Source organism: Zea mays, chromosome 6 (assembly GCF_902167145.1).
Source record: "Zea mays cultivar B73 chromosome 6, Zm-B73-REFERENCE-NAM-5.0, whole genome shotgun sequence".
NCBI lineage: Eukaryota > Viridiplantae > Streptophyta > Magnoliopsida > Poales > Poaceae > Zea > Zea mays.
Genome location: NC_050101.1, coordinates 174,132,888 through 174,274,346, shown reverse-complemented (window position 1 = coordinate 174,274,346; position 141,459 = coordinate 174,132,888). Strand labels below are relative to the sequence as shown.

Here is a 141,459-nt window from a genome sequence, read left to right as displayed (position 1 = left end):
CATTACTACCTTTTAATTATTTTTCTATGGTTTTATCAAGTTTCTAGCCAAATGGGTGCTTTCTACTACCACTATATTTGAAAAATATCAAACAACAGAGTTCTTATTTTTCATAGATAGTATTTTGTGCAAGAGTAATCATTCTGAAGTTTGGCTTCTTTTTGCTTAAGGGATGGGGTGGTTTGCATTATTTGAATTAAGTGGCCTTCCTCCTAAATCATTTGTAATAGGTATGGGTTTGCTTCTTTTTCATGGGTTTGCATTTTTCTCTGGTAGTTTATCTCATCATGGACTTAGCTAATTTTTGGTTGCCCATTATCACATTAATAGGGGTTGTTCATGATTTATTTGGAAAATGCCTTATTATCACTTTGTATTTATTTTCCTTACTTAACAAGTTGGGCTGAGGTGCTCTGTATTTTTGTAGTGGGGCTTTGGTGGTTATAAGTCCACTATATTTTTATTAATCATTTTGGTTATAGTTTTGTAACTCTAATAATTGATTTTCAGTCCATATAAGGCTAAACAAATCATTTTAATTTAAAACTGGTCCAAATTAATAGTCTCTGTATTTTTCCTAGGTTCTCTGTTACATAAGTAAACTAGGAAAAATAATCTTAATCACTGTCCAATAATTTCTAATGCCTTTCTGATTTTCTCTAAGTTTTGGGTAAAATAGCTTTAAATGAAAAACTACACCATATTTTCCAATGTTGGGGTTCCTACTATTTTTAAACAGTGTCTAAATGAAGTTTAAACATCTACAAATTTTTTTAAGCTCAGCACAAAAGAAAAACTAATTTTCCTTAATTAAATAAGGTTTAGTGGGTTTCTGTTTTTAATTTTAAACTTTAAAATTTAGAACAGAAAGCATAGGGTTTACTATTTTTAAATGATAGATCATAAAATCCAGGAGCTAGCAAAATTGGTTTGACAACTTTTTATTAAGATTTCATCAAGTTATGGATTTTCTAAGTTATCTGGTCATTTTAAAAAGAATAACAGAATTGATTAAATGGAAATCCACTTTGCACTGGGGTCCCTGGCGGTTTTCTAAGTTTTCTTCGCGAATCAGTCCTTAGGTTACTATTCACATGAGTCACTGACATTACAGAAAACCCCTCGGGTTCTACAAATCCTAACCCGAGGTCCTTCTTCTACCTTAAACAGTAGCCGCGCCGGAGAAAAGGGCGGAGGGGCTTACCGGCGGCGAGATTGCTCCGGTGAAGTGGTCGAGGACGAAGGGGAGGTCTCGGGGATCACAACGGTGTGCGGAACGCCGTCGGAGATGGCCGGAGTCGGTCGGTCCACGCGCGCAGGCGGGGATGCTCGTCGGCGGCGAGGAGACCGGCCTGGTCACGGCGAGATAGTTCAATCAAATGGGTCAGGGAGATCCACGGGATGCCAGAGAAGCTATGAGCGCAAGGAATTGGTCGGAGACTCACTGGATAGCTCGGTCCACGCGCGGCGGCGGAAGACCGAAGTCCGGTGAGGTCGATCTCGGGCCTCCGGTGAAGTCCGGCCGGGTCCGAGGGCTTGGCAAGCTTCACGGGCTACTGGCGGAGCTAGCCGAAGCACTGGCTTGCCCAGAGGATGGCTGGAATGGGCTGGCCACGGTGGCCGAAGCTCTGGCGGCAATGGCGGGCGGAATTGAGCTCGCCGGAGCTAAGGGAAAGTGGTTGGCCGGTGAGGGTGAGTGTGGGGCGAAGTGGGGCGCGCCTGGGAAGGCTTTATAGGCACGGCGCGGTGCACGGGCGGTCGTGGACCGGCGAGTGTGCGCGGGCGTGCACTGGGAGGCGCGGTGCGCGAACGGGCGTGAACCAGGGGTGTCAGCCACGGTCGAACACGTGTTCCCGTTGCCTCTGCCCCTGTTCAAGCGCCGATTGGGAGCAAATCTTCGCGAATTTGGGCAAGATCGCTGCAAGGGATTTGTTCACCAGACCAAGCTTTGTCTTTTGTGTATGGACGACGTGCGGTTTTAGGCTAGGGACAGGGAGTTGTAACGTCACCAAGGTGCCAGTGTCAGAATGCCTGGTCCCGAGGTTAAGCTGCGCCAAAACCGTGCCAAACGAATTTGGTTTGAGTTCAAACTTTCCCAGAATGTGTTCAAAGGAATTTGGCACAACTTTGATATTTGGATCTCCTGGCTTTGAGTTTCGAAAAGCAGAGAACGCAGATGATCTTTGAGAAGAGGTCTGAAATTCAGAAATTCAGAAATCTGAATTTCTCCAAGGGTTCATAGATCAAGGGCTGATTTGGGGATTTAGTTTAGTTATTTTGGCTAAGCCTTCTCAATCTTTCTTGTTGCTCAATAAATATACTTTAACTTATATAATTGGCTCAAGTCATAATTTTAAACTTTTCATTCCCTTTTTCTTATTTTCTTGAATTTTGTTCATGGGGCTTACTTAGGGTTTTTAATTAGGGTTGCACATTCTACCCTTTTCAAGGACTCAATTGTTTTGATCATGACACTTTTAAGTATATACTTGGTGACTTCTTTATTACTTAAGTTATTTTGATGCTCATGCCTACTTTGGTTCACATAAAATAATGGTTTCTTGGTTTGGCATTTGAGAGAAACCCTAGGTGACACTGGGGTGTCACACAAAGCTCCGTCCACTCCAGGGGCACGATCTCGCCTCGCCCGAGCCTAGCCTCGGACAGGAACAGTAGACCCAGGTGGATTCACGCCTCGCCCGAGGGCCTCCTCAAGCAACGGGCGCACCTTCGACTCGCCCAAGGTCCAGCTCGGGCAGACTTCGCGGAGAAGCAACCTTGGCCAGATCGCCTCGCCAACCGACCGTATCGCAGGAGCATTCCATGCAAGGATCGCCTGACACCTTATCCTGATGCGCGTTCCTCAGTCGACAGGGTCGAAGTGACCGCAGTCACTTCACCCCTCCACTGACTGACCTGACAGGAAAACAGCGTCGTCTGCCCTGCTCCGACTGTTGTGCCACCCGACAGGGTGAGGCTGACAACAGCCGAGTCCAGCCTCAGGCGCCATAGGAAGCTCCGCCTCGCCCGACCCCAGGGCTCGGCCCCCGCCTCAACCTCGGAAGACGGTCTCCGCCTCGCCCGACCCCAGGGCTCGGACTCAGCCTCGACCTCGGAAGACGGTCTCCGCCTCGCCCGACCCCAGGGCTCGGACTCAACCTCGACCTCGGAACACGGTCTCCGCCTCGCCCGACCCCAGGGCTCGGACTCAGCCTCGACCTCGGAAAACGGTCTCCGCCTCGCCCGACCCCAGGGCTCGGACTCAGCCTCGACCTCGGAAAACGGTCTCCGCCTCGCCCGGCCTTGGGCTCGGACCGACCACGCAACAGGGGGTACATCATTACCCTACCCCTAGCTAGCTCAGGATACGGGGAACAAGACCGACGTCTCATCTAGCTCGCCCCGGTAAACATGTAATGATGGCACCTCGCGTGCTCCATGACGACGGCGGTTCTCAGCCCCCTACGGAAGCAAGGAGACGTCAGCAAGGACCCGACAGCCCCGACAGTTGTGCTTCTACAGGGCTCGAGCGCTCCTCCGACGGCCACGACATCACATGAACAGGGCACCAACACCTCTCCGACAGCCACGTCGGCATGTACATAGGGCTCTAGCTCCTCTCTGCTAGACACGTTAGCATATTGCTACATCCCCCATTGTACACCTGGGCCTTCTCCTTACATCTATAAAAGGAAGGTCCAGGGCCCTCGTACGGGAAGGTGGCCGCGCGGGAGGGCGGGCTGACGGACAGTCTCTCTCTCTCTCCCTCGCGAACGCTTGTAACCCCCTACTGCAAGCGCATCCGTCCTGGGCGCAGGACAACACGAGCCACGATTCCCTTTTTTTTGTTCCCCCTTGTGTTCCGTCTCGCGCCGACCCATCTGGGCTGGGACACGCAGCGACAATTTACTCGTCGGTCCAGTGACTCCCCGGAGTCAAAACGCCGACAGTACTTAATGAAAACCCTAAATGTTCTCTCTACGTCTTTATGTGCGCCTTTTTGACGTGCATCCAACGTCCGCTACTTTGAAGTGTGTAGGAGGGAAATTGTCTTCACAAACACCAGTCACCGAGGGTAGGTGTCATCGATGAGGTAGTACCCTTAGTCGTATTTGTGACCATTCACCATAAAGTTTACATTTGCTGCTTCTCCCTTGAGTACGTTAGGGAGCGACGTCGATTGGATAATCACATGTTCGTCGTTTTTCGACTTCACTGTCCCAAAAATTCATGCCGAATTCACAAGTCACATCGGACAACCGCGTGAAGCATGATAGTAGAGGTTCTATTATCCCTCCTTATAGGTTGTTCTCTCCATTCAATGGAACAATTCCTCCATTTCTAGTGCATGGAATCTAATTCCTATCATACGAGAAATTCCCTCTTCCCCTCCCTTAGCTAACACTCACCTAAGATCGCCAATAGTCGAATGACGACTGTACTTTTTGTCGAAACATGAAAATAGAGTCAACAATGCTAGTGTAGCCGAACATGCGTATGGCAACTATGCCTTTTTGGCGGGCAAAAAAAAATGTTGTGTCTTAGTGCATCGATTCTAAGAGTGAAGCAGGTAGAATACTCACCTATTCTCTGTAAGATATATGAGTGAGTTTAAATACCTCTCTACAGACCAAATTCTAGAGTTTTTTTTTTCCAAACCGATACTGATCGGTCTCCAGTGGTTGGATAAATACCGACCTTATTATTCGGTCAGCAGGCGAAGCGACCGCAGTGTTAGCGATCGACGATAAAACCATGGTGGTCAGCACTGATCGCAGGCGAGGCCACGTCGTCGTTCCGTAACGCTCGTGCTGAAACCAGCCCGAGTAAACTGTGAGCCGCTTCTTTTTCGAGTACGATCCGGGACCAGACGTTACAGAAAAAAAAAAGGATGAGCATGAAGCTGCTGCCGAGGCTGAGCATCAAGGCTGCCTTTCCGTTCATTGGCTGGGTGCGGTTATGGGTGCAGTACTGCAGTGCTGCGCAGTCGAGTCGTGCTCGTCTCCATCCTACTCACCATGTGCAGCCGACTTTCATATAGAACCGGAGGCTGACAGACAGACAGACAGACAGAGCCGCTACGCTACTGGATCACCGCCGGCCAGGGGAACGAGAGGCATGGCCGCATCATCACCAGCCATGGGTTAGTAGTCACCCAAATTCTTCCTCGCATCGCACGCGCCGCGCGGTCAAGCCACGACACGAGACGGAGGATTACGAAAAGGAACGGAACGGAACCGCCCGTCGCGTCGCACGCCGGGACCGGGATGGGCGCGGACGCGAGCCCGGAGGCAGGCCGAAAGGTCGCCGGCCGGCTGGCCGGACGGACGGAAGGGGAGGCGGGGAGAAACGAAGCCTGTCGTGTCGTGTCGTGTCGTGCGAGGCAGCCAGCGCCGCAGGTCGCAGTCTCTGGAGTCTGGACCCGGCCGAAAAGGCGTGCCGGGACCAGGACCAGAACCCGGACCCGGATCCAACAGAAGATGTACTATTGGCAGGAGCAGTCGGAAGCGGACGCGCGCGCACCCGACACGATGGGGGCGCCAGTGCCACCAACTCAGCAGCCAGTGGCCGGCCGGGCCCAAAGCGGCTGGAGCTTGCCGTGCCGGCTGCCTGCCGAATCCAAGCGAAGCGCACCGGCGCGGCTACCCGCACCCGCTCGCGGCTGCCCTGCCCTCCCACTAGTCCCGGCTCTGCTGCTCGCCTCGGAATGTTCTCGCCGCCTGCGGGGACGACACGCGACGCTTATTATAACCACGCCTCTGTCCGGCGGTCGCCCTGCCACCGCCCGGCACCCGGCACCCGCCACCTGGTTTTGTTGGCGTCCCTCGCGCTGCCACTGCGAGCTGGGTGGGGATCGGGGCCCCGGTCCATCCGGACAGGAAGCCCCGCATGGCCGCGACCGCCATCATGGGCCGACGTACAGCGTCCGCTTTTGTTTAAGGTCCCCCGCGCATCGCATCGATCGTGTCGTGTCGTGGCAATTGCTTTCGGAGTGTCGAGCGCCACTCCTGCAAAGCCTGTGCTGTGCTGCTGCCTTGTATTGTATATATACACACGCACACACAACGAGTCGAGCCGAGCAATACTGGCACGGCGCGTTGCCCCCTGCCAGACAGCACGGCCAACGCCACCCCACCAGTCCAACAGCAGGCGGTGGCCGAGGAGGAGGGAATAGCCGAATAGGGATTTTTGAGGTTTTCGGCGGCAGAAATACGAGCGAAAACTCAAAACAGGCGCGCGACTGAAGAGAGAGCGCTAGCTGGAAGAGACGGGCGAGCCGATCTGGCGTGGCAGCCGTTCCCTGCCCCGTCCCCGCATAAATCCCAACAAGGACGCTGGCGCTGCGTGTATCTCCCTCGCAAGAGACAAAAAAAAATATCACACACACGGCGCGGCGGTCATAGTGCGGCTGATTCGGATCGGGCACTAGCTACATGACCACCCTCCTCGCCAATAGGATCACTACGCTCGTGCGCGCCCCTCCTCCTCCCATGGCCGCCGCCGCCGTCGCGGGAGCGCGGAGGCCATTGCACCGGACCTTGGCGCACCCGCCACCGCCCGAGGAGGACGAGCATCAGCAGCAGCGCGCGTGCCGCAGCAGGGGATCCTCGTCCTCCTGCTCGGCTTCCTCGTCATCGACGCCCGCCCGGCCCCGGGGCACGGGGATGGTGGTGATCGTCGGCGCCACGGGCACCGGGAAGACCAAGCTGTCCATCGACGCCGCGGAGGCGGTCGGCGGGGAGGTGGTGAACGCGGATAAGATCCAGCTCTACGCCGGGCTGGACGTGACCACGAACAAGGTGGCCCCCGCGGACCGCCGCGGCGTGCCGCACCACCTCCTCGGCGCCATCCGCCCCGAGGCCGGCGAGCTCCCGCCCTCCACGTTCCGCTCCCTCGCCGCCGCCACGGCCGCCTCGATCGCCGCGCGCGGCCGCCTGCCGGTCGTCGCGGGCGGCTCCAACTCCCTCATCCACGCGCTCCTCGCCGACCGCCTCGACGCCGGCGCCGCCGACCCCTTCTCCGCTCCACCGCAGCCGGCGCCGCCGCGGTGGGGCCGCCGGCCCGCGCTCCGATCCCCGTGCTGTCTCCTCTGGGTCCACGTCGACGCCGCGCTCCTCGCGGAGTACCTGGACCGGCGCGTGGACGACATGGTGCGCGGCGGCATGGTGGAGGAGCTGCGGGAGTACTTCGCCGCGACCACCGCCGCCGAGCGCGCCGCGCACGCCGCGGGGCTGGGCAGGGCCATCGGCGTGCCCGAGCTGGGCGCCTGCTTCGCGGGGCGCGCCAGCTTCCGCGCCGCGATCGACGACATCAAGGCCAACACGCGGGACCTGGCGGCCGCGCAGGTGCGCAAGATCCGACGCATGGCCGATGCCTGGGGCTGGCCCATCCAGCGGCTCGACGCGTCGGCCACAGTCCGCGCGCGCCTCCGCGGCGCGGGGCCCGACGCGGAGTCGGCGTGCTGGGAGCGCGACGTGCGCGCGCCCGGGCTCGCCGCCATCCGGAGCTTCCTTCTAGAGCTGGACGGCGGCAGCGTCGTCGACGGCGCTGTGGTGGAGGAGGTGGAGCCGCGGGTGCGATGCTGCGACGTGGTGGGGTGAGCGAGCTCGGTCCTCAGCTGCTGTCACTTTCCGGGCGGAGTTATTCGCGATATACGCCGCGAAAAGGCTGCGGGGGGCTTTTGGACTCGAGGGTTTAGGCCGCCGATTTTGCAGGGTCCCGGCGGCCGCTGACCGGTGGGGTCCGGCGAAGGGCACAGCGAGTGAGTGAGTGACACAGGGACATGAGAATGAGAGAAGGAGACAGAGGGAGAAAAGAAAATGCTTCATGTTTAGTGTTTACTACAAATCATTACTATTAGTTACCATTAGTGTAGGCAGAGATAAGCATTGATGAAGGGAGAGGGAGGAGACTGTGAATTCGAGGGGTATCTTTTCTTCTTTTTGCTTTTGGTTCGTCCGTTCCCTAACTGCACCACTGTATGTACGTACTACTAATCCACCACTACTAGACAGTTCAAATTTTGAAATACACTTATGCAGTACAGCTGAGCCTGCTTCCATTTGATCTTTTCGCCACCGTTTGTCCTGTTCCCAGAGCGCACTCTGCATTTCCGTTTCTCGCCTCGAAGCAGCAAGGGGTTCGCGTCGGCGGCTCACCTGCTCCATCTCCTGGTACCACTGTGTGCTGCTGGCTTCTCCAGTTTATTTTTTTTTTAAAAAAAAACGGAGGGTGGGGGATGGTTTGGCAGGGCCTCCCTGCAGGAGGGTTTAGGAAGAAAAAAAGTAATCGCTGGAGCCACGGCACGGAGGGATGATTGGGATGGTAATCCCGGCATGCTTACTGTGTGATCAGGGGGGGAGTTGGGCGCGTGAGTTGGTGCCTGGTGTTCTTGCTGTTGCCAGCTAGGAAAACAGAGGGCAGTTCGGCTCCAGTTTCCTTGCTTCCTACTGCCGCTTCTTTTTCTTTTCTTTTTCAGTTCTCTCGGTGTCTCTGCGCGTGCCTGGCTCGCTGGCTGGGATTCAAACAAAACAAAAGTGCAGTGAGCCGACGTTCTCTTATTATTATTAATAATAATGATTTCTCGAACGAAAAACATAATCCAGTTAAGGGCTTGTTCGGTTATTCCCAATACACATGGATTGGATGAGATTGGAAAAAATTGAGAAGGAGTTTAACTTGTTTGGGATTCAAACTCATCCAATCCCACTCAATCCACATGGATTGAGTGCTAACCGGACAAGCCCTAAAATGTTGAATTTAGAGGCAAGCTGGGTTTTTTGCGATCCCCGCTCGTGGTTTGCCTGCCACCGTCCAGTCCATTCGGCAGCTGCAGTTTTTTAAACAGTGCTGTCATTCACTGTGGGAGAAGAACGTCGTAGGATAAATGTCGAATCTCATCATGCTGTCATTCGAGCAGCTCTCCAACCAGCAGTCGAACTCGTGTCCCCCGCTTGCCACTCTCATGCTGCTTCGTCACGTGCCTTTTGAATTCTTCATCGAAGAATCTCATCATGCTGCTGCCCCACAGCAATCTGCACTATTCCAAGTTTTGTTTTCCAGTTTTTTGCAAAGCACTAGCAGTCCGACACTGGACAGTACTCATAGTAATGTTGGACCCGTGACTTTTTTTTTTGAAAAAAATCCATTTACTATCTCTCTTTATATATATGCGTGTGTGAAACTCATGAGTTCTGCAATGATTGTATATTGACCACGTAATAATCAGTTTGAGTTCATAATAAACCCATAGAATAGAAAAGGCTCTCTCATTTCAAATATGGTCTAACAAAATTGTACGTATGGAAGAAGAAAATGTGAGCTATGAAAAATTGTATGAATTGTTTGCTAGGAAAGAGCCGTTGTGTTTTGTCTGCCCGTAAAAAATTCAAAAGTCGTTTGGTTTAAAATGGTGCGAGTTCTTTCATATGGACCGATTGCATACTGTTTATATACACTTTGTTCAATTATATCTTTTAAGCAGTGTATATAGAATAAAATTTGGTATCACATTTGTGTTCCTCGTATTTTTACGGATAAAACTAGAGTCCACTTGGTGTATGATTTCTATTTAAATTTGTTTATTTTATTTTAATTAATCCACCCAATAATTATTTTAATTATATCTCGCTGTTTATTTGCCGTATATCTTCATAAATATATTGAATTAATAAATCAATCTTACAACTATGTATTAATATCCTTTTATTAAAGATACTTTTATTTTATTTGTTATAACACTTTATTTGTTATAACATTTAATTAAATATACTTTTATTTTTATTTGTTAAAACACATAATTATTTTTAGTCTTCTTCTAATTTTATATTTGTCGTGGCTCTTTATTAATATATCGAACTTGTATAGACACCAAAATAGGATCTAATTGCTTTTCAAATTCGTACTTAAAAAATCTATTTTCCAAAGTAGTAGAAGATAAACTAAACCTCTTTATTCAGCTCCTGCCTTTTTAAAGCAGAAATAAATTGAAAAGGCTAAACTAAACGTACCTTAAGGCCCTGTTTGGGAACAAAGTTTTTGAAAACCACAGTTTTTGAAATCCTATACTATACTTTAGTTATGACAATACCGTAGTTTATAATACCGCAGTTTTGAAAACTGAGGTCCAGAGCTAAGTTTAGAATGCCTTAAAACAACTATAGTATTTGCAATACTTCAGTTTTGAAAACAGAGATTTTACCCAGCTTGCCAAACACCATTATGTATATAATACTGCAGTATTTGAGAATACTGCAGTATTCTTCCAAAACTGCAGAAAAACTTTGTTCCCAAACACCCCCTAAGTCTTTTTAAAGTAGTAGAAGACTGTTCCCGTGGGTGCGCGTACCACTACCGTCGCACAGTTCACGCGCGGGCATTGGCACCGGCATGCATATACAAAGAAAGACGTAGCACGCCCCGATTCGAAAGACATGGACCTGTTCTTACTAGCAAAATATACATACTGGAGCATTAATTATAACGGGGTGTACGGTTCATCATTTCATCGTGCGCTGTCCGTGCTAATCATAAGAACGGGATGGATTTGGACGCTGAGACATGTTAGAATCGGGATGGGAAGCAGGAAGTATTTTATCAAATGTTTCACTAAGGAACAGTTACGGATTTAAAAAAAGAGAAGTTGCTCCTCCACCAGGTATACCCGAGAACGAGATCGGAAGCCTGACACGACACGACACGACCCCTGTTTTTTGTGCAACCCTGCGCTGCGGAGGGGGGCTCTGTTCCGTGGCTGGCTTTTTAGACGACCGTCGGCGCAAAACCGTGATAATTGTGTACCCTAAACCAGGCAGCACTAATGTACATATTCATCGAGTCATCTAGTAGAGTATAGTGAGTATACTATACACTGGAGCACTGCCAGTGCCAGAGTAGCAGTGCCAAGTGCACGAGCATTCCGGCACCGGCTGCGCTTGCAGCCACCCCAGCTCCCCTATATTTCAGCAACGGAATAGTCACACTACTACAGTAGGCATGGTCGTAGCCGTAGGACGTACTCCTGTCCTGCTGTACTGTAGACCAGCTCAACCTAGGGCGGCCAGGCCCAGTGGGCGGCGCACGCAGCTTTGACTGACTGACGGGGAGCAGAGCAGGGAAGCTGCTGGAGCAAGGACGCACGCGTGGAGTGGAGGAGAAGCCTAGCCATTTGAAATACAGTTACTTCCATGTCGTGCTGCAGCTTCAGAGCTGGTGCTCATATATGCGGCCATCATCATCAGCTCACCGTTTCTTGGACCACATCTTGCAAAATGCAAGGGCTCAGGACTGATCTATCTACACGTCCGTCGTTAGCAAGTGGAAGTGCTGCTGGCGGACTTGATGGGAGTACCGTGACGGATGAAGGCTATAACTCTTCTATCCAGAGTTACACGCCTCTTTTCTTCCATCTCATATATCCTAGTGATGTCTCTTTAACCAATCTGCGAACGTGTTCCTGACTAGGTGGCGACACAACACAAGCAGCAGCCGATCGCCGACGTCTCACCCCTCGCGCGCGCTCACGGGAAAAGCCGAGCGCAGGCGAAGTCGTGCCAAAAGGAAAAGAAGAAAAAAAATAAGACGACGCCAAACAGAGGGTCGACGGAGTTGTTTTTGGGCCGAGGCCCAGGTAATGAAGGGAGATGTTTTTGGGCCGAGGCCCAGATAATGGACGAGAGATAGCCAGTGCGCGGAGGCGTCCGATCATGCTCCGTCGTGATGAAGGTGAGAGGGGCTTCGTTCTTCGACAAAAAAGAACAAGAAGGAGGTGATCCTGAGCTTCAGAGAAGGGTTTCGGGGTCAAAGGGTGAGGGAGCGGTCGCCGGATATATAAGCCGTTTGGTTTAAGAAATGATCCAGTCCATCATCTTCTCACTTCTCACTTTTTTGTTTGGTTTGTGAAATGGATTGAGCTGATTCATCATCACCTCATTCCTTATAATTATTTAGTTAGTACTAATATGAGGAATGAGGTCATCCCACCAAATTTGAGGAATGGACCCATGATTTATCACTACATTTTGGATAAAATGATTCCTCAAACCAAACACCCTCATAGTTTATAAGCCGGACTGGAATTGGAGTTTAGGGTTTGGAGAAAAAGTGGGAGGTGTGGATGGTGAATACTGAACCTTCTGTGATCTGTATGCTGATGGCGTAGTTGACTTACCCGTGTTTAGTTTCTACAGACTAATTTTTAGTCACTTCAATTTATTTAATTTTAGTCTCCTAAATTGTTAAATACCAAGACTGAAAATAATTTAGATACTACTTCCGTTTACAAATATATGACATCGCTTAATTTCTTTGAAAATTTTGATCACTTGTTTTATTCAAAATATTTATTCAACAATGTAAAATTTTAAGTCAATCACATGCTACCTTAAGTGATAAAACAAATCACAAAAAATTAAATTATATCTCTTTTTTTAAATAAGACGTGTGGTCAAAGTTTTTTTTTAAAAAATCAACGATGTTATATATTTATATTTATGAACGGGGCCTCAATCGATATGTATTGATGTGGATTAAGGTCTAAATTAGTTCAAATTACACTCTATTCCACGTCAATCCACATGGATTGAGAATACACATAAATTGAGATGAATATCAAATAATGACTTAATAATGTGGACATGTGTTTTAGTGACTTGGGCAAATCCACATCCACCCTAATTTGCTCGCTCATTGAGAGCTGCCAAATAATCTATAGGCAACGGAGGCGTCGCATTCCCACGTCACCATCAGTAACAAGACATTCGCTAGCTAGCTAGCTAGCTCTACCTGCAACTACTGAAAATCCAATGCAGTGACTTCAACTGTACAACGTTGTCTACCATCGACAGTACTAGGGTACGAACGAACCACTCCTTTGCAGCTTGCAACTGCGACACCCGCGCCCAGCCCCGTTCTTCTAGCTGACGACAAGAGGACCAAAAGCTCCTTCGTTTTTTTTTTGAAGGATCAGGAGGGGGGGAACCCCTACTGCGCATTTTATTAGAAAGCGAAAAGTAAAGATTAGAACCTGGTACTTTTACAATCAATAAAAAGAAGAGAAAGAGGAAAAGAAAGAACTAATCCTATGCTTGCCACAAACCTAGCCAATTCGGGATTGAGGTGTCAAATTCCCCCCGTGCTCTGTGAATGATCAGTCGCAATTCTCTACTAAATTCCTGAGTACAGCGGAGCACCGAGGGATCTTTGTTTGAAAACAGCCATTCGTTTCGACTTTTCCAGATGCTCCAAGTCATGAGGATAATGATCTCCATGGAGAAGGGAACGTTGAGCTGATGCTTGAGGTTCACTGATGCCTCTTCAGGATTAGAAATTCTGGGCGGGGTAATGCCAATTGAGTTCCAGCAGGCTTTCGCGAAGTTGCATCTGAGGAAAAGATGGTAAAGGGTCTCCTCTCTTTGCCAGAGGCAGTTTTCGCAGGAATAGGAATCTAGCTCCATGTTTCTCCTTCTCAACATATTTCTGGTGTTTAGCCTGTTTTTGAGCCACAGCCAGTAGAAGACTCTGTGCTTAGGCTGACATTTACTTTTCCAGACTAGTCTGTAGATAGGATGAATCTGCATCTGGCCCATGGAAGATCTGTAAGCTTTTTGGGACGAGAATTTGTCCGACCCCCAAATGTACTTCCATCGGTCGTGAGCATCATTAAGAACGATTTGCTCCCAGGACCCCTTGAGCACCAGAAATTGATCAAACGCTTGATCAGAGACAGGTAAATGAAAAAGACCATGAAACTGCTCATGATCCTTGGCCTCTTTGATAGTCATTTTTGAGTTTTTGGCAAAGGAAAAAAGCTCTGGAAAAATATGCCTCGGGATGCCCTGACTCCACTGATCATCCCAGAACGAAATTGATCTGCCATTGCCAATAACTGGGGTAGCCATTCCTTTGAAGTTTGGCAGGAGCTTTACAATGCTCTTCCACCAGAAAGATCCAACACTTCTGTTGCCGGGAAGACCTCGAGAAAGATAGTAATTGTTCCAGATCAGATGCACCCAAGGTAAGTCGCTGTGGTTGAAAAATTTATGCAAGAATTTAATTAGAAGAGCCTCATTCAGTGATTCTAAGCGAAGGACTCCCAGCCCACCATTTACTTTCCTCTGAGTGACCGAATTCCAAGCAATCAAAGGTGGCTTCTTGGAGTTGATGTCATTTCCTCTCCACAGACAGTGCTTTCTGAAAATATCAATTTCCTTAATGATGGTTTTAGGAATCTTGAGCGTGCACATGAAGAACATTGGTAGGGCCGACGACGTCACTTTCCCGGACTCGAAGAACCTATGGATGAAGCAGCAGAGTGCACAGATATACTTTAAACATTTCGAGCAGATGTGCATGCGGATTAGTTTACCAGTTGCAGTGAGTCAGAGAACAGAGTCTGGACAGAGTCGGGATTTATAAACAAAACACTGTCAATATGCAAGGTCCACTGAAATGACAGTAACTTGTAGTACCTGAAGATAGTTTCTAAGCCCAACCAGGCACTTTCTGAACATTTCGCAGATGCGCAGTGGATGGACGGCTCGAACCTGAAATGTGCAAAAGGTCCCTCCCCGGCCCGCTGTTCAGGGTGGAATTCTCAAAGAACACAGAAATACAGATTTGCTTTTTGAAGGATCAGGAGGGGGTAACCCCTACTGCGCATTTTATTAGGAAGCGAAAAGTAAAGGTTAGGCCCTGATCCTTTTACAATCAATAAAAAGAAGAGAAAAAGAAAAGAAAGAAAAAGGAAGAGCTATTTCTATGTTTGCCACAAATTTAGCCAATTCGGGATTGAGGTGTCGAATTCTCCCCGTGCTCTGAGAATGATTAGTCGCAATTCTCTACTAAATTCCTGAGTACAGCGGAGCACGGAGGGATCTCTGTTTGAAAACAGTCACTCGTTTCGGCTTTTCCAGATGCTCCAAGTCATAAGAATAATGATCTCCATAGAGAAGGGAACGTTGAGCTGGTGTTTGAGGTTCACTGATGCTTCTTCAGGGTTGGAAATTCTGGGCGGGGTAATGCCAATTGAGTTCCAGCAGGCTTTCGCAAAGTTGCATCTGAGGAAAAGATGATAAAGGGTCTCCTCTCTTTGCCAAAGGCAGTTTTCGCAAGAATAGGAATCTAGCTCCATGTTTCTCCTTCTCAACATATTTCTGGTGTTTAGCCTGTTCTTAAGCCACAGCCAATAGAAGACTCTATGCTTAGGCTGACATTTACTTTTCCAAACTAGTTTGTAGATATGATGAGTCTGCATCTGGCCCCTGAAAGATCTGTAAGCTTTTTGGGACGAGAATTTGTCCGATCCCCAAATGTACTTCCAGCGGTCGTGAACATCATTAAGAACAATTTGCTCCCAAGACCCCTTGAGCACCAGAAATTGATCAAACGCTTGATCAGAGACAGGTAAATGAAAAAGACCATGAAACTGCTCTTGATCCTTGACCTCTTTGATAGTCATTTTTGAGTTCTTGGCAAAGGAGAAGAGCTCTGGAAAAATATGCCTCGGGATGCCCTGACTCCACTGATCATCCCAGAATGAAATTGAGCTGCCATTGCCAATGACGGGGATAGCCAGTCCTTTGAAGTTTGGCAGAAGCTTTACAATGCTCTTCCACCAGAAAGATCCAACGCTTCTATTGCCAGGGAGACCTCGAGTAAGATAGTAGTTGTTCCAGATCAGATGTACCCAAGGTAAGTCGCTGTGGTTGAAAAATTTATGCAAAAATTTAATTAGAAGAGCCTCGTTCTGCGTTTCTAAGCGAAGAACTCCCAGGCCACCATTCACTTTCCTCTGAGTGACCGAATTCCAAGCAATCAAAGGTGGCCTCTTGGAGTTGATGTCATTTCCTCTCCACAGACAGTGCTTTCTGAAAATATCAATTTTCTTAATGATGGTTTTAGGAATCTTGAGCGTGCACATGAAGAACATTGGTAAGGCTGAGAAGACAGAATTTACCAATTCCAGGCGCCCAGCCTGGGACAAAAAATTTGAAGAGCAAGACAGCCTCCTCTGAATCCTTTGAATAAGAGGTAAGTAGTGTTCCTTTCTAGGTCTCACCAGGCCCAAAGGCAAGCCAAGATAGGTGAATGGCATCTCGCCAATCTGACAATTGAAGGTTCGGGATAAGATCACCATTTTATCCGGAGACACGTTAATAGGGAACATATTTGACTTGTTGTAGTTAACCTTCAGGCCAGTAGAAGAGGCAAAAGAGTTGAGGATTGCCTTGAGGAAAAAAAGTTGCTTAGGGCATGCTTCCAAAATCAGAAGAGTGTCGTCTGCATATTGAATAATCAGGAAATCCTGTTCACCAATGTCTGGCAATGGTAGCTTGAGAAGATTCTGCATCCTAGCTTTATTGATGATGCTCTGCAGAAGGTCAGCTGCCAGTACAAACAACAGGGGTGAAAGAGGGTCGCCCTGCCTAACCCCTCTCCTGCAATGAAAAGGCTTACCAGGAACTCCATTAAGTAACACCGAGGAAGTGCCAGAATGAAGAATGCTCCGGATCCAGTTGATCCACTTAGGGCTGAAACCTTTGTGGATCAGAACCTAGATAATCAACTCATGCTCAATCATGTCAAAGGCTTTCTCGAAATCAAGCTTGAGCACAATGATCTCTTTTTTCGAGGAGTGACAAAGGTGAATATATTCCAAGGCCCAGGCCAAGCAGTCTTGAATGGACCTTCCCTTGATGAAACCATACTGATTCTTGTGAACTAACCGGGGCATGAACGGTTGCAGACGATTTGCCAACAACTTCGTTAAGATTTTCATACTATTGTTTAGAAGAGAAATTGGCCTGTAATCCCCCACCTTCATAGGACTCTCTATCTTTGGAATCAAAACAATGAATGACCCGTTAATACTTCTGAAGCAAGCCTGGTCATGGAAGAATTTATCACACAGATCATAGAAATCGGGGGCAATGACATGCCAGCACTTTTTGATGAAGTTTGTATTAAAACCATCTGGCCCTGGGGATTTATCTGAAGGTAAGAGTTTTATGATGCTATCAATTTCCAGCTTAGAAAATGGATGATCTAGCCCCTGTAATTGCTCATTGGAAGTTAAAATTTCTGATAGGTCAAACCCAATATCAGAAAAGTCGGACGACCCCAGTCTGCACTTGAAAGCCTCCCAGAGAAGATCAGACTTATGTTCATGCTCAAAGAACATGGTCCCATTGTCATCAGTCAAAGTAGAGATTGAATTTTTCCTGTGTTTAATGGTGGCATGGGCGTGAAAGAAGCGAGAACAAATGTCTCCCTCAGTAACCCACCGAATAGCCGCACGCTGCTTCCAATAAATTTTTTGAATATTAAGCAAATCAGCCACCTTTTGTTGCAGGATTTCCCTGAAATTCCATTCCTCAATAGAAAGATCCCGGTGCTCTTCCATGATGTCAATAAGCTCAATTAGCAACTTAATGTTCTTCACCGTTATATCTATTTTTGGCAGCGATCTCTGCCATTCTTTCAGAACTTTCCTAACAATTTTGAACTTGGCAGTCAGATTCTTGGCCTTGTCGGGAATGCTAGGGATCCCATTCCAAGTAGCTTGAAAAAGGTTCATGAAACCATCCAATTCAAGCCAGAAATTCTCAAACCGAAATATCGTAGGTTTAGGAATTTTGGACTTAAATGAAACCAAGCAAGGAACATGGTCGGAGATGTCCCGCGGCATTGTCTTAGCATAGGAGTCTGGGAAGACAGTCGACCATTCTTGCGAGATGAAAAACCAATCAAGCCTCTGAAGCAGTGGTTCCTGTTGTCTGTTCGACCAGGTGTACGTGAGTCCGTGAAGAGGGATTTCAATCAAATCTAAATTGCTTATCGCTTCATTGAACTTCAGCATAAGGTTAATATCCCCCCAATTCTATTTCTGTTCTCCGGCCGACGGATTAAATTGAAATCACCAACTAGAAGCCAAAGTTTGTCAGGGGGCATAGAAATATTATGCAGCCAGTTGAAAAAATCAATTTTCCCATGATGGGTGCAAGGAGCATAAACATTGGTGATAATCCAGGAGCAGGCCGACAAGTTTGAAGTGAATTCCACCGATTGGGCATAATTATTTTGAAAGATAACATTTCCTGTAAGCCTAGAGCTCTTCCAAATGATAACAGATCCGCCCGAGTTCCCCATCGAGGGAACAAAAGCAAAAGAATCAAAAGGAGCAGGGCAAAAGTTTTTAAGATAGGCCAAATCAAAGAATTCCCTCTTTGTTTCCTGCAAACAAACAACCTCACAACCCGCATCTCTAATAGAACAACGAATAGCATTCCATTTGGCGGTAGAGTTAATTCCTCTAACGTTGTGGCTCAGCACAGACCACTCCATGAAGTTAACAGAATTGGGATTACTCATTGATAACACCAGAAGTTTTTGGGACATATCCACACGAGTGGATAAAATCCAGGTCAGTCCACAAGCCACATATTAACAGAGTATTAAAACAGGCACGCCCAGGTGCCACCCCATAGTCCAAAAGACCTGCAAGAACCAAAAGAAGAACCAAGTACATCCAAAAGTTAATGGGGCTCACACAGAAGCCTAGATCCCCCAGCATCCACCTAATGATTATCTTGTTGATCCTCATCAGAAGAGTCGTCAGTTTTCTCATCTGCCAGATCCTTCCTGTCAACCTTCCGCGGCCCAACAGGTCCCACAGACGATTTTTTTGCTTCAACCTCTGCTCAGACAGGTCCTCCTCAGACAGGTTGCAAAGCCTGGTTCCCAGATTCCGCAGCACCTTGGAGGATAGCGGGGGTGGGCCATCGAAGTTATGCTGGCACATGAGGCAGTTCCTTTTTGGACATGCCCCATGCCTGAACCCGTCACGTGATTCCTTCAATCTTTTGCTTCTCCTGAGCCCTGTCTCCACAATGATTGGAGTCAGCCCACCAGAACCAATGGAATCCTTGGAGGCCCCAGAGGTGACATCCCCCAGGGAGGGATCAACTGGGCAATCCTTAGGAACCACAAAAGGGATAGAATTCACTCCTTGCTCCTGCAACTTTAAAGGGATACCTGACAGAAGAAAAGTCTTTGACCAGTTGAAAGATTCCGGCTGAAGAAGATTCGAAAGAAAAAAAGGTGCCCATTTCTCAGGGACACCTACCGAGTGATCAGTCGGTCCAGCCGGAGCAAAGAATTTGGCCCAGAGCCTAGAGAACTGGACAGCTCTATTTCTTTCCTCAATCATCTGAAAGACGGGGTCAGGCTGCCAATCCTGATGTAGCATGAGATTCATCTCCAAATTCTGATGGTGAATGTTGTTAGGCACATCCACCTGGACCTGGGGGGGCACAACCTCCAAATCCTGGGCCTGATCCACCTGAGGTGCCGGTCCATCAACCTCCTGTGGCCCATTGAAGGGGCAGCATTGATTTCCATTCCGTTCCCAATCAGAGCATGACCATTTACTGCAGGATGACCATTCGCGGGGGGTGCAAGCTGACCAGCACCAATGGAGCTATCAGACGACAAGCCAGAATGCTGATTGCTGTGTTGCAGCTCTTCCTGCTGAATGTGCTGCTCATCTGGCAAGGGGGGTTGAGGGTCTTGCTGAATGGGCTGCTCATTCACAATCCACTGATCCCACTCTCCATGCCCCAAGTCATCCTGCTGAGCCGGCAACACTCCACCCTCAGGCTCCGGAGGAAAGTTAAGGTCAAGCCCAGCCGGGGGCAAAGGTTGGCCCAGCCCGAAGAAGGCCAGGGGGAGCTGATGACCATCCTCAGGTGGCGGAGGGATGGGGTCCTCATCCTGAGCCTGACCGCCAAGCATAAGCTGCTGGATAATTTCGCATTGCACCGTCCAGGAATCTCCAGCAAAACCCTCGGCCTCCGAGAAAACAATAAATTGGGGAACCTCCTCAAGCGAAGTGACCCGAACACGGAGCAGGGTTCTAGATATATTGCTTCGGTCCTCCTCCCACAGAATCAACCTCCCAAACGACCCAATGGCGGCCTGCAGATACTCTGAAGAACGATAATCCAAGGGAAACCCCAGAAGCATAAGCCAACATTCATGGTTGAAGAGAAGGGCACGGTGGTTCCATGCATCATTGTGACGGACCGCGGTGAAAGTAGCGTCCAAATACTGCTGGGGACCAAGAAGAACCAAGTTATCCCGCTCCAGCACACTACGGAATTGCACCAACACTTGTCCAAAATGTGAGCGCTGAATGGCGCGGACACCAACCCTCTGATGCTCAACAAGGTATTCTCTGACCACATCCCTAACCGCAGGGAACAAGACCTCGTGCTCCGGTAAAGGATGGATATTTATAATCGCCCAGTCCTCGTGAAATGGCGGCAAACGCTGCGAAACTGACCTGACCATAATCCCACGATGCTGGACCACCGCGGCGCTGAATCCTGGAGGGAGGAACGGCCCCGGGTCTACGAGCCGGTACGCCATTGACAGATTCTCAGACGATCGCCGGAGAGCAAAGGGTGGAGAAGCAGGTTGGGGTTTTGTTGAAGTGACACCCAACGCGAGCTCCAAGGACGTTTCTGGCGCCTGTTCGGATTTTTTTAATAAGGAAACCGCTTCGGCGAATTCACGGAAGGAGGCAAATGAAGGTGGAGTCCCACCCGTCAGAGACCGGGAGGACGAGCGGAACCAGGACCCGAAGTCCAAGGGACGGGGAGACCCTTCCAAAGGGCAGAAACTTTCGAAGGAAGGGAACGAGGAGAGAGGGAAACCAAATTCTGATTTTTTACGTTTGCAGAACAATTTCAAATGCCCCCTGGCTTTACAAAAAAGACAGAGCAAGGCTGAAGTAACCGAGCCCGACAAATCCATCCCTCCAGGCCCAAGCCCAGGCCTGAGGGGCCCGTTACGCAGAATGGGCCGCCACTGCAACCTACGAGGCCAATGCCGCCCAACAGTTGAATTTGAGATTGACTTTGAATTTGAAAGGGAGCAATCATCACAGCCCCGACATCCGCGCCCATTCCTGCACTCGTTAGGCCTGGGAGAACCCGCCGTAGGGGCAGACCCACGACGAAGATCACGCGACGAGGCCCCCGAGGTCGAAGAGTTGGCAGGAGACCTCGGACCCCGAGCTCCGAAGGGGAAACCCAATCTATACAGAAGTCCTCAGAGCAATCAATTTTCCAGCTGAACAGAAAGAACGACGGTGACGACGAACTGGGACAACATTTGCACCAGTCAAAGGCGGGCGCCTAACCACATCAGCGAATGAGATTTTTTCCTGCCCGAGACAAACCACCAGTTGGCATTCTCCTCCTGAAGGAATAGTTTGAGCTCATAGTTCCAATTTGGTCCACCCGAGTTCCACAAGTTGAAGAAAGCTTTGAATTCAGAACGAGCGATGCATCTGGAGTTGTAAATGTGGAACCCAACATCCCTGGAGGAAACCGAGAAACGGAAAACCCGATCGGCAAGCGGGAGGACCATGAATCCCCTGGCAGAACCACCAAAAGCAGCTTGAAGGATATGACCAACCGAGACAGGATCAAGCCTGAAGATACATCTTCCAAACGAGACAACAAGCCAGAATGCCGATGGGGAGCGCGGGCTTCCGGGGCAAACAGGAGAGGAAAACCGGCGCCAAACATCAGCTTCAAAAAGCACCCCGGCCGAAAGTCCAGACGAGACAAATCCATCCCTCAGCACGAAGAAGACCAAGCGAGAAGAGGGGGAGAGAAGCGAGGACAGCGGGTGTGAAGACGACGAAGAAGAGGGGGAGGAGCGGCGCAGGGTGCACCAAGCTCAGAACCAACTCACAGGAGGAAGCCGCGCGCGCGCGGCCGTCGCATGGCTCCTCCGTCTTCCTTCTACAGCACAGTTAACCCGTTGTTTCACCACGCAGCGCTCGCCGAAGTCGGGGCTCCGGCTGCGTAGCCATCATCGACTATGCCCGCCGACGAGGACGCTGTTGACATCTCGCGTTGTGCTTCTCCCACTCTACCAAAGTTCTCCTTGCTGCCTCACCATACAGATTTGCTTGCCACACCACAAGTCTAGAACACAAAACTTCAGGTTGCCATGAAGAGAAACCAGACCAGGTGCCCTGCACAACAGCAACATCCAGCATTCTGAACCAAGTCAATTACGTGGACATAGGGCATTACCAAGTGTACAGGTGCAAAGATGATCTCACCAGATGAATAAATCGTGAAGAAGCTTGGCTATACCAACACAGCATAGCGGACAATGCCATCCAAGTTCTCACCAAAAACGGGAAAAGAAAAGAAAAAGGGCTCATGAACCCAGGACATACGGATTCAGGATTATCCTACACCAACCAGGCAGTCTTTTCACATCAGAAATGTGCTCAAGTGAAATGAACATCCAAAGCTCCAATTCTGTACCAAATGCATTTAGCGAAGAGAGTGTGCCTGGATCATAAGGTCTTGTTCGGTTGCGTCTTGATCGAAGGGGATTAAATCTCTCCCTAGTCAAAATGGTTGTGTCTGGATCGAAGGGGATTGAGGGGATTAAATCCCCTCCTGTTCAATTTTGACTAGGAAGCGATTTAATCCCCTTGGATCGAGACGCAACCGAACAACCCTCAGTAAATATATTAATAACTCCAAAAGAAGACATTTGTGCGCATTACACTTGCAGAAATATAAGATGCATATATAGGTTGCATGATGACCAGCCAGATTTCGGATACAAAGTAGAATTTTGGCAGACCACGTTCCTTATATACCAGTACAAGTATTCTGTGCCATCACTTTCACGCAAGTAGAATTCATACTCTGGCGGAGTAGAATCAGAGCTGTCTCCCCCTGTTGTCTGCAACTAAGTGACATGGTTTTCATCAGTGAATCCAGAAAGGAGAAATTTGAACGGGTGGGGCAAAAAAAAAACTCTCCAAAGAAATTGCCATGCCATTCAATCAGCACTTTACTTGTTGGAATTTTGAATGAGAGAAACAGGAACATTTCATAGATTAGAACCATGTACAATCCCATGACAGCTTCTCATGGCCAAAGGACATTACCCAATCGGCCAATCCTACCAGAACCATAATACCCCAGACTCAACATCAGATAAGGAAGCACGAGCATGACCAAGCGGCCCCATAACTAATTTATCATATACTTAATAGCAGGACTCCCTGTACAGATTAGCACTGGAAATCAAGCGTTCGGCATCCTAATCCACAGGAACTAGAAGAACCATGGGATGGCGATGTTAGCCATCGCACCAAGAAAGGGACAGCTGGAAACATCTGAAAAGCTCCTCCGATTTGCAGCAGCAGCAGCAGCAGGGCGCCGATCACCTCTGCTGCAGGAGGAGAAAGGCACATGAAGAAAAGAACCAACTTTTGTGTGGGGGTGAAGGGGAAAATAAGTGGGAGAACACCAACGGAGACACAAACGATTTCTTACCTCCTCGATCTTGTACGAGTCCAGATTGACGTCGGCGAGAGACAGCCCCGGGTACAGCATCTGCAATCAATCAAGACGAGCGAAACCAGACAGGATTGAGCAACCGCGGCCGAAAATTCGCGCGCCAGACCAGACCAGGACGTGCTAGAGGCGGTAGAGAAGGAAAATCGTTACGTCGAGCTGGCGCTGCACGGCGCGCGGGCGCTTCTTGGGCCGGCGCGGCGGGCGGGTTCCGCGGATGGTGGCGAAGTCCTCGGCGATCTCGTCCCTGCTGAGCGCGGCGGAGAAGGCCCTCTTCGTGGGCGCGGCCGGCGGGGGCGGCGACTGGAGCTGCGGCGGCTGCGCTCCGCCCGCCGGCGCCGCGGCGTCCGATCTCGACGCGAGCGGCGCGGCGGTGGGAGAGCGGCGGGTGCGGAGGTTCCAGGGGCGCGGGGGCTGCGACGCGGCCGCGGCGCCGGGGGAGGAGGCCTGCTGGTGCTTCTCCTTGTCCGGCGACGGCGTCTGCGGGTGCGGCGGCGGGGACGCAGGGCCGCCGACGTCCTTGGAGCAGCGGAGGAGGCGGTGCGCGCCCCAGCTTTGCGTCGGGAAGGCGAAGTCGTGGAGGCGGGTGCGGTTGGCGGGAGCCGGCGTCGGGGACGGAGACGCCGCGGCGGGGGGAGCGGGCTTGGCCGTGGCTGTGTGGTGGTCGTGGTGGTGGTGGCGGCGGCGGTCGGAGGCACCGGCCATGATGACCATGAGAGGAGGGAGAGAGGCGGGTGCAGTGGAGGGGCGACGCGAGCGAGACAGGGAGGGGGAGGAGGAGGAGAAGAGGGTGAGGTTTTCAAAAAAGGCGTGAGGGGACGCCGAGGCCGAGCCCCTGTGGTGTGGTGTGTTCACCGCGCCCGCTCCACCACCGGGTCCGGGGCCGGCGCGGAGCATCCGATCACCAGTGGATGGATGGATGGAAGCGGATGGATGGGCGGTGGGGCGGTTTCTGGCGCTCCGTCCCGCGGCTTGGGCGCCATGGCCTGCCTCGGTGGCTGCGTGATCGCGTCGCCTGCGCTGCCACGCACGAATCGGCAGCGAGGGCGCACCGCCAGCCAGGCCGGTCTGTTTGGGGTGTTGGAGGCGCCGGCGGCAGTGGGTTTCCTCTGCCCTGCTGCCACCCTACGTCGTCGTGCTTCAGGGCCACACCCTTGATCTGTCGATCGATCACATGTAACTCCATAAGATACGATAACAAATCTAACTGAGAACATCATTGTGGCCACTCATCCTGAGAAACGAGGGGATGCCAAGAGGATTTAGCTTTCCAAACTTGCTCTAAAGGACTTATTTTACCAGAATCGGGTAACCAAAGTCCTCAATAAACCACATAAATTCGTCTCTGATAAGGTAATTCATCTCATCCCTAAATCGTAGGAATTAAGGGAGATTTGGAACGGACTCAGATTAACAAAACTTGACATGCAGGGATTTAATCTCTCTCAAACACCTTCTATTCCCTTTGGGTGTAAAAAAAATGGAACAAGGCCTAAACAATAGGCTGATTTCTATGCGTTACCGTCTATGCTTTTTTTTTTTGTTCTCGTGAATAGATAGGATGCAGCTCCATCAACTGATTCAATTTTACGGGATTAGTCTGATGCTACACTCAAATTCAAGCTTATTCTACACTGTAACACGCGATTTGTTTTACTTCAGTAATATAGTAAGTAGCCACAGGCAGATTGGTTAAATTGCTTAACGACACCTAAAACCAAACAAGCCGCCGACCACTGAATAAATCAATGTCTTCATCGAACAGATCATGGAAATTTTGGTTAACCAACTTTTTTTTGATAAAATGGTTTGATCGATTAGTAGTATTCCGATGATTATTAATCGGAAGTAGGTAAAAACATTATACTAGAGGCCTCTCTTTTAAATGGCATGTTTGCATAATAATATATGAAAGGATAACCGAGCGTCTCTGTTGTGAGGTGTGGTTTTTGCTTTTCATTTGATTGCTGCCAGAACTCAATTAAGCTAGAAAAGTAATGCTCGGATTAAAAGTTAATGATAGTTGAAGGCTTGAAGCTACGTGGGTGTTTAAATGCACTGGAGCTAATAGTTAGTGACTAAAATTAGTTACGACATCTAAACACCTAGCTAATAATCTAGCTATTAGCTATTTTTGTTAAATTAGTTAATAGTTAGATAGCTATTTGTTAGCTAGCTAATTTCACTAATATTTTTTAGCCAACTAAGTATTAGTTCTAGTACATTTAAACACCCCCTATAACATATGCGCAAACACCGAGCATGTGATTTTTTATTTTTGGCATAGCACCATATACAATTCTCCATCCACAACAACAAGCATGTGATTTTTTATTTTTGGCATGGCACCATCTACAATTCTCCATCCACAACAACAGATTGGAGCGTTACTCTACAAAACTTGTTAGTTCATCTAGGCACGCGAATACACGCACAACATCGAGCCCACTTGATTTTCTCTCTCGATGTGGTAGTGTCCATATAGGCACACGTCGATCTTTTCATAAGCGTGTGTTAGTTTATATCGACATATTCATAACGATATAGCAAAGTCGTCACTGTGAAGCTACAACGGTTCGTCGGATGCTTATAGTTGAGAGTTTGATTTCATTTTGGCGTGGTAGTGTCAACAAAAGCATGTATCGATCTTCCGGAAGCGTTACTACAACAAAACGTGATAGTGGGTCTCGACACATGTATAGCGAGGGGCCAAAACCATCACCATCATGCTACAACAAATACACGACATCTTGCACACCTTTATTATAACCTGGCAGTGTCTACAGAAACATATCGATCTCTTGAAAGTTTTACTAACTCACTATGGCATTTTATCTTGATATATGCATAGCGATAGAGCAAAGTCATCACTGTGTACATCCGTAAAGGCAGAGAGGAGGCGCAGATTGACAAAGATGCCTTGGTTTGATGAAAGGAAAATATGTTCATGGCACCTTATGATAAAATCCTTCCTTATCTCTTTTTCCGAGATAAAACCTTCTCAAAAGAGGAATGTGATGGAGACGCATTCATGACGGCAAACACTCCCAGGTTAAAAACCGGTCGGCGAATTTCCTCACATTGCGACCAACACCCAAAGCCATCGGATCAGAATCTAACGGTCTCCATGCTTCGCGTCACCATAGCAGCAGCCGGTGGGCGTGGGCCAGGCGCAACGGAATCGAGTGGGGACTATAAACTCCGAGGCCTCAGGCCGATAGCCCCCAACGCGAGAACGAGAACTCGAGAAGAGAAGAGCAAACCGCACCGCGCGGCGTCTGCTCGTCCTCGCTGCTCGCATCGCATCGTCGCAGCCTTGCAAGATTTCTCCCGTCGTCGTCTCTTCCTAATCCGATCGGCGACGCGGATTCTTCCTAGCGAGGAATCGAGAGGCGCCGCCGGACCCAGGACCTCCATCCCCATCCATATATAGGCGAAGCGCATGCAATTGCGAGCCTAGTTGCTGCTGGTCTCATCATCGTCTTGTTGCGCGCGCGCGCGTTTGCCGCCTCTCTATCTCTAATCCCCTCGGCGGCGCGCCAATGGAGTCATCGCCGGCCGCGGCCATGACACCCGCGTCCTCATCGCGGGCCGCCAGGGACCCGCTCCTCTTCGCCCGCTTCGACCTCCCCGCCGGCTGGGGGTGCCGCAAGCCCTTGGCCTTCTGCCGGGAGGCCCGGGAGGACACGGACGACGCCCCCGTCGCGTCCGAGCCCGCCGCCACAGCCGCCCCCACCCCCACCGAGGGTGTCAAGGACAGCGACGGCACCCGATCGCCGACGCGAGCGGCCGCAACGGTGCAGCAGGCGCCCGCGGCGGCGGAGATTGCGCAGGAAGCTCCCCGGAAACAGTGGAACCTGCGGGAGCGGACGTCGTGGCGGGATTATAGTCACAGAGTGGACGAGTTGCGTGCACGGCAGGCCAGGAAGCTCGGGAGCGCGGCCGCCGGCGGCAGCCGCCGGTTGTCGCTGTCGGTGAAGCTGACTCGGCAGGAGATCGACGCCGACTTCACCAAGATCACCGGCAGCAAGGCGCCGCGCCGGCCCACGAAGCGGAGCAAGACCGTCCAGCGCAAAATCGAGGTGCGTGGTCTCACCGCTCAGGCAGCAATGCCGGTCATCTCGATCGATCTCCTAACCGCCGTCGCAGGATGTCCGATGACTCCATCTGAGTTCGTTTGTTGGTTGCTGATCGTGTGCTTCGTTCTCTTGTGGCGCAGACGCTTTGCCCGGGGAGTTCGCTCGTGCAGGTGAACCTCGACCGGTACAAGGTGAACGAGGTACGTGCGCCTGAAAAAATTCCATATTTATTATTTCGCCGGAGTTTGTTGCTTGGGAGGCCTGGGATGAGACGACGATTGATCTGACTTTTGTTCCTGTGGGTGCAGAAAGGAGGATTCTAATTTCTTCAGGGTGGCGCGAGCAAGAAAGGGGGAAAAGGAAGAGGATGAGATGGATTTCACAACCGAGGAGCTTGATCGAGCAATGGCTGCCTCCTCATCAGTCTTGCTAAGAGGAGATTTAGGGCAAACTAGTCCTGTTGTGCGGTAGTCGTGGAATTGACGGTCCTGTATGCCGAACCCTAAGGGCTGGGATTAGAGAGTACAAAATCCCCTTTTTATTCAAATTTGAATAAAAAGGGGATTCTGGCCCCTCCAATCCCCTCCAGTTTTATGACTCTCAAACTAATTTAACAGTATGTAATGTTGGTTAGATTCTTGGCTTAGTGAATGTGGATTGCTTACCGATTTTCATCCGATTGTTTTCGTGTGTGTGCGCTGTTGTCAACAATCCTTATGCCAGTCAACCTTGCATGCGAAGAATCATACCTCAGATTCGCCCTCTTTTATCGCTGTTTTCAAACGAACCAGATAAGAGAGATGATGCTGATCAGCATGGAGATGTTGCCCGCTGAACTGACCAATGCAGACATGCACTGCAGAAGGTAATCGACTGCCGCAGGGTGCCAGCAAATCCTGATGCAGCGCAGAAGGTAATCGACCGAAATCAATACGGAAGATTACATTACCATGAACGCAAGTATAGAACAGGACAGTACTGTCTCTCCTGCATTTATCGGAAGGGCTGGCTTCACACGGCCCGGCCACTCTGATCGACCTGCTTCTCGATGAAGCAGGAACTGTGTGCTCATCTTCCCAGCTCCAGTCTTTCAGATCAGCAGCCCAGTCTATTTGGGATGGTTCATCAGGATCGACGATCGCGTCCCCGTGCTGGGAAGTGGAAACTAGAGGGCTGTTTGGTTCGTGGCTAAACATGCCACACTTTGCCTAAGGTTAGTCGTTCGAATTGAATAACTAACCTTAGACAGAAAAGTTAAACAAAGTGTGGCAAGTTAGTCATCAAACTAAACAGGCCCTAGGTCCTGCTGCCGCGCCCCAAAACGTGGGCAAAAAAGAAACGAGTTCCCAAATAGGCAGAGCGCAGAGAAGATGTGTGACGCTACACCACCAATCCACCATGATCTCCCAATGATTTTTCCCGTGTGCTGGAATGTTTGTTTTCTCAGCAGTCATTGCTGAAAGCGACCCCCATAAACAATGTCAAAATAAGAGGAATCCCACTCCAATCTTTTAGGTTTGGCAGCAAAGAGATTGGAGCTAGGCGTGAAAACGGTCCGAAAGCACTAAGACTATTTTTGTTTTTATATTTATTTTTCTAGAAACGAAATTGAAAACGGTAGCTCTGAAAACGAAAACGACATCGACAATTTAGAAAAAACGGAAATTAAAGTTCGGTACTAAAAATACATTGGTTACGGCAGTAGTGAAACTAGCAAATATTTTATCGGGGTCATCAGTATTAACTACTGAATCTTTACTATAGAACTTTTGTTATTAACATCGTTTTCTATTAGATATTCAAAAAAATTACCGGGGTCGGCTGACCCCAAAATAAGGGCTGGCTCCGCCCCTGGGTTACGGTCGAAACCTAAAATACATTGAAAGCGACCCCCTTACACAATGCCAAAATCAAAGCAATCCTGCTCCAATCTTTTAGGTTTGTTCTGTCAGCAAATCCTTAGAGGTTGTGTCTCTTATCCATTTTACTTATTGCGATTATTGTCTTCTTGAGTTCTCTACTCACTTGTAATATTCCTCCTAAGTTTAAATACTCATCTTAAAGGAGCAATCAAGTGAAGAGTTCTCCTTTCTTTTATCTTCTCATCATGACTTGGTTTAATTATCACTACCACATTTTATAAATCAACTTTTTGTTGTTTAGAGTTAATTTCATAGGATCATCTATGCAACCGGCCTCTAGGTATTCTCAAGTTTTTAATATTCGAGTCACTTTATGGTGTGCTATATATTTTTTATAAAAAAATTTGTAAAATAAGGCGGAGCTCTTTTTTTAAGTTAAGCTCTATAAAGGTAAGACATAGATTTTAGTCACTCTTGAAGATGCTTTTAGCAGTTCCGCCTTAAAATTTTACTCTACTATGGCATCTAGGAAACTTTCTATATTTCTTTCTTTCTTTTCCAAAAAGAAACACTAAACAGATATCCAGTGTTCGGACCGTTATGCCTAATTTTTAGTATGGTTCGAACGCCAATTAAAAGAACTAGACACGACATAACTATAATACTAATTACATAAATCGTAATTAATCCGCATGATGAATCCGACAAACCTAATTAACCTATACTAGTCAGTTGCACGTGCAGAGTGTTTTGCTACGATTGTTATATATCATATAAATATTTATTGAAATATAATTTATTCTTTATTTTTAAATACAAATGTATGTGTGGTATGGTGGTAAGTCTTAAATTTCTGGAGCAGAAGGCTTGGGTTTGAGTGCTCGTTTTGCACTATTTTTTGTGCGGTGTGGTAGCGGCGCGATCGAGGTCGGCTGCTGCCTGCTGGGCAGACACAGCATCCCGCTGCACGGACGCTGGGGTGCACAGGGAAGTAGCTGAGAGAGCGTTGTGTGAGATTGAGAACCACATGACACGGTGTCGAGGCGGGGAGCGTAGGGCGAGCCCAAAGTGTCAGCGTAGAGGGTGAAGTAGCACCATCCACATTAAGTTATTAGGCCTTGTTTTGTAGAGCTTCACTTCAATAATTTCATATTTATTTTAGCTTCTTTTGTTCAAACAGATCGAGCTCAACGAGCTCTAACTTTAGGAAAAAAAATTGAAACTTGAGGCCAATTTCATGTAATTTTTGAAGCTCCTCAAGGGTGCTTAAAAATACTGTTTTTATAACTTTCCATGAAGTTGTACAAAAATTACTCACCATGGCATTAGTTACATGACTTACCGATTAATATCTCTTTCTCCACACGCTAATTATCAAGGGTGATTAAGAAAACTCGTGCAAATTAATTATATTACAAAAGTTGGAGTCTATATGTAAGCCAAACACTTTTGAACTTTGCCTTACCAGTCCGTTGAAGTTGTTTCATGGTGAAGCTGGAAAACCGAAGTTACAATTCTTTAAATAAAGCTATCCTAGACATGGCCTTATTAATAGAGCAGTATAAATTTTATCTATAAAATGCTAAGTAAACTTGTAGTTGTTGTAAATTATTTGTATTTAATATATTCTAGTAAAATAGCATCAGTTAATAGGAATAGTTTTTTAATTAGTTAATATTTAATTCTTCTGATCTTTACTATAAAGCATGAAAATCGTCGTGCCTCCGCTGTGCACTCCTGTGTCCTGCCTGGATGCACATGTCTCCCGCCAGGAATAACCAAAAAAAAAATCAGCACCGAGGATCGGACCTATGTTATTGTGATCATGGCTACACACTATAACCGCTGCGACACAAATTTCCCCGTGTTATTTAAAGAATCGATATTATAAATATATATATATATAATGTTAAAATATAATCATGTTTAAATAAATAACTTAATTAAATAAGATATACCTACGACGAATAACTAACTAGTTAATAGCCAAACATGGAAAGATCTGATGTAATCTAGGTAAGGTTTAGTCAAGTGTCATTGATTTGTTTGTGGCAGTGCTCTTTCTGTTCTAATTTATAATTTGTTTGATTTTTTCTATCTTAAGCTGTCCGGCTCGTTTTATTTATTTATTTTTCATAATTAATGTTATTTTTATTACGATATGGTCTAGCATATAATATACTTTAAGTATGAACATGAATTTTTCATTTTATTCACGATTTTTTTGAATAAAACATATTGGTTAAAATTTAAAAAAAAGTCAACTGAACATAAATTAGAACGGAAGGATTATTATATTTTTTAGGCGTTCGGCTATGGCGTGAACATAGGAGGGCATTATCCGAGTGCTCTCTGCAGTCGTGTACAGTGCAACGGTTACTGCTCGCGAATAGTTTATGATCCCTTCCTCTCACAGTTCCATCTCGCTACAGCTGATGTGACTATGAAGAGCTCCCACAGACCCAATTTGGCCAATGTTTTTTTTATTTGTCTGTGTGTGAGCATGTTGTGTTCTTTTGGACGAGACGACGACTACTATTCTTCTCCTATCCGTCAGTCAAAGTGTGAGGCAGAGCAGGATGATCCTCCTACCTGTCCATGAGCAAAAGATCTTGCTTGCAGCACGAGTATTATTTTTTTATCAACTCCAGTTTTGAGTTGGCGGTGCGTGTTCTTGTGTACCAACACGATTTGTCTGTTACGAAGTAAAATATTTTTTAGGTAATACCATAGTTTTTAGTAATACTACAATATTTTTATACCATACTGTGTTTAGTTGCATTTTTGTAAACCATGTTTTTAAAACCACTTTATTCTAGATTTTATACTCCACTCTATCCCAAAATTTCCATGGCATAGCTAGCCTTTTGTTTAATACTATAGTTTACGATGTTGTATCCAAACAATATTTTTCAAAATCCTGGTATTTTTTTAGCTGGCTAAAACTGTGGTATTGTTATGCCAACTGCAAAGTGTAATATTATAAAAACTGGTTTTGAGAACCATTGTTGCCAAACAGACGCAAAGTGCTCATGTTTGCTGTGTTGACATTGTCTTTTCTCGACACACACGTTTCCTAACAGCATGTTTGGTTTGAGGAATGAAATAGTCTATTATCTTCTGACTCCTTATTTACTTGTTTGGTTTGTGGAATGAAATAAAGTTGACACATCATCATTCCATTCCTCATAGGCTAGTAGTTAGTAATATTATGATAAATGAGTTTATTTCACCAAAATTTGGAGAATGGACTCATAATGCACTAGCTCATCAATAGTAGATTGATTCTTCAAACCTAACAAACCCTAAATAGGCCAGCATATCGGTGCAAAGCATCATACGTGTAGAGTTTCCAATGTGTTTTGACTCAAAACTCGTGTTTCTGCACCACCCGCTCGGACTATCTCCAGTAGCTTACTCATCCTTATACACATTTTCAAACTTCACTCTTCGAACAATGCAATCCACGGTACAGAACAATGCAAAACAATGTTTTTGAGTAAACTATGGATAGACCGCTTGAGACGGTCTCTGAGAGCACCTAGAGGGGGGTGAATAGGTGATCCTGGGAAACTTAAACTTATAGCCACAAAAACTTGTTAAGTGTTAGCACAATAATTGCCAAGTGGCTAGAGAGGAGTCTCAACAAAACACAATACCACAAGAGATCAAACACAGAGGTGACACAGTGGTTTATCCCGTGGTTCAGCCAAGACCAACGCTTGCCTACTCCACGTTGTGGCGTCCCAACGGACGAGGGTTGCAATCAACCCCTCTCAAGCAGTCCAAAGACCAACTTGAATACCACAGTGTTTTGCTTTTCCTTTCAATATCCCGTTTGCGAGGAATCTCCACAACTTGGAGTCTCTCGCCCTTACACTTGAGATTCACAAAGAAATACGGAGTAAGGGAGGGAAGCAACACACACAAATCCACAGCAAAATACGCACACACACGGCCAAGAATCGAGCTCAAAAGACTATCTCAAAGTTCTCACTAGAACGGAGCTCGAATCACTGAGAATGACAAACGAATGCGCAAAGACTGAGTGTGGATGATCAAGAATGCTCTAAGGTTGCTTGGTGTTTTCCTCCATGCGCCTAGGGGTCCCTTTTATAGCCCCAAGGCAGCTAGGAGCCGTTGAGAGCAAATCTGGAAGGCCTTTCTTGCCTTCTGTCGTCGGGTGCACCGGACAGTCCGGTGCACACCGGACACTGTCCGGTGCCCGATTTCCTTCCTCAACTGGCGCTGCCGACCGTTGGGCGCCAGAGAGCCGTTGGCGCACCAGACATGTCCGGTGCACACCGGACAGTCCGGTGCCCCCTTCTGTCCGTTGGCTCGGCCACGTGTCGCGAGCGGATTCCGCGGCCGACCGTTGGCCCGGCTGACCGTTGGCTCACCGGACAGTCCGGTGCACACCGGACAGTCCGGTGAATTTTAGCCGTACGCCGTCGGCGAATTCCCGAGAGCGGCCACTTCGCGCCGAGGCAGCCTGGCGCACCGGACACTGTCCGGTGCACCACCGGACAGTCCGGTCCCCAGACCGAAACAACCTTTTGACTGTACACAGCCAACTCTTCTCTTTTCTTCTTCTTTCTGTTTCTAATACTTAGACAAGTATATTAGTACACAAAACCAATGTACTAAGACTTAGAAACATACCTTTGCTCTTGTTTTGCACTTTGTCCATCCATAAGCATGAATTCACATTTAAGCACTTGTGTTGGCACTCAATCACCAAAATACTTAGAAATGGCCCAAGGGCACATTTCCCTTTCAATCTCCCCCTTTTTGGTGATTTATGCCAACACAACATAAAGCAACTAGAATAAGTGCAAAATCACTTCGAATAAAACTCAAATTTATTTTGATTCATTTTTGGCATATATGGATCATCCTTTGCCACCACTTGGTTTGTTTTTGCAAATCAAACTCAAATCTCTATCTCTAAGTCAAACACACATGTTGAAGCATAAAGAGAGTCATTCCAAAAGAGATTGATCAAAGATTTCAAAAACTCCCCCTATTTCCCATAATCAACACTTCTCCCCACAAGAGGCCAACTTTTGACAAAAGAGACAATGCAAAAGCTCTATTCTGACAAAAGAGACAATGCAAGAGTTTTGACAAACCAAAAGCTCTATTCTACTATTTTCAAAATTTCTCAAGTGGTAGCTGATCCATCTATTGCTTTGGCCTTTATTTTCTCCCCCTTTGGCATCAAGCACCAAAACGGGATCAATCTGAGAGCACCTAGAGGGGGGGGGGTGAATAGGTGATCCTGTAAAACTTCAAAACTTAAGCCACAAAAACTTGTTAAGGGTTAGCACAAGTATGGCCAAGTGGCTAGAGAGGAGTCAAAACACAATAACCACAAGAAAGCAATCACAGAGTTGACACGGTGGTTATCCCGTGGTTCGGCCAAGTACAAAACTTGCCTACTCCACGTTGTGGCGTCCCAACGGACGAGAGTTGCACTCAATTCCTCTCAAGTGATCCAATGATCAACTTGAATACCACGGTGTTTTTCTTTCCTTTGATCTTTTCCCGTTTGCGAGGAATCTCCACAACTTGGAGTCTCTCGCCCTTACAATTGAGTTCACAAAGAAATACGGTAAGGTGGGAATGAGCAACGCACACAAGACTCGAAAATCAGAGCAACAACACGCACACAAGTCGCAACAAGAGCTCGCAACGCAACACAAAGAGTTCACAACTCCACAAGAGCTCTATATGCTATCACAATGAAACGAATGCGTGAGATTGATGTCTTGGTGCTTAGAAGAGTTGTAGGAATGCTTGGTGTACTCCTCCATGCGCCTAGGGGTCCCTTTTATAGCCCCAAGGCAGCTAGGAGCCGTTGAGAGCACATCTGGAAGGCTATCCTTGCCTTCTGTCGTCGGGCGCACCGGACAGTCCGGTGCACACCGGACACTGTCCGGTGCCCGATTTGTTTCCTTAAACAGCGCATCCGACCGTTGCTGTCTGAGTCAGATCTGCGCACCGTTGGCGCACCGGACATGTCCGGTGCACACCGGACAGTCCGGTGCCTCCTTCCGACCGTTGGCTCGGCCACGTGTCGCGCGCCGATCACGCGGCCGACCGTTGGCCCGGCCGACCGTTGGCTCACCGGACAGTCCGGTGCACACCGGACAGTCCGGTGAATTTTAGCCGAAGTCGCCGGAGAAAAAACCGAGAGCGGCTGGTTTGCTCCGCGCTGGTCTGGCGCACCGGACACTGTCCGGTGCACACCGGACAGTCCGGTGCCCCAGCCCGAAGCAGCCTTTGGCTTTACACAGCCACTCTCCACTTCCTTTCTTCTTCTTCCTGTTTCTAACACTTGGACAAGATATTAGTACACAAAACCAATGTACTAAGGTTTAGAAACATACCTTTACTTGTGATTTGCACTTTGTTCATCCATGGGCATATTTTCACATTTAAGCACTTGTGTTTGCACTCAATCACCAAAATACTTAGAAATGGCCCAAAGGCACATTTCCCTTTCAATCTCCCCCTTTTTGGTGATTTATGCCAACACAACATAAAGCAACTAGAACAAGTGCAAAATCACTTCAAATAAAAACTCAAATTGGTTTTGATTCAATTTTGGCATATATGGATCATCCTTTGCCACCACTTGGTTTGTTTTTGCAAATCAAACTCAAATCTCTATCTCTAAGTAAAACACACATGTTGAAGCGTAAAGAGAGTCATTCCAAAGAAATTTGATCATGGATTTCAAAAACTCCCCCTAATTCCCATAATCAATACTTCTCCCCACAAGAAGCCAACATTTGACAATAGAGATAATAAAAGCTTTTGACAAAACAAAAACTCACAAAAACTCTATTCTACTATTTTCAAAATCTCTCAAGTGGTAGCTGATCCATTTATTGCTTTGGCCTTTATTTTCTCCCCCTTTGGCATCAAGCACCAAAACGGGATCAATCTTGGCCCTTTAACCCCATTGCCTCACCAAAGTCTTCAATTAAGAGTACAAAGGCAATAAGATCTTATGAGATGAACTTGGAATTAGTTACCCTCTCATCGGAGTGCAGTGGAAGTCTTTCATGGTCCAAGTCCACCTTTTCCCTTTCAATCCACCGTCGAGACTAAATCAAGCAAACTCAAGCAAATGGTTAGTCTCAAAGGGTCAAGTTGTAACACATCTCCCCCTAAACATGTGCATCACCTTGCAACGGACTTGTGAGGTCCAGGGAGTGTTTGTACAACTTGAGCACCACAATAAGCAACAAAATGCAGAATGAACCTGATCAAATGCATAAACACATGTATGCTACAATTCAATCCAAGTTCCGCGAATCTAAGACATTTAGCTCACTACGCAACCTGCAAAAGGTCTTCTCATCTAGAGGCTTAGTGAAGATATCGGCTAGCTGGTTCTCGGTGCTAACATGAAACACTTCGATATCTCCCTTTTGCTGGTGGTCTCTCAAAAAGTGATGCCGGATGTCTATGTGCTTTGTGCGGCTGTGTTCAACAGGATTTTCCGCCATGCGGATAGCACTCTCATTATCACATAGGAGTGGGACTTTGCTCAGATTGTAGCCAAAGTCCCGGAGGGTTTGCCTCATCCAAAGTAGTTGCGCGCAACACTGACCTGCGGCAACGTACTCGGCCTCAGCGGTGGATAGGGCAACGGATGTTTGTTTCTTAGAGTTCCATGACACCAGGGACCTTCCTAAGAATTGGCACGTCCCCGATGTACTCTTCCTATCGACCTTACATCCAGCATAGTCGGAGTCTGAGTATCCAACTAAGTCAAAGGTAGACCCCTTTGGATACCAGAGCCCGAAGCAAGGCGTAGCAACTAGATATCTAAGAATTCGCTTCACCGCCACTAAGTGACACTCCTTAGGATCGGATTGAAATCTAGCACACATGCATACGCTAAGCATAATATCCGGTCTACTAGCACATAAATAAAGCAAAGAACCTATCATTGACCGGTATGCTTTTTGATCAACGGACTTACCTCCTTTGTTGAGGTCTGTGTGTCCGTCGGTTCCCATCGGCGTCTTTGCGGGCTTGGCGTCCTTCATCCCAAACCTCTTTAGCAAGTCTTGCGTGTACTTCGTTTGGGAGATGAAAGTGCCGTCCTTGAGTTGCTTCACTTGGAATCCAAGGAAGTAGTTCAACTCGCCCATCATCGACATCTCGAATTTCTGCGTCATCACCCTGCTAAACTCTTCACAAGACTTTTGGTTAGTAGAACCAAATATTATGTCATCGACATAAATTTGGCACACAAACAGATCACCATCACATGTCTTTGTAAAAAGAGTTGGATCGGCTTTCCCAACCTTGAAAGCATTAGCAATTAAAAGTCTCTAAGGCATTCATACCATGCTCTTGGGGCTTGCTTAAGTCCATAGAGCGCCTTAGAGAGCTTACACACATGGTCGGGGTACCGTTCATCCTCGAAGCCAGGGGGTTGCTCCACGTACACTTCCTCCTTGATTGGCCCGTTGAGGAAAGCGCTCTTCACATCCATTTGGTACAACCTGAAAGAATGGTGAGCGGCATATGCTAGCAAGATTCGAATTGACTCTAGCCTAGCCACAGGAGCAAAGGTCTCCTCGAAATCCAAACCTGCGACTTGGGCATAACCTTTTGCCACAAGTCGAGCCTTGTTCCTCGTCACCACCCCGTGCTCGTCCTGTTTGTTGCGGAACACCCACTTGGTTCCCACAACATTTTGCTTCGGACGAGGCACCAGTGTCCAAACTTCATTGCGCTTGAAGTTGTTTAACTCCTCTTGCATGGCCAACACCCAGTCCGGATCTAGCAAGGCCTCTTCTACCCTGAAAGGCTCAATAGAAGAGACAAAAGAGTAATGCTCACTAAAATTAACTAATCGAGATCGAGTAGTTACTCCCTTGCTAATGTCACCCAGAATTTGGTCGACGGGATGATCCCTTTGAATCATCGCTCGAACTTGGGTTGGAGGTGCCGGTTGCGCTTCTTCCTCCATCACTTGATCATCTTGTGCTCCCCCTTGATCAAGCGCCTCCACTTGAGGTACCTGTTCGTCATCTTCGGTTGGGGGATGCACCATAGTTGAGGAAGAAGGTTGATCTCGTTCATCTTGTTCCTGTGGCCGTACTTCTCCAATCGCCATGGTCCGTATAGCGGCCGTCGGAACATCTTCTTCATCTACATCATCACGATCAACAACTTGCTCTCTTGGAGAGCCATTAGTCTCATCAAATACAACGTCGCTAGAGACTTCAACTAAACCCGATGATTTGTTGAAGACTCTATACGCCTTTGTATTTGAGTCATAACCTAACAAAAACCCTTCTACAGCTTTGGGAGCAAACTTAGAATTTCTACCCTTCTTCACTAGAATGTAGCATTTACTCCCAAAAACACGAAAGTACGATACATTGGGTTTGTTACCGGTTAGAAGCTCATACGAAGTCTTCTTGAGGAGGCGATGAAGGTAGACCCTGTTGATGGCGTGGCAAGCCGTGTTCACGGCTTCCGTCCAAAAGCACTCGGGGGTCTTGAACTCTCCTAGCATCGTCCTCGCCATATCGATGAGCGTCCTGTTCTTCCTCTCTACCACACCATTTTGCTGTGGTGTGTAGGGAGCGGAGAACTCGTGCTTGATCCCTTCCTCTTCAAGGAACTCCTCCACTTGAAGGTTCTTGAACTCGGATCCGTTGTCGCTCCTTATCTTCTTCACTTTGAGCTCAAACTCATTTTGAGCTCTCCTGAGGAAGCGTTTGAGAGTCCCTTGGGTTTCGGACTTTTCCTGCAAAAAGAACACCCAAGTGAAGCGGGAAAGGTCATCAACAATAACTAAACCATACTTACTCCCTCCTATGCTCAGATAGGCGACGGGTCCGAAGAGGTCCATATGCAGCATCTCCAAGGGTCTTGATGTCGTCATCACATTTTTGGTGTGATGAGAGCCTCCCACCTGTTTCCCTGCTTGACAAGCTGCACAAGGTCTATCTTTTTCGAAATGAACATTAGTTAGACCTATCACGTGTTCTCCCTTTAGAAGCTTGTGTAGGTTCTTCATCCCCACATGTGCTAAGCGGCGATGCCACAGCCAGCCCATGCTAGTCTTAGCTATTAAACATGCATCTAGACCGGCCTCTTCTTTTGCAAAATCAACTAAATAAAGTTTGCCGTCTAATACACCCTTAAAAGCTAGTGAACCATCACTTCTTCTAAAGACAGACACATCTATATTTGTAAATAGACAGTTATATCCCATATTGCATAATTGACTAACAGATAGCAGATTATATCCAAGAGACTCTACTAAAAACACATTAGATATGGAGTGCTCATTAGAAATTGCAATTTTACCTAAACCTTTTACCTTGCCTTGATTCCCATCACCGAATATAATTGAATCTTGGGAATCTTTATTCTTGACGTAGGAGGTGAACATCTTCTTCTCCCCCGTCATATGGTTTGTGCATCCGCTGTCGATAATCCAGCTTGAACCCCCGGATGCATAAACCTGCAAGGCAAATTTAGGCTTGGGACTTAGGTACCCAACTCTTGTTGGGTCCTACAAGGTTACTCACAATTTCCTTAGGGACCCAAATGCAAGTTTTATCACCTTTGCATTTTGCCCCTAACTTCCTAGCAATTACTTTTCTATCCTTTCTACAAATTGCAAATGAAGCATTCAAAGCACAATAAATTGTAGAAGGTTCATTTGCTATTTTCCTAGGAGCATGAATAACATTCCTTCTAGGCACATGATGAATAGCATTTCTTTTAGGAACAACATTTCTCCTAGTAACATTTCTATCATACACATAAGAGGAACTAGGAGCAAACATGGCATGAGAATCATAAACATATGAATCAAAAGCATCATGACTTACATTTCTAGTTTGTCTTCTATCATGATACAAAAATGCATGGTTCCTTTTAGCACTAGTAGCCATAGGGGCCTTCCCTTTCTCCTTGGCGGGAATGGGATCCTTATGGCTTGTTAAGTTCTTGGCTTCCCTCTTGAAGCCAAGCCCATCCTTAATTGAGGGATGTCTTCCTATTGTGTAGGCATCCCTTGCAAATTTTAACTTATCAAATTCACTTTTGCTAGTCTTAAGTTGGGCATTAAGACTAGCCACTTCATTATTTAACTTTGCAATAGAGGCTATGTGTTCACTACAAGCATCAATATCAAATTCTTTGCATCTATTGCAAATAGCAACATTTTCTACACAAGTTGTTGATTTACTAGCTATTTCTATCTTAACATTCAACTCATCGTTAATGCTCTTCAATTTAGAAATTGTTTCATGGCATGAAGATAATTCACAAGTAAGCATCTCATTTCTTTTAACTTCTAGAGCATGAGATTTTTGAGCTTCTAAAAATTTATCATGCTCTTCATACAATAAATCCTCTTGTTTCTCTAAGAGTTTATCCTTCTCATTCAATGCATCAATTAATTCATTAATTTTGCCAATTGTAATTCTATCTAGACCTTTAAATAAACTAGAATAGTCTATTTCATCATTGTCACTAGAATCATCATCACTAGACGAAGCATAAGTAGAGTTTCGAGTACTTACTTTCTTCTCCTTAGCCATGAGACACGTGTGACGCTCGTTGGGGAAGAGGGCCGATTTGTTGAAGGCGGTGGCGGCGAGTCCCTCATTGTCGGAGTCGGAGGAGGAGCAATCCGAATCCCACTCCTTGCCTAGATGCGCCTCGCCCTTGGCTTTCTTGTAGTGCTTCTTCTTCTCCCTTTTGTTCCCCTTTTCCTGGTCACTTTCATTATCAGGACAGTTAGCAATAAAATGACCAAGCTTACCGCATTTGAAGCATGATCGCTTTCCCTTGGTCTTAGTCTTGCTCGGCTGTCCATTGCGACTCTTTAGCACCGTCTTGAATCTCTTGATGATGAGGGTCATCTCTTCATCATTAAGACCGGCCGCCTCAATTTGCGCCACCTTGCTGGGTAGCGTTTCCTTGCTTCTTGTTGCCTTGAGAGCAATGGGTTGAGGCTCATGGATTGGACCATTCAACGCGTCGTCCACGTACCTTGCCTCCTTGATCATCATTCGCCCACTCACAAATTTTCCAAGAATTTCTTCGGGCGACATCTTGATGTACCTAGGATTTTCACGAATATTGTTCACCAAGTGAGGATCAAGAACGGTAAATGACCTTAGCATTAGGCGGACGACGTCGTGATCCGTCCATCGCGTGCTTCCGTAGCTCCTTATTTTGTTGATAAGGATCTTGAGCCTGTTGTATGTTTGTGTCGGCTCCTCGCCCCTTATCATCGCAAATCGTCCAAGCTCGCCTTCCACCAACTCCATTTTGGTGAGCAAGGTAACGTCATTCCCCTCATGAGAAATCTTGAGGGTGTCCCAGATCTGCTTGGCGTTATCCAAGCCGCTCACTTTGTTATATTCATCCCTGCACAATGAAGCTAGAAGAACAGTGGTAGCTTGTGCATTCTTATGGATTTGCTCATTAATGAATGAAGGGCTATCCGAGCTATCAAATTTCATTCCACTTTCCACAATCTCCCAAATGCTTGGATGGAGAGAAAATAGGTGAGTACGCATTTTGTGACTCCAAAATCCGTAGTCCTCTCCATCAAAGTGAGGAGGCTTGCCAAGTGGAATGGGGAGCAAATGAGCATTTGAGCTATATGGAATGCGCGAATAATCAAAAGAAAAGTTTGAGTTAACCGTCTTTTGTTTGTCGTGGTCGTCGTCCTTTTGGGAAGAAGAGGACTCATCGCTGTCGTAGTAGACGATCTCCTTGATGCGTCTTGTCTTCTTCTTCTTCCCATCTTTTCGCTTGTGGCCCGAGCCCGAGTCATTGGACTTGTCATCCCTTGGCTCGTTGACGAAGGACTCCTTCTCCTTGTCGTTGATCACAATTCCCTTCCCCTTAGGATCCATCTCTTCGGGCGGTTAGTCCCTTTCTTGAAGAGAACGGCTCTGATACCAATTGAGAGCACCTAGAGGGGGGGGGGTGAATAGGTGATCCTGTAAAACTTCAAAACTTAAGCCACAAAAACTTGTTAAGGGTTAGCACAAGTATGGCCAAGTGGCTAGAGAGGAGTCAAAACACAATAACCACAAGAAAGCAATCACAGAGTTGACACGGTGGTTATCCCGTGGTTCGGCCAAGTACAAAACTTGCCTACTCCACGTTGTGGCGTCCCAACAGACGAGAGTTGCACTCAACTCCTCTCAAGTGATCCAATGATCAACTTGAATACCACGGTGTTTTTCTTTCCTTTGATCTTTTCCCGTTTGCGAGGAATCTCCACAACTTGGAGTCTCTCGCCCTTACAATTGAGTTCACAAAGAAATACGGAGTAAGGTGGGAATGAGCAACGCACACAAGACTCGAAAATCAGAGCAACAACACGCACACAAGTCGCAACAAGAGCTCGCAACGCAACACAAAGAGTTCACAACTCCACAAGAGCTCTATATGCTATCACAATGAAACGAATGCGTGAGATTGATGTCTTGGTGCTTAGAAGAGTTGTAGGAATGCTTGGTGTACTCCTCCATGCGCCTAGGGGTCCCTTTTATAGCCCCAAGGCAGCTAGGAGCCGTTGAGAGCACATCTGGAAGGCTATCCTTGCCTTCTGTCGTCGGGCGCACCGGACAGTCCGGTGCACACCGGACACTGTCCGGTGCCCGATTTGTTTCCTTAAACAGCGCATCCGACCGTTGCTGTCTGAGTCAGATCTGCGCACCGTTGGCGCACCGGACATGTCCGGTGCACACCGGACAGTCCGGTGCCTCCTTCCGACCGTTGGCTCGGCCACGTGTCGCGCGCCGATCACGCGGCCGACCGTTGGCCCGGCCGACCGTTGGCTCACCGGACAGTCCGGTGCACACCGGACAGTCCGGTGAATTTTAGCCGAAGTCGCCGGAGAAAAAACCGAGAGCGGCTGGTTTGCTCCGCGCTGGTCTGGCGCACCGGACACTGTCCGGTGCACACCGGACAGTCCGGTGCCCCAGCCCGAAGCAGCCTTTGGCTTTACACAGCCACTCTCCACTTCCTTTCTTCTTCTTCCTGTTTCTAACACTTGGACAAGATATTAGTACACAAAACCAATGTACTAAGGTTTAGAAACATACCTTTACTTGTGATTTGCACTTTGTTCATCCATGGGCATATTTTCACATTTAAGCACTTGTGTTTGCACTCAATCACCAAAATACTTAGAAATGGCCCAAAGGCACATTTCCCTTTCACAATCTTGGCCCGTTAACCCCATTGCCTCACCAAAATCTTCAATTAAGAGCAAATGGCAATAAGAGTTCATGAGATGAACTTGGAATAAGTTACCCTCTTATCGGAGTGCAGTGAAAGTCTTTCATGGTCCAAGTCCACCTTTTCCCTTTCAATTCTCCTTCGAGACTAAATCAGGTAAACTCAAGCATATAGTTAGTCTCAAAGGGTCAAGTTGTAACACAACTCCCCCTAAATATGTGCATCACTTACACAAGGACTTGTGAGGTCCAGGGAATGTTTGTACAACTTGAGCACCACAATAAGCAACAAAATGCAGAATGAACATGATCAAAGGCATAAACATATGTATGCTACAATTCAATCCAAGTTCCGCGAATCTAAGACATTTAGCTCACTACGCAGCCTGCAAAAGGTCTTCTCATCTAGAGGCTTGGTAAAGATATCGGCTAGCTGGTTCTCGGTGCTAACATGAAACACTTCGATATCTCCCTTTTGCTGGTGGTCTCTCAAAAAGTGATGCCGGATGTCTATGTGCTTTGTGCGGCTGTGTTCAACAGGATTTTCCGCCATGCGGATAGCACTCTCATTATCACATAGGAGTGGGACTTTGCTCAGATTGTAGCCAAAGTCCCGGAGGGTTTGCCTCATCCAAAGTAGTTGCGCGCAACACTGTCCTGCGGCAACATACTCGGCCTCAGCGGTGGATAGGGCAACGGAGGTTTGTTTCTTAGAGTTCCACGACACCAGGGACCTTCCTAAGAATTGGCACGTCCCTGCTGTACTCTTCCTATCGACCTTACATCCAGCATAGTCGGAATCTGAGTATCCAACCAAGTCAAAGGTAGACCCTTTTGGATACCAGAGCCCGAAGCAAGGCGTAGCAACCAAATATCTTAGAATTCGCTTCACCGCCACTAAGTGACACTCCTTAGGATCGGATTGAAATCTAGCACACATGCATACGCTAAGCATAATATCCGGTCTACTAGCATATAAATAAAGTGAAGACCCTATCATGGACCGGTATGCTTTTTGATCAACGGACTTACCTCCTTTGTTGAGGTCGGTGTGTCCGTCGGTTCCCATCGGCGTCTTTGCGGGCTTGGCGTCCTTCATCCCAAACCGCTTTAGCAGATCTTGCGTGTACTTCGTTTGGGAGATGAAGGTGCCGTCCTTGAGTTGCTTCACTTGGAACCCAAGGAAGTAGTTCAACTCGCCCATCATCGACATCTCGAATTTCTGCGTCATTACCCTGCTAAACTCTTCACAAGACTTTTGGTTAGTAGAACCAAATATTATGTCATCGACATAAATTTGGCACACAAACAGATCACCATCACATGTCTTAGTAAAGAGAGTTGGATCGGCTTTCCCAACCTTGAAAGCATTAACAATTAGAAAGTCTCTAAGGCATTCATACCATGCTCTTGGGGCTTGCTTAAGTCCATAGAGCGCCTTAGAGAGCTTACACACGTGGTCGGGGTACCGTTCATCCTCGAAGCCAGGGGGTTGCTCTACGTACACCTCCTCCTTGATCGGCCCGTTGAGGAACGCGCTCTTCACATCCATTTGGTACAACCTAAACGAATGGTGAGCGGCATATGCTAGCAAGATACGAATTGATTCTAGCCTAGCCACAGGAGCAAAAGTCTCCTCAAAGTCCAAACCTGCGACTTGGGCATAACCTTTTGCCACAAGTCGAGCCTTGTTCCTCGTCACCACCCCGTGCTCGTCCTGTTTGTTGTGGAACACCCACTTGGTTCCCACAACATTTTGCTTAGGACGAGGTACCAGCGTCCAAACTCCATTTCTCTTGAAGTTGTTGAGCTCCTCTTGCATGGCCAACACCCAGTCCGGATCTAGCAAGGCCTCTTCTACCCTGAAAGGCTCAGTAGAAGAGACAAAGGAGTAATGCTCACAAAAATTAACTAATCGAGATCGAGTTGTTACTCCCTTGCTAATATCACCCAGAATTTGATCGACGGGATGATTCCTTTGAATCATCGCTCGAACTTGGGTTGGAGGTGCCGGTTGCGCTTCTTCCTCCATCACATGATCATCTTGTGCTCCCCCTTGATCACACGCCTCCTGTTGATGAACCTGTTCATCGTCTTGAGTTGGGGGATGCACCGTTGTTGAGGAAGAAGGTTGATCTCGCTCATCTTGTTCCTGTGGCCGTACTTCTCCAATCGCCATGGTTCGTATAGCGGCAGTCGGAACATCTTCTTCATCTACATCATCACAATCAACAACTTGCTCTCTTGGAGAGCCATTAGTCTCATCAAATACAACGTCGCTAGAGACTTCAACCAAACCCGATGATTTGTTGAAGACTCTATACGCCTTTGTATTTGAGTCATAACCTAACAAAAACCCTTCTACAGCTTTGGGAGCAAACTTAGAATTTCTACCCTTCTTCACTAGAATGTAGCATTTGCTCCCAAATACACGACAGTAAGATACATTGGGTTTGTTACCGGTTAGAAGCTCATACGACGTCTTCTTGAGGAGGCGGTGAAGGTAGACCCTGTTGATGGCGTGACAAGCCGTGTTCACGGCTTCCGACCAAAAGCACTCGGGGGTCTTGAACTCTCCAAGCATCGTCCTCGCCATATCAATGAGTGTCCTGTTCTTTCTCTCTACCACACCATTTTGCTGTGGTGTGTAGGGAGCGGAGAACTCGTGCTTGATCCCTTCCTCCTCAAGGAACTCCTCCACTTGAAGGTTCTTGAACTCGGACCCGTTGTCGCTCCTTATCTTCTTCACCTTGAGCTCAAACTCATTTTGAGCTCTCCTTAGGAAGTGCTTGAGGGTCCCTTGGGTTTCAGATTTATCCTGCAAAAAGAATACCCAAGTGAAGCGGGAAAAGTCATCAACAATAACTAGACCATACTTACTTCCTCCTATGCTTAGATAGGCGACGGGTCCGAAGAGGTCCATATGTAGTAACTCCAGGGGTCTTGAAGTGGTCATCACATTCTTGCTGTGATGCGCTCCTCCCACTTGTTTACCTGCTTGACAAGCTGCACAAGGTCTATCTTTTTCGAAATGCACATTAGTCAAACCTATCACGTGTTCTCCCTTTAGAAGCTTGTGAAGGTTCTTCATCCCCACATGTGCTAAGCGGCGATGCCACAGCCAGCCCATGCCAGTCTTAGCAATTAAGCATGCATCTAGACCGGCCTCCTCTTTTGCAAAATTAACTAAATAAAGTTTGCCGTCTAATACACCCTTAAAAGCTAGTGAACCATCACATCTTCTAAAGACAGACACATCTACATTTGTAAATAAGCAGTTATATCCCATATTACATAACTGACTAATAGATAGCAAGTTATATCCAAGAGACTCTACTAAAAACACATTGGAGATAGAGTGCTCATTGGAGATTGCAATTTTACCTAGCCCTTTTACCTTGCCTTGATTCCCATCACCGAATATTATTGAATCTTGGGAATCCTTATTCTTGACGTAGGAGGTGAACATCTTCTTCTCCCCCGTCATATGGTTTGTGCATCCGCTGTCAATAATCCAGCTTGAACCCCCGGATGCATAAACCTGCAAGGCAAATTTAGGCTTGGGTCTTAGGTACCCAACTCATGTTGGGTCCTACAAGGTTAGCACAAATATCCTTAGGGACCCAAATGCAAGTTTTGTCTCCCTTGCATCTGGCCCCTAATTTTCTAGCAACTATTTTCCTATCCTTTCTACAAATAGCAAAGGAAGCATTTAAAGCACAATAAATTGTAGAGGGACCATTCATAACTTTTCTAGGAACATTGACAACATTTTTCCTAGACATATTATGAACAACATTTCTCCTACCAATATTTCTATCATGCACATAGGAAGAACCAGAAGCAAACATAGCATGAGAATCAAAATCATCAAAAGCATTATAACTCCTATAAGCATTTCTAGTTTGTCTTCTATCATGGTACATAAAAGCATGGTTCTTTTTAGCACTACTAACCATAGGAGCCTTCCCTTTCTCCTTGGCGGAGATAGGAGCCTTATGGCTTGTCAAGTTCTTGACTTCCCTCTTGTAGCCAAGTCCATCCTTAATTGAGGGGTGTCTACCAATTGTGTAGGCATCCCTTGCAAATTTTAATTTATCAAATTCGCTTTTGCTAGTCTTAAGTTGGGCATTAAGACTAGCCAATTCATCATTAAGTTTGGAAATTGAAACTAGGTGTTCACTACAAGCATCAATGTTAAAATCTTTACACCTATTGCAAGTTTCAACAATCTCTACACAAGAATTAGATTTACAGGCTACTTCTAGTTTAGAATTTAAATCATCATTAAAACCTTTTAACTTAGCAATAGTTTCATGACAAGAAGATAATTCACTGGAGAGCATTTCATTCCTCTTAATTTCTAGAGCAAGAGATTTCTGAGCTTCTACAAATTTATCATGCTCTTCATACAACAAATCCTCTTGCTTTTCTAAGAGTATATTCCTATCATTCAAGGCATCAATTAATTCATTAATTTTGTCTACCTTGGTTCTATCTAATCCCTTGAATAAGCATGAGTAATCTATCTCATCATCATCACTAGACTCATCCTCACTTGAAGAAGCATAAGTACTAGTGTTATGAGTGCTTACTTTCTTCTCCCTTGCCATGAGGCAAGTGTGACGTTCGTTGGGGAAGATGGATGACTTGTCGAAGGCAGTGGCGGCGAGTCCTTCATTGTCGGAGTCGGACGAAGAGCAGTCTGAATCCCACTCCTTGCCAAGATGAGCCTCGCCCTTTGCCTTCTTATAGTTCTTCTTTTTCTCCCTCTTGTTCCCTTGATCCTGATCATTATCATTGTAGGGACAGTTAGCAATAAAATGACCAAGCTTACCGCATTTGAAGCATGAGCGCTTCCCCTTGGCTTTGGTCTTGCTTGGCTGTCCCTTGCGACCTTTAAGCACCGTCTTGAATCTTTTGATGATGAGAGCCATCTCTTCATCATTAAGTCCGGCCGCCTCAATCTGTGCCACCTTGCTAGGTAGCGCCTCCTTGCTTCGTGTTGCCTTGAGAGCAAGGGGTTGCGGCTCGTTGATCGGACCATTCAAGGCGTCGTCCACGTACCTTGCCTCCTTGATCATCATTCGCCCGCTAACGAATTTCCCAAGAACTTCTTCGGGCGACATCTTGGTGTACCCGGGATTTTCACGAATATTGTTCACCAAATGAGGATCAAGAATGGTAAATGACCTTAGCATTAGGCGGACGACGTCGTGATCCGTCCATCGCATGCTTCCGTAGCTCCTTATTTTGTTGATAAGGGTCTTGAGCCGGTTGTATGTTTGAGTTGGCTCCTCGCCCCTTATCATTGCGAACCGTCCAAGCTCGCCCTCCACCAACTCCATCTTGGTGAGTAAGGTGACATCATTCCCCTCATGAGAGATCTTGAGGGTGTCCCAGATCTGTTTGGCATTGTCCAAGCCGCTCACCTTATGGTACTCGTCCCTGCACAAAGAGGCTAGCAACACAGTAGTAGCTTGTGCATTTTTATGAATCTGTTCATTAATAAACATGGGACTATCCGTACTATCAAAGTGCATTCCACTTTCTACAATCTCCCATATGCTAGGATGGAGAGAGAACAAGTGACTACGCATTTTGTGACTCCAAAATCCGTAGTCCTCTCCATCAAAATGAGGAGGTTTACCAAGTGGAATAGATAATAAATGAGCATTAGTACTTTGAGGAATACGAGAGTAATCAAAAGAAAAGTTCGAATTGACCGGTTTCTTTCTCTCGTATTCGTTGTGGTCGTCGTCCTTTTGGGAGGAAGTAGACTCATCGCTGTCGTAGTAGACGATCTCCTTGATGCGTCTTGTCTTCCTCTTCTTCCCATCTTTGCGTCTGTGGCCCGAGCCCGAGTCGTTGGACTTGTCATCCCTTGGCTCGTTGACGAAGGACTCCTTCTCCTTGTCGTTGATCACGATTCCCTTCCCTTTAGGATCCATCTCTTCGGGCGGTTAGTCCCTTTTGTGAAGAGAACGACTCTGATACCAATTGAGAGCACCTAGAGGGGGGGGTGAATAGGTGATCCTGGGAAACTCAAACTTATAGCCACAAAAACTTGTTAAGTGTTAGCACAATAATTGCCAAGTGGCTAGAGAGGAGTCTCAACAAAACACAATACCACAAGAGATCAAACACAGTGGTGACACAGTGGTTTATCCCGTGGTTCGGCCAAGACCAACGCTTGCCTACTCCACGTTGTGGCGTCCCAACGGACGAGGGTTGCAATCAACCCCTCTCAAGCAGTCCAAAGACCAACTTGAATACCACAGTGTTTTGCTTTTCCTTTCAATATCCTGTTTGCGAGGAATCTCCACAACTTGGAGTCTCTCGCCCTTACACTTGAGATTCACAAAGAAATACGGAGTAAGGGAGGGAAGCAACACACACAAATCCACAGCAAAATGCGCACACACACGGCCAAGAATCGAGCTCAAAAGACTATCTCAAAGTTCTCACTAGAACGGAGCTCGAATCACTGAGAATGACAAACGAATGCGCAAAGACTGAGTGTGGATGATCAAGAATGCTCTAAGGTTGCTTGATGTTTTCCTCCATGCGCCTAGGGGTCCCTTTTATAGCCCCAAGGCAGCTAGGAGCCGTTGAGAGCAAATCTGAAAGGCCTTTCTTGCCTTCTGTCGTCGGGTGCACCGGACAGTCCGGTGCACACCGGACACTGTCCGGTGCCCGATTTCCTTCCTTAACTGGCGCTGCCGACCGTTGGGCGCCAGAGAGCCGTTGGCGCACCGGACATGTCCGGTGCACACCGGACAGTCCGGTGCCCCCTTCTGACTGTTGGCTCGGCCACGTGTCGCGAGCGGATTCCGCGGCCGACCGTTGGTCCGGCTGACCGTTGGCTCACCGGACAGTCCGGTGCACACCGGACAGTCCAGTGAATTTTAGCCGTACGCCGTCGGCGAATTCCCGAGAGCGGCCACTTCGCGCCGAGGCAGCCTGGCGCACCGGACACTGTCCGGTGCACCACCGGACAGTCCGGTGCCCCAGACCGAAACAGCCTTTTGACTGTACACAGCCAACTCTTCTCTTTTCTTCTTTTTTCTGTTTCTAATACTTAGACAAGTATATTAGTACACAAAACCAATGTACTAAGACTTAGAAACATACCTTTGCTCTTGTTTTGCACTTTGTCCATCCATAAGCATGAATTCACATTTAAGCACTTGTGTTGGCACTCAATCACCAAAATACTTAGAAATGGCCCAAGGGCACATTTCCCTTTCAGTCTCATAAATCGATCTAGCTTTGTATTCTTATTTCAAGTAGGGGTGAAAGTGGTGAGGATAATTATCAAATCTGATCAAATTCGAATCCTAATTATACATATATGGTGGAGGAGTTATTATATCCATGTGGACGTGGATAATCCGAATTCGATTTTCGTGGGGACGTGGAGTAGGATATGGTATCACCAAAATTCAGCGGATATGGGATATCCGATATTTGAACGCAGATTATCCGATGCTTAAAATAGGATAATATCCGATTAGTTTGTCAAATACAAAGAGACATAGAGTCAGTCAACAATGATTGATTATTACCCATATAAAATTGAAATTTCTATACGGTAGAACAGAAAATGGAATGCTATACACGGTAGAAATCAATCGCCACCCCCAGCCCAAGAGGCAACAAGCCAACATAAATCAATTAGCGATCAGCCGATCACACACTGACACTGTGACATAATGCTATTTATTATTTACCTACTTAGTTACTCCCTCCGTTTCTTTTTAGTTGTCGCTGGATAGTTAAATTTTGCACTATCGAGCGACAACTAAAGCGAAATGGAGGGAGTATTTATTATAACTATATTCAAGTTACGCTGTCAATTATTAAACTTTAATTTATTAATTATTGGCCACTATAAAAAGTAGATGTATAATATGTATTATCCGAACTTTGAATTCCGCTTCTACTATGCTTTCGCTCCGACTCCACACCATTTCCGACATTCTAAAATATCCATATCCACAAGACCACAACCGCATAATATATGCTCAGATCCGAATCCAATGATAAAAATAGAATTAGAATATACAAAAGATGTTATCTGCTCTGGCCCGATCCATTTGCACCAGTAATTTCAAGCAACGCAACTCGTCGGTGTCTGACACTGACACTGTGACGTAATGCTATTTATTATTAAAATAGAACAGGAAATGGAACGCTATACACGGTAGAAATCAATCGCCACCATAGCCCAAGAGGCAACAAGCCAACATAAATCAATTAGCGATCAACCCATCACACACTGACACTGTGACATAATGCTATTTATTATTTACCTACTTAGTTATTTATTATAACTATATTCAAGTTACGATGCCAATTATTAAACATTAATTTATCAATTATTGGCCACTATAAAAAGTAGATGTATAATATGTATTATCCGAACTTTGAAATCCGCTTTTACCATGCTTCTACTCCGACTCCGCACCATTTCCGACATTTTAAAATAGTCATATCCATATTCACAACCACATAATATCTGCTCAAATCCGAATCCAATGATAAAAATAGAATTAGAATATAGAAAATATGTTATCCTCTCTGGTCCCATCCATTTGCACCCGTAATTTCAAGCAACGCGACTGGTCGGTGTCTGAAGTACATACAGCATGCTGTTTCTATGCCACAATCTTATCCCGTTCCTTGCACGTGTCGCCCGCCAAGTAATTCGTTGTCAAATCAAAAGAAGAGGGACCGTCCCGGCCGTGACGGTATCCGTCGAATTGGTTGACCTTTTCACGACAGCCAGGCACCCGGTCCGGTCGTCGTAACATCCTGTGATCTCAAACGCGACAGCGCCACGCCTCGTATTCTATCTTTGTAAGTATCATATTTAGGGTATGTTTGGTTTGTATCTAAATGTGTCACACTTTGCCTAAGGTTAGTCGTTCAAATTAAATAACTAACCTTAGACAGAAAAGTTAGGCAAAGTGTGACAATTGAGGTAACAAACCAAACATGCCCTTAATCCACCGTTTCGGAACGAAATTAGATTAACACATGATCTGTCGCCTCCTTCCTTACTCTGTTCGTGCAGACTCAAAACGTTTCATGGATTTACGCAAATATCTGGAGAAATCCTTTGGTAGTCGACAATTTCATCCTTTTATAGTACAGTACGCTAGGTTCACGTGGGCACGTAGCAAGCAAAGTAGCATTGGTTACTGGTTAGGCATACTATTTCACCACCCTTTTTCTATCTTATTGAAAAAAAACCATTTTTATGATTAGTTTTTTAAAAAAAGGTTGAAAAGTTTTTGTAAAATAGTACAAAAATATTTTATAATTGATCTATACTGTTTTTATAATAATAAATATGTATATTTTTTTTTTACATTCAACCAGATTGAAAAACCAAAAAAAAACAAAAAATGTTAGTAAAGGAGGGAAACCGCTGCCGATCAAGGTGAGCTGAGGTAACACGAGAGGCAAGAAAAGCAAGCGGCGTGGAAGCACGCGAGGGTTAATCAATTTAGTGGAAGTGGATATTGAATATGTTTAAGCAGGCAACATGGAGTACAGACATATATATATATATATATATATATATATATATATATATATATATATATATATATATATATATATATATATATATATATATATATATATATATATATAAATGAGTAATAATGCTCATAATTTCATATAAATAAATTAAACTCTAAATTAATATAGCTCATCATTTATTAGTTCAAATGTATGCTTTGTTTTGCTGATAAATGATAGCTCATTTGAGCTAATATTTAAGTTTATGTTGGGCTGATTCGTTAGTAAACTGAGCCGATATACTAACTTAGCTCGTGATAAAATTAAAATAAGCCAAGTCGATCTCAATCAATCTAACTATAAATCGAGCAAACTAACGAGTTAATATTATTTTGTCTAGCCGAGGTGCCGGTTGGAAACCCGACGCGTCCAACCACGTACGGTAGGAGGACCAGTGCATGGATGCTCCCTGCCGCGCGGGCCCAGCCCCCTCGCCCTCACGGACACTGTGCCACACTCGGCTTCCGCCTGCCGGCGTCTGGTCTGGTGGTCGCGCCGCGCAACAGACTGGCCTGGCCTCCTCCGCCCAATTCCCTTTCCCGTCGCCAGCCCCAGCGGCACCGGTGGCTCCACGCTGACACATGGGGAAGGTCTATGGAAAGGACCCACGATTCAGTGGGTAAGAGGCAGCGCGGGCATGGGCTGAGGCAGTCGTTGGTCCTCTATACTAGGGCCGAAACCTCCGAGCCGCGAGTTCTGGCTGGACAATTACCAGGCTGCCCTCGCGACGCCACCGCCTGGCACCCGTAACAAAACTCGAGGGACCGAGCGACGACCCCATCCCCTGTGGTCTCAATACCTTCTCGCCTCCTCCTCCTACCCCTCACACCCGACGCTCGCCCTCGTCGTCGGCGACGCGCGCAGCCCACCCGCTGCCTCCGCGAGCCGGGCTGACTGACGGCCATGGCGGCCACGGCAGATCCGCGGGCCAAGCCTCCATCAGCCGCGCCGCACCACCTCGCCGAGCCATGGGCGCATCAGGCCTCACCAGCCGCCCACCGCATGCCCTCGCCCAAGGCCGCGGCCGGCGGTGGCTGCGGCGCCCGCGATCGCCGCCGGTCTTCCTCGTCCCACCGCCGGGCCCAAGCCATCGGGGCCAAGGCCGACGCCACGCCATACGACGGCGGGATCGAGGCGCTCCGGGCCAAGCTCATGGGCCACCTGCGCGACGCGGCGGACCGGCTCCGCGAGCCCCACCGGCCTAGCAGCAGGGGCACCGCCGCGCTGCCGCCCGCTCCTCGCCCTCCGCCGTCCAAGGCTACTACCCCCGCGAGTCCGCCACCACCGCCGCCCGGGACGGACTGCGAGCCCGAGCTCAGGGCACCGCCTGCTCCTCCCGCACCTGCTGCGCCCCCGCAGCCGGACGCTGCCACGAGGCCGTGGAACCTGCGGGAGCGCACGCCGAGGCGGCCCGCCGCCGCCAGGTCGTGGGCCGCGTCGCCGTCCCCGCCGGCACCGCCCCCGTCGTCGCGTAAGCGGCGCAGGCGCGCTCCCTTCTCCGTGCCTCTGGCGGCGGAGGAGATCGAGGAGGACATCTACGCGCTGACGGGCGCCCGGCCGCGGCGGCGGCCCCGGAAGCGGCCGCGCGCCGTGCAGCGGCACGTCGATGTAAGGCGATTTCTCCCCGAACTGCCCTCCCGGTCCAAACCGCTCTAGTTAATTAATTACTAGTTTATTATTCAATCCGGCTCCTATTTTACGACTGTCTGTGTCTCTGTGACTCTGTGTGTTTATCCGCTCGATACGGTTCCGTTTAAGCTTGCTTGCCAGTTGCCACTAGGTAGTAATACGAATGCATATTCTATCGGACCGGACATGATTGTTGTGTGCAAGAATAATAAACTGTTCGTTTTCCCTTGTGCAGTCGCTGTTCCCGGGGCTGTGGCTGACCGAGATCACCGCCGACGCGTACCGAGTGCCGGACGACTAGCTCCACGGACCACGAGCACACCGGGTCATTCATTCACCAGCTAGCCGGCGCGGCGCTGCCTGAGTTCCCAATGCAAGCTCCAAGTCCAAACCACCTGGCGTACGTCGTGGCGAGAATTCACAGCTCGGGGCTCTAGTCCAGTCCATCGAGCTGGGTAGGTGCGCCTTGGCTCATGTCGTATGCCCTAGCCTAGGAGCTTTTTCTTCACCCCTCGTTCGTTTCCCCGCCTCAGGTTGCTGCGTCTATTTGTGGTTTGTACAGTTGGCGTGCTTAGTGCTACTAGTTCATTATCAGCTTTTTCCATTACCTGACGACACTGTGTGCCGTTGAATGTTCGACGCCGTTATCGTCCAGTGCCTGTCCCGATCCATTTCCCGAGTAGTACGTACGTTACGTACACTGCGGGTAGCACAGCAGCTGGCAAAGCCTGCGAAGAAGGGCGCCCGTGGCGGGTATTTGATCCGGTCGTGGTGCTTTTCTTGGGGGGCTACCCAATGGACGGTCGGATCGAGAGGGGAGATGGAGTCCGGAGTCGACTGGCGGCGCATGGCTGGGCCAGGAGCCCAGGACGTGTCGCGTTCAAATTCTTTGGACCCCCACCTCCTCTCCTCTCCTCTCCTCTCCTCCGGCGCTGGGGTCGACAACCCCAGCCCACCAGCACCACCGCTGGGCGCGGGGCAACGCCGCCTACTATCCATGCTGGAACGAAGGGAAAGAGGGCCTGCAACTTTTCGGGCCCTCTTTCTGACCCAATCACCGTCACCACACCCATTAAAAAAAATCTTTGGATTATCACGCGTTATGGTGGTCATGCTAGGCCGCCAGTTACTAGTAGTGTGGCAGTCCGGGCACCACCACACACCACAGTCCGGAACTCCGGATAGACGAACAGATTTGTGGCAGCAAGGTCTGTTTCTGTTGGGTGGAGCATCGCACGTACATCTGATCTATCTAGCGTTAGCTCTGCTCGCATGTAACGCGTGCCTTGCATGTTCTCTGCGCCTCCCAGATCCAAAAGCTAGCTCAGGCGATAGCCGTCTCCGGTACGGTATCCAGTTATCCACTGTCCAGGCGGAGCAAGAGGTGTGTGTTCCGCTTCCGGGTACTACATGCACGGTCACGACGCCGTCGGGCCCGCTTGTCAGCTTTCCGCGGATATACCGCCGCAAAGGCATTATGGTGGCAAGACCATGCAATGCAGATCAAATCCAAGAAAAAAAAAAGAAAAGGCTTTACTGATGGAACTCGTCTACACTACACACATGCCAGGAGAGTAGTCCTGTACCTCCTGTACCCTACACTACAGTATGCTGCACGTGGGGCTCGGTGATTCGCTACATTCTATAGTATGTACAAAGGTAGATACTGCGTGTCGTCCGTCCGTCCGCTTTGACACAATGACACGTACGTGCGTACGTCGATCGTATTAGCTTCGCCTTTTTTTTACTCGTACTGACGACAGCGACACAGTCAACGGACGACCGGTAATCCCTTCTTGCATGCCTCCCGTGGCGCCGTTTCCGCGTACATGCCTACATGGCCGGGGAATGGTCAAACACCGTCGAGACTCGAGCGAGACGGACGATGTGCTGGTGGCCTGGCCTGGTGCCCTGAACGACCAAGCAAAAATACAGAGGATGGGCTCTGGATCCGCGTGGGAGTTCGTTATTTCTGGGCTCCTGCAGATTTGGCCCGGATAAGTACAAACTTGGTAGGAAACATTTCGATTGAATACTCGTTGTGCACGATGACCTCAAATGATCCGATTGGCGGGTGTAGACACATAACGTGTCCAGTGAAGCAAATCAAACTGTTCTTGACCTGTATATCCCCGCTCTGTTAAACAAACGAGTTTGCCGGAAGCAGTATTGCTTTTAGGGCTTGTTTTGTTTGGGAATTGGGAGTAAGGGAAATGGAGAGGCTAAAAAACCTCTTGCTATTTAATTTTAAATAACAAGGAGATTTTGCCTCCCTTGCTTCTAAGCAAACCTTCGGCTAAGCACCGACCGGCATCAAAATCCACGAAACTTCAGGCAGCAAAATGCTCATGCCATATACACGGGTAAGAACCATGTCAAGTCAAGCCGTCAACCACCAACAAGCACCGGCATGATGCCAAGGTCATACTGTCAGTGTCCTGCAACGGAATATAACATGTTGGCGACGACACAAGACTGGTGGTTTGCCATTTCGATACCACAACGAAAGCAGAGACATGCTGTAAATACCAGAATGAACACCATAAAGTTCTACTCCCTCCAAAGTTATAGGCCTTTTATAGACAACTTATATCTAGATGCATAACAAAAGCTATATACTTAAAAAAAAGTCAAAACGACTTATGATTTAAAACGGAGAGAGAGTACAACATAAGGGTGGCGCACGAATGCCAATGACATCTCCTTCAAAAATAACATAACCTGCACCCGATGTGGCAGAAAGAGGACTGTATATAACACTGACCGTGGGTCAAATTCTACGTTCACCTGGCGAAACAAATACCAAGTAGTGGAACAAAATGATTATACAATCAACTATAGCAGATATATGTCCCAACCAATATTAACACCGCGGTCACACCTGAATTCCCGAACCAATAATCAACCGATTCCCAACTGGATGTAACCAAGGACCAGCCATAAGCATGTACATCAAAAAAACCGAAGGGGGTGGACAATCGCGCTCTGATCGCATCTACAAACTCATTGTGGGCTTGTGTGCCTCATGCTAGCAATCCACATCCAAACCTTCTTTTGGGGCCGCCGTGACACCCTCTTTTGTAGCATTTGAAGTAGAGGCGACACCCTCTTTTGGAGTAGTAGAGGTCACGCGAAGGATGGCTTGGGCGCTTAAGGCAGAAAGCTTGGACTGACAGAAAGCCTCCCATGACTCAGCATCTTGTGAGACAGAAGGTTCACCCTCATTTTCGTCAGAGGTGGAGGCCTGAGACTTCTCATATAATACCTGTAGTTCCAGTGCCAGGTTGCGAGCAGCCTCTCTTGATTCAGGAAGCTGGTCACTGAGTTGGGTTGCTGCAATCTGGACGAGCTTATCCATTCCATATTCTCTGATTCCCTGCACATCCTGGACAAAAAGAGAATACCATTGTTGTTAAACAATAAGAATAACAATGCATCCCTCAAATGCTAGGCAACAAATACTGGTTGGTGCATGTAGATGTAGCTCTATAGTGCACAAATTGATGTATCCAATCTCACTGTTGCTCTATTGAAGATGCCATCAAAGTATGAGTTCAAACATGAATAACATACAGCCTACAGCTAAAAGCACATCTGTCTTAATATTCTCAACCATCAAATGAATAACATGCCAACTAGGTTCAGCTTTTTGACACAGGCTGTTCAATGTTTAGAACATAGAACGAAGGATCTGAAAATAAACTTAAAATATCTGGAATACCATGTCAACTAGGTTCAGCTTATCCATTCCTATCTTAAGTTCCTTTTACAATAAGAATTGGGTTACAGAAGCTGCAGCTGTATAAAATTTTCAGGCAAGAAAGTTCACTTACTAAGCAAGGTACACTCTTGCTCAAACACACTGATGCTTTTGCTCGAACCCGCGGATTCCTGTTCTTGAGGTAGGGCTGCATTCTTGGTAACAGTAGTAATGGGGAGATCCAACTTGTCATCGATGTAAGAGCTGCCTCAGCAGCTTCACAGACAAAACGCTTATCTTGTGAAGCCTTTAGAAACAGCTGCACTAGCTGTGAATGCAGCAGTTGACAGAAAGATGTTTTCAAAGACCTTTTAGCTAATACAAGAAATTTTAAATGAATAGCGATACTCACCAGTGGATCAATAGACTCAACCAGTAGGTCACCATAGACCTTAAAGATGTCAGCACAAGTCATCAGTGCTGTTTTGCATACAGCACTTCTTGGGTTCTTCACAGATTTCACGATAAGAGGAACTAGAGGCTCCCTGCATTCAAACAGTTCGTGCTAAACAATTAGCAAAGGAGATATGATATTCTCTGTCATTGGCATGGATAAGTGGTTCCAAAAGATATGTGAAGAATTTTCCAACGGGGAAACACATTTCTTGTGCATATAATATGATGGAAACAACTTACAGCAGCTCCTGCAATCTTTCCTTGTGATACATCGCCAACTGACGAACATTGTTGAGAGCTTCACATGTCATAACCCAGTCCTTTGAATCCAACCTTTTAACTAAGGTCTGTTGAAAAAGTAGAAACAATAAAACTTAGCTTTGACTAGAACTAAAAACAAAGAGAAACCAATCTGTCCAATAAAATATCACAAATATGCAAACAGGTGCCATACACATAGAGCTGCATCAACATCTGGTAGATCCACTAGATTCTCAGAATCAATGTACTCCACGTCTGCATTTCCAGCCTCGTTTCCATTTGTCACAGCGCCAGGGCAACAAGACGGAACATTTTGTTCCTTGTTGGCACATTTGTTGCCATTCAACACAGGCTTGCTAATGCAGGATTTCACAGAATTGTCATTTCCATTCTCCACGTCTTTTGATTGAGAAACATTGGGTTCTTTCAAAGAGCTTGTTGACATTTTCACGCCCTACATGGGTTATTCACAGAAAAAAAGGCACTTAAGAAAAAAAATGAACAAAATCCAGGCCCTCCCTACAGGTACAGATTAATAAAATAGGTTAGAGTATCTCTGGTGATTATGTGGAACGCTGTCCATACTAAATCGACAGTCCATAGTGCAGTCAACCAGTCCATGGAACAAGGGTCGAGGAATAAAACAACAGTGCAAAAACATAATTAATGGAAGCCGAAATTTAGATGGTTCCGCCGCACCAATAATCATCGGATGCACACTCAATAATCAAGGCACAAAAGCACACTCAAACATCAAGGCACAAAAGCACACTCAATGACAAATGATAATCTAATCACCGACGAGATCTCACCACGTTAAATTCTACAAGTAATAGATCTCATCGAGGCTTAAGGCCAGGACGACTTAGCCTACAGTGACCGGCACACTCAAGCAGTACCCACAAAGGTTTGGTAACTTATCAGCAACAGTGCCACAGGTGGAAACGTAGAACCTAACCGAACCACGCAGCACATAAATCTATCTAGAAGTAACAGAATGTGCAGGAGAATGAACTGGATTCAATCAGCCCACAGCCACAGCGAAGTGGTAAAAAACCACTACCATTACACAGGCCAGACCCAGAAAGGGACATGGGTCATCGGCGTACACTTGCACACACAGTATTCCTTGCAAAGGAACCAGGTAGTACGAATGCGTACAGTTGTAAGTAGATCAGATCCAAATACAGAAAGCCAAATAGTTAAGGCTAGGGTTCCAGTTTTATCGGTTCCGCGCAGAAGGAGCGGAAGAGAGAGGGTGCGCATACCTGGTGAGTGCTCGTCGCCGGCGAAGGTCTGGCGAAGCGCGTCGGCGGTCGCTGCACGAGAGAGAGAGAGAGGCAGAGCACACGCCGGGTGAACGGAGAAGAGGCGTTGAACTGGTGAGGACAGGGTGTTTTTTCTTTCTTTTTCGCTTTGATGTCAATTTTGTCATTGTCTTTTTACAAATAGATCCCTGGCAGGCTGGCAGTAGTGGCAGTGGCAGAAGTATTTCACAATACCTAGATTTTGTACCATGTGTTTGGTTCCTGTACATGGGCCAAGCCCAATACAGTTTAAAGGCGCGCAGGCCCAAACCACGACCCACTCTCTAATGCTATTACATGGCCGGGGCTAGGTCAAGGTCATCAAACCTGTATCCTTTTTTCATTTTTACGTTTAAACATATTCGAAATCTCAAAACGATACGACCGCCGCCACGGCAATGCAGGTCAGCTCAACGTTACATACTTACATATACACGGCCATTGTGGGCACGAAGGCACGCACACAAGGTGGCATCGCCTGTTAAGAGCCCAAGGTCAGTGTCCAGCAGGAACAAGGCTCGGCTGATCGAAGCAGCAGTCAAGTTTCTGAAACCTGGCCTGCAGTCCAGGAATCGCCGCCTCTTGGAGACACGCGTATTTGGAGTATCCATGCAGCAGCAGCAGCGGTGATAGTGCGCCCGGTGCTGCTGCTGACTACGTAATGTGTCCGATCAATTCGTAAGAGATATGTGACACGTTGGCATACCAAAAAAAAATATTAGGTGCTCGCAATCTAGGATCTCTGGGTCTCTGGAAGATTCTACTTGTGGTCAGAGGACTGAAGAGGATACTTCATACTTGTAAGAAGAGCATTCCAAGTAAAAGATCAGACGAGAATGTACCATGTCAATCGCAACCTGAGTATTTATTTGCTCTTCAGCTCAACTGAGTCGGCTTGAGTTGGGGACAGTGTTCAGAAGGTCTCCAACTGTATCGCTGATACAAACCGAGATGTTCCCAGGAAACAGCTGAAGGGCAACACAGGAAATATATGAGCGAATATATTTCAAATCGTAGAAATACAGTTAGTTTGGGACGGGAGCGAGTAATTCTCAGACTCCTCATGTGCACAGTCACTTTTTCCTCATAATACATCCAGGTGGGGTTCCTCCCCCAGTTCACTCTATAAAAAAACTATCACACCTACGGTCACAAGGTTTCTACCCCGTCGATATATATATACAAATGGATTGCATAAAAGAAATTATAGAGGGCGAGAACACTCTGCCGTATCAGTCTTGATAACTCTGGTGTTGTAAGAACCACAGAAACCACACTTGTGGTAGAGCCAATGAAACCGTGACCTGCCTTTTCTCTCGCAGTCGTTACACAGTATATCCTGAAACAGCCACGCAACGATGATAAACGTAATGTGAGCTATATGAATGAAATAATGAAACCGGGACTGCGATAATGGTTTACCTGGCACCGGTCCTGGTATTCCTCAGGAAGCTGTTCTGCAGCCAGCAAACCATCAAGCATGCCAAAATACACCTTCAGAAACAAAAACGTCACATTAGCTATTTTACTGGACTGGAGAAAAGCGCAAACCGCTGTAGGACTTATGTATCGTCGAGAACTGTGAGCAGAATAACATGTCCAAAACTAAGATCAACTATAATTTGGAATGTACGGAGTATTGATCTTCAAGCCTACAAGGGTCCTTGGTCACCCCTCAAATTATTTTGGAGAAGAGAGAGCGCAATAATAGTATGCCTATGGACTGCCAACGGCAGAACAAACCGAAATGGCGAACGCAAAATAACTCCTTATGCTTAAGCGGCGTAGTTTACCGTCATATCTCCCAAGGATTTGCAGCAGATTGGACAAGTGTAGTGGGTACAAGTATATGCCTGAAATAGTAAGGTCGAATGTATTAGAATTAGAACAGCACTTACCCCGTCCATAATAGCAAACCAGAATGCAACTAGACTGCCATACCTGAAAACAAGCCGAATGCATGAAGTGGCCACAAGGAAGGCCTTTAACTGGTGCACTCGATGTAAACAAAAAGTCGCAGCAGATTGGACAGTTCATCTCTAGCATCTTTTCCCGGCATTTATGTTCTATCATCTTTATGCCAAGGCAACAATTGCACTTCATGCAATGAAAAAAATCAGTGCCCAATCCGCTCCCAAGGCGACACAAGTTGCAAAAAGGACAATGGTAGACACTCCTGAGAAACAACCGAGAATTAGGATTGCAAAATATCTCAAAGATTGAACCACGTCAGACGAGAATTTAACTTCAAGTAATAATGCAATGAAGTAAATAAACCAAATGAGGCACATAACACATTTACAGCGTGTTTGGTTTGAGGAATGAGGTAGTCCATCATGTTCTCACTCCTCACTTTCTTGTTTGGTTTGTGGAATGTAATGAGTTGATCCATCACCATTTCATTTCTCATAGTCTAATAATTAGTAATAATAAGAGGAATAAGTTCATTATACCAAATTTGTGGAATGAATTCATGATGTACCACTTTATTAAGAATGGATTGAATCTTTAAACCAAACACCCCCTTAGATCCTCAGAGCTCGCTACTTTAGTGGCTTGAACTTTTTGCATGAAGCTGAAGTTAGAGAAGAATATAGCACGGGGCAATTTACTGTTCATAAGTAGAATATGACAATAGGACTATAATAAAATATCCATATATTTGGTGCTAACAAAAAAATCATCATTGTTTCAACTTTCAAAGGGTAATGGCGGAAACTGGACCACCATGCATTTATGGAATAGAAATGTGTGCACCCTACAAAAACAAGGATTGTTTAGTGCAGAATAAACTAAAATGTTGATCTGCACAGAATTACCTTTCATCATCGAAGAACTTGCATATGCTACAATAATACTTGGCCATGGACAGTCCATTGCAAGAAGGGGATTGACAATTTGGACCAACAGGTTGAACATTCAGACATTGCATGCACATCATCTCCATCACTGATTTCCTACAAATAGCAGCTCCGCAAATTAAGGAAAGTACAATTGATTCATTTTTTTTCTTCATAACAGATTTCTAGGTTACAACAATCAGCAAGTCATATGACAGAAAATGTCGTTCAAGTATACAAATACAAGTTCTTTTGTCCTTATTATGCAAAGCTGGTATACTAAGAGCCAAGTATCCCACTGGAAATAAAAGCTTCAGTTAGAAAATTCAATGACAGAAAATCAATTCATTTCACAAGGGAGGCACAGGTCCATGGCACAACCACAAACATCTATTTCCAAATAAAATGTCATGCTTAATTGATATTGGTTCGATGTGAAAATGAAAACCTTGAAATTCTAATAGCACAACAGGTGCATAAGCATCCCTCAGCAGGAAAGGTGTGGACGGTAAAATGAATGGTTGTGGTGAAGATACCTGTCCATTGTATGGTCACTAACTTTATCGTGACAGAATCTGCAAGTGAATAACTTATCGCAGCATGCAGCAACAAGCTTGCAGTTTCTTTTGTAATGCTCACAGCCAAATATTTGTTTCCCTGGGTCTCGGTACGAAGCAACACATCCAGGTCGTCGTGTACATCCATTATGTCCTTCGACGCTTGGTTGTGGTGATTTCTGCTGAGCAGCTATCCAACGGCTGAAATTTACAAATTTAAAAACACATATAATACAGACTTATTTTCTGTATTCCTAAGGGGAGATAACAATCAGCTTATTTACTTTATTTTTAGATAACAAACCTGGTCATGAGATTTTGGATCAGATAGGCCTTCCTCCTTGGATCAAGAGTAGAATCTCGAGAGACCTTTCGAATCTCAGCCTCGAGCTCACTCTGATTCATTCGGAAAATGTCCTTCCAACCAGGCCTAAACATCTGGTCATTTTGTTCAAGATTCTCCTGAAAATGACTTTCTACAAGGCCAAATAAAAATATCTCAGTGACATAGAAATCCCCGTCCACCATTCTAGAGGAGAGAAAAACCAACTGAACAAACCTTCTGAAGGAGTAGAAGCCTTGTCTGATGGGTCAGATGAAGTTGAAGGTCCCTTCCACCATTCATTTAGCCATTCATCAAACATGGTGTTTTTGGTTGCTTGCTTCCATGTATCCAGCATCATGTTCTGTTCCTCTAAACTAAGTGCTGATGTAACCCAAGGTAACATTGACTGCAGAACCTCAGCACCAGTAGTTCCAATTATATGACCGATAATCTTATCCTGCTCGTCTACAGAAAAATGTTTATCGAACAATGGCCACAACTCAAGTTCTTCTCTATGAACATGATTTGACAACGTGACCCGGATAGATTTGCATAATCCTTGAAGCTTTGTCAAAAGTTCATTACGCTTTCTAGCCCAATCAATCTCATTACTTGAAATATCATTTGTTCCAGCTTCAACATCAAGAGGATAGCTCAAACCATCATGTAGTTGAGAAAGTTCAGATAGTACAGTGGATATATCTTGGAACAATTTTTCTTCCTGCTTGTGATCAAGAGTGTATGAATGACTAACATTGTGCAATGCCTCCTTCGATTCAAGAGCAGGAAATACAATCTCATCTTCAGCATTGCTGTGTGCTCTATATAGACCCCACAGTAAACGAAACCTTCCAATGAATTGGCTAAGGCAAGACTCGTTCCCGTCAATAAGCTTTCCAGATTCCAAATCCAAAAACTCTAAATCCTTGCGAATTGCCTTGTGGAATTTGAATATGGTATCAATTGGCTTAGAAATGTTATCTGGGCCGGATACTAGTGTATCTGTGTCCCATGAGAAAAGGCTTGAATATAATGAAGGTGCAACATAATTGAAAGACAGAGGGCGAAAGGATTTTGTAGGGGTAGATGAATGAACACCAAGGTAGCTACTTTCTACTCTTAACCTGGGAATGTAACAGGCTCTGTTGTTACATTGCGATGCTTCAGTAGCAGCATTGTGTGAGCTATGATTTCTGTCAGTATTTGTGCTAGATTCTCCTTGACTTGCTCTCTTAACTGGTTTTGAAAAAGCTCCATTGCTACTTACATAACATGGACAGAGTGACTGGCATGTTTTGAAACCATTCCCATCTGACGCACAAGTGACCGCTCCTGATGCCATGCATACGAACTTTCCAGGGTTGGATGTGTCCTCCAGACGACCTTTGCACGCCCAGCCAGAGAGAAGAGTAACCAATGCAGTTTCAGAGGAAGGTGCTGCGACGTATTCATTAAATATAAAAAATTAGGAAAGGTACGGAAAACTGTTTTATTATTCAAGAGAGAAGTAGGAACATAACAGAGACAACCTGCCAACCGCATATTCTGAAGAAAAGACACTGCCTCTGCATCATTCAGTTTCACTATAAACCATGGTAGAACACGCTCCAACAGCTTTAGTGGCATGACACATAGACTCTGATATAAAAGTTCCCTCTGTTTCTCCGGTGAGAACTTTATCCTAGCTTTAGGAAGTACCTGAGTAATAAAGGTAAACAAGATCTGATAATCTGTTGGGCAAGTAAGGTTAACATTCTGGCTGATAGGACAGCAGTACCAGCTTCTTTAGTAGTAAACTAACCTTTATTTCCTCATCATTGAAGTGACTCTCAATTTTCTGCATTATTTGATCAGCTTGTGAGCATAACTCTGAATGAAAATCAACTACAGTTGACTTGGCTCCTGCTAGTTGAATTTGTTCAATTAAACTCCTAAATTTATTCAATCGCCGTTCTTCTTCAGCATGCTCCTGCACAAAGGACAATTCACCATCCACTGCAGGGAATATAACTTGATCCTCGGCAATACTGCAGATTAACAAAAAAATGAACTGGTGGAATTAAGAAATCAAGATGACAGACTTCACCGGAAAGCACAAAAAAATAGTTGGATTTAAAACATCAAGCGCTTTGACCAAAATCATAATCTATATTATAGAGAAGAAAATAAAGTAGATATTCTAGCATATGGCTAGTATTTTCACATCTTAACTGTGGCATCTGGTGTGTCTAAAGCATGTATAAGAACACTAACAATTTGTTGTCACAACACATGTAATATAATGTGCAGCTGAATAAGTAACAGCAAGTAACACTATAAAAAAAAAGATTCACATGATTTAAGATTTGAAGGTTCATACCTGTGGAAAATGCACACATCTGCAATAAATTGCAGCCTCATATTAAATCCTGCTATGTCAGAAAAATCTCCAGACTGATGTATCCTTTTAGTCTCCTCTGCTATATCACTCAGTTCTCTCAGAACAGCATTGTGCCAATACAGAATCTCATCAATTGGATGAGTGACAAGCTGACTTGATTCTATAGACTTCCTCTTTCCAATTTTGGTGTGTTCAAGTGAATGTGCATGTTTATCTGTTTGGCCAGAGCTAGACTCACATGTAGAACTGCTTTCTGATTTCCCTCCAAACCACGTGAAAACAACCTTCACAAAGTAAAAAACTGAAGTGAAATACGCCAATAATTTTACAAATGGGAAGTTAAGATGTGTGATGCCATAATCATGAGGACCTCTTGGAGGAGTTTTTCTTCAGGAACTATTTTACTTAGGCAGTCAAGAATATCTTGATTCTCATCTGTAGAAACAGAAGCAGAAATCCATGGAAGAAATTTTGCCATCATGTTTACAGGGATGCTACATAAGAACTGCCATACTAAATCTGCTTGCTCTTCGTGTGAAAACTTCTTGATGAGTAACGGGAAGACCTACAAAGTTTTCGGATGATTAGACAGCACCATTATATGCCCCGTGTTCCAGCTACTAGCACTAATGCAAATTGTGAAGTTACTACAGCTTCATAATGTCTAGCCTGTTGCTCAGAAAAAAATTGTTTAAAACTACAGATGGGAGTAAACTATACAACTATGTATGCATTTTTGTCTCAAAGGTGACCATGTGTCATGCATCAAAGAGAGGAACCAGATTGCAGAAATACTATTATTATATATGTCATACATCCACTTGATATAGAAACCGAAGGCCTGCTGTTATATTTCAATATTTCATCAAATTACATACAAAATGGCAGGACAAAGCATGAAGGGAAACAAAAATACCTGTTCTTCTTCCTTGGACATGTGTTGGGATACAAACGTCCGAATTGCTCCAGTACAGGATGCAAGTTCCCTCCTAATAGCATTATCATTCTGCACATCCAACTGTAGCAGAGTGAATAGATGTGCGAAAAGATCATTTTCTCCTTTATGTTCAAGAGAATATGTCCCTGCGACATTTTTCACTCGAATGTCAAGTGCTGGAAAAATAACCTGCAAACATCAACGGAAAAATCTTATACCAGTATACCACAAATGTTCTGTGCATCACGACGGCCTTATAGTTGGCCAATAAATTTCCACAAATATACCAATCTATGGGCATTTCAGAAATTAATCTATCTATGGTAAAAACATGTAACTATACAAGGTCCATGCTTTGAACAAATGGTATAATAGGCCCAGCATTTCCCTGTATGGCCAACAGTAGTTGTAACTGCATATAGTCCATATTTGTTTGTAACATTTGCACTGTGTGGATTGCAACCTTCATTTGATCCAATTATCCAAACACTGAGATTCTAACAGGAAGGAGTTGTTTTTTTAGAAAATAAATAAATAATGTATCCACTATAAACAATTCGCATTAGCCATGTTACTCTAACAAGCACGATGAAACGTGTGATTGGAGATGAAACTGCAAAAGTAAGATGCCGTTGACAGCTTTAGTTTAAGACATAACTAGACGACATCAGAGCGAGTAAAATCATGTAAATCGACCATGATGTCACACGCCAGCTAAATTGTTTACAGTCACATGGCCTGTACATATACAGGCATATCAAATTCCAATTGAGAATAATCATCTAACTACCTGCACTTGAAAGCTACTCATGTTATCAGATCATGTCGACGCAACCGCAATTCAGCCCAAATCCAACCCATGGCGGATCCTCTGAGCCTAAGCGACAATACCGCAACCCTGAACAATTCCCCACCGCAATCACCACAATTACGCAGGCTCGTACGCACATGGAGGCACTCGTAGCCGCCACAGTCTCAGTACGAAACCACTGCGAAACAAAAAAAAAATGCGACAAGGAACAGCAGCGGCGGCGCGCTGGGAACCGCACTACGTACCGCGTCCTCGGCGTCGCAGTGGTGCCTGTAGACGGTGAAGAGGAACCGGCAGCGCGCCTCGAGCGTGGCCACGTCCCCGCCCGCGCGCCCCATGGCGAGGCGCACCGCCGCGGCGTGCATCCGCTCCAGCTCCGCGCGGATCGCCTTGTGGAAGTAGACGAAGATGAGCACGGGCGCCTCGGCCGCCGACCCTCCCGCGCCGCCCTCGGCCAGTGGGGGTGGGGACCGCGGGATCGCCGCCGCGATCGGGCCCTTCCCGGCCAGCGGCGTCGCCATGCTCCGGCTGCGGCGCGCGGTGGCACCTCCGTGTGTGCTCTGGTACCGTGGTGCGCGTCCGGCTGTGTGCCTCTGTCTCGCTCGGTTGGCTATTTTTGTTTTTTTACCGGCTGATTTGTTGTTTTCTGTTCTGTGGGCTGCTTTATGCTCGGGGCCAATGAACGACGAAGCGGCGCGTGGTGGGGCGTCCGGCGTCCGCTCGCTCACTTTCTAGTGGCAGTGGGATTGCGTTTCTAAGGTACAGACTAGAGGGCATGTTTGACTTGTTTAGGTTGGTAAGGCACTTTGGACGTAGCACCAATCTAGTTTTATTTTCAAAATTTATATTTAATAGGTGTTTAAATGCATTAGAACTAATAGTTAGTTGGTCAAAAATTGCTAGTGAAATTAGCTAGTTCACTATTATTTAATTTGCTAAAAAGTAGTTAATAGCTAAACTATTAACTAAATTGTTTGGATGTCTTTAACTAATTATAGCAGCTAACTATTAATTCTAGTGCATTTAAATACACACTAACCTCAAAATGAGTATGTCTAGGTATTCTTTTTTAAAAAATCAAATACATATATAGAATACTAATATTTATGGTATGTGATAACTATCAGTACATCAACCGTAGAGTATATATTTTTACAATAAGGGATGTTTGTTTTTAGGACAATTTTTAGTCCCTTCATTTATTTTATTTTTTGTTTCTAAATTATTAAATATAAAATTAAAACTATATTTTAGCTTTTATATTTAATAATTTTATACTAAAATAGAATGAACAAAAAATTAGTCCATAGAAACCAAACACCCTTTAAGTGTGTTAAACGATATAGGTCCGATGTTATTTTTATATAACTAGTAAAAATTGAAAGGGTTTGAATCAATAAAAAATGTAACTTACGTTCTAGAAGAACGAAGAAAATACTCTATGTCTAAATCTAATCTAAACCTACAGTATCAAAGGGTAAATCTTTTGTTCCTCTATATGCATCCCTATCCGGCACTCACTCTTTTTTTTAGCCTTCACTTCATCTCTTTCATATCAGCTCTCATCCTTTCCACGTGTATGTCTGCTAGTCAGATGTGTGTCAACATTGCAAACAGTGTATTGAAACTTATAGAATGGCCCAATGGTTGTCGTCATAGGTTTTCAATGACGCCTAGCTCTTTTGGTTTGCTTCTTGTCCTGCAATGTGTCTGTGGCTCTTCTAAAAGAGGATCTGCAGTGGTCAGATCGGCGTTGCTTTGTTATTGGGAGTGCAACAAAATTCAGCAAAGAAGATGGTGTGATGTGTTCACTTTGTTTGCTTGTTAGGTTTTATTGGCAGTGGCATGTTATCCGGAGCGGATCTAGACAAAATAATCATTGGTGTCATCTCCATTAAGTTATAGTATCATCAACTCATTTAAACACTCACAAGCATATATTTTAATGAAGATTACTAAAATCTATTGGTGTCACATGACACCACGAAAATACCCTGGATCTGTCCCTGCATGTTATGGTGCTTTGGCAGTTCGTCGTGTGAGGTCGAACGAGAAGCTGATTGTAATCGAACTTGTGACAAACTCGGCAACGATGATATATGATTACTACAAGAAGTTTGTACCTTTTAAGGTTGCATTGAAAACAACTAAAAGACCTCGATCATCCGAAAGAGGGAAAAACACCAAATCGTGTTGAAGTGCCGTGGCTGCTTATTGGTGCAAATTCATGCAGCCCATGCACACACATCACAAATGTGAGATGATGTGACCCGCCAGCCACCCGCTGCCTTGTCAGCTCCAGGTGCGTCGTCGTAGGGAGACGGCGTGCCGCGTGCCGCGTGCTTAGTAAAATCTGATGACCCATGCCGGGTGGAACCATGTCTCGGACGGATAGGGTAATAAAAAAAATTGTCTAAGCGTGTCTGTTAGTCCTAGCAGCATGCATGTGACGTTGACAACAAAATTAATAAAGTGCAGAGTTTATTGCCAGCGGATCTACAATTCTAAAACCGGGCATGCCATCCGCTGATCTTAATTTTGTTTATACGGTCTCTGTCGATCGCAGATCGTGTTATTTGACGAGCTCTCGCAGTCAACGATCCAGAGTTTGTTGAAAGATACTGCTGGCCTTCTTCGTCTTACAAAATATAGTTCTAATTAACGACTATTTAGTCAAAATATCTAAAATTTGGCTAAATCAAACTCACTCCGTTCTAAATCACAACCCATTTAGTCAAGAAAATCTCATCCAGAACCGAAAGAAAATGGAAGAGTTAGTCTAATAGCAGTACACCGGATCTAGCGAGTCTCTTGCTTATGCCACTCACTCTCTACCCGCTCTATAGATCTCTCGGGTACTTACGGTAGCCTGGTATCATTATCCCATGCCAACAAAGATCTACGATATACTATAAAATATAACTGATTAAAAATACAATAATATTTATTTGTATCATAACAATAATAGTTACTTTATTATATAAAATTGATCAAACTTTGTATGTTTTTGACTCACCAAAAAAGGTCACAATGACTTACCCCTCTGTTCCAAATCAATATTTGTTTTAACATTATATTAGATTCATACAATAATTAGTATATGTGTCTAAATTTATTACATTTATTTGAATACGGTCATAAAAAGTAAGTGATAAAACAAACTCTATTGTGGGACCGAGAGAGTACACTTTAAAATAAAAAAGAATAGGAAAATATGTAATCGATACTTAACACTAAAATATATCTAATAAAGAATTTGGCAATACTTATTTATTTTGATAGCACAACAACACGAATTTGGTCAAAATCAGAGTAATTTGATTTGATACTATACTAAAATCACACCTTTTTCCCAGAATGAGGAGGGGAGTTTAAAATAAAGTCGCTTCCACGAGCAGAAGCACTAGAGAAAGGGGGTCTCTTGTTCTTCGGTTGCCCCCTCCACATCCCCAAAGGGCAAAGGGCGGGTGCCCCTCTCTGGTATACCGTCTTTATGGACTGGAAGCATCCAGTTTTAAACTGATGTGGTATCAAATATATAATTTTATGCTCCAATTTATAGAAACTAGATATTTAGTTTAAAAAAAAACCAAGAAGCTACTTTTCCTAGCTCGAATCGGTTTATAAAAACTGAGTTGGTTCAAAACAGCATTAACAAGTTTTTTTAATCATAAACCAGTTTGTGGAAACTAGAGAAAATTGGATTATTAAAAACTAGGTTGCTTCCAACCATGAAGTTAGTATAAAAAAACTAAGTTTCCTCGATTTTTTTTAAGAAATCAACAACTTCACTTTAGCTAAATATATAAAATATTAATATTTATACCGTGTAATCAGTAAGGGTCGATAATAAAAGACTTTTAAATATGAATAGTATAGGTATTTTATATAAATCTAGTTAACTGGAATAAAGTCTGGTTGGTCGAATACCAAAGCGATATTTATTTAAGGATCCCTGCCTAGCAGGGTAGCGCAGCGATCAGTTTAAGTAATGAATTCTAGTCTTTGTTTGCACCACCCACCCAGAGCCAGCTGCAGCAGAGTAGCCCCTGCTCTATGCATTGCATGACCAGATTGTAGGAGGAATGAGATATAATAATATACAACTTGGTCACGGTCAGTATGTCGCGATTTTGTCACGGCGTGCGTGGCGCGGGTGGTGACTGACTGGTGGCCTGGTGGGTGGGTGCTCTACCCACCACGAGTCCTCATCTCGTCCTGCCCGGGACCTGAATAGCCAGTTCGCTAGACGCTAGCAGCGTAAATCCACTGGACTACAGAACAACAAGCTGATTAAATGGGGAAAAAAAAGGAAACTATGGTCTGGGATATTAGGTGCTCCGCCAACATTTCTGGCCTTACCAGCTAGCTCTATCAAAGGAGGAGAGAAAACGAGCTCATGTAATAGGATTAGTAGTATTAAAAAAAAAAAAAGAGGATAGAACGGATACAAACACTACCAAAGTACCCACCCACACGCCGCATTCCACCCAGGTGGAGCCGTGGAGATTGGCTGGTACGCGCAGAAGCCAGTGGCCAGTGGGCCATGGCGTCCCAAATACAATGGCCGGGTCACTTGTGTGAATAATTGCAAGTATATAAAACTCTGTATGATCCAGCAAAAACCGAACTGATCCAACTATGTGTGGTCGTCGTTGCAGCATTAGCCGAGCCCGGGCCCGGCCAAACTGGTCCCCGCCGGCTTGTGTACGGAGAAAAGACGACGGTGACATTGATTACGTGCCGAGGAAGTGGGAACCACCCTAACGCTCGTTAAATTTATTCCCATGGATCCATCTGCAGATATGCTTTTGCTGGCAATAATAAATAAGCGGACAAAATAACGTGTCGGCCCTGAGTCGCGTCGAAGACTAGTACTTACAGTGCACAGTATGCCGAGCCGGGACGGGAGGGATCGCATCCGAAGGAACGCGCGCGGGCGGGAGAGAGCGAGAGAGATCGTCATATTCGCGGGCCCAACGCAACGCCCACGCAGGCACGGGCACTGATGCACCCCCCCCCCCTGTCCTCTTTCGGCGGCGGAGGCGGAGGCGGCGGCGGAGGCGGAGGCGTGTGCCACCCTCGCGCGCCGGGCGGGGCCACCGCGTGGCGACGCTGGCTCCCCGCGAGGAAAAGGGTGTCCTGCGCCGGCCCCGTCACGCGCGGCACGGGTCCCTCGCGTGTCTGCCGCACCAGCTGCTGCGCTTGGTGCTTGCTTCGCGGGTGGCGCACACGCCGTCACGTACGCGCACCGAGCAAAGCTGCCACCGGGCGCTCCGCGTCCTCCTGGGACCTGGGTGGCTGGGTCCAGCGCGCCATCCAGAGACGCCGGCGGAGTATGGTGTATGGGAGACGAGACGACGACTAGCTCGCTCGGCCGCAAGTTGGGCAAGCGAGATTCCAAGATTTCTGGCCCGTTTGCGGGCGGAGTATGCCCAACCCAACTATGGACAAGACCGAGGAAACAAGGCTCGTGGGCTCTTGTTCCCTGGTCTAGTTTGACACCTACAAAGGCCCATCTTGTGACACATAATGCGTACAGTACACTGTACACATAAGGAAAAAAATGGATCACTAGGCTAGTTTGGCAACATCATTTTCCCAATTGATTCTCATCTTTCCAAGAGAAATAAACTAATTTTTATTTAGAAAATAAAAATCTCTTAAAAAATAGTGTTGCCAAACTAACCCTTGGAAACTTAAATCTTCTCTGAGTTTTTTTATAGCTAAGGGGGAAATTAGCTTAATTTTCCAAGGGAATCCCGGAAGGAATTTAAAGCTATTTCCCCCCTTAATCTCCAAAATTTCTAGAGGGCAATTAAGTTTTCAAACAAGCCCTAAAATATAATTTTCTTAAGGCAACTAACCATAAAAAGTTTTAGGTTCTTAAAAATAGCATCCATAAGGTGCTCTGTTTATAGATTCTTACCATATCTGCTAAGCTACTGGGACATAATGAGCACAAGAAAACGAAGCCAGGAGCAGAGAGAGGAAGACACGATCACACCATGTCAATCAATTCTGAAGCAACTTTACGATCTCTTCTTTTGACGGGTCCCTATCGAAAGGCCAGATCTAGGTTTATCGGATGAGAGCTATCTGCATCACGAATGGTCCAACGCCCTATCGTGAACAGTCTGATACCTTAACACGGATGATCTAGATACCTTTACAGGCTGTTTGAAGGGACAAAGAGAGATTTACACCACAACAACAAGAGGCATCAGTCATGACATATTTCAGTCACGGATCTTATCCTATACTGTGGTACCGTGCACTCGTCAAGGTGCTCATTGGCTAGTACGGGGGGTTGTACTGTACCCATGCTATCCCACGGAGCGTGCACGGTGTCGGGCGAGCGCGGCGCGATGAGCGCGTCAGTCTTCTTCCCGAGCCCGTCACCCTGGATGCTCGTGAGGGCGTCCAACACCTCCTTGATCGGCGGCCGCGTCTCGCCGTTCTGCTGCAGGCACCGGAACGCCAGCTCGGCGACCAACGTCATCTGCTTCGTCGTCGCCTCGTCGGAGCCGTACCCGAGGCCGAGGTCCACCAGCTGCTCCAGCCGGCACTGCTGGATCTTGTTGATGGCCATGCCGGCCAGGTTGATGTCGCTGCGGCCGCGGGTCAGGTCCACGGCGGGCTTGGACGAGATGAGCTCCACGAGCACGACGCCGAAGCTGTACACGTCGCTCCTGTCCGTCAGCTGGTAGCACTGGTGGTACTCTGGATCCACGTACCTACGTACACGTGCCAGCAGGTGCCCACGATCAGGAATAAACACGAGCTTCGATCTTGCTGTCCATATATGTCGTCGATTGCATGCAGCCGCCAGCCAGGGCATCGTGAGTCCTGGCTTTATTAATTTATTTACCCCGGGGTGCCCTGTGGGGCGGTGGAGACGTGCGTGACGTCGAGCGGGAAGAGGCGGGACAGCCCGAAGTCGGCGACCTTGACGTGGAAGTCGGCGTCGAGGAGGATGTTGCTGGTCTTGACGTCGCGGTGCACGACGGGCGGCTCGACAGCTTGCAGGTACGCCAGCGCGGCGGCCGCCTCGACGGCGACGCCGAGGCGGAGCGGCCACGTGAGCGCGCGCTCCGCCGCGCGGTGGCCGTGCAGGTGGTCCGCCACCGTGCCGTTGGGCACGTACTCGTACACCAGAAGGAGCTCGCGGCTGCGGCTGGAGGTGCAGCCGTAGAACAGGACCAGGTTCGGGTGGCGCAGGCGGGAGAGGATGGCCGCCTCGTTCAGGAACTGCTCCACGTGCCGGCAGCTGTTGTTGTACAGGCGTTTCACGGCCACCACGCGCCCATCTCGGAGATGCCCTGACGACGAACACCACGCAATCCAACGTAAAATTACTTGTCAACAAACTGAAAACAGCCTATTAGGTAAGCTAATGGTGTTTTCATTCAGTGTGATGTGATGTATACCTTTGTACACGGTGCCGAATCCGCCATCGCCGATCTCCATTGCGCCACTGAAGCTGTCAGTTGCCTCCTCCAGTTCCTGGTATGTGAAGTGGTGCGTTTGCAGGCTGCGGACGCTGCCGGACTCCATGGCAGTGCTACCTCTGGAACGCGGCGTCCCGCCGGATGCAGTGGGCTCGAGGAACCTGGAGGACGAGGTCATCTTGTACTGCCTTCTCTTGCGGATGTACAAGCACGTCATGACCACAAGAAGCAAGAGCAAAACGCCGGCAGCTATGGAGCTCCCTGAAGTTGCAAATTTTGCAGATGGTGAGGACACTGTTCAGGAAATAACAGGACAGCAGGTGCACGGGCCGGGGGTTGGGATGCCAAGCCCACTTGCTTAATTTCTGCTAGGACGCTGGAGTCACTGACTATTACGCTGACAATCACCATTGTGCTTATATCATCTGAAATATATCTAAGATTCTTACAAAAAAAACCAGTCATCCCCACAACAAACTAAAGCAAAACAGGCAAAGACCATTGAATCATTGATGCAAGTGTCGCTAGCAGCAGAGTTTTTTTGTAAGAACAAAAATGAATCATTTAAACGATATTCGATCGAACGATGAACTATTTATAGATCATGCCTAGTTACCCATGCAAGATTATAGTATTACTGGTAGAACAGATAGAGGTTCATAATTTACCTATTGCAATCGCCTTTTTGTTCTTCTTAGTTCCTGCGAAATAAGTGGGGGGAAAAGTTACGAAACAGGGTGCAGACCAAGTACGGAGTATATCAGTAAACATCAGGTTTTCGTACCTTAAAAATAACATCAAGTTTTCCTAAGAAGAGATCATCACTACATAAACTCCCAAGGGGTCATGTTTAATTGCAATGCAATGTGGTTACAATTTTATCTCGTCCTCAGTAGCAGTTAGCTAGGTCCACTACTGCCACCATCTGCTGCTTTTGAACTAACTATTCAACAAATAGACAATAAACCTTCATTTTAGAAGAAACGTGTTAAGAAAACTATCGCGGTCCAGTTCTTCGCTCACATTTTTTAATCTTGTCATTGTTATCAATATTAATAGGAACGCCACTGTCATGGAGAAGAGGACGAGCAATTTGGATTTTGTTTCAGGAACGGACCAGGGTTATACATTTGAGGGTACTTAGTTTGACTTTGTGTCGTCAACTTAAATAACTCTGTGGTACCTACGAATCTTCAAGTCAACAATTGATTACGAGTCTAGTTGAAGTGTTAATATCAAGATGGAAATGTTTCCATAGACAAAGTAATGGACAAATTCAAGAGGAATTTGAAAATTTTACTGTCAGTTCAGGTATAGCGTAAAGCAATAGTAGATTGGGGCCATGTGAAGCATGCCAATGCGCACCTTGAGTCAAACATACGTCTACGGCCTGCTACCGCTATTCATATATATTGAGTTAAGTTGCTACGGGGAGCTTCAGTAGAGTCCATATATATTCAGGTCAGAACTACACCCATATACTACTCCAGATGACAAGAGCCAACCTGTCTCCATCTCCATCACACTCGTTTGCAGTTTTCTACACTAACCAACTACAGAGCAGCCTTGATATGGTGATAGAAACAAGAAACCTTGGCTTGCAAAGCTTGATTCTTTTGGAGGGACAAAAGTGTACCTGACGAACATGTTCCAAAGGATGTGCCATCAGGGCAGTAACAGGTATGATCAGTAGGGCTGCTGGAGTTATACCCACAGCGGCCTCCGGAATCCACACAGTCTCCACACCACGCCGCACCGGCCGTCCACCGCGCGGCGAACCCGCCGTTGATGGCATCCCCAAGGCCAAGGCCAGAGCTCCCAGCCGCAGCAGCCATGGAGGAGTTGTAAGGCACAACCAGAGTGGAGCTGCACGACCCCAGCACGTCCGGCGCCACCGTCCCGTTGTCCAGGCTATAGTAGGACGGGCCCCCGGACAGGCACGAGAGGACGTCGACCACCAACGGCAGCGACGGGGACGCGGCGCTGCAGTTGACGTACACCGTCAGGAACTGGTCGCGGTCGGTGTACGCGAACCTGGTGCCGTCGATGGTGGTGTTCCGGTACGGCTGCAGGCAGGCCTGCTGCGCCAGGCCCTGGTCGACGAGGGTGAGGAGGCGGTTCTCGTAGTCGACGCCGGTCACCTGGAACGCCCAGGCGCCGGCGGGAGCGTTCATGGTGATCGCGAGCCTGCTGCCGTTCGTGCAGGCCAGGCGGTACCCCGGGAACGAGCAGTAGTCCGGCCGGGCCACGCCCGTCACCGACAGCGGGTACCCGACGTCGAACTTGACTGGCCCGCAGCGGTACGGCGTCGGGGCGCAGTTGCTGTACCGGAAGTAGGCGCCGTCGTCGTCGGGCTGTGGCTGTGGCTGGTATTGGGGCAGTGATGCGAGGAGTAGGGCGACGAGGAGTGGTGGTAGAGCTAGATTCAGGTACTGCGTTCGCTCTGAATGAGCCATTGCAAATTTGCAATGCAAAGGGGGAGCTGGGGATGCCGCCGGCCGAGCAAAGACGCGCGGATCCTCAACCAGAGGTAGTAGACGCGGGGTGCTATACTTTTTAAGCTGGTGGTTTCTTGGTCCTTGGCTCCTTGCAGTGGTTATGGGCTGTTGGCACAGGTCAAGGTAGGATGGCTCATAGCGACGTACAGGCGGCGGCCAGTGCGTGACTCCGTCTGTTTCTTCGTTCTCTCCCTAGCTCGACGGCGGCTCCAAGCAAAAGAGACTCTCGGCAGTGCGCGCGAGGACAAGGTCAAAGACTTGAGGCTGCGCCTCTTGCGGATGGATGGTTGACGAACGAGATGATCATCCGCATCGGACTTTTGCTTCTCCCGGGTGGGATGGGACACCACGCGAGGTCAGAAGTGGCGACAGACAGCGTTTTCGACCACTGCGTCCTGTCGATCTCATGAACAACGGGACGGGTCGGCTGTGCTGTGCACCCTTGTTGGCTTGCTGCCCACCAGCTGCGACTAGGGTCAACTTCGCCGCACTGCGGTTGCGCTCCTCAGTTCTCACAGTGTAATGTATGAACCAGAGTAGTTTCTGTTTGCACTAATTTTACTGCCATGTCGAGCTCGGTGGCGGACGATGTCGTCGTGGCCATGGCTGATGGAGAAACCGTCCCCGTGGCCCGACGGAGCGGTTGCGGTGGGCGCGAGGAACGCGGCTGAGTCATCGTCGTCCATACATGAGGACCACATAGGGGTCTAAAACGTCTTCCGCGCGCGTGAAGCTTGCCCACAACCGGACACATCTACTTTGCTGAATGACTGAATTACTCAGCAAAAACTGAATTACTCAGCAAAACCTGGAAAATATTTGATAAAGTCTTTGCTGAGTGTGACGATCGGCAAAAAAATCTCGCTGAACTGTACATCGGCAACGACATCTTTGCAGAGTAATTTTTGTCGAACACTCGACAAAGAAAAGTCACAGTCCCGGCGCCAGGTGACAGCGTCGGAGACTTTGTCGAGCGTCGCTGTTCGCCGAATGTTTGACACTCGAGATGTCGTTGCGTAGTGTCTGTCTATGACGAGTGTCTTACTCTCAGTAAATGTGGTCGTTGGCGAGAGTGTTATTTCGCCGAGTGCCCGACAAAATGCATTCGGCAAAGCGTCGAGCACTCGGCAAAGAGCCGGATTCCAGTAGTGCATTCCCCTCGGGCAGCTTTGGACCATGCTGAGGCGGCCCACCTTAACCACCGCCACCCAGAACTCCTCTTCCCCAGCCCCGGCCAACCACCCGAAACTCCTCCGCAACGTCGACGCCGCTAGTCGTCCTCAGTTTCACTGTTTAGGATATGATTACTAGATTACAAGATGAGTTCTAGCTTGTTGTTGCTTTCAGTCGATTGTCTATGGATGTTGTCTATTCTTTAATTTATTGTGGTCGCTTAGTTATTTCTAATGACAAAACTATCGTATAACTTTAACCGATATGGTGAAGATTGAGTGCGTAATATAACAGTTATATTGATGTGTATTTTGAGCATCGTATTATGTGGTTCACTTATGCAATTGTTTATATTTATGTGAAATTTATCCAGGCACATATAGGTACATAGAAAGTATGCATTCAATTACTTGTTTAAAACTAAGTGTGACAAAAGTAGTATCAACTCTCCTATTTTAGTCTAGAGTAGTACTAGTTGTTATTAAGGATTGACTACTCACTTACTTATCTCACCCTTAAAGTTGGCTTCAAAAATTTTCCTATTATGTTACATGATTTTCTTTGTTCATACTTTAGAAAAAAAACTAATTATGCTTACAAAATGCTAATTGTGGTTAACACCATTATCTTCATGGTCACCAACATTGATCATCCTTTGGATGTGGACTTAGACATATCTCAATCACAACACTTAGAATAAATCCACTAGTTGTCTCAATTACCAAAACCATATATAGAGTTCTCAATATGCCACCAGGAACATGACAGGTCCTTTGAGTTCAAGGTGAAGAATGGGGGAAAAGAAGAAAGAGAAGACCAAAAGGCAAACAAGCAACCTCTCTAACACCTACACTTAAAATCTTGACAACAAGAACACTATACCATACTTATTGAAGAAAAAGAAAAATAACAAGGTGGTGGCTATCAAGATAAATAAGCAACCGACACAAGAGAGGCCAAACAAGTTAGGAGCATGGCATGTAACTCGCCTATAAATAAATTGATATCAAATTAGTTTTATTTGACCTATCTTATATGTGTGAAGTTTAAATTGTAGATGACTTACTCTAATACCATCTTCAAGTGATGTTCGTACTCATGTGGCATTATCCATCAAGGCATATCTCCTAAAAAAGTCGAAACTTGTATGCACACTTTTATGAGGTCTAAGGGGGTGTTTGGTTTCTAGGGACTAATTTTTAGTCCCTCCATTTTAGTTCCTAAATTACTAAATATAGAAACTAAAACTCTATTTTAGTTTTCCCTATTTAACAATTTATGAACTAAAATAGAATAAAGTGGAGGGACTAAAGTTTAGTCCCTATAAACCAAACATCCCTTAAGTCGGTATCTTTGATATAACACTACTATCAAGCTTACCATATACGTAGTAGTATCATTACAAAGAAAATAGTCCCTACACATAAGGAACATGCTTCAATTTTAAATGGTAATAAATCTAATTATATCTCTATATGTGGTATCCTAAAATAGATGTTATTATTATGTTATCTTTTAATTGGTGCCTTTTAACATGCTTTCTCTGTATATTTAGTAGATTAACCTCTTTGTGTATTAATTTATCGGTTATGTATATGCCTTGTCATACACCACATGTATACATACACTTAGTATATAGGTAAAGAAGCGAAGCATATTCTTAGAATAAAAGGAAAAGGCAGAGAAGTATATCCTTATAATATATTCTTAGAACAAAGTAGCCAACTTACTACCAAGGAATTAATTTGCGTGGATCCAAATAATTTACTATGCTACTTTCACTGTTTCCGAGTCCTATTTCTTTCATTCTTCAAATTTCGAGTCAAATCAAGCATACTGTATCTACGAGTAGAGCCAAATGATATTAATTCAGTCGAGTTGAGTTCAGTTCCTAATGGTAACTGCAATCTTACAGAATGCGTAGGCAAGCGACCCAACAGCCAACACATTCATTGCACAATACGCAAGATACATGTCCATATTACTCAGTCCCCTCACCATGATGATGCTACATCCTGCATTCAACAGTGACCCATCCATCCAGTCCACATATTACCCAAAGACATACTCGGACCTCAGTGAATAACAGGCTTCAGTGGGTGCGCCCTTAGCTTCGACATATCCAATCTTGAATCCAGCTCTTCATCAACCTCGCCCACAACGCTTCTAAATATTTCACATGATGAGGCCAAGAGGTTAGGAGCGGGACAAACGACTATTAGGTTCAGCTTCAGTTTGGCAGAATACTTAGGGCTTGTTTGGTTTCCTACCTAAGGTGCCACAATTTGCCTAACCTTAGGCGCTCAAATTTAAGAACTAAGCCTAGGCATAAAAGTTAAGCATATTGTGGCAGCTAAGGCAACAAACCAAACAGCCCTTTAGTATTTCTGAAAACGAGTGCATTATTGAACAACAGAAAATGGCCTTCAGAAGGAAGCAACAAAAACTCCAAAGGACACGGATGAAATATCTTACATGTTGTCACCCCTGATAATGTACAGACCAAGAACAAGTTGTTGGACTCCCTCCTGCAAGTCAATCATGTTTATCATAAGGATCCAAATGTGCTGCCAAATTCTCATGAACAGCAGAAATTAGAGAATATGATAGTGCCACATGCAGTACGCAAGTACACTAGAAGAATTTGCGCAACCACTTGGCGCTTGGTGTTTCATTTCAATCCAGTTGTGCAATCCATCGATTGAAAAGATAACTAGTTCACAGCACTATCAGAATCTAACATATCAATAGCCTACATACTGTTAATTCCATGATTACACTGCTGAACAGAGAGTCATCTAAAAATCATCCCACTAAGAACAAATGAGCAGAGTATTCAACAAGGGAGGGGGGGGGGGGGGGGGGAGGAGGTGGTGCCAAGAAAAAAAGTGGCTCACTGATTATCAGAACTATCAAAGGACAGATTGTAATGTATATACAAGCCAATGATTTCACAAGATCGAGAAGATGAAGAGCATTGTAAGACTATTCGACGACAAGACTAGGATTAGTGGCATCCAATTAAATCAAGTATTCTGGTGATAGGAATAGATTCATGGCATCCAATTAAACCCAATATTCTGGTGGTTTGGTATAGCTGTGTTTTTCAGGGAAATGGGTTTCAATTTTGCACGAAACAGCTAATTCGATGTGTTGTGAGTGTGTCACCACTCACCAACTATACCTAATCTCTAATGTCTGCCTGACAATCCATCGATTCACCCCAGCACACGGGTCGTCCGGACGCTTCGCCTCATCCCTGCGAAAAAAAAGAAGCCCTGCCAATCCCCTGATCCGTATATAATCTACACAGCCTGTCTTCACCCCTCTCTCCGCCTCCCTCACCTGCAATCTGCTCACACGCTTCAACAAGTGGACCCAGTCTATGCACCACGTCCCCTGACGCCCTGCCTCTACGCCATAACAGATGGGACCTGGCCCTCCCGCAGCCACGCCGTATGTCACCCCGGCCTTCTCCACCACCCCTCCCCAAACCAATCCACCCTGCCAAGTTCGACCTCATCAATGTCAGCGGCCCCTACCAACCTGCTTCTCCCTGGCAATCATATCATACAGGTAGATCATGAACCCTAGATGCCTAGAATTCAAGTCGCCACTCGGTCTCCATATGGACAGCGCGTCTCGATGTGATTTATTTACATAAATCACTTTCATTTTCATTTTTAGTAGGTAGTATGTTCCCTATTTGATCTTACCTCATCGATCACTGTCAATGTGTATGATCAACTGTAACCTTTTCGTTGTTTACATATGCATTTTCTTGTCGATTCCTTAGAACATTTGCTATTTAGGCTGTAGTTCATTAAAAACAACTAGTTTTGTTCTATACAGTCTGTCAAGGGTAGAACATTGATGTTGCTGCTAACTTTGTCTGAGCGTAATGTCGCAACTAGATGAATCTCATTTCAAGTAGCTAATTTGTTTCTGGTAACTATTGCTCTAAGCTTCCAAGGAGACCATTTACAGAGCATCAGCATGTTTTCCCTTTCATTAAGTTGGCTGCACTGCTATATCTGTGCTATACCTAACTCCCAACAACATAAGAATATATGATACACCTGAACAATAATAGTCGCAACAATTTACCAGGTTGTCTATTTTTCTTCTGACCTGATGTTATGACATTTTCTTATTTGTATCTAGCCTAACCTGTATTACTTTTTTCCATTCAGATGCTTGCCATGGTTATTAAAGCGGTAAAACGTTAAAACGTTATGAACCAACTTTTTAACATTTAAACGAATGTTGAAACGTCTTTTCAGACTTGACATAGAAATTCAAATATAGAATAAGTTCATACATAAGTTGAGTTCACAAACCTAATAGCATAAAAAGAAATAGATCAAGTTCAACAACACAAGTTCAACAACATAGTTTACAACTTTTATGCATGATCAGTGACCATCATCGAACTCATCAATATAAAGACCATGAGCATCCACTATGGCTGGTTGAGGAGAGCAGTGGCTGGGCTGCTGTGGGCGCAGTCAGCGGCTGGGCCGGCAGAGAGCAGCGGCTGGCTGAGGAGAGGAGAGAGGAGAGCGGCGGCTGGCTGTGGCTAAGGAGAGGAGAAAGGAGAGCAGAGCGGCAACCGGCGCAGAAGAGGAGGGCGGCGGCCGGCTGTGGCAGAGGAGAGGAGAGCAGAGCGGGTAGAACGTCCTCAGAACGTGTAAAGGCCTAGGACAGGTAGAACGTCTCAGAACGTGTAAAACGCCCTAAAACGCTATTTGGACGCTTAAACAACGTTTAAACGCTCGAAACAGACATTCTACGCCCTAAACCTAAAACGTTCGGACGTTTCAACTTTTAAACACGTTTTCTCGTTTAAGCGACGTTTTAATAACAATGATGCTTGCTGATTTTTTTAGCCTGTGGGTTACTACAGACAGTATTTTTAGCACAAAAGGGTTGACAGCCAGTACTTTGTTGGAGCCTATAGGTTAGACATAATTCCTTAACATGTTCGTAGTTGCTCTCATGTGTATCCTTAAAAAAGAATGTGAATATTACGTACATGCTCTTTGCCACATGTATTTATCCACGGTATATGGTTTCAGGAATTTTGATGCTGATGCCCTTTTTTATTTAGTTCCCCATATTTCTACTACAGTCGATTTTCTCTATTTCTCTGCACTTCGCAGGGACACGTTTTCGGTTTAAAATCTAGTTCAGTGCATGGTTATTAAAGCGATAAAACGTTAAACCGTTATGAACCACCTTTTTAGCATTTAAACGTTGATCCGTCTTTTCAGACTTGACATAGAACTTCAAATATAGAATAAGTTCGTACATAAGTTGAGTACTTGAGTTCACAAAACAAATAGCATAAAAGAAAACAGATCAAGTTCAACACAAGTTCAACCACACAAGTTCCAACTTGTATCTATGATCAAGTTACAACTTGTATCTATGATCAGTAACCATCATCCAATTCATCAATATCAAGATCTTTGCTATTATTATTTGAGCATGTGTGGCCTTTCATTCTTCTATTTTGCTATTATTATTTATGCAAAACAATGCAATGTAATAGTATTAAAAATGTTCATATTTAAAGAATAAAATAAGTCATACTAAACTCCCCTACCTCATCGCTCTTAAAGAATCAACTTAGTAATATAATAGCATTAACATACGTTCAGATTTAAATTATCGTGGTGCGAATCTGTTCCATTGCAACGCACAGGCACGGTCCTAGTAACAGAATTAAAATCAAAATAAAAGGTCAGAATCAATAGGGGAAGCTAAGCCAAAACTAACCTTTCTAGAATAGACCCTCTCATGGGACTCGTCGAGTATAATGTTGGTGGCCTGATCGAATCCCCTGAGCGTACCCTGCATCAACGAAACGAATTAATTAAATAATCACAAGCACCATATGGCACAACAGCAAGAGACTGGGGGGCCTTGCTTACCACGATGTTGCGGCCATCGTTGGTGATGACGGAGATGACCTCTGCAGAAGCAGGGGAGAGCATCAGAAAGAAGAAGAAAATAGGGAAGCGAAGAAATGGTATGGTTGGTTGATTTGGAGTACTGACGGTCGACGAGCGGCTCGAGCGCCGGACCGCCGGACGCCATCTGTACACTGCCGAGAGAGGGATTAGGGACCGCCGAAGCAGCAGGAGCCGCCTACTGGACTCCGATATCGAGCCCTCACCGTCGCCGGAGAGAGCTTGGTTTGGTCTCGGACGCCAAAACCCTAGCCTCTCCTCTTTTATGTTCTCCTTTCAGCTTGAACTAGGACTGCGCGTTCGGGTTCACCCAAATTTCGGGCTGAGCAATTAGAAACTCGGGTTTCTAGAAAAGAAAACGCACGAAAATAACCCGAAACCTCAAGGTATACCAGGAATGTTGGAACAGCTCACGGCTCACAGCTCGTCGCCACGTCGGGGGTAGGGAAGATGGCGGAGGAGGGACGCCAGTAGCCGGATCTGAACGGAGAAGGGAGAGGAAGCAGCGGCCGCCCGCCGCCGTCAGTTTCAGATGGTGTGGCGGCGTCCGGCAGGAGTCGTTCCTCTGGGGCTCGATTGCTCGAACTTGGGAATGCCTCTAGGGCTCTGCGTGCGTGGTGTGCCTGGTCCCGGTCCGGTCCGGCGCGGTGCGTGCTCGATGCAATAAGGCCTCTGCTTCTGCTCAAGCTCGACTGGGCCTGGCTCGCTCGGGTAGTCGGGTTTCAGAAGATGTCGCGCCAATGTTGGGCCAACGGGAGTCAAGGCCTTGGGCTGCGCGTGTGTGCTGGGCTGGAATATTTTAAGCTGACTAGCAGTACTTATTTATTTTAAAAATACATTCTGTAATGTATGTAACCATGTTTATTACATATTATTAATTTTATCAGTTTTTTAAATATATATTGTGACAAATTAAAAAGTATGACTTCTGTATTAGTGAGATTTGCATTTTTTCCGGAACAAAGAGAGTATTTAGAGGAAGAACCCTTTTAAACAGTCGGCAGCTAGTGCTAAAAAGCTGTGTCAAACAAGTTCTTAAAAAATACTTAAATACCCCATAATCAATACTGTATACACTCACGGTGTCAAAATGGTCGTTGCAATGATATGTGGTTCTCGCCCAAATCCATTCGGGGCTTGTCTCGTGCATCTGCTACATAGACAGTCTATATCTATACTTCGTGTGCAGCTATATTTAGAAATAATCAATACTTGTATACACTTATTTTTGTTTGCACATATATGAATCTTAGTGTTTAGAAATAAACAATAGTTATACTTAGTATATAACAATCGTAGCAAAGCATGAGTAATTGGCTAGTTCTAGTAATAAATACCTTTAGGATCTCGTAATTGCGTTAATTCTCTATGACTGATTGGTTGCCTAGGTTCACGACGTGATTTGACCGTGCACAAAGGCGTGATGTTTTTTAGGAAGAACACAAGTTCTTTATTATTGTTTTGAAGTGAAATTACAATCCCTGCTAGCTGCTTTCATAAGTCAATTGGGGAAGCAATCTAGCCAAAATAAAAACAGGAGGCAACTCTACAGCCTTACTTGCATAAAGGTGAGCTACCTCATCGCCCTCTCTATTAACGAAAGATACATCAAAGGATTTAAAAACCACTCTTCTCTCTATGATTTCTTGCCACAAACCTGCAAATAGCACTCCTTCTTCCCTCATCTGACCGGAAAAGAGCCACCAGGACAGAGTTGTCAACTTCTAAAATCATTTTTTCCATGCTAAGCAGCTAGGCTAGCATCACGCCATCACGAGCAGCCAAAGTTTCGCTGGTTAGCGCATCAGAAATGTGTTCATATAATTGTGTTGTTGTCGCCAAAAGGTGTGTTGGTTGGTTGTGTCTTCATGTGCAGCTTAGGTTGTTTTCCACCATTCGGGAAGGCCTGAGCCCGAGCGAGCTTCCCTGGCCGGCCGAGCCAGCGCGAGGCTGTCGTGCTTAAGGTAACAATGTACTCTAAATTTTACACTATAAAATGTAAGGATCGGATCTAGTTATGATTGGACCCTGTTTCTATTCATTTTCTGACTAAAAATAATTTAGGACCCTAGCAATTTGTGAAAACATTTAAATCATGATCCATTACCATCCATAGACGTGCTCGAGAACGGCAACCAAACATGCCCTACATGTACACATGTCACCTACAGGAGCTTTCTTGTCTATAATATTCAAACTTCAATCCCTACCAACTTCACTGATCGTTATTAGTTCACCCATAGTTTAGCAAGTATAATATGTGACTATAAGTTGGCTAAACGATGAGGTGGATGAGAAAAAAAGAGAAAGAGTAGAAGCGGACTGTAAACTTAAGGACGGCTTAGACACAAGAACCAAGTAGGTTTGTGAGTCAGAAAGGTGTGGTACTATATTAATAATACATAGTTAACTGCTATACAGGTGAGCTAAATGTTACCGTCAACAATCGACTTAGCTCTGATGGCCTAGTCCTTCCCGGTTCCCAACGGACTAAGGGGGTGTTTGAATGCACTAGAGTTAATAGTCAGTGTCTAAAATTAGTTTGAGACATCCAAACACTCTAGCAACTATTAGCTATTTTTAGTAAATCAGTTAATAGTTAGTTAGTTATTTGTTAGCTAGCTAATTTCACTAGTAATTTTTTAGCCAACTAACAATTAGCTTTAGGGGGTGTTTGAATGCACTATAGCTAATAGTTAGTAGCTAAAATTAGTTGAAACATCCAAACACCTTAGCTAATAGTTCAACTATTAGCTATTTTTGGTAAATTAGTTTATAGTTAGATAGTTATTTGTTATCTAGCTAATTCCACTACCATTTTTTAGCCAACCAACTATTAGTTCTAGTGCATTCAAACACCCCCTTAGTGTATTCAAACGTCCCTTAAATGTTATGGCATTGGGGAGCTTTATCCAAAGTCAAGTCACAAGTGGCAACACCTGTATTCGTCTTTGTAACATCATAGTTCATAGTAGTACACGTGACACGTATACATACATGACGGCATATATACCAAGTCTTTCTGCAGAGAGCAGATCGAACTCACACTGTACCAAGTACTGGGAGTGGTACGTCTCCGTTTATTATTCTCGAGCAATACTAAACTCTGCCCAAAGGTGCTCAAGTAGTAGCATGATCGATCGATCGAGCAGGATGGATCGACATCGACCTGATGGGGCGGCAGACGACTCACTCAGCATCAGCACCTGGGCAGGGACACCTTACAGGCGGCGAAGACCTTCTTGCCGTTGGGGGAGTTGACGTAGCGCTGCATGCTGGGGTTCCTCTTGTACTGGCAGAAGCAGGTCGCCGGGTGCGCCTTGAGCCTGGCGCAGCACGCCGCGGTGGGCGCCGCGTTCCCGACGATGGCGGGCGCGCACGGGGTCAGCTGCGTCGGCGCGCACGTCGTCGCGGCGCCGGCCGGGGCCAGCGCCAGCAGGCTCGCCGCCGCGAGCGCCGCCAGGAACAGCGCGACACGCGCCTTGCTCTCCGCCATGCCGCCGCTTGGACACTTCGCTGCTGCGGGTGCGGTGGTCGTTTTGGTCTGTGGTGTGGTGCTGGGTGCTGCCTGCGTGCTGTGGAGAATGGAGAGCCATCTGTGTGGCGTATATTTATAGGCCTTGAAGAAGTGGGTGAGATGAGCTAGGTGCAGCACGTACAGCGAGCGCGGCGCGACGGGCTAGCTAGATAGAGTTTGGTACAGCAGCAAAACGGGACCAACCGACCACGAATGAATGAATTCGACGCGTGGAGCATCAAACGTACGGGAGCAGGGGTGACGCTCCCTTTTTTTCCCAGTATGAACAAGACGATCATTTTTCTCTTTTTCTAGAGAGAGCGTAGTGGGTTGGGTTAGTGAGCGAAAGGAGGCGAGCACCATGATGATGATGAGCGTGCTCGACTTATGGAGGGACGGCGAAAGCTGGTCAGCATTCATTCAACAAAGTCTCAGAGGGCGTCCACTGCAGATCGAGTTACACGTCGAGCACGCGCACCTCAAACTCAGGGTCGTCTTTTTTGGACGGCAAGCTAGCAAGAGGCCGAGCTGGCAGCCTCTTAGCTTCTCCCTCACCCTCACATGCCCAAGCGTCGGATCGTCAGAGCAACGTGATCATGGATCAGCGTTTCGACATCGTGCGAGTACTTTGGATTCAAGCTAATCAGTGATGATGATATATCTAGGTAACGAACACGTTGGTTGATGGTTGATATGTGTCCACTATGTCTAGACATAATGTGCGACTGTTAACAAGATAATGGATTTTGATTGAGTTTGTGAATTGACCATCGTCATTCGTAATTTTTTTTTTAATGTCACCGGAGGGGAGAGGGTCCCCACCTATATTTTAATTCCTTTGTGGCCAAAACGCCCTGTGTTTTACAGCATGGGGGTGGGGGTTACATCAATCGGAATTATGCTATGTTACACACCAAAACACGACACCAGGCAGTCACGATATGGTGGTCTTCTTGTCGCAGCCTGCATCTCCATAATTCCGCTTCAGCGCGACACAATGACATGGTTGTTGCGAGCGGCGATCTTTCCCCACGGAATACCACATCATTTTTGCGTTTCCACAGCTGCCAGCAGCAGAGAAGGACAAACATGTTGTAGTGTTTCGCCGGAACCGTAGGTGGCCTTAGCAGGCTCAAGAGGACGTTGCTGCGGCCCGGGGCAATCTGGACGCCCAAAACACCCCAGAAGCGGGAGGCAAATCTGCAATGGATGAAGATGTGTGCCGTGTCCTCGGAAGCTTGCCCACATATCTCACACGTAGCGTCTTGAACAATCCTCTTTCTGGCCAGATTGACGCGGCATTGAACGCGGCCGTTGTTGACAAGCCAGCCAAAGAAGCGCACCCGAGGGGGGGCTTGGTTTTGCCAAACAAAAGAAGCCTCAGCGCTGTGCGTTCCCTCGCCATTGCGGAGGACACGGTAAAGTCCCCCAGTGTGCAGGTTGCCTCCAGTGGCAGCTAGGGGGCAGTGGCGTACGTCCGGCGCCTCAGACAGCATCACGTCGTCAAGGACCAGCTGAAGCGCATCACGCTCTGAAGCAGCTTGGGGGGTCAGGCGTGGCACGAGGTGCGCCGAGAGACCAGATTCCAGGACTCCCCGCACGCTGATCTCAGTTTTCTTGGCATGGCTGAACAGGGATGGGAATTTAGTAGACAGATTGAAAGGGAATTAGGCTTACACCTAGTTCCTAAATTATTTTGGTGGTTGAATTGCCCAACACAAATCTTTGGACTAACTAGTTTGCCCAAGTGTATAGATTATACAGGTGTAAAAGGTTCACACTCAGCCAATAAAAAGACCAAGTTTTGGATTCAATAAAGGAGCAAAGGGGCAACCGAGGGCACCCCTGGTCTGGCGCACCGGACTGTCCGGTGTGCCACCGGACAGTGAACAGTACCTGTCCGGTGCACCAGGGGACTCAGACTCAAACTCTTCACCCTCGGGATTTCTCGGAAGCCGGCGCGCTATAATTCACCGGACTGTCCGGTGTGCACCGGACATGTCCGGTGCTCCAAGGAAGCGCGGCCTCCGAAACTCGCCAGCCTCGGTTTCGCGTGGTAGCCGCTCCGCTAAAATTCACCGGACTGTCCGGTGTGCACCGGACTGTCCGGTGTGCCAGCGGAGCAACGGCTCTCTTCGGCACCAACGGCTCTCTGCGGTGCATTTAATGCGCGCGCAGCGCGCGCAGACGTCAGACTTGCCCATACCGGTGCACCGGACATCAAACAGTACATGTCCGGTGTGCACCGGACACCCAGGCGGGCCCACAAGTCAGAAGCTCCAACGGCTAGAATCCAACGGCAGTGATGACGTGGCAGGGGCACCGGACTGTCCGGTGTGCACCGGACTGTCCGGTGCGCCATCGAGCAGAAGCCTCCAGCCAACGGTCAAGTTTGGTGGTTGGGGCTATAAATACCCCAACCACCCCACCATTCATTGCATCCAAGTTTTCCACTTCTCAACTACTACAAGAGCTCTAGGCATTCAATTCTAGACACATTCAAAGAGATCAAATCCTCTCCAATTCCACACAAAACCCTAGTGACTAGAGAGAGTGATTTGCCGTGTTCATTTGAGCTCTTGCGCTTGGATTGCTTCTTTTCTTTCTCACTTGTTCTTGAGATCACAACTCCATTGTAATCAAGGCAAGAGGCACCAATTGTGTGGTGGCCCTTGCGGGGAAGTTTTGTTCCCGGCTTTGATTAGAGAAGAGAAGCTCACTCGGTCCGTGGGACCGTTTGAGAGAGGGAAGGGTTGAAAGAGACCCGGCCTTTGTGGCCTCCTCAACGGGGAGTAGGTTTGCAAGAACCGAACCTCGGTAAAACAAATCTCCGTGTCTCATTTGCTTATTCGCTTGGGATTTGTTTTGCGCCCTCTCTTGCGGACTCATTTATTATTACTAACGCTAACCCCGGCTTGTAGTTGTGTTTATATTTGTAAATTTCAGTTTCGCCCTATTCACCCCCCCCTAGGCGACTATCAATTGGTATCAGAGCCCGGTGCTTCATTAGAGCCTAACCGCTCGAAGTGATGTCGGGAGATCACGCCAAGAAGGAGATGGAGACCGGCGAAAAGCCCACTACAAGCTACGGGAGCACTTCATCGGAAGAGTCCCGCACCAAAAGGAGGGAGAAGAAGAAGAGCTCCTCCAACAAAGGGAAGGAGAAGAAATCTTCTTCTCATCACAAAGAGAAGAAGGAAAAATCTTCTTCCCACAAGCCTCATCGGAAAGGCGACAAGCACAAGAGGATGAGGAAGGTGGTCTACTACGAGACCGACACTTCATCAACTTCTACATCCGACTCCGATGCGCCCTCCGTCACTTCTAAGCGCCAAGAGCGCAAGAAGTATAGTAAGATCCCCCTACGCTACCCTCGCATTTCCAAACATACACCTTTACTTTCCGTCCCACTAGGCAAACCACCAACTTTTGATGGTGAAGATTACGCTAGGTGGAGCGATTTAATGCGATTTCATCTAATCTCGCTCCACAAAAGCATATGGGATGTTGTTGAGTTTGGTGCGCAGGTACCATCCGTAGGGGATGAAAACTATGATGAGGATGAGGTGGCCCAAATCGAGCACTTCAACTCTCAAGCCACAACCATACTCCTTGCCTCTCTAAGCAAGGAAGAATACAACAAAGTGCAAGGGTTGAAAAATGCAAAGGAGATTTGGGATGTGCTCAAAACTGCGCACGAGGGAGATGAGCTCACCAAGATCACCAAGCGGGAAACGATCGAGGGGGAGCTCGGTCGGTTCCGGCTTCAAAAAGGGGAGGAGCCACAACACATGTACAACCGGCTCAAGACTTTGGTGAACCAAGTGCGCAACCTCGGGAGCAAGAAGTGGGACGATCACGAAGTGGTAAATGTTATTTTAAGATCTCTTATTTTTCTTAATCCCACTCAAGTTCAATTGATTCGTGGCAATCCTAGATATACTAAAATGACCCCCGAGGAAGTTATCGGGCATTTTGTAAGTTTTGAGTGCATGATAGAAGGCTCGAGGAAAATCAACGAGCTTGGCGACTCATCCGAAGCTCAACCCGTTGCATTCAAGGCAACGGAGGAGAAGAAGGAGGAGGCTACACCAAGTCGACAACCAATCGACGCCTCCAAGCTCGACAATGAGGAAATGGCGCTCGTCATCAAGAGCTTCCGCCAAATCCTCAAACAAAGGAGGGGGAAAGACTACAAGTCCCGCTCCAAGAAAGTTTGCTACAAGTGTGGTAAGCCCGGTCATTTTATTGCTAAATGTCCTATATCTAGTGACAGTGACCGAGGTGACGACAAGAAGGGGAGACGAAAGGAAAAGAAGAGGTATTACAAGAAGAAGGGCGGCGATGCCCATGTTTGTCGCGAGTGGGACTCCGACGAGAGCTCAAGCGACTCCTCCGACGACGAGGACGCCGCCAACATCGCCGTCACCAAGGGACTCCTCTTCCCCAACGTCGGCCACAAGTGCCTCATGGCAAAGGACGGCAAAAAGAAGGTTAAATCTAAATCCTCCACTAAATATGAATCCTCTAGTGATGACAATGCTAGTGATGAGGAAGATAATTTGCGTTCCCTTTTTGCCAACCTTAACATAGCTCAAAAAGAAAAATTGAATGAATTGGTTAGTGCTATTCATGAAAAGGACGACCTTTTGGACTCCCAAGAGGATTGTCTAATTAAAGAAAACAAGAAACATGTTAAGGTTAAAAAGGCTTATGCTCTAGAAGTAGAAAAATGTGAAAAATTGTCTAGTGAGCTAAGCACATGCCGTGAGATGATTGACAACCTTAGAAATGAAAATGCTATTTTAAATGCTAAGGTTGATTCACATGTTTGTAATGTTTCAATTCCCAATCTTAGAGATGATAATATTGACTTGCTTGCTAAGATTGATGAATTGAATGTATCTCTTGCTAGTCTTAGATTAGAGAATGAAAATTTGATTGCTAAGGCTAGAGATTTTGATGTTTGCAATACTACCATTTCCGACCTTAGAACTAAGAATGAAATGTTGCATGCTAAGATTGTAGAACTTAAATCTTGCAAACCCTCTACATCTAATGTTGAGCATGTATCTATTTGCACTAGATGTAGAGATGTTGATGTTAATGCTATTCTTGATCATATGGCTTTAATTAAACAACAAAATGATCATATAGCAAAACTAGATGCTAAAATTGCCGAGCATAACTTAGAGAATGAAAAATTTAAATTTGCTAGAAGTATGCTCTATAATGGGAGACGCCCTGGCATCAAGGATGGCATTGGCTTCCAAAGGGGAGACAATGTCAAACTTAATGCCCCTCCAAAGAACTTATCTAACTTTGTTAAGGGCAAGGCTCCCATGCCTCAGGATAACGAGGGTTACATTTTGTACCCTGCCGGCTATCCTGAGAGCAAAATTAGAAAGATTCATTCTAGGAAGTCTCACTCTGGCCCTAATCATGCTTTCATGTATAAGGGTGAGACATCTAGATCTAGGCAACCAACCCATGCCAAGTTGCCTAGAAAGAAAACCACTAATGCATCAAATGATCATATTGTTTCATTTAAAACTTTTGATGCATCTTATGTTTTAACTAGCAAATCCGGCAAAGTAGTTGCCAAAATTGTTGGGGGCAAACACAAGGGCTCCAAGACTTGTGTTTGGGTACCCAAAGTTCTTGTTTCTAATGCCAAAGGACCCAAAACCGTTTGGGTACCTAAAGTCAAGAACTAAAATTGTTTTGTAGGTTTATGCATCCGGGGGCTCAAGTTGGATACTCGATAGCGGGTGCACAAACCACATGACAGGGGAGAAAAGGATGTTCTCCTCATATGAGAAAAACCAAGATCCCCAACGAGCTATCACATTCGGGGATGGAAATCAAGGTTTGGTCAAAGGTCTTGGTAAAATTGCTATATCTCCTGACCATTCCATTTCCAATGTTTTTCTTGTAGATTCCTTAGATTACAACTTGCTTTCCGTTTCTCAATTATGTCAAATGGGCTACAACTGTCTATTCACTGATGTTGGTGTCACTGTCTTTAGAAGAAGTGATGATTCAGTAGCATTTAAGGGAGTGTTAGAGGGTCAGCTATACTTGGTAGATTTTGATAGAGCTGAACTCGACACTTGCTTAATTGCTAAGACTAACATGGGTTGGCTCTGGCATCGTCGACTAGCCCATGTTGGGATGAAGAATCTTCATAAGCTTCTAAAGGGAGAGCACATTTTAGGATTAACAAATGTTCATTTTGAGAAAGACAGGATTTGTAGCGCATGCCAGGCAGGGAAGCAAGTTGGAGTCCATCACCCACACAAGAACATCATGACGACCGACAGGCCGCTTGAACTACTCCACATGGATCTATTCGGCCCGATCGCTTACATAAGCATCGGCGGGAGTAAGTATTGTCTTGTAATAGTGGATGATTATTCTCGCTTCACTTGGGTATTCTTTTTACAGGAAAAATCTCAAACCCAAGGGACCTTAAAGGGATTCTTGAGACGGGCTCAAAATGAGTTCAGCTTAAGGATCAAGAAAATAAGAAGCGACAACGGAACGGAGTTCAAGAACTCACAAATTGAAGGCTTTCTTGAGGAGGAGGGCATCAAGCATGAGTTCTCTTCTCCCTACACTCCACAGCAAAATGGTGTAGTGGAGAGGAAGAATCGAACTCTATTGGACATGGCAAGAACCATGCTTGATGAGTACAAGACACCGGACCGGTTTTGGGCCGAAGCGGTCAACACCGCCTGCTACGCCATCAACCGGTTATATCTTCACCGAATCCTCAAGAAGACATCATATGAACTCCTAACCGGTAAAAAGCCCAACATTTCATATTTTAGAGTTTTTGGTAGCAAATTCTTCATTCTTATTAAAAGAGGTAGAAAATCTAAATTTGCTCCTAAAACTGTAGAAGGCTTTTTACTTGGTTATGACTCAAACACAAGGGCATATAGGGTCTTTAACAAGTCCACTGGACTAGTTGAAGTCTCTTGTGACGTTGTGTTTGATGAAACTAACAGCTCTCAAGTAGAGCAAGTTGATCTTGATGAGATAGGTGAAGAACAGGCTCCATGCATCGCGCTAAGGAACATGTCCATCGGGGATGTGTGTCCTAAGGAATCCGAAGAGCCTCCAAGTACACAAGATCAACCATCCTCCTCCATGCAAGCATCTCCACCAACTCAAAATAAGGATGAGGCTCAAAATGATGAAGAGCAAAATCAAGAAGACGAGCCACCTCAAGATGATAGCAATGATCAAGGGGGAGATACAAATGATCAAGAAAAGGAGGATGAGGAAGAACCAAGACCGCCACACCCAAGAGTCCACCAAGCAATCCAACGAGATCACCCCGTCGACACCATCCTCGGCGACATTCATAAGGGGGTAACTACTCGATCTCGGGTTGCTCATTTTTGTGAACATTACTCTTTTGTTTCCTCTATTGAGCCACACAGGGTAGAGGAAGCTCTCCAAGATTCGGATTGGGTGGTGGCGATGCAAGAGGAGCTCAACAATTTCACGAGGAATGAGGTCTGGCATTTAGTTCCACGTCCTAACCAAAATGTTGTAGGAACCAAATGGGTCTTCCGCAACAAGCAAGATGAGCATGGTGTGGTGACAAGGAACAAAGCTCGACTCGTGGCCAAAGGGTATTCACAAGTCGAAGGTTTGGATTTTGGTGAAACCTATGCACCCGTAGCTAGGCTTGAGTCAATTCGCATATTATTGGCCTATGCTACTTACCATGGCTTTAAGCTCTATCAAATGGACGTGAAAAGTGCCTTCCTCAATGGACCGATCAAGGAAGAGGTCTATGTTGAGCAACCTCCCGGCTTTGAAGACAGTGAGTATCCTAATCATGTCTATAGGCTCTCTAAGGCGCTTTATGGGCTCAAGCAAGCCCCAAGAGCATGGTATGAATGCCTTAGAGATTTCCTTATTGCTAATGGCTTCAAAGTCGGCAAGGCCGATCCTACACTCTTTACTAAAACTCTTGAAAATGACTTGTTTGTGTGCCAAATTTATGTTGATGATATTATATTTGGGTCTACTAACGAGTCTACATGTGAAGAGTTTAGTAGGATCATGACACAGAAATTCGAGATGTCGATGATGGGGGAGTTGAAGTATTTTCTAGGATTCCAAGTCAAGCAACTCCAAGAGGGCACCTTCATTAGCCAAACGAAGTACACTCAAGACATTCTTGCTAAGTTTGGGATGAAGGATGCCAAACCCATCAAGACACCCATGGGAACTAATGGGCATCTCGACCTCGACACGGGAGGTAAGTCCGTGGATCAAAAGGTATACCGGTCGATGATTGGTTCATTGCTTTATTTATGTGCATCTCGACCGGACATTATGCTTTCCGTTTGCATGTGTGCAAGATTCCAATCCGACCCTAAGGAATCCCACCTTACGGCCGTAAAACGAATCTTGAGATATTTGGCTTATACCCCTAAGTTTGGGCTTTGGTACCCTCGGGGATCCACATTTGATTTACTTGGTTTTTCAGATGCCGATTGGGCGGGGTGCAAAATCAATAGGAAGAGCACATCGGGGACTTGCCAGTTCTTGGGAAGATCCTTGGTGTCTTGGGCTTCAAAGAAGCAAAATTCGGTCGCTCTTTCCACCGCCGAAGCCGAGTACATTGCCGCAGGACATTGTTGCGCGCAATTGCTTTGGATGAGGCAAACCCTGCGGGACTACGGTTACAAATTAACCAAAGTCCCTTTGCTATGTGACAATGAGAGTGCAATTAAAATGGCCGACAATCCCGTCGAGCATAGCCGCACTAAGCACATAGCCATTCGGTATCATTTTCTTAGGGATCACCAACAAAAGGGGGATATCGAGATTTCTTACATTAATACTAAAGATCAATTAGCCGATATCTTTACCAAGCCACTTGATGAACAATCTTTTACCAGACTTAGGCATGAGCTCAATATTCTTGATTCTAGAAATTTCTTTTGCTAGCTTGCACACATAGCTCATTTAAATACCTTTGATCATATCTCTTTTATATGCTATGACTAATGTGTTTTCAAGTCTATTTCAAACCAAGTCATAGGTATATTGAAAGGGAATTGGAGTCTTCGGCGAAGACAAAGGCTTCCACTCCGTAACTCATGCTTCGCCATCACTCCGAGCAACTCTCTATTCCTTGGGGAGAAATGAGCATCAAAGAAAAGGACTTCATCCTTGGGGGAGAGAGTAAAAGCTCAAAAGCAAAAGGACCGGACTTCATCTTTGGTATAATCTTAACTCGTTACTTATGACCAAAGGGGAAGAAATTACTCCGAGGGCTCTAATGATTCCGTTTTTGGCGATTCATGCCAAAAAGGGGGAGAAATGAGCCCAAAGCAAAAGGACCGCACCACCACCACCAAATTCAAAAACTTAGTGCTTTCCAAAAGTCTTTATCATTGGGTATCCTATTGTGTTCAAAAGGGGGAGAAAGTAGTATTTCAAAAATGGTATATCAAAACCCTCTTGAACACTAAGAGGTGGATCTCTTTTAGAGGGAGTTTTGTTTAGTCAAAGGAAAAGCATTTGAAATAGGGGGAGACAATTTCAAATCTTGAAAATGCTTTGCAAACTCTCATTCATTTACCTTTGACTATTTGCAAAAGATCTTTGAAATGGATTTACAAAAAGAATTTGCAAAAACAAAACATGTGGTGCAAACGTGGTCCAAAATGTTATATAAGAAAGAAACATTCCTTGCATATCTTGTAAGTAGTTATATTGGCTTAATTCCAAGTAACCTTTTCACTTACCTTTTACAAACTAGTTCAATTATGCACTTCTCTATTTGCTTTGGTTTGTGTTGGCATCAATCACCAAAAAGGGGGAGATTGAAAGGGAATTAGGCTTACACCTAGTTCCTAAATTATTTTGGTGGTTGAATTGCCCAACACAAATCTTTGGACTAACTAGTTTGCCCAAGTGTATAGATTATACAGGTGTAAAAGGTTCACACTCAGCCAATAAAAAGACCAAGTTTTGGATTCAATAAAGGAGCAAAGGGGCAACCGAGGGCACCCCTGGTCTGGCGCACCGGACTGTCCGGTGTGCCACCGGACAGTGAACAGTACCTGTCCGGTGCACCAGGGGACTCAGACTCAAACTCTTCACCCTCGGGATTTCTCGGAAGCCGGCGCGCTATAATTCACCGGACTGTCCGGTGTGCACCGGACATGTCCGGTGCTCCAAGGAAGCGCGGCCTCCGAAACTCGCCAGCCTCGGTTTCGCGTGGTAGCCGCTCCGCTAAAATTCACCGGACTGTCCGGTGTGCACCGGACTGTCCGGTGTGCCAGCGGAGCAACGGCTCTCTTCGGCACCAACGGCTCTCTGCGGTGCATTTAATGCGCGCGCAGCGCGCGCAGACGTCAGACTTGCCCATACCGGTGCACCGGACATCAAACAGTACATGTCCGGTGTGCACCGGACACCCAGGCGGGCCCACAAGTCAGAAGCTCCAACGGCTAGAATCCAACGGCAGTGATGACGTGGCAGGGGCACCGGACTGTCCGGTGTGCACCGGACTGTCCGGTGCGCCATCGAGCAGAAGCCTCCTGCCAACGGTCAAGTTTGGTGGTTGGGGCTATAAATACCCCAACCACCCCACCATTCATTGCATCCAAGTTTTCCACTTCTCAACTACTACAAGAGCTCTAGGCATTCAATTCTAGACACATTCAAAGAGATCAAATCCTCTCCAATTCCACACAAAACCCTAGTGACTAGAGAGAGTGATTTGCCGTGTTCATTTGAGCTCTTGCGCTTGGATTGCTTCTTTTCTTTCTCACTTGTTCTTGAGATCACAACTCCATTGTAATCAAGGCAAGAGGCACCAATTGTGTGGTGGCCCTTGCGGGGAAGTTTTGTTCCCGGCTTTGATTAGAGAAGAGAAGCTCACTCGGTCCGTGGGACCGTTTGAGAGAGGGAAGGGTTGAAAGAGACCCGGCCTTTGTGGCCTCCTCAACGGGGAGTAGGTTTGCAAGAACCGAACCTCGGTAAAACAAATCTCCGTGTCTCATTTGCTTATTCGCTTGGGATTTGTTTTGCGCCCTCTCTTGCGGACTCATTTATTATTACTAACGCTAACCCCAGCTTGTAGTTGTGTTTATATTTGTAAATTTCAGTTTCGCCCTATTCACCCCCCCCCTCTAGGCGACTATCACAGATCATCTTCCCCTAGCCAGGCGTCAAACCAGAAAGATGTGGACCGGCCATCTTTGATCAAGCACGTGGTAATTGATCTGTAGAGAGGGAGCAGGGCGCGTAGGGTCGTCCAGTGGTCGCCAGACAGGTCCCCTGTCAGCGTGGCTAAGCAGACTCGCCCTCTGACCCAGCCGGCCCAGGAAGAATCAAAGGCAGTGAAGATCCGATGCAGCAACTTGAGTAGTAGGCAGGTGTTCCTTGTAATCAGATCGGTGACGCCCAGGCCCCCCTCACTTTTGTCTGAACAGACGTTGCCCCAAGCGATCAGGCATTTTGCACCGGAGCAGCTATCCTTCCCAGACCACAAAAAGGAGCGACGTTTGCTGTCCACTTTCTTCACGAAGCCTGGAAGCAGCTGCAAGGAACTCATGACATATACAAGCTGGCTGTCCAGAACCGAGTTGATCAGCACCAGGCGACCCATTGGATTGAGGAGAGCGGCCTGCCAGCCTGCTAAATACTTGTCTGTTTTCGCCATGTATGAGACAAAGGTTGAGAGCCTAGTCTTTGTTAGGGAGAGGGGGAGCCCTAGGTATGTCTGAGGGAAGCCTTCACGCCGACAACCGAGCAGGGATACACATTGTTGGACGACAGTCTCATTCATGTGAATTGGAACCAGCACACTTTTCTGAAAATTTATACACAACCCAGTTGCCTTGCTGAAGCTGTCCAGGAGCTGTTTCAGGATACACACATGGGCCGGGTTCCCTTCCATCACAATCATAGTATCATCCGCATATTGTAGCACAGCACAGGGTTCTGCAGGGACCAGGGGGTGTTTGACACGACCGTCACGCTTTATGAGAGTTTGCAGGACGTCAGCCACCAGCAAGAACAAATATGGCGACAGTGGATCACCCTGACGAAGGCCCCTGCCGCAGCTCCACCAGGGTCCGGGACAACCGTTCATCAGCACAGCGGACAGTGATGTGTTAAGAAGGTTGTCAATCCAGTTCTGCCATCGTACACTGAACCCACGAGCGCGCAAGACACAGCGCAGCGCATCCCAGTGGATGGAGTCGAAAGCTTTCGCAAAGTCCAATTTCAGCGCTATGGTGGGGGACCTCCTCTTGTGACAGCATTGGATGAGTTCCAGGGCGTAGACAAAATTTTCAGAGATCGACCTGCCCTTAAGAAAGCCAGTTTGATCCAATGAAATGAGACTGTGAATTTCGCGTTGCAGCCGTGTGGTAAGGATTTTAGAAATAATCTTCACGCTGCAATTCTGGAGGCAGATAGGGCGGAAATCGCTGATGAACACAGGTGCAGTTTTTTTCGGCAATAGCACCACAAAAGCACGGTTGATCCTGCTGAGCTGAATATCACTAGAGTAAAATGCAGCCAGCATCTGTAATATCTGAGGGCGGACCGTCTCCCAGGTCGCGAGGTAGAAGCTGGGACCAAAACCATCTGGGCCCGGCGCGCTGCTTTGATTCATCGATCGCACAGCACAAGTTGCTTCAGACTCCAGGAAAGGGGCGTCCAGCGACGAACTGGCACGGGGGCAGCCGCTGTAGAGTGTGTCCAAGCTGAAGTCCCACCTCGCAGGGTCACTGCAGCTCATGAGTTCTTTGAAAAATTCTGTGACAGCGGCACTTTTATCAGCTTGGCTGGAGAGTTCACGGCTGCCAACAGTGATGGATTTAATCTGGTTTCGGCGCATCTGCTGTGTCGCCATCGCATGATGGAAAGCTGTGTTCGCGTCCCCTTCAATTATTGCACGATGCTTACTCCGTTGCTTCCAGAATGCAGCCTTTGCCTTAATCGCCACAGCCAGACGTTCATGGCAAATCTGTTTGACTTGCTGCTCAGCTGAGGACAGGCACCTGTGTTCCTCCAGGCAGTCGAGGAGGAGAATCAGAAACCTGCAGTTAGAGATTAGGGAGGGGGGGTTTCTATGCCGTTTTGCCCACTGTTTAGCAGCAGCGCGAACGTGCTTGAGCTTACCTGCGAGCCGGGCAGCCGCGTCAGAACAGGGAAACTCCTGGTGCCATGCAGGGAGGACCTCAGGGAGGAAGAGAGGGTGATGCAACCAGACGTTTTCGAATCTGAAAATTTGGGATTTGGGGATGGAGGTAGACATGGAGACCAGCAGTGGTTTATGGTCGGATGTTTGCCTGGGCAGGGTGGTGAGGGAGGTGGAGGGGAATGAGGAGGTGTGGGAGTTGTTCACAAAGGCTCGATCCAGACGAGCGAGTGTGGGAACAGAACGCATGTTGGACCAGGTGAAGAGGCAGTCCTGTAGCTGGAGTTCGGCAACGGCAAGGGAGTCGATGGTGCTGTTGAACATGGTGCACAGGTGGTTATCCAGGTGACCCTGGTTTTTGTCAGCAGCACCGCGCAACATATTAAAGTCACCGATCAGAAGCCAAGGACCAGAGATGCTGGGGAGGAGGTCTGAGAGTTCATCAAGGAAGGTTGGGGAGTCCTGGTGGTTGGATGGGGCATAGACGTTGGTGATGGTGAGGGGCGCATTGGCAAAGTGCGAGCTGAAGGTGGTGGTGAGGGAGAAAGAGCGAGAGATGCTGGACATGAGTTCAAGCACAGCGCTGTCCCAGGCGGTCACGACGCCCCCCCTGGAACCGTCGGCGTTGAGGCAGAGAAAGCTGGCTAGATTTTTAGGCAAAAACGAGCGCGCTTTAAGGCAGCTTAGGTCGCAGAGTTTGGATTCTTGTAGGCAAGCAACGGACGGGGAGGCAAGGGAGATAACATCACGGACGATAGTGCATTTATCCGGATCGCCTAAACCACGGACGTTCCACGAGAGCACAACACAGTTTTTACAACCCGGACTCATGACTGAACTGACAGACCACCAGGGGACACACTACGACCACGACAGAGGGGGAACACACCACGGCGACATGTGACATACAGGGATAGGTATGACCATACAACAGACTTGGAGAGACAGCAGGATAGCATTACAGACCAAAGACCGACAACAGATTTGCTACAGTTGCGACGGCAGGTCGCCCGTCCACCGGCAGTCAGGAGGGAAGAGGCAATCATTCCGAACCGGGAGGCACCACTACAATGGAGTTTGCGGCGTGGCAGCCCAGCCCCGCAGCCCTGACAAGTTTGCGAAGGGTCGGCACTGGGATGGGGAGCATTGTCCTGAGAGAAGGCGGTGTTTTTTTGTCTCCAGCATCGTCATTCGTAATTACTCGGTACAACATGTCTTTTGCCTCGTGCGAGGTTGGGACGTGGTGTTGGACGGCGAACAAACAAACATTATTGACACTCCCTTCAAATTTGGCTCATCCGTATGTAGATTATCGATGCCACCCAATCAAATTTAACTAACCCATGTCTAGATATAATGGGTACTTGTGTTATTCTCAAACAGCTGCATTTATAGGATTTGGTCATAGCGGTCTGGCAGTAGTTGGAGCGTGTGGTCAAAGGTTTTTTTTTTACCCAACACATAGATGACAGTCTAGTGTATGAATATATACAACATGTTTGCAATTTATATAAACAAAAAACAATGTTGAACCAGTAGAAGCTGGTACGGATTAAAACCAATTGTTTGGACTGCTACAACTGTAATTCGTATAGACAAAAAACACTGGTAGAAACCGGTACGGATTAAAGCGAAGCAAACATGTTGATAACTACTAAGTTGCATGCACCATCCAGTTCAAACCAAAAGTTTAAACTGATATGATATGAGGACAATTCACTTATATTATATTCTAACACACACCCACGTCGAGCCACTTTTGGGTGTCTGTCGTGGAATATAAGAGCGAACAATATTTTTTTATTTGATTGTGCTAACCAGCATTCGAACTCGAGACCCCGGGCTCTGATACCATATTAAGTTGCATACATCAACCAGTTCAATCTAAAAGATTAAACTTATAGGAGAGGTGTATAATTCACTTATATTATATTATAATAATAGACACTAGACTACTAGAGTGTAATTATCTTGTATTAACAAAGTGCTTCCTCGATAAAAAAAGCTCGTGTATTTTTGCTTTCCCTTCAAAAATGTATGTTCAGTTTTTGCCCTTCGGAATTATATACGAAAAGTGTTGTAAATTATAAACCAATAAAGTTATACTTTCTCCGGTAAATCATATGCAAACTTGATCACAAATCTAAACTACACTTGGCTAGTAGGAAAGGATGGACCAATAATGTGCTTGATTGGTGAGGCGCTATATAAAGCATTATATTGTGCGTAATGGAACCGGCGAGGGCACAGTAACCAGACTGAGCATGGATTTTTTTTTTCAAAAATAAACATTTGAGATTTTGGAGGCTAGTGGTCTGAACGCATCAATGGATTTAAATAGGTCAAGAGGAGTGGTGTTAGTTTATGGGGGTTACATTTAGTCGTAGCTTGTTTTTTAAACAATGGGGTGCAGTGGTTTTGGGAGCTTTGCTGTTATCTTGTGTAATACAGAGTTTGTATTTTTTCCCTCTTCTAATATATTTGCGTGGCAAAGCTTTTGCCACATATTTCAAAAAAAAATGAATCCGACGATCATGAAAATGCTATAGGAGTGGACACTGATGATAATGGCAACTACATCAGGGTCCTTAAGGAAGTGGTTCATCTTTGTGGGAAGTGTGCCTGAAAAGGATATGAGGGTTTTCCATCCCTAGGACTTACTCTTTCTATCTCAATATATAAGATGTAATCACTTATTTTATTTTAGTCTCGTAATATAAGATGTTTTCTTTACATATGCGTACATCGATGTAGTAATATAGAGTGAATTAAATATATGTATTGATATTTAAATTAGACGTGGTTACACTTTATATGCCGAGACGGAGTGAGTATCTAGATACAATTTATATCCATTGGATTGGATAGAGGAAATTTTGCACACTAGTCATTTGCACATTGTTTCAGTCTTTCAGTGAATTCTCAGCACTACTTTTATCACTACGTACCTTTGCTACTAGCCATCAATCAATAGTAAAAGCATATGTATAGATATGCATATATATAGCGGATGCACACGTCGTTATTACATCATTTATTCATACGCACGCGTATCTGTCCGAAGAGCTCGGTAGATACACACATGCAGCAGATCGAGTACAGCAACACCACAACGGAACACGCATACACGGGCTTCCGCGATCCAAGTACGTACGTACTGAAACAGAAAAAAAGCGACGCCACACTCTGTCCCTGTCCAGTGGGCCATGCTGCTACCGACACAGGTACGCCTCACGAGTCACGACACGTACGTACGCGCGCGGCGGCGGCGGCGCTAACAGAAGTTTAAATTAGCACGACGGCACGGGCACCTTGCACGCGGCCATGGCGTTCTTGCCGTTGGGCGAGCTGACGTAGCGCTGCAGCTTGGGGTCGCGCGCGTACGTGCACAGGCACGGCTGCTGCTCCCTGAGCCTGCTGCAGCACGCCGCGGTGGGCGGCGAGCTCCCGATGATGGCGCCCGCGCACGGGGTCAGCTGCGCGGCGTCGCACGCCGTGGCCGCGTCGGCGCCCCGCGGCGCGGCGGCGCACAGCAGCAGCAGGACCACCGCCCAGGCGGCGAGCGCCGACACCAGCACCTGCGAAGGCTTCGCCATTAATTGGCTGCTAGCAGCTAGCCGCTTCGAGAGATCGAGCTCGAGAGTGCTTGACGACGATCAGTAGCTAAGCTCGCTTACTAGCAGTGCGTGGATGGTGGTGTGTGGTGTGGTGCGACCGGTCGGAGAGACACCGGCGGCATTTATAGGCACGTCGTCGAGGTGGGAGCTGCAATGGCAATTGCATGGCGGCAGACAGTCCCGCTGCTAGTGCAGGACAAGTGTGCAACGCAGATTGACTTGTCCAGAACCACGAGTGCAGGAGTATGCGCCACTAGGGGAGGGAGGACAGGACAGGGATGATGTGCATGCCGCATGATTGTTGTTGTTGTTGCCGGCCCCTGCACTACTCGAACAGAAAAAAAGAGGAGAGAAATTCTTGGTTGGTGGCTTGCATTGGTGCAGGAGACATGGCGCCGATCGAACACGGCACGCGGCGCGGGTGTGTCAGGCGATGGCCAAAAGTGAGGTTCGGTGGATCGGCCAAGATAAGGTTTGTTATACTGAGCCGCGGCTGCTGATTCCGCTGATTAGCTCAGGCAAACAGTCGAGCTGGTTAAAGTAGGAACTGAACAAGAGATGTTTTACTACTTTGGCAGTTAATCTAGTTGCTTTGCAAAGCAAATCGAACCATAGAACATCTGGTAAAAGTGAAAGATAAAAAAGTGGTTGAGTACGTACTGTGGTCAGTGCATGGCAAATTAAAGCTTTGCACTCAACAGCTGCCTGGCCTGGATATCTCCAGACCATTTTGGGTAGATGCAGCCATGCAGGTGAAACTACATTACACTCAGCTCGCCAGACATGCTAACTTTCTCTTGTTTATACAAAACGTGTACATCAAAACAAATGCTAATGCCCATCCCATTAGGCCAACCTTTTCTGTAGTGGCAACGGCACTCGCCTCTCAGCTATATCGCATCACGCTGACAGGTCTTCAGGCCCAAGAAGCATCTGGTCCTACAGACGTACGTCAGTCAGAATACAGATGAACCTTCTACAATCTGAAAACTAAACCAAACCGAGTTCACTCAGCAGTCAGGTAAAATAAACATCTTGCCTTTTGCCACAAGGGGCTAACCCATGGAAGGGCTCGTTCATTTTGTAGCTAATACACTTGGATTGAGTAGGATTAAGTCGGTTTAAATCCATAGCAAATCAAAATCCGTTTCAATCCTGCCCAATATAATCCAATCCACATGAATTAGAAATAACCGAACGAGACTGAAAGGATCTCTTATCCAATTAAAGCAGCTGTAAAAAGATAAAATGCTAATTTTAAAAAAAAGATAAAAGATGCTGCATTTGCTCAATTCCACAACAATAAACGAGTCCCGTATGCAAGATACTTGCAGTGAATCTTTCTTGCGACGACGACTGTACGTGGCTTCAAGGCTGTAAGCAGGAATATAATCCCTGGGCTGTCGGAACACCTTCTGCTGAAGCAATCCTTGCCCCCCACATTCGTTCATCCCTCTGTACGGTACCCCCCAGCACTAAGCTATCCTTTGCGTCCTCATGCCAAGCTCCTATAATCATGCATTCCCTGTTCTAGTGTCTGATGGCAGATTATAAGGCGAAGAGCCGTCGTGATCACCAGACGAGTTACCAGACCAAGCCGCAGCAGGAATTTCTCAGATGTCTAAAGCCAAGCTTCCTCACGTCGAGACGGATTCTTCCGGCGACGACGATGGGCCGAAGCCAAGGCTAGTGTTCCGTAGACGCATGCGCACACCAGTTAAGCTGCTCGGTGGCCGGAAAGGTGCAAATTGCAATAGTGCTTTGCTAGTAGCAGCAATGTTTTATTCTTCTTCTTCTTCTTCTTCCGAAAACTCTCGTGCCTCATGCACGCAGCAGGCACTGCACTGCACTGGTGCCTGCCGCCTGCCTGAACCGGCTCCGCTAACTACGATCTCTGAACTGAACTCGTTTGGGTCTCTCTTCAGTCTCGGACGTCCTGCTATGGAGGAACAGGAACCTGTCAGCGGGGATCCTCGCGGGGGCGACGCTGGTCTGGTTCCTGTTCGACGTGGCGGAGTACAACGTGGTGACGCTCCTTTGCCACGTCGCGCTGCTCGGGATGGTCCTGCTCTTCGTCTGGTCCAACGCCGCGCCTCTCCTTGACAGGTTGCGTTGCTGCCACGCCATGGCGTCGAAGCTTCTGCAGCTACACCTACACTGCACCTCACCAGCTGGTTGAGTCGAGAAGTCTCATCTTTAACCTCTCGTCTTTCCGCTGCAGGCCGCCTCCACAGATCCCGGAGGTGATCGTTTCTGAACACGCGTTCAGAGAAGCTGCGCGGACCACCCATTACAGACTGGCTCACTTTGTATCCGTCCTCTACGACGTTGCGTGCGGGAAGGATCTCAAGAAGTTCCTCATGGTAAATTCTTGCTTGCTTGCTTGCTTGCTTTTGATCAGTGCCAATTGCCAGATCCTACGACAGTAACATTACTGCCACGCATAGACTTAGAGTTCAGCTGGCTTGCAGTTTCTGAAAACTGAAGCACGGAAACAAAGACCTGTGTTATTACAATTTCTTCAGCGGCGCGCGTAAAGCAAACTCGGCCTTCCATCTGATTAGACAAAATGCATTAAGCATGTGAATTTTACAAAATAGCCTTTCTGCCACAACAAACAAAAAAACTCTGTCAACATCCAGCTCAGTGAATTGACTCAAATATTGTTTTTTCTTCTTCTTTCTTTGTCGATATTGTAAGGTGATTGGTTCTCTGTGGATACTGGCGATACTTGGAGACACATGCAGCTTCACGACGCTGTTATATGGCGGTAAGCATTTATTAGATTTAAAGAGGATGCAGAAAATCCATGGACCGTGTGTACTCGTATATTTCTGACGGTTTGCCATGGCTTCCCTGGCTGGCTAGGGCTTTTGTGTGCTCTGACTTTACCGGCGCTGTACGAGAGATACGAAGCCGAGGTGGACCATCTTGTGGCCAAGGGACGCGAAGACCTCAAGAAATTCTACAGGAAGGTTGACTCCAACGTGCTCAACAAGATACCAAGAGGCCCTGTCAAGACAAAGGCTCTCTGATCAAGATGTGTGCTTTGTCAAATTGCCGGTGCACGCCGGCAGTCCCGTACATAAAAGAAAAACAGTAACCAGTGTCACCAGACCATCTCAAATCAGTTTTTATGGTATCTGATTGTACGTGCTAGACTACTGCTGCAATGATCCACCATACTTTACCGTGTCAGCAGTAAACAAGCCTAAAATCTGAAGTAATTTATTCGTAAAAAAACAAATAGGTACTGGAAGATTGTAAGTGTTGCCAAAACGGAAAAGTGGCGAATAAAAATCTGAGGTCATTCGGTGTGGGACCGATCTTTGCGTCAACAAGTACTACCGATGTTTCTTCCATGTTGTGCAAAGAAATTAAAGTAGGTGCAATCTTCTGCTGCATCCCTCCGTGCACCGGTGAGGATGAGTCATGAGTGTTGCGGCCATGCCTATGTTGAAAGGTTATCTTTGCTGTTGCTGTTGAATTTGAGTGGGCAGACTCCACAGTCCACACATTTGCCAACGCGCAACTTTTTTTTTTATTCAGAGCCACATTGGCGTCGATTAATCGGTGTAAGTTTCAAAACACTAAGGGCTAATTTGAAAACTTAAATCTTATTTGGGATTCAAGAAAATTGGAGAGGAAATTAGTTCATTTTCACCTCATTGCGCTTCAATCCTAAAGAGATTTAAGATTCACAAAGTAGCCCTACGATGACTTGAAACGGGAAAATAATAATTCAACAACAAAAAAAAGTTCTTCCGTCGTTTGAATCACTGAAGCGAGTAAGCGACGACATAAGGAAATTCTGCCAGTTCACTTCGATATCGGTATGTCAATACCAATTGACGAGGGGAGTTAAGTATGCAATTTTTTGGCAGGGAAGATGTTTTCTTTTCTTTCTTTTTTTGTAGAAAAACGAATCAGGTTGATTTTTTTAAATTAAATCATTGGTGGATCAAGCCCAAGCCCACTGCTTAGTCATGGAAAACAATTCTTTCACCTGTAAAACCGTTGGCGCGCCGGACCAAGAATGGTTGTATTGAGAACTATGTTACCACGGATCACCAGATCCGCTCCCTTCCCTCCCGTCAGCAGTAGAGGCGCGAGAAGTTGTAGAAGACCCGTCTCCCTTCTCATAAACACGACAGAGGAAACACACAAGACACTGGATATAGGGTTGGGCCTCTGACCTCTTTCTGATCTCTATTCCATATGAGGGGTACAGGTTCTATATATAGAGACGCGATAGCCCTCAGGGCTATATTCGGTATTTGCCCACATAACCCTTCATTAGGGTTTCTCAACACTCCCCCTTGGGCGAATATCGCGACCAACACATGCCTCGTTAAAACTCCAAAAAACCCAATGGGAAAAATATGGAGAAAGAGTGCATGGTGATACAAATTGCATTTGCACTTTGTTGCCTCGTTAAAAACCTCATGTGAGAAACTTCAAGAAAACTCACCAAGGGAAAAAGAGTACAACGGCTGTCATCGGGACAGATTTCGATCCTCTGGGATCTAGATTCTATTGAATCTTCTACAAAGACTAACTTTAGAAATGTGCTCCCCCTGATTCTTGCAAAACTGTATCAATATGGCAAAATATTTTCTTCTGGAAGTATATGCACATATAGATTTAGCAAACAGATTGCATATCCTTGCAAAGATTATTTCAGGAACTTCACCTCAACTCACTTCTAGGATACACGAGGTAAGTGCACGTATCAACATAAATAAGCCACTTCGACTAGTGGTGTTCGATCGACTAGATCTACATATTTGATAGAAACTTCCATAAAGGTTCACATATTGATCATCAAGCTGACGCCTTCAGGCATAGAATATGACATTTATTGTCTCACGATTGTGATCAATATAAGCATTCGCTCCCCCTGACGATGACATCCGTCAAAGTCGTTATCCCTCATAACTCAAGCATATTCTTCAAGATATATGTCTCATTGTTCATCTGGAATAACGAGAATGGATGAGGTTGGGTGCTATCATTTTCTATCTTACACCACAATTTATACATAGTTGTGCAAAGCAAATATCTTGTCCTTCAATAGGACTTAGGGGATAACATAGTTGCAATAGTACATATTCTAAATATGACACATCGCTCCAGGCGTTCATCCATCGCAACTTCTATGATGGTGTAACAAAAGTCCATCAAAGATCGTAATCCATCAGGGATTTTTCATCGATCAGATACATCGTTATAGTCTGTCATTCTGGCACAATGGGGATACTTTTGCCAGTAACACCTAAACCTTATAGGTTTCTGCCATCGGGGCTTTACAGGATACCGTAATTCCACATCAAGTGGAAAATACCATGAGTAAAACTCGTGGAATGCACATGTGCTTATTTGGTGAACTTCAAGTCATTTGGTACCTCATCTTATTCCTTTTCGGGTCTGTATGGGTCTTTATCCCTTTATAGGGATTATCAAACTTTGGTGTTTAACACAAACTTTATTTCTTGCGGAAAAGTTCCATCAAAGAACTATAATCTCATCTAGGAGATATTCTCTCCACATAGGAGAGTGATCATTCATTAGGAATGTATTATCTAGTACGAGATTTATATGTTGCATATTTATAATTCAAAGATATGGATCCTTCTAGGATCTCATGACGGATCTTAAGAATCCTATTAACTGCATAATTTAATTCATGCCATTTGCCAGATATATTATATAGCGGAACAATGTTTATTCAACATATATGTGGGATAGGTCTCTCACAAGACCACTTGAACCATCGCATTCACCACACATTATTTCAGCAGTGCCCATAAATGTCCGAACTTCAAGCTCGCGACTTTCATTTTGCGATTATTGGTTCAGCCTCGATTGCATTTATCAATGACCCGATAAGAGAGCTTCATGCACTCATGCCTAGGACTTTGTTTTGGATCCCTTTGCAATCTATAGAGGCAAGATAAGTGTCGACATATTTGTCTCCCACATTTAATAATGATCTTCGTCATTTCCCAAAAACAAAAGATTCATTGTTCCGTATTCCTAGCACAATGGTAGTGCACGCATTACTAGGAATTTCATCATCATGATGAACCTCTTCGTGAGGTAACTCACCAGCAGGGCGAGTTCATCGGAGGAGAGTTATTACATACCACGTGAATCTGCAATCAGAACATATGCTTTGACTAAGGCCAATGGATCATATTCGCAGGCGTCCCCGATAATAGATCAAATGCCAATAAGTCAAATGTGGATATGATATTAATCCCGGGTATATCCACATCTACATCAGGTAGAAGCATTTAGACCAATATGGTTACTCCTCAAAGATTTCTGGCAAACTCCATATACACAGGAGTACACACCGAACGACAGGTTCAGTTTGGCTTTTGTGCGTTTAATAGAACATTGAGGCATTACACTATATGGGCATTCCTCCCCCTAATGCCGAGATGTTCTTAAAATCATACAGATAAAATCCCCAACCACAATCATCCAGTTGTGGCCAATGTATGCTATTGTGGTGATTTATTTGGGAAATCTTACGCACATTACAGATAGGGGTTTTATGCAGTGAGCTTTGGACATTAATGTAGTGGCATGAATACTACATATTTATCCTTCAACATGAAGGGTTAGTCTCAACATCCAGCGAGACACGCAACAACAAGTTGCTTCATGGTTACAATTCTGCCAACTTATTGTTATTATTACCAAATGCACAGTCAATCATTAAGATTTAGACTAATATGCACAACACTATTTTATCCATAAGGATCCTTCAGAGGCTCATGCATACCATTTGTCGTTTGGAGCTAGTAGTTGACTTCAGATCAACAAGTAAAATGACCATCAGGGTCTGACGCTCACAAAGACATTCACTGGTTGCATTGTGCTTTTAAGCACATAGGAAAAATGTGTGTGTTTATATTGGTAGTGAAGTGCACGGCATCAGGCCAATGCTGCCAAGCAAAGATTTTTATATGCAGAGATGTATAGTCCAACTCGTTTTTATCACTGCCCATGGTTTACCCAATTACTCATACTGCTCTGAAATTGGGTATCGATTTATGCAACATTTTTAGGTATTATACTTTTGAGAGAGAACTAATAACAATAGTCAATTATTTGTGATGCTGCCAGCAGGGCAAACATTTCTCCTAATATTATATACCAATTTGTTCTATAAAGCATTATTTCGATCTCTTCGTTGTTCAGCAAAAAGAGAAGCTTTAGAACAAACAAGGCCAAGGATTCATTTTATCCGGGAAAAATCACCATATAACCAGCTTTTGATGAAGCAAATGATGATAACTGCTTGGTAAGAACGAAACAAGACTGGTATCCACCTAGGATCCATCTTCAACAACAGATAGTACTGCTCTCATACGAAGAAATCATCAGGAGTAGAGAGGATACAATAGGACTCTACAAGATCTTCATATTTCTATCACAAATTATCATCACTAGTAGTCTAGTGGTCAAGACATATGACTCTTCTGGCTCCCAGGACCAATGACATGTTAATGTCTAATTTAGCTTCAAGCTCTGTGGTGATGTGGGGTTTTATAGTTATTTGTCTACTCTTCTCACTTCTGGTAGATCGGATATAGATTATGGTAAGCATGCCAAGAGGTGGAATACAATGTAGTTCTGCTACATAAACCCCAGATATATGTATATTCGGAGTCGACCTTTACCATTTGGTTCATAGTATATACCATACCAGTCAAAGGACTATCCCAAGTCAATTCAGCGGCTATAAGTATTTAAATTCTGAGAGATGTATGCAACACAAGCATAGAGGTCCTAGATAGGCCGAGTAAAGTGGTTCGACGAGAACACACAATGTTTTTTCACACCAACGTTGTGAAAAAATTCTCAGAATTATCTTTCGATGTACTCGCAACTTCGTGTTGCTAAGGTACTAGCCATTTATCTCAAAGTTCGCTTCATGCCGTTCAACGACAAAGAGCAATGTGCCAACATCTGGTTGAGCAATGTATGACTGAGATTCTAGCATTTATTCATCTAACAAGGTCTTATTGCTTACTAATAAAATCCCAATTTGTGATGTTTTCTGTGCCAAAAAGGCTTTCATGCATTAATATTGAATTTCTTCAGGTTACTTCGGGTAACACTTTATGCACGAGGAGAGAACAGAGATTTTACTTATTTGTGTTTCATTGTATTTTAATTTAATTTCCCAGATTTCCAAGCATTATAGAGCTTGATATAGTTGTTATGGCCACTTGGCGATATATAAATATATAATGCCACACAACACAGTCAAATAAATATAGGGCCAAACTAAATTGTTTATGGAGATTGCGCATAATGTGACTTTAGGGGCCTGAACAACCCACCACAATCCACACGAGTACAAGCTCTAGCTTATCTGGTATCATCGCGTGTGCGGCCATCAGGGCTACGACAACACAACAAGCCTTCGTAAATAAGCGCAACTTACACAGTTGTGGCTTGGTCGTTGGGGTACACGATAAATCCACGCAACATACGCAACAGGCGCAAATTTGGCTCAGTGGTCGCGACAAACGAATATGCCTACAGGGCATACAAAAAATACGTGACTCGGTGATGGCGGTCCGACTCAACGGGAGTGATCCGATTAACCGAGAGCGCGACATAGCAATCACATGACGCAGCCAAGTTCGTACGACACAAATACTGCGTCATGTTGCCAGAGCGCAGCCTATGTTTAGCTAATACCAAAACTCAGACGATTAATAATGTAGTCTGATCGGCGCGTCCGAGTACCGACTATACTATGTAATCACTCGGTGTGAGTCTAAAGGCTCCACGCATTACAAGTATTAAGAGCGATATGAAAAAAACGTAGTGTAGTTTTCACATGCATCTTAATAATTTTCTGCTAATTATTTACTATGAGAAATAGAAGCAGAAAAAAAAACCAGAATTAATGCATGAACATAACACATCAGATGTAAAGTATGTCTATCCATATTTAAGCATATGTTTTTTTTTAAATTAATTATTTGCTACAGGAAATAATTAATTTAAATATAAATCACAACATAAAATATGCTTTATTCAATTTGTAATGTGCAATTAAATTGAATAAATAATATAGAGCATGCACATATATTAATATTGTACCAAATTTTTATTAATTCAGCAAAAACTTATAGGAAAAACTATAAAAATCTCACTCCCGGATCAACGAGATCCGTCCTTTGACAAGCTAGCATCCGCATATTTTCTTTATTAGTGTAGCCACATGCACTTAAAAGAATTTTCATTTTCTTTTATGCACTCATCATGCATACATGCGGCCATGCAGGTGCATGCAAGTATGCAACGGATCCTGCTACCCGTCACTTTTTTCTTTTCGTCTGCAACCACTGCCATGACTGCGGCCATGCAGGTGGATGCATGCATCTTTTTCGCTTTGACTCAACTGCCTCTCTCTCTCCGCGCCCATGACGGCGAGTAGTCCGAGTAACCAGGTACTGCATGTCCTTCAGGGAATGCCCAACTGCTGCAACGCACGCGGCCAAAGTGGCTTTGCATGGTCAACGGAATGCAACGGTTCGTGGCTGGCCGACGAGGCCACAGGCAAGCTACACGCCAGCAGTGACGGCGGCCGTGGTAGGTGCTGTCTTTTTTTCTTCCGATATACAGATCACAAATAGTAGAAAGATATACCGGAGCATGCGGATGAGCCACTACCGCAGCGATCTTTTCGCCACTTTCTACAACTCAATTTGTTCTTCGATTTTTACAGTGAATAGTAGATTCAAAACATACCGCTCGACTGTGTAGAGGTGAATCGAAGCCTGTCGTGTAGGACAGTTCGGCTAGGCCGGAGACCTGCCGGTTTGACGGAGAGTTGATGCAGATCTGATCTCGCAGCAACGTCGAGGTAGAGCGTGCTGATAACGTATTGAGAACTATGTTACCACGGATCACCAGATCCGCTCCCTTCCCTCCCGTCAGCAGTAGAGGCGCGAGAAGTTGTAGAAGACTCGTCTCCCTTCTCATAAACACGACAGAGGAAACACACAAGACACTGGATATAGGGTTGGGCCTCTGGCCTCTTTCTGATCTCTATTCCATATGAGGGGTACAGGTTCTATATATAGAGACGCGATAGCCCTCAGGGCTATATTCGGTATTTGCCCACATAACCCTTCATTAGGGTTTCTCAACAGGTTGTACCACAGCCCACCGCCGGCTCCCTGCTAAGGGAAAGGAGGGTTAAACAGTTGATGACGAATTAGTGCCATATCTGCAGCTGCTAGAGGTGGGGATATGTGGTCTGCTATAAGAGAGGTGGCAATGGCACCCATACAAATGACGCAACTGCGTGGTGAGCACAAAGCCAACTATTCTTTTGCCTTTTACTAAAGAATACCGTGTGCTCACCATAATTAGCAGTATACGCTAATTTTTGGAGAATGCTTTCCTAATTATTAAGGAGGGCTCCTAACAAAATAAATTCAAATTTTTATTGGTCGTTAAATTATTATTAATTCGAATGCTAAAAACACATCATTAGTTGTACTGTGTCCCCCCCAACCCCACCACACACACATTTACATTGTTCATTTAAGTTTAAAAAAACTCGTATAACAGGTATTATTCAGATTGATTTGCTGACGCTGAATACGGCAGGGACCGTTTGTTCAGTCACTTCTCCAAAAACATACATGTAAACGTGAACATGAAATTAAACCTCGGCATGCATATTCGGTGAACATACACCATGAATTCAAATATTTTCAAAGCATCGTCGAAGAGCCCATAAACCCTTAACCAGTACAGGAAGGCCTAGAAGTACATGTTCGACAAAGACCTAGTAACTGTGAGTTATCGGTTGGCAACATCACTATCCACTCGTAGACTTTCCATCTTCCTACATCATACTGTTTTTATATGGCTGGAAATACGAACAAGTCTGTTTATAACTGCTGAAAGATTTATCATTGTGTTAGTCATCTCAATGACGCGGATGTAACAATTTGAACTAGAAAAAAAACTAATGATGGCTTCCATCTATTATATTTTAACAACATGTTTATTTTAAAGCTACCAAGTTGTAAACCCGTCGGATGCGCGGCCAGCAAGCTCAAAGCCCAATGCGGCAGTGCCCAGCCATGCAAAAAAGGTTTCTTCACTTGTAAAACCGTTGGTGGGCCGGACTCCTCCCGTCCACCGGATACATTGCTGGCTGGCTTGCTGGACGGACCAAGGCCCACAGCCCACCGCTGGATCGCTGGACGGGTAAGGGAAAGCAGGGTTGAACAGATGATTTAGTGCCATATCTTGCAGCTGCTAGAGGTGGGGTTATGTGCTCCGTTATTAGTGAGAGGCCAATGCATCCTATACGAAGCACGCGCTGCGTGGCGAGCACAAAGCGAGCTATTCTTTCGCCTTTTACTAAAGAGTACCGTGTGCTCGTCACAATTAGCAGTATACGCTATTTTTTTTTGAGGGTGCTCTCTTATTTTAAGAGAGCTCCCAACAAAAGAAGTTTAACTTTTTTTTCTGAAATTTTGAAGTGTTGTTAATTCAAATGCCAAAAGTGCTATCAAGAGTGAACGTTGTTAGTCTTAAAGCTCATGCAGCGATCGTGATGATATAATAGTTCCACAGCTTGTCGCACAGCCGCAGTGCGTTTCAACTCACCGGTTGTTTATGCCGTTTGTTTTGACATAAGTTCTGGCTGTCATTTACTTGTGTGTGTTTTTTTGTGCTGACTTTTTTGGTCGCACCAGACCTGAGGAAACAACCATATGCGAGGGCCAAGAACTGCACCCCCATATTTTCTTTGAGCTAAGGCCCTGTTTAGAAGCAACCCAGTTTGAAAAAACCATGTTTTTATCTTTTAGCTACGAGATACTAGTTTCTTGTTTTTTAAGAAACTGGGAATCTAATTTCTATAAACCGAGCCATAAACTGTTATGTTTTGAACCACCTCAATTTCTATAAACCGGTTTATTAAAAATTAGGTGTTTCCAAACATATCCTAAATGCCATCAGATAGGTGTTCATGGCAAATCTCCCAATAATAGGAACATCCCTATTAAGTGGAGAGGTCAGATTGAGGGGCATACCCAGAATTGTTTAGAATGATTGGATTAATTTGGAATTGTCAGGGTCTGGGTAAAGAAGTGAAAAGTGAGTTCCTTCGGGATATTATCAGTAGAGAGAGAATTGATTTTATTGGTTTACAAGAAACCAACAAGAAAAACTTTGATGACTCTTGGTTGAACTTCATTAGTGGTATCAGAAATTTTGCTTGGGTCTGGTCTCCCCCTAATGGTAGGTCTGGAGGATTGCTGGTTGGGTTTAATGCTGACATTTTTTATGTTAGAGAGAAAGAATTGGGTGAATTTATGATTCGTACTCTGGTGATTCAAAAAGAATCAGGATTTATTTGAAATTTTATTAATGTTTACGAGGCTGCTCAAAATGATCAAAAACAGAAATTCCTGAATGAGTTATCCTCTTTTTGCTCCAAATGCTCTCATCCAATGTTGATTGGTGGCGACTTTAACATTCTTAGAAAAGAATCAGATAAAAACAAACCTGGTGGCACCAATAAGTGGAGTTCCTTAATTAACTCTATTATTGATGTTCATGATCTGATTAAATTAGATCTAAGTGGTAGGCTTTTTACCTGGTCTAATAATAGAAATCCCCCCACTTATGAGAAGTTAGACAGATTTCTTGTTAGCCCGGAGTGGGATCTGTATTATAATAATGCAATACCTACTTTGTGAGAAAAAAATCAAAAAGGAGAAATGAAATCCATGTATATATGTATGTGTGTTATCTCTACTTATCATTTCATGTGGACACCTCACTTATACAAATGAATAAGTACTAAAAGGCACTCAAACAAATTATGCATCATGCTGGTATTTTATTTTGTGTGCATTTTGTGACAACATAGAATAATGTGAAAAGAAATATATTAATACCCAAATGGGAATTTAAGATCTAAAAGAAATTCTAGGATTTGGAAGGAGAGAAAGAAAGATTATGCAATACAAAATGATCTCATTAAATAAATTCATCACATGAGGATGTGACCAATTTGCAGGGTCAATATGAGTTTAAATTTGCACTTAATTTTGAATTCTAAATTTGGATTCAAAATAGTTGAGAATAAAGGAAAAACAGAAAATAAAAAATTAAAAAGAAAAATATAAAACTGCTGCATGGGCTTATCTAGACCAATTCGGCCCAATAGACTTTTCTCCCAGGCGCTGGCCCATCTAGTGCCCTGCGCGGTCCACGCGCCACTGACAACGTGGGCCCTCTGGCCAGGACACCCGACGGCGCGTGCATTAGACGCGTTGGATCACTGGCGGGTGGACCGCGACTGGGCTCTTCGCGCGCTACCAGACCCCGGCGTCACTTCCAGGTGGGCTCCATCGTCAGGGCCATCTCCTCCCTCGCGCGCCGTAACAAGACTTCCGCGCATGGCTGGAAGGACCCCCTATTCCACCGGAACTCGCGTGATTCTCGGGCGGTCCCCTCCTGGCGATTCGAGGTGCTCGCGTTCAACCTCCTTCTGCCCAAAGTATAAAGCCGACCCCCTTCCTCCGTGCATCCATCCCGTCTGTCGCCATTGCCGTGCTAACAGAGAGAGAGTGAGGGAGGACCAAGAGCCTCGCCGGTGAGAAGGGAGAGTGTGCGGGCGCAGTAATCCGAAGCGGTCCTTGGTGAATCGCCGTTCTGCCCAGTGGGGATTCACCCTGTGCTTCGCAAGAACGGCGGGCCGGCGCACCGCCATCGCCACTGAACCGCCTGGCGACCATCGCTCCATCCAGAGACAACCTGTTCGCACCTGGGTACCGGTATGTTCCCCACCAAGGAAGAGCGATGTTACTTTCACGTTAGGCAAATCGAACCGTGCTCCGTTGTGGCAGCATGTGCGGAGCTCGTCGGGGCGATCAATTTCTCACCGGAGCCATGATGGTCGCGGCGGACTGCGCAGTGTCGCGGGCGGGGCACCTCGTTGCTTGTGTCACGGTAAGTCGCCCTTCCATTTGTTCACCACGATACCCGCATCATTTAGCGCCTCGCCACGCTAGGATTTGCGTTGAAAATCATCGGATGACCTTGCTCCGGCGGCTGCGCCACCGCACGCGTTGGGCGGCGCCACCATTGGTGCCGGCGTGGGGGAAATAAACTACTGGAGCCGTTAGATCTCAAACGTGCGGTCTGAGTAAGATATGGGTATGCCGGTTCAGTCGTATGATCTGGACCGTTGGTATATCAAAGATCGGATCCACACCGTTATCCAATATTTAAAATTTGGACCATCGATTTTGGATCCGACGGCCTCAATCACGTACCGCTTCGGGTTAATGTCTGATCTAATCCACGCCCTCAAACGCCGATCCTACGGCTGAATTCTACTCGTACCCCTTCGGCCAGATATTTTTGTTAAAGAGACCCCGTAGAATATAGAAATCAACCCGCCGTCCAAGGGGGTGTAGACTGAGTCTGGGCAATCTTCTGTGATGGCCCATGCGCTTTCCTATAATTGACGCCCAGTCCAGGAAATTAGAAAATCAAAGAAAATGAAATAGAGATTTATTTTTAATGCAAAAATAAATACTAGAACTTGTGTAAATCATAGAAAATTCATTTTAACTCGTTTTTGACCCGTTCCAATTCCTATAATTTTGTATTAATATTGTTTAGCACTTAGTGACTCTGTTTTAGCATGAAAACTATATTAAATTTTGAAAGCATCTAGGCCCCTGGTTGGTTTTAGTGATTAATGACAACGTAATATTATATGTGACTAACGTGTGTTTTGCAGAGACAAATGGTAAGTTAGGTCGCATGACAGGTAAAAGCACTACAATGTGAAAGCAATCCCGGAGATAAGAACTCGAAGCGACGGCTAAAACAACGGAACAAAAGGTGAAGGTCTACGGAGTCCGAGTGTCAAGGAGATGTGGACACTCGCGATTTAGTTAGGTCTTTTATTCTCTTTTAGCCGTACTATAAAGAGGGGTTGTCGATGAGTAGTTTGACCAAGAGAGTTCTAGTGTAGTGTTGGTGCACAATCACACTCATACACAGTGCTAGGTGTCACTCTAGAACTCACACACAAGTTAGAGCGAAAACCGATTTGAAAATCAGCTGAAAAACAAGACTTAGGGTTTCTGGCTTTGGGGCACCGGACTGTCCGGTGTGCACCGGACTGTCCGGTGCACCCTCTGCCAGGTGGGCCCGGCTGGTCCACGGCAGGGACTCTCCCAGTCGCAGAAACCCGAGAGCGCAGCCTTCGGAAATAAATTTTAGGGGCACACCGGACACCGCACCGGACTGTCCGGTGTGCACCGGACAGTGAACTGTTCACTGTCCGGTGCGCCATGAGTCCAACGGCTAGCTGTCAGAACTAGCCGTTGGAAGTGACCGTTGGCGCACCGGTGGCGCACCGTTGGCGCACCGGTGGCGCACCGGACTGTCCGGTGCGCCATCGCGCAGCAAGTTTCCTGTAACGGCTAGTTGGTGGGTGAGGGCTATTTATACCCCCTCCACCCACCATATTCAAGGTCTTGCACTCCACATTTATTCCAGCACCTTGGTAGAGTATTGCAAGCACCAAAAGCTTAGTGAGGAGATTAGTGAATCATAATCCGCGCTTGTTCCTCATTAGAGCTAGTGAGAGCCACCTAGAGCACACACCACTTGCATTAGGCTTCTCTTGGTCAAGCGAAAGTCTATGGCTTGTTACTCTTGGTGATCGGCATCACCTAGACGGCTTGGTGGCGTTGGGAGCTCGGTGATCACCGTGAAGATCTTGTTGGTGACCCGACTCAAGTTTGTAAGCGGTCTCGAGGGATCCACCGCGCCGGAGTGGCAAAGGATCATCTCGTAGTGAGCACTTGGTTCTTGCGAGGACCAAGGGGGAGCGATACCCTTGCGCGGGTGCTCCAACGAGGACTAGTGGAGAGTGCCGACTCTTCGATACCTCGGGAAAAATTGGAGGAGTCTTCTAAACTTTGCTTTACATTCCGCACTTAATTCAAGCTATTTACTTTGTGTATTTGTTTAGCAAGTATTTGAAGCATTGTCTTAGCCTTGTTACATTTCTAGTATTATTTTCTTAGTGCTAGTTGTTGGGGTGAAGTTGGGCTCTTGTTTAGCTCTTGCTTAGGTTTTAATTAGTGTTGATTTTTAGAAAAGCCCAATTCACCCCCCCTCTTGGGCATCGTGATCCTTTCAATTGGTATCAGAGCCTTGTTGCTCATAGATTAGCTTAACCGCTAGAGTTACGATGTCCGGTGGGGATGGACCTCCTCCCGTTTTTGATGGTGACGATTTTCCTTATTGGAAAATTCGTATGGAAGCATACTTAGAGGCTATAGACATTGGTGTCTATAAAGCCGCCACACAAGGGTTTCCCCAACCTAGAGATCCCACAAATCTTGTAGGTGATGAGTTCAATTATGAGAAATGGAATGCGAAGGCCAAAAACACCCTTTTTAGAGGCCTTTGCAAAGATGTGTTCAATAGAGTTCGGACTCATAAAAATGCTCATGATTTGTGGATGGACATTTGTGCTCTACACGAAGGAACTAGAAGTGAACGTGAGGAAAGATATCACATAGCTATGCGAAAGTTAAATTCTTTTGAAATGCTTGCTAATGAAAATGCAAACGCTATGTACTCACGACTTAATATTCTTGTAGAGGAAGTCAATGGATTGGGGCTTACTCAAATCTCACAACCGGATGTTGTGAGGAAGATTCTCAGTGTCCTCCCAATAGACAAATATGGACACATTGTCACTGTGCTACATCAAATGGATCTTTCGGTTACCACACCTACACAAATTTTGGGAAAGATCAATGCCCATGAAATGTACATGCACATCAACGACAAAGAAGAATCATCTTCCAAAAGAAAGGATTTGGCTCTCAAAGCAAATCATGAAAGAAAGGGAAAAACGAAAATGCAAGTTGAGGAAGAATCCTCAAGTGATGATGACCTTGATGCAAACATTGCCTTGATGGTAAGGAAGACCACCAAGATGTTGAAGAAGCTAAATAGAGAAGGCATAAAATTTGATTCAAGAAAGAAGAAGTTCTTTTCCAACAAAAGAAAGCCCATTTCTGAGATGGACTGCTACAACTGTGGTGAGCTTGGTCATCTTGCTCATCAATGCAACAAGCCCAAGAAGAACAAGTTTAAGGGCAAGAAGGAAGATGACAGCGATGATGAAAAGAAGGAAAAGAAATTTTTCAAGAGGAAGGATGGGAAGCAAAAGAGGTTCCACAAGAAGAAGAATGGAAAGGCCTATATTGTTGGCGATTGGCTCACCGACATCGAATCATCAAGTGGATCTTCTTCAAGTGAAGAAGAGGATAATGAAAAAGTTGCGGCCATCGCCGGGGACTTCTCTTCACCACCACCATCGCCATCATCCACTTCTCACCTATGCCTCATGGCTAGGGGTGAACGAAAGGTACAAAATGATATTAATATTGATGATGATAGTGATAGTGATAGTGATGAAGAATTTGCTTCACCTTCATATGATGAGTTAGCTGACTTACTTAAAGAATATACTCAAATCATTAGAAAGTCAAAAGCTAAATGTGATAGGTTGAAAAATGAAAATGAATCTTTAAATGCCAAGTATGACATAGTTATAAAGGCTAGTGATGAAATAAAAGAAGAAAATAAAACTATGTCATCAACCATAAATGAGCTCACAAACTCCCTAAAAGATGCTAAGGAGAAGTATGACAAACTAAATGAAGCTAATAGGGAGTTGCAAAATAGACTAGTTAAGATCAAGGAAGACTATACTCAAATTAAATTTGATCATGACAATCTTCTTGTTGAAAATGAACTTTTATCTTGCAAAACACATGAGGCTATTAACCCCGTTGTTAAGCTTGATGTAGCAACCTCATGTGATGATTTGATTCAAGAAGAGCAAACTAGTCTACATGCTGAATTGACTGAAAAAGTTGAAGTCCTGACTTTAGACAACCAAAAATTGAAGAATTATTTGACTGATGCAATGTAACGCCCCGAATTTTGCAGTTGAATTTTTTCTTTTCTTTACTCGCCAAAATTCGGGCGTTACCTTTCCCTTTTCTTTTTCCCCTCGCTAAACCTTGACCTTTTTCAAAGTTTAGCGGGATTCGGTTTGGATCTCCCGTGTAGGAAAAACCCTAAATACCTTATGTTGTTTGATGCACCATGCCGAACCTTGCATTTCTTTTGATTGCTTTGAAAGTGCAAATGCATGCATGTAGAAAGATCGGATTTCGAAAATGAGGAGAAGATCTTTTCTTTCTTTTTCTCTCTCTTTCTCTCTCCTCTTTTTCTCTCTCTCCCGCGCCGTGGGCCGACCCCGGCCGGCCCAGCCGCCCCTGGCGCCCCCCCTTTTTGGGCCCAATTGGCCCATGCCGCCCCCCATCTCCCTTTTTCCCAAAACCCTCTCCCTCTCCCTCTCATTTTCCCTCTCTCTCCCTAAGCCGCCGCCCCTACCCCTGCCCTAGCCGCCGCCCCTGCCTAGGCCGCCGCCTCTCCCCGTCGCCGATCGGCCGCCCCGCTCGGCCGCCCCGTCCCCGTCCCCGGTGAGGCCCCTCCCCCTCTCCTCCCTCCCCCTCTCCTCCCTCCCCTTCCCCTCGCCGCTCGGCCCCATGGCCGGTTCGGCCGCCCGCCCCACCCCGCCCGCTCGGCCCCTTGGCCGCGCCCCCGGCCCCCCAGCGCGCCCCCGGCTCGGCCGCCTGGCCAGCCCGGCCGCCCCCCCCCCCCCCCGCGCGCGCCCCCATGGCCGGCTCGGCCGCTCGGCCGCCCCGCGCCCTGCCCCGCGCCCCTGCGCGCCCAGCGGCTCGGCCGCCCCGCCCCCCTGCTCGGCCGGCTCGGCCGCCCCCTGCGCCGCCCGCCCTCGCCAGCCCGGCCGCCCGCCGCCGGCTCAGCCGCCCCGGCTCGGCCGCCCCTGCGCGCCCCGCCTAGGGCCGGTTCAACCGCCCCTAGGGCCGGTTCAACCGCCCCCCCCCTCTGTTTTTTTTTATTTTTTTTATTTTATTTTATTTACTTTCTGTGATCATAATTACTGTATTTTAAGTAGGCTAATCACTGTTCATGCTATGGGAAAATAGGAAGTTTAATTTAAAATTCCGTTATGTTATTGATTCACGTAGTTAATTGTTTACCCTGTGCAATGTTGATCAACTAAAAGTGATTAGGTTTCCATTAGTATATATAAATATATATAACAGAATTATTTTGTTAAAAACCAATTGTGTCATTAGTGCATAAGATTTAACCCCCTGCGAGACCTTTCCCGTTTCTTTCTAACCATAACAAATGCGTTATCGAATGTCATACTTGGTGCATATTCACTTTATTTGTTATCTTGTATGGTGTACTGTTCTTTTGTATTAAATATGTGGATGGATGTATGTATGTTTGCGCTCGCATAGAGAACGATCCGGTCGAAGAGCCCGAGGAATTCGCAGGAGAAGCCCCTGAGCAGCAGTCGGTTGGTGGAGGCAAGTGTCCTTTGACCTATCTCTGTCCTATTCATTCTTTAATTCACCTCCCGCATTACACATTTATACCTAAGGATTGACTAGCTTTTGTTATCCATGTCCTTGTTTACCTATTTGGGTCGGATCATTACTACTTAGTCTGATGCTATTGCTCAACTCTAATCAATGAACATGATGTGATTATCTATGATACGCTGTTTTCCCGTTCTTCTTTATGATTATACTTGTGGTTTTCAAGGGGACTCGAGCGGTTTCTCGAGTGCCTCTCCGTAAGGACCTGTTCTATGGATGACCGCCCGGGAAAACAGTGCAACCATGAGGGTGGAATGGGGTGCCCTTAGCTGAATAATTAGAGGATCCGGGATGTAGTTCACTTAGCCGTCGTGCCGTCAATGGGGCTCGGTGTATGCGGCTCGCTCTGCCAAGTTTGGGTTCGCCCCTTGGGGAGGAGTGCGGTGCATTTAGGAAACCTAACGGGTGGCTACAGCCCCGGGGAATCTTTGTAAAGGCTACGTAGTGAAACCCTGCCTATTCACCTTGGTAGTGTTTAAGGGTTTGATCGGCCCGAGGCAAGAGGGAATCACGGCTTGTGGGTAAAGTGCACAACCTCTGCAGAGTGTTATGAAACTGATATATCAGTCGTGCTCACGGTTATGAGCGGCCAAGGGAGCTCCAGAGATTAGTGATACTTGATCAGAGATATTTTGGTACAGGTGGCAATGAGATTGATGGTTCTGGTTATGATTATGGTATTGGTAAGTGGTATTCTTTCCGTTTGGAAAGGATACATTGGGTTAATAACTTGGGTTAATGTTAAAACCTGGCTTTCTACTAGTAAGTAATAACCTGACCAACTAAAAGCAACTGCTTGACTGATCCCCACATAAAGCTAGTCCACTACAGCCAAACAGGATACTTGCTGAGTATGTTGATGTGTACTCACCCTTGCTCTACACACCAAACCCCCCCCAGGTTGTCAGCATTGCAACCACTGCTCAGGAGAAGATGAAGCTGTGGAAGGAGACTTCCAGGAGTTCCAAGACTACGACGAGTTTTAGGTGTGGGTTAGCGGCAACCCCCAGTCGGCTGCCTGTGAAGGCCGTGTTATCTACGTTTCGTTTTCGCACTTTGATTTATTGTAAGGACTATATGGACGTCTCAGACGTATGATGTAATCGACTATTATTCCCTTTTAATACTATTTTGAGCACTGTGTGATGATGTCCATGTTATGTAACTGCTGTGTACGTGAATAACTGATCCTGGCACGTACATGGTTCGCATTCGGTTTGCCTTCTAAAACCGGGTGTGACATAAGTGGTATCAAAGCCGTGCTGACTGTAGGACCGCTAACCTAGAGTAGAATGGTCGTTCTAAGGACTATAGACCTCTGTCCCTGCCTTGACTTTGATATCTCTTCAAAAGTTGGTCCTACTGACCAAACCTATGTTCTACTACATATTATACCTTGCTGAAAATTATGTTTTATTCTGATCCTTCATTTATTTATGATTCATTACTTGCTGGTCATATTAATTCTGTTCTCACCCTTTTGCTTGCGATGTCTTTTGTAGATGGCTCGACTTAGACACACTGCACGAAAGTCAGTCATCCCCTTCTTACCCTCCCGCCTTGCTGAGCGTCCGCTTCGCCGTCCTGTGGCCGGACAGTCCAGCCACTTGGAGAGACTACACCACCGCCTGCGTGAGGAGCAGGAACGTCGACGACAGGAGCAGCAGAGCTCTTCCTTCTCGCTCCACCAGGAGATAGAGTCTGTGAGGAGCTGCTCTCCTGTGCTTCCTCTGGAGGCGCCCCCTGCACCACCACTGGGCGTCCCAGCTTCTGGAGTAGCTGCTGGAGGAGACCCAGACGACGGAGGTGGCGACGACAGCTCGAGCCACGACACCGACTTCTCTGCTAACCCTGAGCCGGAAGGATGGGTTGCTCGACCCATCACTCGCGACGCTGCTCGCGGGTGTCACTTCCACGATGCGCTCGACACCCTGCTACGTCGGGCATTTGACCGACATACTTGGTCCGTCGAGTATCGCTGTGTGGTCTACCAGCACAGTCGCGGGGTCTACCCGGATCGCTGGGAGGCAACTTGCTTGGTGCGCTGCCCGGAGAACAGTCTCCAGGGGGTGGAGGCTTGCTCAGAGCACTATTCTATCTCTGAGCGGGACTCAGCTGAGGCAGCCATGCAAGATGCTGCACGGCGTGCGCTTTCGCACTACTGCTCGGTTTTCGGTGGGGCAGCTGACGGCCTTGACCTGAAGTATTACCCCCGCCGTTCATCTGGCAGCACAGGAGGCGTGATTGTCTCACCTGTCGGTGAGGGCAATCCTAGGTTGAGCAGCACAGTCAACCTAGCCGCCGTGCTAAACACGGAGCTGGACCATGCATTAGACGAGCTGAGTAGGGCTCGTGCTGAGATCGCCCTGCTGCGGGCTGAGCGCGCGGAACGTCGTCACCTGGACGGTGGTTCCCCCGCTCCCGTTGGGACTCAGCACCCGTACCGCTCACCTCAGCGTGGACACCAGTCTTATGGCAATCCCGCCTGCAAGACCAAGATAAACCTAGAACCATAGATCGTTAGAGTTGGATCTTGTAATTAATACGAAATAAATATATACATGGAAGCTTCAGTCTTAGCGTTAGTCTCGGTCTTAGTTAGTTTTAGTTAGACAGGGCAGTTTGCTATATCCTGTGCATTTATGTTTGTCATGATGAACTATGTTTGGTTTGGATCTTTGTAATGATTGTCACCAGAGTGTGGGTATCCCCTGCATTTTGGTTTACATACTATGTCAATAAAGTTAGTTATATAGTTGGGAAAACCTTTATTCTACTTTCCTCTTTATCTGAGAAGCTGTGTGGTCTGTGTTGGAGATCAGTGAAGATGCTCATCTGTTCAGTGCTGTTGGAGAATTCTATACTCTTTTCTTATGCTGCAAGCTTTGCCAGATCAGTTCTGATGTGTGGTTGCGTTCTGCAGATGTCAGAGAACAGGCGTAGAGGAGGAAGGCGTGCTCAGCAGGAGCAAGCCGGTCAGCAAGATGAGGCGCCCCAGCAGCAGCAGCTGCCGCCCCCGCCCCCGATGTCGATTGAGCAGATGTTTCTGATGCAGACTCAGGCAGTTCAAGCCATCGGTCAGACTCTGGCCGCCATTCAGCAGCAGCAGCAGCAGCAGGCTCCACCCCAGCCTCAGATGCCTCAGATGCCTAGAGATAAGCGTGCTGAATTCATGAGAGGTCATCCACCAACGTTCGCTCATTCTTCCGACCCCATGGATGCTGAAGATTGGCTGCGCACTGTGGAGCGGGAGTTGCATACCGCTCAGTGCGATGACAGGGAGAAAGTTCTGTATGGTCCCCGTCTGTTGAGAGGAGCAGCCCAGTCATGGTGGGAGTCTTACCTCGCCACCCATGCCAACCCCGACACCATCACCTGGGAAGAGTTCAGAGGTAGCTTTCGTCAGTACCATGTGCCTGCAGGTCTGATGACAGTGAAGAAGGAGGAGTTCCTGGCCCTTAAGCAAGGGTCATCGTCTGTCAGTGAGTATCGGGACAGGTTTCTGCAGTTGTCTCGCTACGCTCCCGAAGATGTCAACACCGACGCCAAGCGACAATACCGTTTTCTGAGAGGCTTGGTTGACCCTCTGCAGTATCAGCTGATGAATCACACCTTCCCGACATTCCAGCACCTGATTGACAGAGCAATCATGACAGAAAGGAAGCGTAAGGAGATGGAAGATCGTAAGCGCAAGATCAGTGGACCCCAGCCTGGAAGCAGCAGCCGTCCCCGTTTCTCAGGCAATCAACCTCAGCAGTTCAGGCAGAACCAGCGTCCACCTCAGCAGCATCAGCAGCGTCAGCAGTATCAGCAGTTCCAAAGGCAGTATCCTCAGCATCAGTACCAGAACCGTCAGAGCAATCAGTCAGGAGGTCAGTTTCAGAAGCAGAATCAGCAAGCACCTCGTCTTCCTGCCCCAGCAAATCAGCAGAACAGTCAGGCAGCACCAGCTCAGGTTGGAAACAGGGCATGTTTCCACTGTGGAGAGCAAGGCCATTGGGTGATGCAATGTCCGAAGAAGGCAGCCCAGCAGCAGTCAGGCCCCAATGCCCCAGCAAAGCAGAATGTGTCTCAGCCTGGAGCAGGCAATCGCCCTCAGCCGCGCTATAATCATGGAAGGCTGAACCACTTGGAGGCTGAAGCAGTTCAGGAGACCCCCGACATGATAGTAGGTATGTTCCCAGTCGACTCCCATATTGCAGAAGTGTTATTTGATACTGGAGCAACACATTCTTTCATTACTGCATCATGGGTAGAAGCACATAATCTTCCAATTACTACCATGTCAACCCCTATTCAAATTGACTCAGCCGGTGGTAGAATTCGAGCTGATAGCATTTGTTTAAATGTAAGTGTGGAAATAAGGGGGATAGCGTTTCCCGCCAACCTTATAGTAATGGGTACTCAGGGAATAGATGTCATCCTAGGGATGAATTGGTTAGATAAGTATCAGGCAGTTATCAGTTGTGATAAAAGGACAATCAAGTTGGTGTCCCCACTAGGAGAGGAAGTGGTGACCGGGTTAGTCCCGCCTGAGCCAAAGAAAGGAAGTTGTTATCAGATGGCTGTCGATAGCAGTGAAGCAGACCCAATTGAGAGTATCAAGGTTGTGTCTGAATTCCCAGATGTGTTTCCAAAGGATTTACCGGGTATGCCACCAGAGCGGAAAGTTGAATTTGCTATAGAGCTTCTTCCTGGAACCGCCCCCATCTCTAAGAGAGCTTACAGAATATCTGGACCAGAGTTGGTTGAGCTTAAGAAGCAGATTGATGAGCTGTCAGAGAAAGGTTACATCCGGCCAAGCACCTCGCCTTGGGCCGCCCCTGCCTTGTTTGTGGAGAAGAAAGATGGCACCAAGAGGATGTGTATCGATTATCGAGCTTTGAATGAAGTCACGATCAAGAACAAGTATCCTTTGCCCAGAATAGAAGATCTGTTCGACCAGTTGAGAGGAGCCAGTGTGTTCTCCAAGATCGATCTGAGGTCAGGTTATCATCAGCTCAGGATCCGACCTTCGGACATTCCGAAGACGGCATTCATTACCAAGTATGGTTTATATGAGTTCACAGTGATGTCTTTTGGTTTGACCAATGCGCCAGCATTCTTTATGAACTTGATGAACAGTGTATTCATGGATTATCTTGATAAGTTCGTGGTGGTATTCATTGATGACATTCTGGTTTATTCTCAAAGTGAAGAAGAGCATGCAGATCATTTGAGGATGGTATTGCAGAGATTGCGAGAGCACCAGTTGTATGCAAAGTTGAGCAAGTGTGAGTTCTGGATCAGTGAAGTCCTGTTCTTGGGTCACATAATCAACAAAGAAGGATTGGCTGTGGATCCGAAGAAAGTGGCAGACATTCTAAACTGGAAAGCGCCAACGGATGCTCGAGGAATCAAGAGCTTCATTGGAATGGCCGGATATTATCGGCGATTCATTGAAGGGTTTTCGAAGATTGCGAAGCCAATGACAGCGTTGCTAGGCAACAAGGTTGAGTTCAAGTGGACCCAGAAATGCCAAGAGGCCTTTGAAGCGCTGAAAGAGAAGTTGACAACAGCGCCTGTCCTAGTCTTGCCTGATGTGCACAAGCCCTTCTCGGTGTATTGCGATGCTTGTTACACAGGTTTGGGATGTGTGTTGATGCAAGAGGGAAGAGTTGTGGCTTACTCGTCCCGACAGCTGAAGGTTCATGAGAAGAACTACCCAATCCATGATCTAGAGTTGGCAGCAGTGGTTCACGCACTGAAGACATGGAGGCACTATCTGTATGGACAGAAATGCGATGTTTACACAGACCACAAGAGTCTGAAGTACATATTCACTCAGTCAGAATTGAACATGAGGCAACGAAGATGGTTAGAATTGATCAAAGACTATGAGTTGGAGATTCATTACCATCCAGGAAAAGCGAACGTAGTGGCAGATGCTTTGAGCAGAAAGAGTCAAGTCAATCTGATGGTCGCTCGTCCGATGCCTTATGAGTTGGCCAAAGAGTTTGACAGGTTGAGTCTCGGGTTTCTGAACAATTCGCGAGGAGTCACAGTTGAATTGGAACCTACCTTGGAGCGCGAAATCAAAGAAGCGTAGAAAAATGATGAGAAGATCAGTGAGATTCGGCGATTGATTCTAGATGGCAGAGGCAAAGACTTTCGAGAAGATGCAGAAGGTGTGGTATGGTTCAAAGACCGCTTGTGTGTTCCCAATGTCCAGTCTATTCGGGAGTTGATTCTTAAGGAAGCTCATGAGACAGCTTATTCGATTCACCCTGGCGGTGAGAAGATGTATCAGGATCTGAAGAAGAAATTCTGGTGGTACGGAATGAAAAGAGAAATCGCAGAGCATGTGGCTATGTGCGATAGTTGTCGAAGAATTAAGGCAGAACACCAGAGACCAGCTGGATTGTTGCAACCGTTGCAGATCCCTCAGTGGAAATGGGATGAAATTGGTATGGATTTCATAGTCGGATTGCCTCGCACTCGAGCCGGCTACGATTCCATTTGGGTAGTAGTGGACCGCTTGACCAAGTCAGCCCACTTCATACCTGTCAAGACCAACTACAACAGTGCAGTATTGGCAGAATTGTATATGTCTCGGATCGTTTGTCTTCATGGTGTGCCAAAGAAGATAGTGTCAGACAGAGGAACGCAGTTCACCTCTCATTTCTGGCAGCAGTTGCATGAAGCCTTGGGCACGCATCTGAATTTCAGTTCAGCTTATCACCCGCAGACAGATGGTCAGACTGAAAGAACCAATCAAATCCTTGAAGATATGTTGAGAGCCTGTGCGTTGCAAGATCAGTCCGGATGGGACAAGCGATTGCCTTATGCGGAGTTTTCCTATAACAACAGTTACCAGGCCAGTTTGAAGATGTCACCGTTTCAAGCGCTGTATGGAAGGAGTTGCAGAACTCCGTTGCAATGGGATCAGCCTGGAGAGAAGCAGGTGTTTGGGCCAGATATTTTGCTTGAAGCCGAAGAGAACATCAAGATGGTCCGAGAGAATCTGAAGATAGCGCAATCAAGGCAGCGAAGCTATGCAGACACAAGAAGAAGAGAGCTGAGTTTCGAAGTCGGAGACTTTGTCTATCTGAAAGTGTCACCGATCAGAGGAGTCAGAAGATTCGGAGTCAAAGGCAAGCTGGCACCCCGCTACATTGGTCCGTATCAAATTCTCTCAAAGCGTGGAGAAGTGGCTTATCAGCTCAGCCTGCCAGAGAATTTGTCTGCTGTGCATGATGTCTTTCATGTGTCTCAATTGAAGAAGTGTTTGCGTGTGCCAGAAGAGCAGTTGCCAGTGGAAGGTCTTGAAGTCCAGGAGGACTTGACCTATATTGAGAAGCCAGCTCAGATCCTTGAGGTTGCAGATAGAGTCACCCGAAGGAAGACCGTCAGAATGTGCAAAGTCAGATGGAGTCACCACTCTGAGGAAGAAGCAACCTGGGAGCGTGAAGATGATCTGATGGCCAAGTACCCGGAGCTCTTTGCTAGCCAGCCCTGAATCTCGAGGGCGAGATTCTTTTAAGGGGGATAGGTTTGTAACGCCCCGAATTTTGCAGTTGAATTTTTTCTTTTCTTTACTCGCCAAAATTCGGGCGTTACCTTTCCCTTTTCTTTTTCCCCTCGCTAAACCTTGACCTTTTTCAAAGTTTAGCGGGATTCGGTTTGGATCTCCCGTGTAGGAAAAACCCTAAATACCTTATGTTGTTTGATGCACCATGCCGAACCTTGCATTTCTTTTGATTGCTTTGAAAGTGCAAATGCATGCATGTAGAAAGATCGGATTTCGAAAATGAGGAGAAGATCTTTTCTTTCTTTTTCTCTCTCTTTCTCTCTCCTCTTTTTCTCTCTCTCCCGCGCCGTGGGCCGACCCCGGCCGGCCCAGCCGCCCCTGGCGCCCCCCCTTTTTGGGCCCAATTGGCCCATGCCGCCCCCCATCTCCCTTTTTCCCAAAACCCTCTCCCTCTCCCTCTCATTTTCCCTCTCTCTCCCTAAGCCGCCGCCCCTACCCCTGCCCTAGCCGCCGCCCCTGCCTAGGCCGCCGCCCCTCCCCGTCGCCGATCGGCCGCCCCGCTCGGCCGCCCCGTCCCCGTCCCCGGTGAGGCCCCTCCCCCTCTCCTCCCTCCCCCTCTCCTCCCTCCCCTTCCCCTCGCCGCTCGGCCCCATGGCCGGTTCGGCCGCCCGCCCCACCCCGCCCGCTCGGCCCCTTGGCCGCGCCCCCGGCCCCCCAGCGCGCCCCCGGCTCGGCCGCCTGGCCAGCCCGGCCGCCCCCCCCCCCCCCGCGCGCGCCCCCATGGCCGGCTCGGCCGCTCGGCCGCCCCGCGCCCTGCCCCGCGCCCCTGCGCGCCCAGCGGCTCGGCCGCCCCGCCCCCCTGCTCGGCCGGCTCGGCCGCCCCCTGCGCCGCCCGCCCTCGCCAGCCCGGCCGCCCGCCGCCGGCTCAGCCGCCCCGGCTCGGCCGCCCCTGCGCGCCCCGCCTAGGGCCGGTTCAACCGCCCCTAGGGCCGGTTCAACCGCCCCCCCTCTGTTTTTTTTTATTTTTTTTTTATTTTATTTTATTTACTTTCTGTGATCATAATTACTGTATTTTAAGTAGGCTAATCACTGTTCATGCTATGGGAAAATAGGAAGTTTAATTTAAAATTCCGTTATGTTATTGATTCACGTAGTTAATTGTTTACCCTGTGCAATGTTGATCAACTAAAAGTGATTAGGTTTCCATTAGTATATATAAATATATATAACAGAATTATTTTGTTAAAAACCAATTGTGTCATTAGTGCATAAGATTTAACCCCCTGCGAGACCTTTCTCGTTTCTTTCTAACCATAACAAATGCGTTATCGAATGTCATACTTGGTGCATATTCACTTTATTTGTTATCTTGTATGGTGTACTGTTCTTTTGTATTAAATATGTGGATGGATGTATGTATGTTTGCGCTCGCATAGAGAACGATCCGGTCGAAGAGCCCGAGGAATTCGCAGGAGAAGCCCCTGAGCAGCAGTCGGTTGGTGGAGGCAAGTGTCCTTTGACCTATCTCTGTCCTATTCATTCTTTAATTCACCTCCCGCATTACACATTTATACCTAAGGATTGACTAGCTTTTGTTATCCATGTCCTTGTTTACCTATTTGGGTCGGATTATTACTACTTAGTCTGATGCTATTGCTCAACTCTAATCAATGAACATGATGTGATTATCTATGATACGCTGTTTTCCCGTTCTTCTTTATGATTATACTTGTGGTTTTCAAGGGGACTCGAGCGGTTTCTCGAGTGCCTCTCCGTAAGGACCTGTTCTATGGATGACCGCCCGGGAAAACAGTGCAACCATGAGGGTGGAATGGGGTGCCCTTAGCTGAATAATTAGAGGATCCGGGATGTAGTTCACTTAGCCGTCGTGCCGTCAATGGGGCTCGGTGTATGCGACTCGCTCTGCCAAGTTTGGGTTCGCCCCTTGGGGAGGAGTGCGGTGCATTTAGGAAACCTAACGGGTGGCTACAGCCCCGGGGAATCTTTGTAAAGGCTACGTAGTGAAACCCTGCCTATTCACCTTGGTAGTGTTTAAGGGTTTGATCGGCCCGAGGCAAGAGGGAATCACGGCTTGTGGGTAAAGTGCACAACCTCTGCAGAGTGTTATGAAACTGATATATCAGCCGTGCTCACGGTTATGAGCGGCCAAGGGAGCTCCAGAGATTAGTGATACTTGATCAGAGATATTTTGGTACAGGTGGCAATGAGATTGATGGTTCTGGTTATGATTATGGTATTGGTAAGTGGTATTCTTTCCGTTTGGAAAGGATACATTGGGTTAATAACTTGGGTTAATGTTAAAACCTGGCTTTCTACTAGTAAGTAATAACCTGACCAACTAAAAGCAACTGCTTGACTGATCCCCACATAAAGCTAGTCCACTACAGCCAAACAGGATACTTGCTGAGTATGTTGATGTGTACTCACCCTTGCTCTACACACCAAACCCCCCCCCCCCCCCCAGGTTGTCAGCATTGCAACCACTGCTCAGGAGAAGATGAAGCTGTGGAAGGAGACTTCCAGGAGTTCCAAGACTACGACGAGTTCTAGGTGTGGGTTAGCGGCAACCCCCAGTCGGCTGCCTGTGAAGGCCGTGTTATCTACGTTTCGTTTTCGCACTTTGATTTATTGTAAGGACTATATGGACGTCTCAGGCGTATGATGTAATCGACTATTATTCCCTTTTAATACTATTTTGAGCACTGTGTGATGATGTCCATGTTATGTAACTGCTGTGTACGTGAATAACTGATCCTGGCACGTACATGGTTCGCATTCGGTTTGCCTTCTAAAACCGGGTGTGACATGCAACTACTAGAGGAAAAGTTGCTATTGAGAACAATGATTTCAACAATGAGTTGGCAGTGGATAATCAAAGGCTTAAGAATGAGGTCAAGAAACTAAAAAGTGAAAATGAACATCTTGCAACAAGTGTGCAAAAGTTCAACAAGGGTCAATACCTCCAAAATGAGCTGCTTATGAACACTGTTATGAAAAATAACAAGAGTGGTATTGGATACAATGCTTTTGTGCAAAAGAAAGCTATCACTCAATACAAGCCAAAGCAGACTCACAAGCCTATCAAATGCTTTGAGTGTGGAAATGAAGGTCATTTTGCCCACAACTGCAAAGCTAAACCACCAACTCCCTTGCCTAAGCACTCAAGACCATTTGCTTTCAATGCTCACTATGTTCTAAGAAAGGTTGCAAATGGAAAGATTAAGGTTACATTCCTAGGTCCACCAAATAAGAGTAGACCTAGACAAATCTGGGTGGCAAAGTCCTTAATTGAGAGAGTCACTGGTCCTATGCAATATAGGGCTCTCAAAACTCAAGCTTGAATTGTCTGTGAATGTAGGTGAACTACAAGACCGGTGGGAGCCATTGGGTTATTGACAGTGGATGCACACAACATATGACAGGCAACCCACGGATGTTCACCTCATTAGATGAGAATATTGATGGTCAAGATAAAATCACATTTGGAGACAACTCAAAAGGAAAAGTACAAGGACTTGGCAAGGTGGCAATCTCAAATGACTTATCAATATCAAATGTTCTCTTAGTTGCACCTTTGAGCTTCAATTTATTATCAGTGGGACAACTCTGTGATCTTGGACTTCAATGCTTATTCACTCCATCAGAGGTTATTGTAACAAAAATGGATGATGAATCAATGGTATTCAAGGGATTTAGATACAACAACCTCTACTTAGTGGATTTCACTTCAGAAGATGCAGACTTAAGAACTTGCCTCTTCACCAAAGCTTCTCTTGGATGGCTTTGGCATAGGAGGCTTGCACATGTTGGGATGAGCACACTCAAGAAGGTATTAAAGAAAGATATGGTTAGAGGATTAAAGGATGTGGTATTTGAAAAGGACAAGCCATGCAGTGCATGTCAAGCTGGAAAGCAGGTTGCTAATACACATCCCACTAAAGCTTTCATGTCAACATCAAGGCCACTGGAACTACTACATATGGATTTATTTGGACCTACAAATTATGTCAGTGCCGGTGGCAACCTCTACTGTCTAGTGATTGTTGATGACTTCTCAAGATACACTTGGGTGTTCTTTCTCCATGACAAATCTGAAGTTGCATCTATATTCAAGAAGTTTGCCAAGAAAGCACAAAAATGAATTTGATTGCAAGATTAAGAAGATCAGAAGTGACAATGGCAAAGAATTTGACAACACCAACATTCATGAGTACTGTGATGAAATTGGGATCAAACATGAAGTATCTGCCACATACACACCTCAACAAAATGGAGTTGTTGAAAGGAAAAATAGGACCTTGATCACTCTTGCAAGAACAATGATTGATGAGTATAACACACCGGAGAGGTTTTGGGCCGAAGCTGTCAACACTGCTTGCTATGCATCAAACAGGCTATTTCCTCACCGGCTACTTGCGAAGACTCCTTATGAACTGCTAAATGGGAAAAAGCCAGACGTCTCTTTCTTCCGGGTGTTTGGGTGCAAATGCTACATCTACAAAAAACGCCATCATCTAGGGAAGTTTCAAAGACATTGTGATATTGGTTTTCTTTTGGGTTATTCATTAAAGTCCAAAGCATATCGAGTATTCAACCATGCCACTGGCGTGGTAGAAGAAACATATGATGTGGAATTTGATGAGACTAATGGCTCCCAAGGAGCACTTGAAAATCTTGATGATGTAGGTGATGAGCCACTTAGGGAAGCAATGAAGAACATGCCTATTGGAGCTATCAAACCAAAAGAAGATGAAGAAGAGGTGCAAATCATTGACAGGCCTTCTTCATCAAATGTACCACAAGATGATGAAAAAGATGAGAGGCATGCAAATGAAGATACATTTGTCTCTCATGAACAAGCAAGGGTACAAGCCGAAGATGTTGATGCTCCAGGATCTTCTTCCCAAGTGGTTGACAGGAGAAACTCATCACTACTTCAAGCTCATCCTCAAAACCAAATCATCGGGAGTCCTTCACAAGGGGTTATTACTCGATCACATAAACATGCTAATTTTATTGAACATCACTCTTTTGTTTCTTGTGTTGAGCCTACTTGTATAGATGAGGCGCTACAGGATCCGGACTGGGTGAATGCCATGCATGAAGAACTTAACAACTTCACCCGTAACGAAGTTTGGACCCTGGAGAAGCCCCCACAAGATGCAAGAATCATTGGAACAAAGTGGGTGTTCAGAAACAAACAAGATGATCAAGGTGTGATCGTAAGAAACAAGGCAAGACTTGTCGCAAAGGGATTCTCTCAAGTTGAAGGCTTAGATTTTGGAGAGACCTTTGCACCGGTTGCTCGACTGGAAGCCGTCCGTATCCTACTTGCATATGCATCATGCTATGATATAAAACTCTATCAAATGGATGTAAAAAGTGCATTTTTAAATGGCTTCATAAATGAACTTGTATATGTTGAGCAACCGCCTGGATTTGAAGACCCTAGATATCCTAACCATGCTTACAGGTTGTCCAAGGCGCTATATGGGCTAAAGCAAGCTCCAAGGGCTTGGTATGAGCGTCTTCGCGACTTCCTCATCGAAAAGGGCTTCAAAATCGGGACCGTCGACACAACTCTCTTCACAAAGAAACATAACGGTGATATTTTCATTTGTCAAGTATATGTTGATGATATAATCTTTGGCTCGACAAATGACTATCATTGCAAGGAATTTGGTGAGTTGATGTCGAAGGAGTTCGAGATGTCAATGATTGGTGAGCTAACATACTTCCTCGGCTTCCAAGTCAAGCAAATGAAAGATGGTAACTTTCTCTCTCAAGAGAAGTATACCAAAGACTTGTTGAAAAGATTCAACATGGAGAAGTGCAAACCAATCAAGACCCCCATGCCTACAAATGGACATCTCGACTTAGATGAGGGAGGTAACCCGGTTAATCAAACTCTCTACCGTTCTATGATTGGTAGTTTATTATACCTTACCGCATCTAGGCCCGACATTATGTTTAGTGTCTGCATGTGTGCTAGATTTCAATCTAATCCTAAGAAAGCTCATCTTCGCGCTGTTAAGAGAATTCTTAGGTATCTAAAGCACACCACAAGCGTTGGTCTGTGGTATCCCAAAGGAGCTACTTTTGATTTAATTGGCTATTCCGATTCGGATTATGCCGGTTGCAAAATTGATAGAAAAAGTACTTCTGGGGGATGCCATTTGCTTGGTAGATCACTAGTGTCATGGACATCCAAAAAGCAAAATAGTGTTGCCTTGTCAACTGCCGAAGCGGAATACATTGCCGCAGGTGCTTGTTGCACACAGATTTTATATATGAAACAAACTCTTCTAGACTATGGCGTAGTTCTAGAAAAGGTACCTCTGCTGTGTGATAATGAGAGTGCTGTTAAAATTGCTAATAATCCTGTACAACACTCTCGCACCAAGCACATTGATATCCGTCATCACTTCCTTAGAGATCATGTTGCTAAAGGAGATATTATTTTAGAAGGAGTGAGGTCGGAAGATCAATTAGTGGATATTTTCACTAAGCCACTCGATAAGACCCGCTTTTGCATGTTGAGGAATGAACTAAATATCCTTGATCTCAGAAATTTTATGTGAAATGTCAAATGGTGTTGTCACTTGCATTGCATATTTAAATTCCTTGTATTGCATCTAGGACTTGTCTAACCTAGTTGAGATAACCGCCAATAAAGCGAGTGAAAAAGCTTAACTTGGGTCAAACCTGACAAGTCTTAGTCTTAAAGCTTTTAGCACTTAAATTCTTATTTTTCATGCAATTATTGGTTCTTGAAATATGCATGAGGTACTGCACTTAGGGGGAGTATTCAAAACTCAAATCACTCTTGAAAACCCCTAGTGCAAGCACAAATGCAAATTTCACCATTTGCCTATTTTCTCTAAAAATTAACTAGCCTATGGCAAAATATTTTGAAAAGTATATGAGAGTGCCAATACCTATCCCAACAAGTGTTATTTTGTGTGATTATAAGTTGGGATTTGGTTTGGTTAGGAGTTAGATAGAAAAATTCAAAATTTTCCAAACTCCCCTCTGTCTGGGCTCACCGGACAGTCCGGTGTGCACCGGACACTGCACTGTGCAATGTCCGGTGCACCGGCAGCCGCACGCAAAATTCCTCTTTTCCTGTGCGCTGTCCGGTGGTTCACCGGACAGCTACTGTGCGCTGTCCGGTGTGCACCGGACAGCCACTGTAGACTGTCCGGTGTGCCCATCTCGCGTTTTAAAAAATCGCCTCCAGCCCGAGCCAGGCCAGAGGCCTTCTTTTTCCAGCCTGTGCTCGCTGCTCTCTGTCTCCAGGCGCCTCCCCTCTGCTCCTGGCGGTAGTCCGGCAACCTCCCGCCACCGGCGGCCTCCAACCTCCGGCGACCACTTCCCCCTCCTCGGTGAGCAGATCTTCCCTCAGATCTCCTCTCTCTCTTTTCCTGTGAGCAGCAGTTTCTCCCTGTGAACAGCAGTTCTTTCCCCTGTTTGTGCACCTCTTCACACTTCTTGAAATCTAGTGAATTCTTGTGAATCCAATTGGTGGTCAGTGCTCTAATGTCTCTAGTGTGTATCCCTACCTGTTTTTAGCTCCTTCGGGAGGGCATTCCCACCTCAAATAGCCATTTCCCTAAAACCCTAGATCCCTGCACACCAAGTGTTCGGTGAAATGCCCAAACCAGCCAAACTTGCTCCAATTGAACCCAAATTTTTCAGGCACTTTCACCACACTTCCAGTAACCTACTTGCCAAATTTCACGCCAATCCGAGATCCCAGGCTTAAATTTAACCAAAATTCTCGTTTTGCACGATCGTTTCCGAGCCGAGTGCCCAAAACCCTATTTCTTCACCTAAATTCAAACCAAGCACACACTTCACTCATATTGACCTATATAAACCTATTCGTGACGTATCGGCTCAATCCCATATCGTTTTGTGCCTCAATTTGAATTCCAATCATCCTATGTCTCTATTTGTCCGTCAAACGTCGTTTTCACGGCTTTTGACTTATCGATCGTCCCGTCTCGTGCCATATCTCTTTGTGTATGTATTTATTCACATTTCATATGCTTATGACTATGTGACTAATACGTGCTCACCTCTTCTGTCATTTCAGTGACCTTGTGTGACCGTGTGCCGTCTCCCGTCCTGCCTGGATTGCCACCTCTCGTGTGACCTTTCCAGGTAGACATCACACTCTTTGCTAAATCTATCAGTCACTATTTGCTCTATGCTTAGTCTCTCTATCTCATTTGCAGACCTTAGTTCAGGATGTCGCGCACGAAGAATGCGTCAGCATCAGGGGGTGGCGATGACGAGGACCCTCGTCGCCCCTTCAGGCAGGTGAAGGGGAAGACTGTCTTTTTGGAGCAGCAGGAAGGCCGCAAGAAGCGGCGTTCGGACAGAGAGGCTCGTGCAGTAGCAGCAGCTGCCGCAGCCGCTGCACAGGCAGCACTTGGAGATCAGCCGGATATTCCATCAGATCAGATTGCTTTCCATGCTCGTCGTCTCGCCTCCCGGTCTCGCTCCTCCACTC

The 141,459-nt window shown here is 46.2% G+C and overlaps 11 protein-coding genes and 2 non-coding genes across 16 annotated transcripts; 6 read left to right on the top strand and 7 right to left on the bottom strand.

Moving 5' to 3' along the window:
• The first annotated feature begins 6,091 nt into the window (after positions 1–6,091).
• Positions 6,092–8,065, top strand: LOC103630695 (adenylate isopentenyltransferase). Its single transcript, XM_008651751.3, has one exon. The coding sequence runs from the start codon at positions 6,435–6,437 to the stop codon at positions 7,599–7,601; it is 1,167 nt and encodes a 388-aa protein (XP_008649973.1). The 5' UTR covers positions 6,092–6,434; the 3' UTR covers positions 7,602–8,065.
• Positions 8,066–15,728: 7,663 nt separating this feature from the next.
• On the bottom strand, positions 15,729–24,649 carry LOC103630694 (transcription initiation factor TFIID subunit 4). 4 transcript variants are annotated; one of them, XM_035960242.1, is made up of 3 exons: positions 23,553–24,649; positions 23,379–23,438; positions 15,729–23,274 (listed from the first exon to the last, which is right to left on the bottom strand). In XM_035960242.1, the coding sequence occupies exon 3, from the start codon at positions 20,812–20,814 to the stop codon at positions 19,252–19,254; it is 1,563 nt and encodes a 520-aa protein (XP_035816135.1). In that variant the 5' UTR covers positions 20,815–23,274; positions 23,379–23,438; positions 23,553–24,649; the 3' UTR covers positions 15,729–19,251. The 4 variants fall into 4 exon arrangements, with proteins under 4 accessions (XP_035816135.1, XP_035816136.1, XP_008649972.1 ...); XM_035960243.1 differs by having other exon boundaries at positions 15,729–23,271; XM_008651750.4 differs by having other exon boundaries at positions 22,536–23,271; positions 23,553–24,648.
• A 1,976-nt stretch (positions 24,650–26,625) lies between these two features.
• Positions 26,626–28,159, top strand: LOC111589522 (uncharacterized). Its single transcript, XM_023300331.2, has 3 exons — positions 26,626–27,481; positions 27,619–27,678; positions 27,787–28,159. Exons 1-3 carry the CDS (start codon positions 26,942–26,944, stop codon positions 27,799–27,801), a joined length of 615 nt encoding a protein of 204 aa, XP_023156099.1. The 5' UTR covers positions 26,626–26,941; the 3' UTR covers positions 27,802–28,159.
• A 25,851-nt stretch (positions 28,160–54,010) lies between these two features.
• LOC111347728 (uncharacterized) lies at positions 54,011–55,425 on the top strand. Its single transcript, NM_001357733.1, has 2 exons — positions 54,011–54,797; positions 55,054–55,425. Exons 1-2 carry the CDS (start codon positions 54,093–54,095, stop codon positions 55,117–55,119), a joined length of 771 nt encoding a protein of 256 aa, NP_001344662.1. The 5' UTR covers positions 54,011–54,092; the 3' UTR covers positions 55,120–55,425.
• A 2,058-nt stretch (positions 55,426–57,483) lies between these two features.
• On the bottom strand, positions 57,484–60,603 carry LOC100273726 (uncharacterized). Its single transcript, NM_001148136.1, has 6 exons — positions 60,504–60,603; positions 59,429–59,689; positions 59,215–59,321; positions 58,931–59,063; positions 58,652–58,846; positions 57,484–58,203 (listed from the first exon to the last, which is right to left on the bottom strand). Exons 2-6 carry the CDS (start codon positions 59,678–59,680, stop codon positions 57,847–57,849), a joined length of 1,044 nt encoding a protein of 347 aa, NP_001141608.1. The 5' UTR covers positions 59,681–59,689; positions 60,504–60,603; the 3' UTR covers positions 57,484–57,846.
• A 915-nt stretch (positions 60,604–61,518) lies between these two features.
• Positions 61,519–69,040, bottom strand: LOC103630692 (zinc finger protein-related). Its single transcript, XM_008651747.3, has 14 exons — positions 68,638–69,040; positions 67,561–67,770; positions 67,015–67,209; positions 66,624–66,928; positions 66,066–66,291; positions 65,794–65,962; positions 64,499–65,701; positions 64,244–64,415; positions 63,919–64,140; positions 63,362–63,499; positions 62,484–62,718; positions 62,336–62,395; positions 61,965–62,036; positions 61,519–61,881 (listed from the first exon to the last, which is right to left on the bottom strand). Exons 1-14 carry the CDS (start codon positions 68,911–68,913, stop codon positions 61,747–61,749), a joined length of 3,618 nt encoding a protein of 1,205 aa, XP_008649969.1. The 5' UTR covers positions 68,914–69,040; the 3' UTR covers positions 61,519–61,746.
• Positions 69,041–74,377: 5,337 nt separating this feature from the next.
• Positions 74,378–78,696, bottom strand: LOC103630691 (LEAF RUST 10 DISEASE-RESISTANCE LOCUS RECEPTOR-LIKE PROTEIN KINASE-like 1.2). The gene is made up of 5 exons (XM_020539642.3): positions 77,480–78,696; positions 76,512–76,544; positions 75,823–76,104; positions 75,264–75,714; positions 74,378–75,129 (listed from the first exon to the last, which is right to left on the bottom strand). The coding sequence occupies exons 1-5, from the start codon at positions 78,297–78,299 to the stop codon at positions 74,616–74,618; spliced, it is 2,100 nt and encodes a 699-aa protein (XP_020395231.1). The 5' UTR covers positions 78,300–78,696; the 3' UTR covers positions 74,378–74,615.
• A 2,497-nt stretch (positions 78,697–81,193) lies between these two features.
• On the bottom strand, positions 81,194–86,124 carry LOC100284021 (uncharacterized). Its single transcript, NM_001156919.2, has 6 exons — positions 85,882–86,124; positions 85,577–85,781; positions 85,451–85,491; positions 85,296–85,370; positions 81,990–82,042; positions 81,194–81,680 (listed from the first exon to the last, which is right to left on the bottom strand). Exons 2-6 carry the CDS (start codon positions 85,614–85,616, stop codon positions 81,590–81,592), a joined length of 300 nt encoding a protein of 99 aa, NP_001150391.1. The 5' UTR covers positions 85,617–85,781; positions 85,882–86,124; the 3' UTR covers positions 81,194–81,589.
• Positions 86,125–88,435: 2,311 nt separating this feature from the next.
• Positions 88,436–89,068, bottom strand: LOC100285645 (nonspecific lipid-transfer protein AKCS9). The gene has a single exon (NM_001158536.2). It carries the CDS (start codon positions 88,983–88,985, stop codon positions 88,689–88,691), a length of 297 nt encoding a protein of 98 aa, NP_001152008.1. The 5' UTR covers positions 88,986–89,068; the 3' UTR covers positions 88,436–88,688.
• A 16,106-nt stretch (positions 89,069–105,174) lies between these two features.
• Positions 105,175–105,908, bottom strand: LOC100284199 (nonspecific lipid-transfer protein). Its single transcript, NM_001157094.3, has one exon. It carries the CDS (start codon positions 105,792–105,794, stop codon positions 105,489–105,491), a length of 306 nt encoding a protein of 101 aa, NP_001150566.1. The 5' UTR covers positions 105,795–105,908; the 3' UTR covers positions 105,175–105,488.
• Positions 105,909–107,360: 1,452 nt separating this feature from the next.
• On the top strand, positions 107,361–109,150 carry LOC100284518 (seed maturation protein). Its single transcript, NM_001157413.2, has 5 exons — positions 107,361–107,556; positions 107,741–107,921; positions 108,037–108,178; positions 108,516–108,585; positions 108,684–109,150. Exons 1-5 carry the CDS (start codon positions 107,433–107,435, stop codon positions 108,848–108,850), a joined length of 684 nt encoding a protein of 227 aa, NP_001150885.1. The 5' UTR covers positions 107,361–107,432; the 3' UTR covers positions 108,851–109,150.
• A 7,001-nt stretch (positions 109,151–116,151) lies between these two features.
• Positions 116,152–116,266, top strand: LOC111589588 (U5 spliceosomal RNA). The gene has a single exon (XR_004850953.1). It is a non-coding gene; the product is annotated as a U5 spliceosomal RNA (small nuclear RNA).
• Positions 116,267–117,187: 921 nt separating this feature from the next.
• Positions 117,188–117,309, top strand: LOC111589590 (U5 spliceosomal RNA). Its single transcript, XR_004850955.1, has one exon. It is a non-coding gene; the product is annotated as a U5 spliceosomal RNA (small nuclear RNA).
• Positions 117,310–141,459: the final 24,150 nt, after the last annotated feature.

Coding starts and splice junctions, on each gene's coding strand:
- LOC103630694 (XM_035960242.1), bottom strand. CDS start 20,814: ATGGATTTGTCGGGCTCGGTTACTTCAGCCTTGCTCTGTCTTTTTTGT.
- LOC103630695 (XM_008651751.3), top strand. CDS start 6,435: ATGACCACCCTCCTCGCCAATAGGATCACTACGCTCGTGCGCGCCCCT.
- LOC100284021 (NM_001156919.2), bottom strand. CDS start 85,616: ATGGCGTCCGGCGGTCCGGCGCTCGAGCCGCTCGTCGACC. Junction 85,371..85,450: donor ACGATGGCCGCAACATCGTG/GTAAGCAAGGCC, acceptor TCGTTGATGCAG/GGTACGCTCAGGGGATTCGA. Junction 81,681..81,989: donor ATTATCAGGGGTGACAACAT/GTAAGATATTTC, acceptor TGAAATATTTAG/AAGCGTTGTGGGCGAGGTTG.
- LOC103630691 (XM_020539642.3), bottom strand. CDS start 78,299: ATGGCTCATTCAGAGCGAACGCAGTACCTGAATCTAGCTCTACCACCA. Junction 76,545..77,479: donor CTTTGGAACATGTTCGTCAG/GTACACTTTTGT, acceptor CTTATTTCGCAG/GAACTAAGAAGAACAAAAAG. Junction 75,130..75,263: donor GCCCCACAGGGCACCCCGGG/GTAAATAAATTA, acceptor ACGTGTACGTAG/GTACGTGGATCCAGAGTACC.
- LOC100273726 (NM_001148136.1), bottom strand. CDS start 59,680: ATGTCAACAAGCTCTTTGAAAGAACCCAATGTTTCTCAATCAAAAGAC. Junction 59,322..59,428: donor ATGTTGATGCAGCTCTATGT/GTATGGCACCTG, acceptor CTTTTTCAACAG/ACCTTAGTTAAAAGGTTGGA. Junction 58,847..58,930: donor TTGAGTCTATTGATCCACTG/GTGAGTATCGCT, acceptor CTGCATTCACAG/CTAGTGCAGCTGTTTCTAAA.
- LOC100284518 (NM_001157413.2), top strand. CDS start 107,433: ATGTCTAAAGCCAAGCTTCCTCACGTCGAGACGGATTCTTCCGGCGAC. Junction 107,557..107,740: donor GCTGCTCGGTGGCCGGAAAG/GTGCAAATTGCA, acceptor GTCTCTCTTCAG/TCTCGGACGTCCTGCTATGG. Junction 107,922..108,036: donor GCCGCGCCTCTCCTTGACAG/GTTGCGTTGCTG, acceptor TTTCCGCTGCAG/GCCGCCTCCACAGATCCCGG.
- LOC100285645 (NM_001158536.2), bottom strand. CDS start 88,985: ATGGCGGAGAGCAAGGCGCGTGTCGCGCTGTTCCTGGCGGCGCTCGCG.
- LOC103630692 (XM_008651747.3), bottom strand. CDS start 68,913: ATGGCGACGCCGCTGGCCGGGAAGGGCCCGATCGCGGCGGCGATCCCG. Junction 67,210..67,560: donor TGTCCAAGGAAGAAGAACAG/GTATTTTTGTTT, acceptor AAAACTTTGTAG/GTCTTCCCGTTACTCATCAA. Junction 63,500..63,918: donor AGTGACCATACAATGGACAG/GTATCTTCACCA, acceptor TGCTATTTGTAG/GAAATCAGTGATGGAGATGA.
- LOC111347728 (NM_001357733.1), top strand. CDS start 54,093: ATGGCGGCCACGGCAGATCCGCGGGCCAAGCCTCCATCAGCCGCGCCG. Junction 54,798..55,053: donor CCGTGCAGCGGCACGTCGAT/GTAAGGCGATTT, acceptor TCCCTTGTGCAG/TCGCTGTTCCCGGGGCTGTG.
- LOC111589522 (XM_023300331.2), top strand. CDS start 26,942: ATGGAGTCATCGCCGGCCGCGGCCATGACACCCGCGTCCTCATCGCGG. Junction 27,482..27,618: donor CCGTCCAGCGCAAAATCGAG/GTGCGTGGTCTC, acceptor CTTGTGGCGCAG/ACGCTTTGCCCGGGGAGTTC.
- LOC100284199 (NM_001157094.3), bottom strand. CDS start 105,794: ATGGCGAAGCCTTCGCAGGTGCTGGTGTCGGCGCTCGCCGCCTGGGCG.